General features: G+C 36.8%; 8 protein-coding genes across 14 annotated transcripts in view; 3 read left to right on the forward strand and 5 right to left on the reverse strand.

The window, feature by feature from the left end:
• The first annotated feature begins 15,146 nt into the window (after positions 1–15,146).
• zgc:171929 (uncharacterized protein LOC100124596 homolog) lies at positions 15,147–19,361 on the forward strand. The gene is made up of 4 exons (XM_055023505.1): positions 15,147–15,246; positions 15,346–15,566; positions 17,934–18,123; positions 18,970–19,361. Exons 1-4 carry the CDS (start codon positions 15,147–15,149, stop codon positions 19,290–19,292), a joined length of 834 nt encoding a protein of 277 aa, XP_054879480.1. The 3' UTR covers positions 19,293–19,361.
• Positions 19,362–24,326: 4,965 nt separating this feature from the next.
• On the forward strand, positions 24,327–42,279 carry LOC129353986 (vasodilator-stimulated phosphoprotein-like). Of its 3 annotated transcripts, none has more exons than XM_055023439.1 (13): positions 24,327–24,463; positions 34,022–34,193; positions 35,252–35,432; positions 35,818–35,863; positions 35,953–36,217; positions 36,884–36,993; positions 39,723–39,771; positions 39,868–39,910; positions 40,072–40,114; positions 40,230–40,292; positions 41,364–41,430; positions 41,580–41,637; positions 41,808–42,279. In XM_055023439.1, the coding sequence occupies exons 1-13, from the start codon at positions 24,459–24,461 to the stop codon at positions 41,831–41,833; spliced, it is 1,128 nt and encodes a 375-aa protein (XP_054879414.1). In that variant the 5' UTR covers positions 24,327–24,458; the 3' UTR covers positions 41,834–42,279. The 3 variants fall into 3 exon arrangements, with proteins under 3 accessions (XP_054879414.1, XP_054879415.1, XP_054879416.1); XM_055023440.1 differs by having other exon boundaries at positions 40,075–40,114; XM_055023441.1 differs by lacking the exon at positions 34,022–34,193.
• A 4,327-nt stretch (positions 42,280–46,606) lies between these two features.
• Positions 46,607–57,811, reverse strand: LOC129353988 (golgin subfamily A member 4-like). The gene has a single exon (XM_055023444.1). The coding sequence runs from the start codon at positions 57,615–57,617 to the stop codon at positions 47,088–47,090; it is 10,530 nt and encodes a 3,509-aa protein (XP_054879419.1). The 5' UTR covers positions 57,618–57,811; the 3' UTR covers positions 46,607–47,087.
• A 4,832-nt stretch (positions 57,812–62,643) lies between these two features.
• On the reverse strand, positions 62,644–63,955 carry LOC129354004 (chromosome partition protein Smc-like). The gene has a single exon (XM_055023474.1). The coding sequence runs from the start codon at positions 63,936–63,938 to the stop codon at positions 62,715–62,717; it is 1,224 nt and encodes a 407-aa protein (XP_054879449.1). The 5' UTR covers positions 63,939–63,955; the 3' UTR covers positions 62,644–62,714.
• A 3,430-nt stretch (positions 63,956–67,385) lies between these two features.
• Positions 67,386–84,735, reverse strand: LOC129354003 (trichohyalin-like). 4 transcript variants are annotated; one of them, XM_055023469.1, is made up of 5 exons: positions 77,070–77,087; positions 76,920–76,984; positions 76,780–76,846; positions 72,640–73,228; positions 67,386–71,811 (listed from the first exon to the last, which is right to left on the reverse strand). In XM_055023469.1, the coding sequence occupies exons 4-5, from the start codon at positions 73,165–73,167 to the stop codon at positions 67,876–67,878; spliced, it is 4,464 nt and encodes a 1,487-aa protein (XP_054879444.1). In that variant the 5' UTR covers positions 73,168–73,228; positions 76,780–76,846; positions 76,920–76,984; positions 77,070–77,087; the 3' UTR covers positions 67,386–67,875. The 4 variants fall into 4 exon arrangements, with proteins under 4 accessions (XP_054879444.1, XP_054879445.1, XP_054879446.1 ...); XM_055023470.1 differs by lacking the exon at positions 76,920–76,984 and having other exon boundaries at positions 77,070–77,095; XM_055023471.1 differs by lacking the exons at positions 76,780–76,846; positions 76,920–76,984; positions 77,070–77,087 and adding an exon at positions 82,997–84,735.
• Positions 84,736–86,320: 1,585 nt separating this feature from the next.
• On the reverse strand, positions 86,321–92,869 carry smfn (small fragment nuclease). Of its 2 annotated transcripts, XM_055023498.1 has the most exons (8): positions 92,799–92,869; positions 92,515–92,704; positions 89,293–89,376; positions 89,134–89,211; positions 88,876–88,987; positions 88,325–88,433; positions 87,436–87,489; positions 86,321–86,443 (listed from the first exon to the last, which is right to left on the reverse strand). In XM_055023498.1, exons 2-8 carry the CDS (start codon positions 92,560–92,562, stop codon positions 86,329–86,331), a joined length of 600 nt encoding a protein of 199 aa, XP_054879473.1. In that variant the 5' UTR covers positions 92,563–92,704; positions 92,799–92,869; the 3' UTR covers positions 86,321–86,328. The 2 variants fall into 2 exon arrangements, with proteins under 2 accessions (XP_054879473.1, XP_054879472.1); XM_055023497.1 differs by having other exon boundaries at positions 92,515–92,846.
• Positions 92,870–102,439: 9,570 nt separating this feature from the next.
• Positions 102,440–122,824, forward strand: hlcs (holocarboxylase synthetase (biotin-(proprionyl-CoA-carboxylase (ATP-hydrolysing)) ligase)). The gene is made up of 11 exons (XM_055023466.1): positions 102,440–102,825; positions 104,660–104,782; positions 105,470–105,632; positions 107,217–108,205; positions 109,890–110,069; positions 110,814–111,070; positions 118,043–118,110; positions 118,189–118,349; positions 120,083–120,197; positions 120,314–120,527; positions 121,301–122,824. The coding sequence occupies exons 1-11, from the start codon at positions 102,544–102,546 to the stop codon at positions 121,473–121,475; spliced, it is 2,727 nt and encodes a 908-aa protein (XP_054879441.1). The 5' UTR covers positions 102,440–102,543; the 3' UTR covers positions 121,476–122,824.
• A 3,356-nt stretch (positions 122,825–126,180) lies between these two features.
• The window catches only part of sim2 (SIM bHLH transcription factor 2), a 26,026-nt gene continuing 8,027 nt past the window's right edge, over positions 126,181–144,179 (reverse strand). Inside the window, exons 2-10 of the mRNA XM_055023496.1 lie at positions 143,011–143,087; positions 140,965–141,054; positions 140,550–140,658; positions 140,173–140,258; positions 128,747–128,946; positions 128,458–128,564; positions 127,764–127,911; positions 127,523–127,676; positions 126,181–126,219 (exon numbers count right to left, since the gene is read on the reverse strand). Of these exons, the coding sequence (XP_054879471.1) occupies positions 126,181–126,219; positions 127,523–127,676; positions 127,764–127,911; positions 128,458–128,564; positions 128,747–128,946; positions 140,173–140,258; positions 140,550–140,658; positions 140,965–141,054; positions 143,011–143,087 (1,010 nt within the window). The remainder of the gene's footprint in view (positions 126,220–127,522; positions 127,677–127,763; positions 127,912–128,457; positions 128,565–128,746; positions 128,947–140,172; positions 140,259–140,549; positions 140,659–140,964; positions 141,055–143,010; positions 143,088–144,179) is intronic.

A 144,179-nucleotide genomic window follows, 5' to 3' on the forward strand; every position in this document is an offset into this window, starting at 1 on the left:
AAGTCTTTTAGTAGGAGTTTGAAATGAGCAAGAGTTCATTAAAAAGAAAAAACAGTTGAAGTAAAAATAAAATATTGTGTTCTGTTACTTTAAGAACGAACAATTATTGTATAGTTTGTATGTAAAGTACAGCTCAACACGAGGTGTGACACACTAGAATGCTGTGTGTTTTGTTGTTCTGCCTAAGGTCAGTTACTATTGGGTGATTGCACTTTTCCTGAGTTCTGATTGACTGGGGGGCGGGACAAAAGAGAGTACCGCGGGAGAGGAGAGCAGAACAAGAGAAGGGGAGAGACGACGCGGGTACTCGGTGGAGTTAGCTGGAACTTTTGGTGAGCCGTTTCGGTGGAATACCGGCTACCAAAGTGCCCCAACTTGGCTGTGGACTAGCACCAAGGGACAGCTGACGGACCAAGGAAGAAGCGAGCGGTGAGCTGGATGCGGAGGTCTGCATCGGAGCTGTCGAGACCCACTACACCTGCGTCGGGCCTGCTGTGTTGGAGTTGGCTGCGGTTTCCTCCGCCTCTACCCAAAAGGCGCGGATTAACAGACGGAGGTCTGGTGAGATGAGCCGTCAGGAACTATGTACACCCGTCACCGTGAATTGAGGACCAAGGGTGAGTGTCTTCAGTATCAGGCCTGCAACGGGGGTTTATAGACTATTTTGCCGGCTTTAATTTGTTTTATTTTTGGTGGGCCCACTCATTAAAGACTGTCAATTGTTTTATGTTTTTGGTGTTCAAACTAAAGGACTCTAATGTGTTCGGGACTGTTCAACATAAGGTAGTTTGGGACTACGCGAACATTTAAAAGGAAAAGTCCCTATTTATAAACCAGGTGGTTGTTATTTGTTTTGATATTTTTAGTTATTTGATGGTTAAGAACCACCAAAAGGTGTTGTTTTGAAGTATATTCCCTTTACAGACATAAGGTCTGCTGGTGACCATATTCAGTGTGAGGATATATTTTCACATGTGGTTTACTTTATTTCGTTCTGAAGTTTGGTAAATAAATACTTTACCTGAATAAAGTCTCATCATTTATGGGTCAGACATAGGCAGTTCAACTAAGTTGAATGACAAAACAGTTCCTGGTGGTTCATGGGAAATGTAGTGAAACCCGTTTCATGGGGTGTAACATTAAATAATTAGAACCCAGAGCGCTAAATCTAGCCTAGATACCAGAAAGCGCTACATAATTGACATGCTAATTCCCTTCTTTTAACAGAATATTTAGAACAAAACTGTCTCTTCTTGAAAACAATAATTACAATGTTCTTTTGGATGTTTTCCCAATTTAAATAATGTACTATTTAACCCTATATGACCAAAACACAATCTGGATAAAGGTTTCCTCTTTTTTATTTCGTCCCGTTCTCTTCATTACATCAACTTTTCTTTGAATACTGCGCACATATCAGTTCTATCTTTGTATCACTGTTTCTGCCATCTTTCCTTATCTTTTGTTTGATAATACCAATATATCAATATCGCTATTTTTTGTAGTTTGTTTTGCACATTTGTCTGCCAACTAATTTCCTTTTATTCCCACATGTGACGGTATCATGTAAAAATAATTAATAAACCCATTGCCTGAATTCTATAAATTAATAACTGAATCTCTATTAAAAGGTCTGGTCTACTAATAGAATGATTTTTTTTTTAATGAACATAATGATAAACTTGAATCAGAACATATTATACTTCTCAGTGGACAAACTTCCTCAATCCATCCTAAAGCTAAAATGATTCCCGTTAACTCTCTTATATAAACTGATACTCATGAACTGGTGAAAGAGGAACTGTTTGACTAAAATCTAAATCTAAATCAAAGTCTTTGATAATATTTTCTATATCCCAGCCAAAATAATTTAAATATATATTTTTTTTCTTTTCCCAACTAGGTTTTAATATTTCTTGACATGGATGATTTCCATTATGACCCTTTAAATGACAACAATAAAATGACTTTAACTGTAACCTTCTGAGATAAAGTGATATCTCTCCCATTTCTACTAGTAAAGCCGACACTGAAGTTGTTCTGATGGCTCCTGTACATAACCTCAAGGCTTGATACTGAATTTGATCTAATTTTTTGAGTAGGGCTGCAGATCCTGATCCAAAAGCTATACTGTCATAATAAAAAACAGACCTTATTAAACCAGTATATATTGCTCTCAATGCTTTTCTCTCAGCACCCTTTCACTCCCCACCAAACATGTCATTAACCCATCAAAAGCATTACCATTTTGAAGGCTTACAACTGCCTTGCTCTCTTTGGTCCAATACTGATACTAGCACAATATCTACTGCTTATAAATATTACATGCAACAGTCTGCATATAATATGCAAGTAAATATGCAAGTAGGTTGCTTAATTTTTTTCTATTAGTTGTAGATTACTGAAATGTCTCAACCCACGAGCAAGTCACAGGCAACGTGCAAAATATAAATGATGCAATCCAGACTTCTCAAAAAATGCTATGTAGTTGCATTTTATTGAAGCTGCAGTATGTAACTTTAATAAAAAAATATATTTCCTCCATATTTGTTATAAACTGTCACCATGTCATGACAGTTTGCTATGAGACAGATAATCTGTGAAAACAATCAATCTCCTCCACTCCTCCCTGAGCTGCTACTGCTAGCTAAAGTAAGGCAACGTTCTGACCAAAACAACCAATCAGAACCAGGAGAAGGGCTGTCAATCAACCTCATTCATTCACTGCTAAATGTGCTAACGGTGGAAAAACAACTTATTACAGGAAAAATGTTTATCTGCTGTCATTGGTAGTTGGCTAGCAAACAGACAAGGATCAGAATCAAGCTTGTCGTTTTACTTTAAAATGCAGTCATGAATCATAAAGACTGACAATTTAATTGCTCTCGGTGCAACCATGGATTTGCGGCAAACACTTTAGATAAGGAAAGATTAACTTTCATATACCTTATAAATAAGTATGATTAGGATATCAAATATCACATTGTAAGAAGCTACAAGTCTAACCATCAGTAATCCTGGAACAATGCCACGCTGTTATATAGTCTAGCATGGATGGAAAAAAATGCTAAGCATCTCATCTTCTGTACGTTTTTAAGGCTGCTCCGGCTTAAGGGGACATGCCCTTTATGACACAGTGACATAAATCATGTGGTATGAATGCAGGCAAAGTCAGTAATGTGATTAACACAGGAAGGCAAGAAGTGGTCGGTTTCTAAGCTAGCTGTTTCAGGCTTCTCTAAATACCACCACCTATGAGCCCTAACCAGGTGTGCTATGTTCACAGATAAATTAGCTCAACTCAAACAAGTAGAAGCCATGAATAAACTGACAAAAACAATTTGGGAAAACAACTTTTTCCGCTCAGTTCAGTGACTAGAGAATATCAGAGTACCAAAAACAGGCAAACACTCAGGTGCTGAAATGTTGACGACCTGCTCCTCTTAGGAGCAGGCTGATGAAGGTTAATTCCTAGCAGGTGTTTAGAATCCAATCACCATCACCATGATGGCAATCTCTTGGCTCCATCAAGTGGATGACTGTTGGAAGCAGCAGAGAGGACAAAAACTCCCCACAAAGACCCAAAATCCCAGTTCCCAACAGTAACCCCCATCCCCTCAACGGCCACCACTTTGTAGCCCAGAAGATTCAGAAGAGAGGGAAGAATGGTAGTCACTAGTGATGGTGAGATGAAGCCTCATGAGGCATTGAACCACTTGAGCCAAATGGTTTGAGAAAGGGTTCATTTCTTGACGCTTCATGTGCACACGAAACCGCCTACTGGCCAGGTGTATAATCACAGCCAGCTGTATCTTAACACGTGTGATGCATTGATTTTTTGTCTATTATTGCTCATGGGAATGACTTCACAAAAGGTGTAGGATGAAATCATTTGTCTAAATTATGTATATACATATGTATGAAATAAAATATATTTTTGAATGTATTCTCTGTGTAATTTTTCCCAAAATAGTAGTGTCATGTGATATGGCATGTGTAATAATGTTTTTCTGTGACTCTAGAAAAAATGGCATGGGCTTAATCAGGCAGAGGACAGTGAAAGTGCTTGTGGAACTAGGGAGGGGGCAGTGAATAGGCTAATGCTTGCGTAACTTGGATGATTTTATGCATTTTTATTAAACAATTTCTCCAGTTTTTGGTTTCAAACTATTCCTCTTTTTTGACACTACTTCTCCAGCCTTTGAAAAGACACGCTCACATGGCACAGATGATGCTGGGGTGCATAAATAAATAAGTGCAAGTTTGTACAGATTGGGGTACATTGACCAATGATTAGCCCAGTACTCCAGGGGGTTCTCCAGCCTGCTTATATTGGCCTCTGACAGGTAGCACTGGACCTCTACGGTGGCATCTACTGACAAATTTGAGTCCTCTTTGCCTCCATGACACTAGTGTCCAATCTTTACCAAAGTCTGCTACCTACCTTTAAATAAAATAAGAAACAGTGAAGAATACAGTTCATCATAAGCAAACCTAATGCATCTGCAAATGTTCAGTTCACCTTACCTTGCTAGGGCTTATCGAATCAAAATGTTTCCACATAGGGGAAATCCTCCTCTTTCTCGCCGGCTCCATCCTATTCCTATCCTGTCCTATCACGCTCCTAAATCTTTCTATCTCTCTCTCTCCTAAACTCTCCAAACACCAAACTAACTGTCCCAAACTAAATAACCACTCTCCAAACTCTGCTATCCAAACTATCAAACCTCTATCCACTCTCTCAACTGACCGCAACTCGCCTACAACAACCCACATTTTGAATGGAGCCTGTGGGGTTTATAAAGCTGTCAAACCCCCGCGCCAAAATCTGAACCACTTCCTGAAGCAATCACGTGGTACAGCCGGGCAGCGAGGCCTCGGACGTCATCGTTTTCGGCTCCTCCCCTAAATGAAGCAAGCCTGGATACGCGCTTTACGGAAACGTCCCCATCTTTACTCGACACACGCTTCGAAGCCTCGGCACATTCCGTAACATCACTAGTAGGTGCAGAATGAATGAGCCGGGCACCCAAGACCATTCCTTAGGTATCCCTCCCAGTTGACCCGGAACCGTCAGCCTCTACCTCGCAGACGGGAGTCCACGATCCGGAGAAGGTTGGGTGCCCATCAATGTCTCGGGCAGGAGGAGGGGGCTTGGAAGGAGAGCACAATGTACTGGTCTGTAAAGGGTTCATCTGGGACATGTGAAAAGTGGGGTGGATATGGAGAGAGGATGGAAGATGAAGATGGACTGTAGAGGGCCGATGACTGATTCTATTTTATATGGACCAATAAGTTGGGAGACAGTTTCTTGGACATGAATTTCAATGGTATGTCTCATGCAAAGAGCTAAACCTTTTGTCTGGGGTGTATTGTGGAGCAGGTAATCTTGTCTGGTCAGCATTCAATTTTATGAATTTTTTCCAACTCCAAGGTGTATAAACTTTAATGCTTATTGAATATAGACATATTCAATAAACATACATGTGCATTTGTTTAATGAGGAATGGTGGGAGCTAGGGAGCTCAAAGCAGAGTCAGAATAATTCAGTTTAATATGTTGAATAGAGTTCACTACACCAAGTCAAGTCTTTCAGAGACATTGAAGATTAGTGTTGTAATCTTAATCAAAGGTGGTTTGCAAAAGTATTCATGCCCCTTGATCTTTTCTATATTTTTTCATAATACAACCAAAAACATACATTTACCATAATTGGAATTTTATGTGAAAGAGAACAAAGTTGTATACAGCTGTGAAGTAGAAATGAAATTATATACAATTCAAAAATTTTACAAATCAAAAACTGAAAAGTGAGATGTGCAAAAGTATTCAGCCCCGCTGAGTCAATGTTTTGTGGAACCACAATTGGCTGCAGTAAAACTGCAAGTCTTTGAAGGTATATCTCTACCAGCTTTTCACATTTGGTGAATATTTCCCCTTTTTTACAAAACAGCTCAAGCTCAGTCAGATTAAATGAATGGAAGTTTTCAGATCTTGCCACAAAATTCTTGACTGGGTTTAGGTTTGGACTGGGCCAGTCTAACACATGAATATATATTATTTTAAACCATTCTATTGTAGTCCTTGATTTGTGTTTAGGGTGTTTTGGTCTGGCTCTAGTACCATAACAAATTAAAGGGAAGCGACATGTGGGATAACTTAAAATGGTATTTATTTAACAAAAGTCATAACTGTTTGGAGAGGAAAGGGAAAAAAGAGGGACTGGCAGATAGAAAGAAAAAGGTGGTTCATTTTAAGCTGATCTGATGTCATTCATGGAGACACTGGCCAGCTGCCTCCACTTCCAATCAGAAGATCTGGAGCAGGGATGCTAAAACCCAAAGGAAAAGAGAAAAAGCCTTGAGCCGTCACACCTCCCCTCTTCAAAACAGGGTCCCCACCAGACCCTGGGCAACCTATGTATCAACATCTGGGAAAAAAAAAAAAGAAAAACAATTTTAAATACACTCAATATCTCAGACAAGCTGAGATGGAACAGAAAACAAAACTTAGATCCCTTTAAATCCCATCCCCAAGTCAACAACTGGTACCGTGAAGTGACTCAAACTGGTAAGGGAAAAAAAAAAAAAAAAAAGCTACTGACTTTGTGCTCTTGACAAAGCATCTGCAATGACATTATTCTTTCCCTTGATATGACAAATATCTACAGAAAATGAATGCAGAAACAACGACCATCTCACAAGTCTTTGATTTGGGCATCTAAAAGAATTCAAAAAGGTCAGAGGATTATGATCTGTGAAGACAGTTAAAGGACTTGAACCCAGATAGACCTCAAAATGTTGTAATAACTAAATAAGAGCAAGGGTCTCTTTTTCTATGACTGAATAATTAAGTTGATGACTATTAAACTTCCTAGAAAAACAAAACAAAACAAAAAAACTCACACAAACTCACAATTTGCAAAGTCATCCATTTGCAAAAGGATTCCCCCTGCACCAACACGACTGGCATCAACCTGTAGGTTAAAAGGCTTATTCATATTCGGAGCCAACAAGACAGGAGAATTACATGGCATCGTCTTCACATTTTCAAAAGCCTGCTGACAGACAGAGGACCATATGTATTTCACATTACTTTTCAAAAGATCTGTCAGAGGTGCAACCACAGTTGAAAAGTTTCTGCAGAATACCCAAGTAAACCTGCTGTTTCATAGGTTGTGTATCACCCCCCTCAATATCATGTTCAATCAGATGTGTGGAATATCTGCAAATAAGATTTTATCAACTGAATCATCTCAAAGCATAACTCAGCATAGTGTCCAAGTTCTTCAGAATTTATAAGTCGACCAGTTAACATGGCTGAATCTGGAACAGGCAACCCATCGCCATTCCATTCACCTCCAGCAGATGTCACCGTTTCACCAATACACACAGGATAAATGTCATCCACCAATACAGTCTTACCATGAACATGGTAAGGTTTTAAGAGGTTTACATAAATCGTCTGCCATTTCTTCCGCCTTTCTGGAGTTGTAATGAGATAGTTTTGGTCAGAAAGCCGTTTCAAAACTATGTGTGGGCCAGAAAACTTGGCCTGAAATGGTGAAGTCACAACAGGAAGTAAAGCCAGTACTTGATCACCTGAAAGAAAAACACGATGTTCAGCTTTCTTATCATACAAGCACTTCATTTTTTTCCTGTCCAGATGATAGTTTCTTATTTGCCAACTGCGTTGCAGTAAAGAGTCTCTGCTTAAACCCATTAACATAATGCAACAAGTTTTGTGGTGGTTCAGCGTCCTTCCACTCATCTCGCAAAACTGTTAACGGACCACGCACAGACTGACCAAATAATAATTCTTTAGGCCTAAAGCCCGTACTTTCTTGTGTTACTTCTCTCGCTGCAAGTAATAACTAAGGCAGACCATCCTCCCAATCAGCCTTCATCTGAACACAGTGAGCACGGAGTAAAGATTTTAATTTCTGATGAAATCGCTCCAGTGCTCCTTGGCTCTGTGTGTGATATGCTGTAGATTGATTATGCTGAATGTGTAGCTGCTTCAAAACCTGTGCAAACAAATGAGAGGAGAAATTAGATCCTTGGTCACTCTGAATGACTTTAGGTAGCCTATTGCAAAAATACCAATAAATTGCCCAAGCGCTCAGACACTTACAGACTTTGCAGTAAGTGTCTGCAAAGTCTGTGGTACTTTGGCACATAAATGTCAAAAGATACTTAGCACCCAAACGTGAAGGTGGAAGAGGACCTACACAATCAATTATTAAGCGCTCAAATGGTTTACCAATAGTCGGAATAGGATACAATGGTGCTCGGTTTATGACTTGATTGGGTTTGCCAGTCAACTGACAGGTGCGATAAGTTTTAATATTAAGCAATATCTTTTTTCAGCCATGGCCAAAAAAAAAAAAAAAAAAATTCTTAAAATGCGATCATAGGTTTTCCTAACTCCCATGTGTCCGTACTCATCATGGGATACCTGCAAAAACAAGTCACGCAATTTCAAAGGCACCAAAACCTGATAAACTGGCTGCCCAATAACATCGTCACCACATGGCATCCACTTCCTTAACAGTACCTTGTTCTCAACAAAATATCCATGAGCATGGTTCTGCATCTCCTCACCAGGTAATGCAGACTGAAACAAATGCTGTATTGTGGGGTCAGGTCTTTGCTCCTGCCCCCAGATCATTCTGTGAAATAGACAAAGAAATATTAGACTAACAAAATGAGGACGTCTGTGTATCTTTTCCAAAGTTTTTATCCTGATTTACATCACTGGATGCTTTCATTGCTCGTGTCACAGCACATGCTTGGAAAACTTCTGTGTGTGATTTTTATTTTCTTCAGGACCACTGCTGACCAAAGGTACTGAAACAATAACTGGAGATTCTGGTTGATCAGGCCAGACTTTCCCTCCAGCTATATGGTTCCCCAATATAACTGTGACACCAACCACAGGTAGTGCAGGTCTAACACCCATCCTTACTTCTCCTTCAAACAACTCTGAATGAAGCACAAGCTTATGTACTGGAACACAAAACACAGACATGTCCATACCCAACACAGGTATCGATAATCCAGTGTCACTCATCTGAAAAAGACAACACTGATGACAGAATGAATGAATCGTATGCACCAGTATCTCTTAAAATGGTAACTGGCACCCTGACGTCACTCCCAATTAAAGAAACTTCTCCTTCCATAAGAAATGGTTTGTAAGAACTCAAATCAGGTTTTCCTGCAAATGGCACTTCAGTCATTTTGTTAGAACATTTATTTCTTTGTTGTTTCTGGTGATGTGGACAGTTTACTAAAATAAAATGAATGAATGAATGAAAATGAAAACTGATGCAGCAAGTGCTGCTGGTTTAACCTGATTTCCATTTTTATTTCTAGATTTCAACAAAGCACAGTCTTTCTTCCATTGATCCGTTCTGTGACAATAATTACAAATTTTGTCAAGATCATGGATGCTGCAGTCTGGAAAAAAAACCTCCAGAACGTGTTGAACGCCAGTTTGGAGCACTCATCCAATCTGTGTGCTCTCCACCAGTATCTTTATGTGGTAAGACAAAATCATCAGCCAACACTGCAGCTTCAGATACAGTTTTTACCTTCTGTTCATTAATGTACACTGCAATGCATTGAGAAACAGTTCTTAAATTGCTCAAGAACCATTAAATTACAGAGGTCACCAAGTGTTTTAACCTCAGAGGAAGAGCACCAATGATTGAAATGAATCTCCAAATCCCTTGCAAACTCTACATAAGTTGTGTCACTTTTTCCCAGTTTCTAAACTTCTGCCTGTATGCTTCAGGGACTAAGTCATGCGCTTTCAGTATTGTAGCTTTAACCTTGGCATAGTCCTGGCCATCATTTAAGCTCAACATAGAAAAAGCTTCCTGAGCACGACCAACCAAAACACACTGAAGCAAAACTGTGCGGTCTGAATCAGACCAGTCTCTTGCCTCTGCAACCCTTTCAAACAAAGTGAAAAAAGTTTCAACATCCTTTTCACTAAACTTGGGCACCAAACGCAAGTCACTTAAAATGTCAGAGGCCTTACATTTTGAGTCCATAACACACGATTCCAGACAATTTGCCTTCTTTCATCAGATTTAATTTCTCACTTTCTATATTTATTTTTGCCAATTCAGTTTCCTGTCTTAGTTTTTCCAAAGCAAGAACCTTATCCAAATCTGCTTGCTGTCGTAAATTCTCCAAAGCCAATTCCTTTTCCTTCTCCAGTTGCATTCTTAATCTTAACATCTCTTTCTGTTGTTCAAAATCCAAAACTTTAGGCTTTACAACCTGTAAATCCAAATCTTCAGGCACTGAAGGCAAAGACAAAACTCCCATTTCAATTAAGTTTTCCCTTAAAATTGATTTAACATTTTCTTTCAACCGTTTGTCACCAACACTTATTTTATAGTGCTCAGCAATTTTTACTAATTGTTCTCTAGTACACAGAAATTCTGCTGATAGATTTTTATTAAAATCTTCAACAGACATAATTAAATTCTTAATCAGAAAACAGTGTTTCAAAATTTAAAGTAAATTGCTGACAATCTGTGCAACACAAAACAACCAACCTGAACCTCCCCTCTAACTGCCTATCAGAAAGTCACTAGCTCAACCCTAGTCTTCAGAGATCGGTGGGTACTTATGCAATAAATACCAGTAGAGTGAAAAAAGCGACCAGAAAACTGGCAACCTTCTCAACACTACAGCTGTGCTCCCGAGACAATTGCTCTAACCATACAATCTCACACTACTGTTTATTGAGCACATGAATCCCAAAGGGGAGACACGCTGAGGCCTAAAGGAGAATCAGTTCAGATCAGTCATACTTAATTGCACAAACCAGTCAACAATCACACTTACCATTAGAGTCGGCTGATGAAATGAAAGTAAACTACTTACCCCAAACCAGAAAAAAGAAAAAAAACATTTCTCTAAAACTAAACTCAAGATTCCCACACTAACTTCCCAATTAAATTAATAAACAAAGCTTACTAACAGAAAAAACTGTCACGCCAAACTATAACATAAATTTGAACGAGCCCCCAATTTGTTATGGTCTGTCTCCAGTACCATAACAAATTAAAGGGAAGCAACATGTGGGATAACTTAAAATGGGATTTATTTAACAAAAGTCATAACTGTTTGGAGAGGAAAGGGAAAAAAGAGGGGAGGTTGGCAGATAGACAGAAAGAAAAGGGCTGTCTTAGTGAGAAAAAGGTGGTTCATTTTAAGCTGATCTGATGTCATTCATGGAGACACTGGTCAGCTGCCTCCACTTCCAATCAGCACCAATCAGAAGATCTGGAGCAGGGATGCTAAAACCCAAAGGAAAAGCCTTGGGCTGTAACAAGGGTTGTTCTCCTACTGGTTGTTCTCTTACTGGAGAACAACCCTGGATGCAAGAGTAAACCTCCATTCTTGCATCCAGCAGGTTTTAGTCTAAAATTATACTGTATTTAGTTCCTTCTATCTTCCCATCAACTCTGACCATCTTCCCTGTCCAGGCAGAAGAGAAGCACCCTCAGAGCATAATTCTGTCATCCCTATGTTCAATCAAATATGTGACTAAAGCATATTGCGCCACGTGTGATGTGGCTTTTGACAAACTGCAAACAGGACTTATGGTTTTCCTTTAACAATTGCGATTCTTCCATAAAGACCACATTTGTGCGGTAGGCCACTAATGGTTGTCCTGTGGACAGATTCCCCCACCTTGGATAATTCATCCAAGAGCCTACAGGCTACATCTCTGATCAGTGCTGTCCTTTTTTGACCTGTACGTTTATGTAGATTGAGTTGTCTTGATGTATTTACAATAGTGCCATACTCTTTCCATTTCCTGATGATGGATTGAACAGTGCTTGTGAGATTTTCAAAGTTTGAAAATCTTTTTATAGCTTAAGCCTGCTTTAAAATCCACAACTTATTTCCAGACCTGTCTGGCTGTTCCAGACTTCATGATGCGTTTGCACCTCAATTTTCAATTAACCAACCTCTGAAGCCATCACAGAGCAACTGTATTTGTACTGTGATTAATCCACACAACAAATACAGTTGCAGAGTTGTCGTGTCTCTGTAAGACAGCCGAAGTTTATGGATGTCACAAGTATGTGCCACTACTTCCCTGTTAGCTAATGACTAATCCATTTAGTCATTAGCAGTGATCAGGCAACTTCTGAAGGCAATTAGTTGCATTCAGAGAATGTACAGCACACTGTTCAGATTTTTATTTGTCAAAAATGTTCTAAATCATGTATAATTTTCTTTCTATTTCACAATTGTATACCACTGTGTTGGTCTTTCACATTAAATTCCAATGAAATGTTTGCAAGTATATAGTTGTATTGTGACAAAAAATTAGAAAAGTTTAATAGGTATGAATTTGTATCTTACAATTAATATAAAATGTCTCAAACGTTGGGCAATAAGTTGCTTGCTGCCAAACTGTAATTATGTGTTTTTGTTCATGTGTCTTTTCTTTTACAGTTGTAATCTGGAGTCTAAGGAAAGAAACCAATATGCAAGGGTGTGGTTATCTACAAACATGGCTTTTGATAGCCTTTTGTGTGGTCATATTCATGTTCGAACAGGCCATTTAAAAAGAAACAGTGAGGCCAATTACCCTTTCAGTCAATTTGTCATAAGCACTTTCTCTTGCTCATTATATAAGTAGCCTATATGGTTTTAGTTCCATTGTTCTTTTCTTAGTAATGTAGTGGTATTAGTCTGTATCTATTTCCTCCCACAGAGCGGATAAGATATCAGGCTGAAAGTGAGTTACAATAAGTTGCTGATGCACAAAGTAACATAGTTTATCACTACATATCACTACATTTTCATGCTGGAGAACACACAGTTTTGCATACAGTTAGAGCACAGCTCTGAAACACCAAGGATGCAGAATTGAGTCAACGTTCTCTTGGAAACACTGTAGGAAATGCTGACAATAAAAAGCAACTCCTGTCACTGGACAATCCCAGATTCATTATTAAAACATTTTGAGTAGTACACAGATTATTGTATTTATATTCATCATTAAATATTTATATTCTTCCAACATTTAATTCACAAAAAAATAAGACTGGCTATCAATGGGTATTTCTTATACAGTAATATATTTTATTTTTATTTTTATAACTTCTTATTCTCTAACAGACTTTATTTTGGTTTACAATTACTGTCCTTTATATAATATTTACACTATTCCAGCTTTCAGCCATAGTTTGAAATACCATGGAATAATTAAAAGCATTTCTGATTCTAGATCTACTTTATTGCAATGAAGTAAATCTGACATAGTTGTTTTGCATGTCAGTTAAGATTGTTTTGACAAATGGCACTCGCATGAAAGGAATACAAAAGGGACAATGACAAGCAAAGCTATATTTTGTTGTCCATTATTTATTGGACAACAAAATACTATGTAATGATTGAAAGAGCTCATACACTTGGTTGAAAATTGTTTTGTTTGAACTTGATATTTAATTTAGTTTCATATTTGAAATGTTTCGGATTTAGAGTCTTTTGGAAACAAAATGTGTCACTTTGAATGTCACTGTATAGGCCGGTGTGTTAATCGTTTTGAAAATGTGGAGTTGCTGCTGACTACAATTAAGAGAAAACATAACAAAAGTGAATTTTATTTAACTAGCGCTTTTCTTAACACTCAAAGATGCTTTGCTGTAACAAAGTTGGTGACATTAAAATGTCACCAGGGCCCCATTTCAGAAAGCAGTGTTACCAAGCCCTGAGTAAACTTACCCAGATCTGTAATACTCAGGATTTTCAGTTTCAGAAGAGGACATGTCAATTTGGCCACTGAATCACCAGTTGTAACTGTTTCCAGTATCTTTTATCTGTGAGTCTTGCACATTTTTAAAGTAATTTTTCTGTAGTTGTAACTGGTGTTACAACTCCAGTTACAACAGGAGTTGTAACTGTGTCGTGTCTCTTTAAGACAGCCGAAGTTTTTGGTGTCACAAGTATGTGCTACTACTTCCCTGTTCACAATTTGGGAGAATCATGCTGCCGATGGATGGATGTACTGAGTAACAGTATGGGTTATTTGGACTCTGCTTTTTTGATGTTTGATTATGAGGCTGCTTGGATCCTTAACTATCTTTGGACTTATAGAGAAACAATCTAGAGTCAGCACACAGTTTAAGTTATTACAGCTAAGAACTAGGAAAAGGAAAAGTCTTACAATCTACAAGAAATCAACTTTCTCTGTCCACATGTCGATGTTCTCCTGGGCAAGGCACTGAAGTCCTATTTGGCCATCGATCTGAGTCTTGCTGTATGAATGTGTGTGCTTGTGAGTTGACTAAGTGAACTCACAAGTTCACTTAGTCAACTCAAAGAGCTTAAAGCTCTTTGAGTGGTAAACTCAGTCTTTTATAGAATTCTCATATGACTATTAGGAGTATTTCCGTAAAGTGATTCATTCCTGGATATGTATTCTTGTTAATATAAATTGATTGTTCACAATCAATCTGTGCAGCTGTTTTAGTTTAACAGGTGCACAGCATCTGACAGTAATCTAAATTACTGTCAGGCCCTTTCTTGAGTGTCCTCAAGTGATCAAATGATGTAAAAAAAAAGGTCTACCTCCTCTGTCTGTTAGCCACTTACAATGCATATTGTGAAGAAATGTCCACTAGACAATTATCATGAGAAAAATCTGATTTACCTGTCAGTTAAGATTGTGGCTTCACTGTGTTTGCTCCTGTTACTTAGACCGTGCCCTTCCTCTGAGACCAGGGCCTTAGTCCAGAACTTCAATTTGCATGTCAAAAGCTACTTGAATGAGAAGCTCCCCGGATACTCAGTACCTGACATGCAAATCCATTGGAGGACCGGTTAAAATGGCGGATATGCACAGTCATCACAGGTGTCTGACTGTCTACACAGAAAGTCTCCTGCAACAGCCTCCCACACCCACCACTGCCATTCTCTCTCCACCATTCTGTCCGGAGAGAATGCAAATTTTTTCTGTGATTTTACTGGGATGTTTCACTTGCAGATTGTCTAGGAATAAAACTGTAGTTGTGAAGGGGGATATATGTTGGTGAGTAACAGATCTCATCAGCTATTTCAATTTTCAACATCAGTGTATATTTTAAGAACAAACAAAAGAAAGAAATGCCAAGATCTTTTCTCGTGAAGAAAAAGCGCAGTGCCTGCGGTGCATGGCAATGGAAAGAACCAGAACAGCATCAATGGAAAGAGGACAATACTATACGTAAGATGCATATATTTTTGTTCTGATTTTATTGCAGTATGGATTTAACTTGGATTTGCTGTTAAATCCTAAAATGTTTTCTTAAATCTTATTTTTCAGTAACAGAAAATACTATGGAGAAAATAATATTCAATCATGACATCCAACAGCCCCACACAGGAACTTACTTAGAAGAGATTGCAGGAAGCGGGACAACTGTGGAAGTTAGAGTCCCAGTATCTTCCACAGGATCAGGGGACCAAGGATCAGAAATCAGATGCTGGTCAAAAATGGAGCCTTTTGGTTTTCCAGCCACATTAGCTTCCATCAGCAGAGCAAAGGTATTGTCACTTTTATTGTTTAAACCAACTTTTTTTTTTTACCTTCACTGTGTTAAGAATGTTGCCCTAACTAGCAACAAATTGAATAAAAACTTTTTGTTATTGGAAAAACATGAATGCACATCAAGAAGGAAAGAAATTTGAATATATCAAAATAGTTTTTTGATATCCAAGTCAAATTTAAAAGTGACAAAGGAACCAATCCCCAATTTAGCACTCTTGTAGTTAAGGACAAACTTTAACATTTATCAAGTTGTCATCAAGATTCAATTGAAATGTGTCAGAGACAGATTCATTTACAAGCTCAGCCACGTCAACTAAATAAACAGTTCAATGTAATGCTTTATTTAAAAAAACTAACCTTTTTTTAGCACATTAACTGATCAAACCTTGGTTCATATAAATTAAAAAGCCTGTGCTGTTATTTACATATAAGATGGTCAGAGGAAAACAGGTTCATACCAGCAAGCTGGAGAATGCTAATTTACATGCAAAACCAACATGGAGGCAAAACTCAAAGGTTTTGGCTTTGAGCGTTAGGAGTTCCGTTTTTTATTCTTACAAAACTTGAAAGCGTGTAAGAAAGAGATAAAATTTATTAGCACTGAGTATAACTTTTAACACTATGTAGCAGCCAGCAGCACTACAACACTTTTTAGATTTAATTTAGTGCAACTAGGAAGAAGAAAACATTGAAAACCAACATGCTGCATCCACTAAGGTTTTTTTAGTTTACAGCACAAAATTAGCATGGCCAGAAGAAGTTGATGGTACAGTGACTTTAGTACTTAAGTTGTCAGTAAATCTGGAAACCACTGGTATTTACATACCAAGCTCCTATTTATTTAGAAGCTCAATGCATCTCCCAGAGAATGTACCATGCAGAAAATTAAAGTGTTAAATAAACTTCACAGCTGTTTGACATCATGCTTAACAGAGACAAATATAAGGTAATGTTAAGAGAAGGTTGGGAGAGGCTGGAAAAGACTTAAGACTGTGGCAGAATTTCATAACCTAGTAGAATTGCCACCCTAGCCATGCAGCCAGCACTACAGGGGAGATCAAAGTATTCTCTGTTCATATTGTATAACGGCCCAGTCAAAGTCCAGACACATAGTACATCCAAGTGAGAATCTTTGGCCAGACTTGAAACATTACCGGTGGTCACAGTTGCTCTCTCACAAATCTGTATGTGAACATGTGTGGCTTTTTTTACAACTTAACAATGCTAACAAAACTAGCATAGATAGCATCTGTAACCTGATTAAATTCAAATTTGTCAGGTTACTAAAACATTCCAGGGTTTCCCCCAGAAAACTTGTTAAAGCCAGTGGTCGGGGCATCAGGGGGGTCCACCGTGGTTTTGTATTTAAAAGATGTAATGTTGACAGGAAATGTAAAAATATTACTCGGTAATTAGCATAGGCAGAAATACTGTTCTGGTCATGCCATTTGCTGTTAAAAACAACAAATAACACAATTAAAATGAATATCAATTATTTGCACTTCTGTTTAAGCCAAATTAGATCAGTGGTTCCATGAGGCCCCCCGGGGTTTTAGGGACCCATAAATGCTCATATTTTAACACAAATCATAGATATATCGATGTAATATTTGTTTATTGAGAATATCAGTGCTGCTAAATTTGAAACATACATAAACTAAAAGATTTTAAATAGTTTAACATTTAAATGCAAGATGTTAAGGAGCTGGCAAGTTTACTTTGAAAAAGTTCAAAGGACAATATTCATAGTTAGATCATTTTGTTATGACAGCTACAATCTGATGCTATGAGTATAATCTTTGAGTTTGAGCTCTGTTTGTCCAGAAATACAAATAAGTAAACTGCAATTATAACTTATTGCTTTTTAGGTTGGCCAACTAAACTACTGCCCCTCTCCCAGATTTCACTAAATCTAACAAAGAAGCTGTTAACAGATGTTGATGTTTTTAGAAGCAAGAAGGGCTCCTAAGTTAAATTTTGCTCAATTCTCATACCTCCTTAGACTGGTGTTCTTTCTAAATACATCAACTCTAAACATGTCTTCTATAAATCGATCTTTTAGGAATAAATTGGTTCTGCCAGCGAAACCCTCTTCTTCAGAGACCCTTACAATTACTGTACAGTAAAGCTCAATGGAATATTCCCTGTGACAGACTGGCGACCTGTCCAGGGTGACCCCGCCTCTCGCCCGGAACGCAGCTGGAGATAGGCACCAGCAACTCCCGAGCCCGTTAGGGAGAAGAGTGATCAGAAAATGGATGGATGGACGGATGGATGGATGGAATATAGTTTCAAAAAGAAATAGGAAATGAATTCTGTAAAATTCTGTAATCAACTTTCTTAAATGAGTGTTTCTCTTGCAGGCTCGCCCTCGCAGTACGCCTGTTTCGGGTGATTTTGGGTGCTCACTGTGCCACAAAATCTTCCCCCTGCAGCGCATGTTGACACGCCACCTAAAATGCCACAGTCTTGTAAAGAGACACCCCTGTCGATTCTGTGGCAAAGGATTCAATGACACCTTTGACCTCAAGAGGCACATGCGAACACACACAGGTTAGAAATGTCAATTGCTTGTATGAAAATTTTTGATTTTTAACTTAAGACTTTGCTCACTTCTCATCAAATGGGGAAGTTTGTGTGTAACATCAAATTCTTGGGCATCCACATCACCTCTGACCTGTCTTGGTCACACAACATGTCTTTTCTGGAGTAGGTCCAACAAAAACTCATCTTCACAGCTGATTGTGGGCATCAGGTCCCAGGCCAGTCCACACCAGACACAAAGTCTTTATACCGCTGCCATCTAGGAAATGTGGAAGGCATATAAAGACGCAACCAGTCAGCTAAGGGAACGATTCTGACCAAGCTCTCCATCCGAGGGAACGCTTTTGAGCGAATTGAGGTGTACTGAATTTGCTCAGCATCCCCCTCCAACAGGGGATGGAGGAAAAGTTGCAAGCCATGCAACTTTTTTCCCCTGTGGTTGCCAAGATAAATCACATTATTGGAACTCTATATTATAGACTTTTGCTGCAATATGTCTATCTGACCATTTCTGGGGGAAATTCACAAGTTAATTTTGTAAAAACATTATGCACAAACTACATTTGAATATCAAGTTCAAGAAAAAACTTTTTCAAATTATTGCAGCCTTTTTTTCTGGATTAAATGCTGTAGTCCTCTATGATATGGGAGCCATTCATTGATGGTTATGTTTCCAGGAACCATTGTACTATCTTTTGTAGTCCACAGTGTGCACTGATAAACCTCAGATTCATGAGGAGAAATATTTTATGACTTAACTTATTGCCAAAATGTAACTGGTTGAGAAAAGATTAAAGAACAACCACAGGTGATAGCACTACTACTTTTTATTCTTTATTCTCCTCCCTCCTGCAGGTATCCGTCCCTACAAATGTGAGCTGTGTGAGAAAGCTTTCACACAACGTTGCTCTCTGGAGTCCCATATGAGAAAGATTCACGGTGTTCACCAGCACTATGCCTACCGGCAGAGACGCTCTAAGATTTTTGTATGTGAGGACTGTGGCTATACCTCAAGTCGACCTGATGAGTACTTCCTTCATGTGAGGCAACATCATCCAACCAGTCCTGCGCTTCGTCGCTACTATCGCCGACATGCCCATGAGAACAGCTCACTTTCATCTTCAAATTCTAAACTCAACCCTTATCTCTTGTACTCAGCCCAAACATACTATATGTAGAGTTATTGTACTTCTTGAGTCAAACTAATATTACATTTTAATGTAATATTAGTTTTATGTACTTACATTTGTAACAAATGAATGCATTTTGTAACGGGATTGTGGTAGTTATTCTTTATTGCTGTTTTGAAAATTATTTACTGTTATTAAATTTATGGACAAGTTATTTGACTTATGGTTCTAAAATGTATCGTTTTCAATACTAATTGTTAAAACTTAAGCTTTACACAGTTATGTTATTGATGAAATGTATAACTTTCAGTATAAATTAAAGTTCTCAGAACTTTATGTTAAATATCACCTGAATTGATATTAGCAATTTGATATTAGTAGGGTTCTATCACTGAGAACCCTCATTTGGGATCCCAGTGATAGAGCTGGCCATATTGAAAGGCTATCAGTTCTCAAAGCAGCTTCCTGAGTTCAGCTCCCAGCTATGGGCCATTTACTGCAGGTCTTCCATCTGCTCTTCCTGTTCTCTTTTCTCTCAGGTTAAATAAATGGAACTAGTGCCAAAAAAATCTTTAAATAATAAATATATTCTAATTTCTTACCTGACCTCTGTTCACTTTAATTGTATTAATATAATGAGTCAATAATAATATAGCTCTGTATTAAAGTATTCTAAAGGAGTGCTTCACTAAACCTCCTTTGGTAAAATTTCACAACCATCTTTGAATGGCTGCTGATGAATGAAAATATTTTGCATTGGTCCTGCTAGATCTCACAGCAGCCTTTGATATTGTTCAGCTTGTTTAGCAACTTTGCTGAACAAGCTGAATGTTCTGCCTGGTATTTCTGCCTTGGGCTAGTTATCATCTTATCCAACTAATAGAAAATCCACATTGACCATCTGATGCCTGAGTGGGTCTTCTTGACCCGGTGAGGTAATCTTTTTGCAATACCTTTGTAATGAAAAGGTTTCATCACATCATACTCCAGGTATTCCTCAAAAAATATGTTAACGATAATTCAAACTTTTAATTAACTTTTTATACATTTTATGAAACAGCGTGTTGTACATTACTACCCCATTCTTCCGTGAGTGGGTCAGAAATTCATTCATTTCCTGTGGAATTTAATGGGAATCTGTTTCTTACCAACTGTGACTGCCAGGAAAACATTTTTTGTGAACCATACACACCGAGTCCTACGTGTCACACCTGAATAATAATATTTTACACAGCAAGAACTCTTACATACAAGAATGATCTTTATTTCTTAACTCACCATTGGGAGTGTGTGTGTGTGTCAATCATGAATACTGTGATAGTATTATTGCCACAAAACATATTAGCCTTCTTCAATGTGGGAGATTGACAGGCAGATTGGTGCAGTGTCTGCAGTGAAGCAGGCGCTGTACCGGTCTGTCATGGTGAAGAGAGCCAAGCTTTAAAAGCGAAGCTCTTAATTTACCAGTCGATCTACCTTCCTACCCTCATCTATGGTCATGAGCTTTGGGTCATGTCCGAAAGAACGAGGTCCTGGATACAAGCAGCCGAAATTAGTTTTCTCTCTAGGGTGTCTGGGCTCTCCCTTAGAGAAAGGGTGAGAAGCTCAGATGTCCAGGAGGGACTCCGAGTAGGGCCGCTGTTCCTTCACATTGAGAGGAGCATCTAATTAGAATGCCTAATAGATGCCTCTCTGGTGAGGTGTTCTGAGCATATCCCAATGGGAGGAGGCCCAGGGGAAGACCCAGGAGACACTGGGGGGATTATGTTTCTCGGCTGGCCTGGGAACCCCTTGGGATTCCTCTGGTGGGAACAAGTGGCCGGGGAGAGAGAAGTCGGGCCTTACTTCTTAGGCTGCTATCCATGCAACCTGAACTTGGATAAATAGAAGAAGATGGATGGATAAATGCACAGACACTCACATGCATGATACACATAGCATAACAGATTACATATAGCAATGTTAGCTAGACTGATTAGCTAGCTAGTTTCAAGAAACTCCCCTCCCACTGGATGTTGATATTGTCCATTTTTGACAATTCAACCAGTTTTAATTTTGTTTTAAAAATGTTCAAGTTGTCACAAATGTTCTACAAATTGTTCCAAAAACATTTAAAAAAGTGAAAAATGAAAACATTTCAAATATGAAATAATTCTTGTGTGAAACACAGTAGAAAGTATTCTACACATTTTGAATCAAAATGACAAAAGTAGCAGAAAAAAAACATTGATTGTAACCTGGGTCAAAAAAGACCCACTCACGAGAGACTGTAAAGTCAGTCACTCATGCATCAGAGGGTTAAAAGAGACATGTTCTCTTCTCTGTTCCCGGTTTTTCAAAGGGTCGCTTCTCACCAATGCTGATGAATCCAATTGTATCAGAAACAGATACAATTAAACCATACCAACAGTTTTAGCAACTGGCTCTCCAGTAAATTTCTGCTTCTGAACACCATAAAAACATAGACATTCATAATAGCTTCCAGTCACCTGCACCCTCAAGTCAGTCAAACAGTTGCTTCTGTTTAGTATAGAGGACAAATCCAACTTAAAAATTCTAGACATTTCATTCAACTTCTCATCGAGCTTTGACACACACCTTAGAGATACTTCCTGTTCTTGTTGCTTTCATTTGAAAAAGCCTTTCCAAAATATGAAAATGGTCTCCAGAGCTGATCTGGAACAAAATTATTTGATTTTATGTCATTACTCCTGGGTGACACAACCAATCTGGATAGGAAATCAGTCTCAAGTCTGCAGCAGTCAGACTTTTCACCAAATAAAATTAATGCACTTGTATCACTCTGTCCCTTTACTCACTACACTGAGTCCCAGCGAATTTTAGGATTCATTTCAAAGCTCTTGTGCTCACTTACAGGCTCCTTGTATCAGCTTTCACCCAAAACTCTGCTGCTCATGGCTTTTGACCTGAAGCCCAGAATCTTCTGGTTGTTGAAAGTGTTGAAAGCCGTCTTGAACATCACAAAGGCACATCTTACGTTCTCCTACATCTTACGTTCTCCTAAAATATCTTGATGTTCAATATCTTAAGCCTTCAATTGCCTTTTGTCACCAAAACTTTAAAAATAGCCAAGTTTGAAGCAGATACTAAAAATGTTAATTTGTTAAAATACAACATATGCAAAACCTCAAAATGATCATTTTGATCAGAATTAGCCACTTCCTCTTTGATTTTGAACTTGTTTTTGTTTACATTTTGAACATGTGAGAAACTGGTCGCGCATGTACAAAAATTTCTCTATACTGTGGAGATTTGTTTTGCCAACATCCAATGCAGGCAAAATTTAATTTCCCTTGAAGTGTGCAAAATATGAGATATTTAGGGGAATATTCAGGCCCCCAGAAGACAATTCAATTGTTAATAGAATCAGAATAACATACACCAGAATTTAAATAGGCACACTGTAAAACATCTGAAGTTGGTTAATTTGAAAATGAAAATCCATCAAACAAAGCCAATACAAAAAGAAAAACACTTAAACAAGTGCTAAAACGAGGTTACGCCCAACATATCTAATCATTAAAACCAATGTTTTAATTCAGTAATCTAAAAACTCAGGCAGCTACCCAAAACAAAAATATAACTCAAAAACAAATTTAAACAAAGCACAAAACCAAGAAACCAAACAAATAGTTGAAATAATAAAAGAGGAAATAAAGCAAAAACCAAGCAAAAACAAAGCAGCAAGGTCTCCAGCGAGCCGCAGCAGCTATGTCTGAAAGGAAGTTATAGATTAATGGCAGAAGGTAGAGGAAGCTATTGCCACCTACCAGACCTGGATTACTCCACCCTGACCAGAGAGCCCCTTCTAGCCCAACAGCAGGAGGATCCACTTGCCAAAGCTTTCAACATACAAACAGTTGTCATTTTGTGCTATTGAACTGCATGGGTGCAATAAAAAAAACAAACATACATCATCCTGCTACATAAGTTTATTTTTCACCAACACACATTTTCATTCAAAATGTAAAATTCACAACATTTATTTGACTTAAAGAGTAGAAGATAGTAGACAAAAGCTCTATTTTTGCTCAGTTCTGCAAAAAATAGCACAAAAATTTCTGTTTGATAAAAAAATTATCTAGAAATAATCTAATGTCATATTGTTTAGCTGGCAGTAAAAAGCCAAGTAGGCCATTCTTTTATTGCTCATCAGTTTGCACATTACACAATAAACATCGCAATGTGGCCACTAAGTTGCTAAGGAAAGACAGCTTCTTTCATGAAGCTGTCAGTTACAAACATCCACCTGGTTTGATAACATAAAAGTGAACATTTGTGTTAAAATATTATTTATATTAATAAATATTCTAAAACCGTAATGTCCTAAGGGAAGAGTACTCTAATTTTTAAGAGTGATTGGGATTATAAATATTTTTTTTCCACTAATTTGGACATTAAGATAATAATGATAAGAGAATCTTTTCATCCAGAAGTGTGGAATTTCCATTGTTAGTATAGGTAAGTGAACAATAGAGAAGAGCAACAAAACAAAAAATAACAAAAATAAGTACAATATAAACAGTACAGTATAAAATTACACTATAAAAATTCTCACATTACCCTGTAGTAATAATAATAATAATGTAAAACATCTGGTTCATATTCAGACAATTCATACTCACCTTTCACACACACACAGCAATAAAACTCAGTCAATCATAATACTAGGAAGTATTTTGCTTGAGCAAACAAAAGAGAAACTCCTTTAATGCACCAAACCGCTTTATGTGAGGCTCCACTGGTTAACGTGAGGATGTCAGTTATGTTAACCACAGACATAGACAAAGATGTAAAGCAGATTTATTTTCCACTCAAACTACCTATACTTTCAATGAAACACAAATTATACTCAATATAAACTGATAAAACAAAACCATGTTCTAAAAAAAAGAGCAGAATAGCATGCACCCATTGCCACAGGTAAAAAGTTAAAGGGGAAATGAGGGTTTTGAAGAAGTTCAAACAAGAACAGGAAGAGAGCCGAGAAAAAAAAAAAGCCGAAGAAATGCGAATACAAAAGCAGAAGTGTAGTCAGTTGGTTTCAGTGTCAGGGGAGAATGCAACTGCGCTTCTCAGACACAAATGACAAACAGTTTTTCGGCTGACAATTAAAAGGGAGTGAGAGATTTTTGAAAAGAAGCAACGTTTTGTAAAGCAAGTCAATCATTGGATTTTCATTGCATCTTTGAAATGAGGTAAGTCATGTTCTAATAAATGTGACATTAAAGTTCTACAAAACTACAAATTTGAAGTATTGACTAATTAGCTTCTGAACAGTAAAAAAAAAACAATTATACATGACTCTTTTTAGCCATGTAAATATTGTAAAAAGACAATTCGTTTTACAATTTTTTTTATAACTTTAAAGATAAGGAAACTAAATACTTCTTGTGTGCTGTCTACATTTCTTGCCTTCCATTGCATCTCATCCTCATGTCAGATATTTTACTTTCTCAAATTGAGAGAATGAAATGTAGCAGTGCAATAAAAGAAAACTTGCTTATTTTTCTTACATCTCATTGTAGCAAACCTTGAACAGAAAAAGAAATCTGTCTTCCATAAAAAGAAATGGACTGATCACAGGAAGTGGTCGAAGATAAAATCCTGTGCTTTGACTTGAAGTTAAGATTTCATACAGACTTAAGTTGAGACATAATGATGCATTAAGCATAGCACAAGGCAATGCTTATTTTCGAACGGGGAACTTCCATCTTCTTCACAAGGCCAGCTCACATCTCTTGTGCAAGAGCGCCACCAACGGTGATTTGTTATATTTCCTTTTTCTTCAGATTTACAACCAAACAGCCTCCAAAACACAGGAGCTTAATCATACCAAAAGTGTCAAACAGTCTTAAATCTAGAGGTTCAATTGTTTCTGTGTCAAGAACACCACAGCTCCTCCCCTGTAAAATTAATACTTAATCAATGAAACATTGTTCAGGTTTTTTAATGAATATACACTGAAATCTATTACACTTTCTTTTCAAAACCCTTTTTCTTTTTTCAAAACCCTCATTTAGAGTTTTAATTTCAATTTCTTTCTATCAGGAGGTCGCCAGTTACTCACTGGACGAGTGTTCCTTTCGAATGTAGATGATGCCAAGTCTATTGGTTGATCCCCCACAGTTTTTTCTTCCATCTGTTGATTCACACTTTTGGTTGTATCGAGATCATCATCATCCGAAACGTTTCCAGCACAACAGTTTGTGTATGTCAAATGAGCTGGATTTCCGTCTACACCCAGAATCTGACTTACATGTTTTTAACACACTTCCCATTCGCTTTCACACTGTAAGTTACAGGAGCCAGGATTTCTTGTACAACTCCATTCAACCACTTCTCCCCTACCCTGTATTCTTAATCAATACAGGTTAACCTACTGTGAAAGTCAGAACACGTGGAAGAGTTGGTTCCATTTTGTTTTGCATTATCTGGAAGACTTGAGGTCTGATTACTGACAATGTTGTTTGAACCTGTCTTTAGAAATAATTCAGCAGGAGTTTTCACTGTAGTTGTTGTATGCGGTGTGTTTCAATACCCCCCCCCCCAAAAAATTGCAATATAGTGGTCAAGTGTTATACCCCCTATGGCTTGATTCTTTGCTAGCGACTTCTTAAGATTTTGGACTAAGCACTCCACTAATCCATTGGTGGGAGGTGACTTAATGTGCTCAAACTCTTGTGAAACAAACTGAGGAATGTTATCTGTTACAACTTCTTTCGGTAACCTGTAAGCAGCAAACAAATTTCTCAGTGCTTCAAGGGTTTTAACTGAAGTGGTAGTATGCATAGAAATAATTGCTGGGCATCTAGCATAGGCACCCATAACTACTAGAAACATCTGCTTGTGGTCCTCTGCAAAATCAAGATGGATTCTCTCCCAAGGGGCTGGCAGCCCATTTCCATTTATGCACTGGTGTAGTACTAGGGATATGCTGCTTTTTGCAAATGGTTCACTTACTGACTTCTTGTTCAATCCATTCATCTACTATTGACCACCAGAATAAATTTCTGGCATTTTATCTTTACTATTCCCCAGTAAATATGAAATTTCTGAACTGCTCCTACAGTTCAGAAATGAAGTGATTCCTTAATTTCTTAGGAACCACCACTCGTAGCCCCCACAGCAGACAATCATCCTCAACAGTAAGCTCAAAACGTCTTTAAAAATATGGCTTCAGCAACTCGTCTTGTACATGTCTAGACAGAATCTGTGTTTGTCTCTTTCGCAATCTCCCTTGCAGTAATAGGTAACTCATCAAGGTAATATACTTTGTAAATAGGGTTTGATACCACATCCACACTTGGTTTCATCTGTAACCTTGATAAAGCATCTACATTACTGAGTTTACCAAATCTTTAGTACTGAATTTTGTACCTTCATACTAGGATTAGAGCCCACCTTTGCAATGTAGCAGCAGCTAGTGTTGGCACATCTGTTTTTGGTCCCAAGATTTTTAGCAATGGTTTGTGGTCTGTCACTAAAATAAATTTCCTTCATTTGGTTTCCTTTTTAAAGGAAACCAAATAAAGTTTCATGACTTTATGAAGTCATGAAACTTCATAACGCCAAACACCAAGAGCTTCTTTTTCAATCTGTGAGTAGTGTCTTTCTGTCTTAGTCTTTCGCTTCCATCTTTCATTTGGTGACTGTTGATAGCACCAACTCCATAAGGAGATGCATCACATGCTAAGATAATCCAACACATACTCATGTGTTGGATCATCGGTAGCTCTGTGACAAAATATACCAAAATATTGTCAGATTGAAGAGCTTTCTTTGCATTCTCAAAGACATTCTGACCAAATCCAGTCTGCATCTTTGTGCAGCAATGCTGACATTGGCTGTCTCAGTCAATAAGTTTGGTAAAACATTTCACAAAGCCAAGAATGACCTAAGTTCAGGAACATTTCTTGGAACTGGAGTCTTCTGAATGGCGGTTGTCTTTTCCTTCAAGGGATGAATGCCGATGGCATCAATTACATGTCCAAAATATAAAAACACTGTCTTCCTTCACATTTTTCTCACTTTACTTTAGATTGTAGCTTTCAAGCCTCTTAAGGACCTCTTTTAAGTTAGTCAGATGGCTTCCTGCATCTTTACCAGTTATCAAAATATCATCAAGATAGCAGATAACACCATTCATGCCCTGAAGTACTTGATTCATTATTTTCTGGAAAATTGCAAGAGCACTCACAACACTGTACGGCAACATGTTGTATAGTTGCCATGTTTATGGTCAGGTAACAACTAGAGCTCTCATCTAACTTAGTGTTTCTCAACGGGATTGGTACCGCCCACCAGGGGGCATTTGGAGGACGGCAGGGTGCGCTGCTGGATATTTTTACAAAAGGGGGGCACTGAGATTACTTGAAGGTAAACTTTACTCTTATATGCACAATACCAAGTTTGACTTTGAGCAACTTGCTAAAAAGGTATTTGTAACATTTAAACGTGATTGGCTGCAACTGTATCGATGGCAGCTCTTCTTCTCTTCAATGTTTGTTAGCTTATTGGTGCAGCTCCAAGCTCCTGGAGCTGCACCAGGAAGTGTCGGCACTATCCACAGGAAGTGTCGGTGTAACACTGAACCGCATCAGTTCAGTGTTACACCGGCTGATGACGGAGCTGTGATTCACTTGTCTGCTGTCTGATTTTCAAATATTTATTATTTTGAGCATTTTTGTACCTATGGCTGGTAAATACATAGGCAAATACAAAGCTGTGATCACGTCAAAGCAGCAACTTATATTAAAAAGTGTTTTATTGTCTGTCTGGATCAGTGGTGGGCACTCCTGGTCCTCGAGGGCCGGTCTCCTGCAACTTCTAGATGTATCTCTACTTCAACACACCTGAGTCAAATAATGAGGTCATTAGCAGGATTCTGGAGAACTTGATTGTGTTTAGGAGGTGATTCAGCTATTGGATTCAGGTGTATTGGACGAGGGAGATAATCAAGAGTGGCAGGTCACCGGCTCTCAAGGTCCAGGAGTGCCCACCCCAGGTCTGGATGCTGTATGCTTCCATGGAAGGACAACGAAATATCTCTTTTATAAACATGTACTAATGACTAAAATCACCACGATACCCTGACTGTGTATCGCTCAGAAAAATGAAACAATTTAAATAAAGAAATGCCTCCATAGAAATCATTCATTTCATAAAGCTAACATCGGTGCTGAAAGTGATCCGGTATGAAACAGTAGTACCACAGCAATTTTGAATTATAATAATCAGAATACCGGGATTCCGGGAAAAGTTTTTCCGGAAAACCTTGTTTTAAAATGTTTACGTCAGTCTGCTTTTCTCCATCGATAAGCTTCCTGACTGCACCACACCGTAGGGGGTAAAAAAAAAAACTAAAAAAAACATGCACAAAACTCTGAAACAGGAGAACCGGTGTTATAGATTAACTGGTGGCAAAATTAACTGATTGAAACCTATGCGCACAACAGATGTTTCTACATTGTAGGTGGCTGTGTTGATGCCTGTTGAAAAATTCTACTTGTGTGACAAAAGTGTTTGCAAAACTTTACTATAAATCCCATTTGAAGCAAATATGTTGAATGTTGCAAGTGACAATTACGTTTCAAAACAAGTTTCTGGAGAGCAGCATTCGGTGCGCTTCAAAAACACCGCATTTGAGCATAATGAGTAATATGACAATCCCATTCAGGTTCACCAGAATAAATTAATTTCATCTCATGAACAGCTGCAATGCAGACCTCAGTGGAAGGTTTCTCCTTTGTGTAACTAGAACTGATCAGAAAAAACATTGGAATTGACTCTAAAGTTCCTGTAATGTGAGTAATTAACACTTCCAGCCAAGAGATCCTGCAATGCAACCAAACTGTTTCTTATCTTTCTTCTTTTTCAGCGACACTATCCACAGGAAGTGTTGTGAAACAATGAGGTTGGTTTCATCATATTTAATAAAATTTAAATCACATACCTGATGGTGTTGCTTGTGACGTTCACGTGTCCAAATAGAGAGGAATATTAAGTAATATCACTAAGTTATTGTTGAAATATGGTTTTAAATTAGCACAATAGTGCACAGGATAGCATTCTTGTTGATGCATATAAAATATACCATGGAAAGTTAGAGTACACTCTATGTTCACATAAATTTAGATAAAGATCCAAACCAAAACAACTGGCCACTCTCTGATTTTACATAAAATCTATAAGGAGATTTTACAGAAAGACAGGCCTGCACTCCCTTAACTGCTATACAGACAGGGAGCCTGTCTGCCAGGCAATTAACAAATTCTTTTAGTATAGTTCAAAAGTTTACTGGGACATTTAAACTGTTTTAAAAATCCTATCCATACTATAATTAAAATATATATTAAGAGATTAAGCATTAAACATGTTTTGAATTAGTTATTTTGTAATCATACTATTTGCATGCATTTTATATTACTGAATATAATATATAATTATATAATATATATATTTCTAAACTACTATTTAGAAAGTAGTTTTCTAAATACAATAGATTTAGTTTTCTAAATACAACAGATTTAGAAAACTACTTTAAAATATTTCTGATATTCTCAAAAAGAGTTCTTTAAAAAGAAAACACTTTAGTTCTTAGATCCAAACTTATAGTTATTATTTAGCATTAGATTTTGTGCAAGTCTGTTTAAAAATACAAACTATTTTCTTGTTGAATCATTTTGAGGCAGAGATAACGCTCCAGCTGCACGTCATAAATCACGTATGGCCAGAAGGCTGGTCAGAGGTAATACAGCTAACATTAAGACAGCCCCCACAAAGGCTTAAAAAGCTTTGCTTACAACAGAGGAGTTGAATCTCTTTGTACTGAGTGAGTGATTCCCAGAGATGCATCTTTGTTCTTTGTTTTTCTTTTTAAACTCATTGCAAGTATTTTTCTATTTGTCATTTTTGTGGACTTTTGATTTCTGGGTGAGATGCTTATTGTAATATTCTTTACGCATTTGAATTCTCTGGATAAAACTCTAGATATCTGAAGTCTGATGTTGTATGATTGCTCTTTTTCCCTGCGCATGCTTAGACTCAAGAATCCGGGAAAACAGAGGAATAAATCAATGAGCTAAATCAAGTTCTTCTTCTTTTAATTCTCAACATTATACTGCAATAAAATCTTACATAAGTGATATAACGTTAACAGCCAATGTAGTAGTTGGTGGTGAATCCAAACTGACAAGCCAAAGTTATAATAATAAACGTTCCTACATTATACCGTCAGATGCTACCAACAGATTATGATCCATATCTACAGTATTTGTCTGTGTGTTCTCTACTGGGAAACAGTTTGCAGGCTGGAAATAAACTTACAAACAAAACGAGCTGCATGGACCTTACCACAGGGGCCGTGTTTCATTGGCTGATGCCCACTCTGCATAGTAGCACAGCTACCACGTGTGTGGCCGTCTCACAAACACAAGTTAATGTTCATGCATTAGTAAGCACAAGCTAATGTAGCGCCAGTCTACATTAAAGACCGGCAGAGAGTTTTCGCATCAACAATTGAAAAAGAATGGTTCTCCATTGCCAGTGGGGTATCTGTACTGGTGATGTCAGGTATCCTAATCATATTTGTGATAATAAAATTAACAGATTTCCAAAATCAGAAGTAGCCTACAACGCTTTACTTGGATCAAAGCTTGTGCAAAACCGCATGAGCAGCTCAACCTTCATAGGATCAACAAGAACATAGGAGTGTGTGCTGGTGTAAGTATTATTGATTTGGTTTTTTTTCTGTCTGAAAAAAGAAAATCAATAAACACATCCACGACGAACACCTTATAGCGAAGTACAGCATAATGGCAGTACTGATACTAATTCTACACCTTGACGTCTGTCTGCTACACAGTCTTGCTTTAGTTAAACAGATCAATATGAAATGTGTATCTGACATACAGTAAAGATTTTATTTGAGCAGAAAAGGCTTTGGATTAAACTGTTACTCGTGTTAGCCACTCTAGCATCAAGTACAGTGTATCAGGCCTGGGCATACTCAAATATTTGCCAACAAACAACAGGAATCACCCACTGATTTCAAAAGTAACCTACAAAACGATGAATGGCCGACATACCCAGCCTTGCAAGAACAATAAGCATCAGTGATCTTGTCCACAGCTATATTGATGCTGAGGCTTATCACTGCCGTTTTCCTCATCGACCGAAAGCATTTTGCTGTGATGTTGGAGGCGTCACGGCTCAAACACCTTGATGTCATCCAAAAAAGATGACATGAACTTGTTAGTTCCTCTGTCCATTGTTGTAGCTGATATTTGGTGAAAATCTGGCAGAAATGATGCAATAATGGACTCAGAAATACTCTCAGTCCAAGTGGAAGACCCCATGTTTACATAGAAACAAAGTGCCATGAGGCTTTGTTTGTGAGACTAGCGGCCATGTGGGATTTTCTAGGTCGATTGTGGGCGGAGCTTGGTAAGACCATTAAGACCTGAATTAACTAATGACAGTCAAACGGGGTCCTCAACGCAGATGTTTGTAAAACATTAAGTGGCTGTGTCGTTTCCTGATCAAAATGCGACAAATGTAAATAAACGGATTAGAAAATGTCTCTTTGAGCTCTTCAAAACAATATTAATTTTTTGTATGTGAAAGAATATTCAAGAATATATTGAAATATCACCAAAATATGCCACACAAGTGAATATAATTTTTTAGACAATAAAATAAACTGATGCAAAAGATGAATCAGACGACATTTCTAACTGAACTCATACTCGCTGAGTTCCGAGAGCGCTGTTTTATCCATTACACTATATCAGCAGACGAAGTCCATTGATCCTATCTGTATTTGATTCTGATCTAACCGACACCTCGTGCTTAAGGAGCAAACCTGGATTAACTGAGGACACTTTCAGAATCTCAGTTTGATTGAAGATTTTAACCCGTTTCTGGTGTAAAAGTATATAAGTCAATTGTTTTTCAGCGTTATCTCTTATGGTTGAGTATTAGGGTCACTTGATGAAAAGAACAGAGATGTTTAGTTAAATTACAAGAAAAAATATCAACAATAAAGAAGAAATGAGACTGCCACATAGATCTGCGGCAGCCTCGTCTTCTGTAAATGGATTGGGAAATAAATTATAATATGCTACAAAAACAGTGTTTAAAAAGATTTCGCTATTGTTTTTATCATACAAAATGAGGGAGATGTGAAAAAAACATAGCCAGTTGATCTTTTTAAACATGTATTTTTAATCCCATGGCTCTTCAACATTTATGTCAGCTGTCAGGGATTACCCTTTGCTTTGACATCTGTTTATGGCATCTTGAGATCCATTTCGAACTTCCTTTGATGAGTTCCAACCTCTGAAGCAACATATAAATCAGGACAAGTTCTGCGTAATTTACATGTTTTGGTGATTTTGCAAATTAATTTATATTTAAAAAAAAGGCAACATACTATGTTAGACCAATAAAAGTTCATCTTGTCTCATTTTGCACAAAAACACAGAAGAGGTGAAGAGTTATGATTGACACAATAGCAATTCTACCCATGTTTTAATGCTGCAGAGTACTGTCTTTATGCAAATACTTCATACTTCAAACTTGTATTGATGTATATCTTTCATCTAGTCATTTTCTGAAAGATTTAACAATGAAAATGGCACAGAACAAAAATATTTTTTTCTACCAATTTTAAGTTGAATGTCCATTCATTGCATTTTTCTTAGATGCCTGTAAAATCATTTCTATTCCCATGGCTTTTTTGTTCTCTGCAAAATTATTTTTATGATAAATACAGAAACAGCCATAAAAATCAAAACATCAACAATAATGATAGCAGTATTAAAGATACAATACCAGTCAGTGCAAAGTAGCCTAAAGATTCTTTTTGATGGGGGGACGATAAGGGACCTGGATAATGGGCAGGGTGGCACTGGCCCAAAAAGGTTGAGAAATATTGACATAGACATTTCAAACCTAGACTAAATTATTCTCAACTAATAGCACAATATTTAGAACTATGTTTATGATTTGTGAAACATTTTTCTGATTTGTGAAACTTAAAAAAATATTGATTTCACCACTTTTTTTGGATTTGCATCACACTAGAACTGCTCCAGTTCCAGGACTACAACACCTAGACACTTCAATCATGAACTTGATTATTCTTTACTAATATTAGAATATTTAAAAGCATGTTTGGGATTTGTGAAACCTTTTTCACATTTGTGAAACTTCACTTCACTTAACAGACTGCTGTAGAAGATTTTTCTTTCCAACAGCCATCACCATCCTCAATAACTGTGTGAAGAATTACACCAAAATTTAATTTCCCACTGGGATTGATAAAGTGATTAAAGATACAATACCAGTGCAAAGTACTGATAATAAATAATAAAGTGCCTTTGAATTAGAATTAAATTTGAAAAAAGAACCCCGCATGGAACAAGTGTGAATAGTAATCTAAATTTTATTAAAGTTGCACAAATCATGTAAAGGTTTCACAAATCCCAAACATGGTTTTAAATATTCTGCTATTAGAGCAGAATAATCCAGTCTAGGTTTGAAGTGCCGAGGTGTTGTAGTTTTTAAACTAGAGTCGATTGAAGATGCGGAAGGTAGTGAAAAATTAGGTGGAATTGCCATTTAGCCATTTCCTGAATCGAAAGCTAGAATTGGAAACCAATTTCAGCTTCGTACAGATATATATCTATATATCTGTAAACTATATACTTTGTTTGCTCCTTGTATTTCCCATCTGCTTCTCTCTTCTGTAGTGAGTCCAGCTTGTGTGCTGTGAGAGCGACAGTCTTGCTTTATGATGACAGCAGTAAGCGCTGGGTACCAGCAGGGTCAGATGTGACCCATGTCAGCCGTGTCCAGATCTATCACAATGCTACAATAAACACCTTCAGAGTGGTGGGCCGCAAACTGCAGGGTGACCAGCAGGTATGGGACAAGAAAACACACGTCCTCCAATATAATATGCAATTTCTCAGTTGTTTTGAAAAACGCTGAATGGAAAGATATTCACTTTAGAGAACACATAAAGTTATTTTAATATTAAAAGGCAACTTTAGTCATAAGACATAATGCACATTCCTCCATGCTCCATTAATATGATGATCATCTCAGTACAATTGAAATTTCTGTATGATACTGTTTTTGTTTTCGTCATTTATTTTCTGACAAATTCTCTCTTCTTTTACTTGTTTTACTGTTTGTTGGACTTAAGGATTTCCTTAATTTGTTTATCCTCCTTCAAATTAACCAACATAATTTTTAACTTATTTTTTAACACCACAGTACAGAAGCTCTTGTCAAATTTTAAATATGATAATACCTTTGAAAAAAGAGGATGCATTCCAATTAATATTAATCTGTGCATGTAATCACAGTCAATCTGTACTGTTTAGTCATGATGTAAAAAAATTAAGAAAATGTAAACAAAAACTTGGAATATTCATAATCCATTTAAACTAAAACAAAATGAAGTAATACTGCATTAACTGTAACTGTATTACCAGGAAGAAAAAAACAGTGATTGAAAATACAAACCATTTGTTCAAATTTCTGGAAATCATGTTGGATTGTATGGATCTGCTGAAAGATTCTGGAAGAGACAAACAAAGTGACATTAACCCCTAATTTGTCAAGTCATATTCTTGCATCCTTGCTATGACCTATGTCCCTGTTGAGCTGATGTGTTGAATTCAGGCCATTTCATTGCCAGCCTGTGCCAATAAGATACTGCCTTGAATTTTAGGTCTGTGTTAATCAATCATTTTGCAACAGAAAAAGATAGAAATTCTCAACATTTATCAGAAACCTTTATACTGCAGAATTATATGCCCACATAAACCAATTCAACATGATGAATTTACAGCTCTTAATATTTGGGCTCTGGCTCCACTATGAATAACATAAATAATAATAAAAAACTTAAATAGAAATAATAATAATGACGTGAAAAATGTAATACTTTATCTGTGGTTTTTTTATGTCAGGTAGTGCTCAACTGCCCCATTGCCAAAGGGATGAAGTACAATCAAGCAACAGCAACCTTTCATCAGTGGCGAGATCCTAAACAGGTGTGGGGATTAAACTTTGGGAATAAAGAAGATGCAGCTCTGTTTGCCAACTCCATGACTTACGCATTAGAAGTTCTCAGTGGATCTGGAAGTGCAGGTACCCAAAACTGAGCAAGGCATGTTGTATGTATATATATATATATATATATATAGATATATATATATAGATATATATATATAGATAGATATATAGATATCTATCTATCTAGATATATAGATATCTATCTATCTAGATATATATATATATATATATATAGATAGATAGATATCTATATATATATATATAGATAGATATATATATATAGATATCTATATATATATATATATAGATATATATCTATATCTATATATATATATATATATATAGATATATATATAGATATCTATATATATATATACAGAGAGAGAGAGAGAGAGGCGGGTACACATATGTATGTATGTATGTATGTATATGTTGAGTTGATGTAATAACTGTCTGACAGGTTCTAACAATGAACCATCTCCACAGCAACTTGAAGAGCAGAAAAGGTACAACTATCCAGAACAGTCATGCGTTTGATTTTTTTCATTAAACGTTGTGATTATAGAGCATAATTTAAGCTTTTGTTTTTGTGCAGACTTGAGCGACAAAAGCAGGAGCAGTTAGAGAGAGAGCAAAAGAGGCCAGATACCTCTACCTCTTCTCCAGCTGCTCCTCCAGCTCCACCACCACCTCCTCCACCTCCAACCCCACCAGCACCTCCACCCCCTCCCTCTGATGGTGCAGTCCCACCTCCACCACCTCCACCCCCTGCAGGAGGAAGTGGAAAAGTTGGAGGACAAGGGGGCGGTAGTGATCTTGCATCCGCCCTTGCAGGAGCTAAATTACGGAAAACAGTAAAGGTAGAGGCATCATGCAGGATGTATAAAGATTGTGTGTCAAAAAAAAAAAAAAAAAAAAGAATGTCTGAGTTTTCTGACTCAGATTGAAGAATTCACAAAAAAGTGCAATCTTCTTTATTTTTGGTACATTTTTCTATGTATTGTCCAATTTATTTCCACAACAGATCTGACAGAAATTGAACAAACCCCGATGCATGCAAACCAAACACACCCAAGCAGCTGCAAACTGCAAAAAGATTGCAGCTGTTTGGAAGCCACATTGGAGCTGTGCTGTGTGGCACCACAAACAATGCAGGCTACGCTCCTTTGACCACACAATATCAAATCATTGTGCTTGTAGGCACCACCAGAGGCTTTTCTTAACTAGCTAACGCTTGGTCATGCGATCAATGGAGCCTAAAATTAAGGTGGCTAATTGAGCAGGATAAGAATTCACCGTTATAAATTCAATGTCTAAAAAATGTCGGATTCTCCTGAGATAATTTCCTTCATAAGTGTCTTACATATTTACAAATTTATTCAAGGAGTAATTAAACTTTGTGAATACGATTTTGTGGTTTTGATCCTTTACCATTTTTTCTCTTTTCAGCATAAACATGAAGCCATTTTTTAACATCGGAAGACAAAAAAACCCCAAACTAATTACAGGTGTTTTGATTTCTGAAGGATGAGGGTGTGGCATCTGCCCCAGCTTCCAAAGCATCATCCTCATCATCATCTGGTGGGGGCGGAGGAGGCGGCCTAATGGGAGAAATGAGTGCAATTTTGGCAAGAAGGTGAGTTCTAACCCTAACAGATTGATTTTTCAGCATTTCTGATCCACCAAAGCAAATGAACAAAATGAAGCATAACTATAAGTTCAACCTCCAGAACATTTAGTGCATCATAGAAGTAGTTTCTCATTTCTTACGTATACCAAAGCCTAATAGTCAAAAACAAAAACAACAGTTCTCATTTCATTGAGTTTTTAAACACAAAATTTTTTAACTAGTTCTCAATTTCTATAGAGGAAGTAACAAGCTTTTGCAGGCTATCAACTAGGTTTTTTACTATTTTTTGGAGAAATGCATATATGTGAGAAATGTACAAAACTGTAATTTCTGCCCGCAAAATAAAATAACCACTCTAACTTCACAAGAGACTTTAACTTAATTTTTATTCATATTTTTATTCATATTTTTGCATATTGAACAAAGGTGTTTACATATTCCAGGGTGCAAAAGTGTTGACCTTAAACAAATTGTCTACACCATTGACTCTTAAGATGTATGTTTGCAGGAACAACGAACACCTCTATGTTTTACTCCAAAAGTAAAACATAGTGAAAGAAAATCAATCGTGAAAAAACACATACACATGTACATATGCATATATACACATACACATTCACTACCATATGCCTACATATATGTACCCATCCATTTTCTTACACCATTGTCCCTAGTGGGGTGCCTATTTCCAGCCAACGTTCTGGGCGAGAGACGGGGTACACATAACAAAACAAAGTATGGCTAAGGGGCATCTACATTGAACAAACTCAATAAATGGTTGCCATTTAGTGTAGAATTTGTTCAAGTTTACAGTTTTTGTGGATCTAATTTTCTCCACTTTCAAAAAGGACATGACCTCATTTATCCACTTTGTACTGGATGGAACAATAGTTGATTTCCAGTTACAGAGAAGGTGGCGCCTCATGATCACAGAAGTAAAAGCTATTACTTGCAACTCTGAGCTAAAGTGTCAATAGTTCTCGAGAGTAGAACAGATATGGTGTGAAAATTAATTTGCCAGAAATTTGTGAGGACAGAAAAGGTGAAAAACATATGTGCAAGATTGCCGGGTGAGCTTCCAAATCTGTCACAAACATCCACCATATTTGGGAAGATCTGTGCCAGCCTAGTTTTTGAGAAATGACATCTGAATACCATTTTGAGCTGTATCAAGCTCAGATGGGCACATATAGAAGTTTTTTGAATGGCTTTCAGTGCTGATTCCCATTAATGTTAATCAAAAAACAGCCCCAGTTTAGACTCCCAAGCTTTCTACAAACACTAGTTTGAAGTTAAGAAGACATCATATGATTGAATTGAATTATAAATCTTTGAAATTAAAGATCTTTGAAGGGGGTTAAGTTGTATAAGTTCATCCCACAGCTGCTCAGGTGGCAGGTATCTAAACGAATGAGAGGGTCGAAGATCGAGTTCAGAAGCCAGATCTAGGAAAGAGCAAAACAACCCTTCCCTTTAAAAATCCTTAAAACAAAAGAATGTAAAAAGGAAACCCACATTTCCACAAGAAAGGTGCGTTTCAGTAAGAGTGGGTGTAAACACCGTTTTATTTGTTTGTTTGTTTGTTTTTTTAAAGTGGAATTAAGACCATGGGACCTGTAAATTTAAACTGTTTCCTAAAATGGAACCATATTCTGAGAGTTTCTACACTATGAGGTTGTGAGTTAGGCCAGGGGGATTTACAGAGGTTGAACTTGTTAGTAAAGCCAAAAGTGCTTTTGCTTCCAGGTGACACCAGGTTATCAACTGCAATAGACCAGAAATAGATCAGAAAGCAATTTTAGTTATGTTAGCTGCCCAGTAATAAAATTGAAGATTGGGTAGGCAGAGGCCATCATAGAGTCCAGTCTGGACTCTAAGAGTTCGTCTTAGTCTGGGTGTTTTGCCACTCCACAAAATATGACAATAGCTGAAAATACAGGTAGATATTTAAACAGAAACAGAAATTTGTCAAGATGTTCATCTCAATGGTACTTATTCTCCCAATCAAAGAAAGTGAGAGAGATTCTCAGAAAAATACTCAAAGGGTCTTTTGCAAGTGCAAAAAAGAGGGCAGCCCTGTTTACAACCTCTATTTAAAAAGAAGTATCTGGATTCAGTTGTTATTGGTAATAATTCTGGCAAAGGTCAGTGTATATAGAAGGCATATCCATGTTAATTTGTTTTTTTACCAAATCCAAATTTAATTAAAAGAGCAAACAGGTAACTCCATTCAACTCGATCAAACATCTTTTCACCGTCTGTTGATATGACAACCTTAAGCACAACTGTAGTTTCCCTCAAATAAACAACATATAACAAGGTGCAAGCATTGTAATAAAGTTGACGCCCCTCTATGCTCCTTGGAGATAATTGTTGGGAGAACCCTGATCAAGTCTCTGGGCCTGTAGTTGTCAGGATCCTTGTCCTTAAGAGGACACGAATAGAGGGCGACTTGAACTTAATTTTGACCAACATTATTATTTTTTATCCTTTATCAAAAAAATTATCTTACTTTACACACAAGGATAAAATAATAAGCTGAACTTAAATAATAATAATACAGCTTATTATTTACATATTATGCCTTATTTAAAGAACCCAGTAACTTAAAAAGAACTAAAGTAAAAGATTACAGATAGACAGATATTTAGGTAGCTAGGAAGATGTTTCAAAACATATGAATACCTCAGTCTGTTTTATGTATTTTATACATTTATTTCTGTCTCTCTTATCAGGAAGAAAGCTGCTGATAAGCCTGTAGAAAAAGTGAAAGAACTTTGCAAAGTAAATGTTCCTTTTCTCATGAATTTATTATTTGTTGAATGAACAGGGGACTATTTTGCTTGACACTACATGTGGTTTATTTGTGTGCCACCACAGGAAGAATGTGCTCCCACAAATGCAAAGTTCTCTGGATCAGGGGGTGAGTAGATCTTCCATTGTTGAATGACACAACAAAAGGCTTCCTTCTTTTCACTTAATACGCCTTCCCTCTTCCAACTTTATAGAAACATAAATTAATGTGTTTATGAATAAAATTTCACATAGTGAAATAACATCACATTGTAAAAATCAATATTTTAGCAGAAATCAACGAGCCAAAATATAAATCTCCTTCAACACCAAGGTAAGAGAAGTACTTCAGTACTGAGGTCTGGTGTTATACAATGTGCATTAAAACACTTTCATTCTTATGTAAATGTTCAGTAAGCCTTTGTTAAACAAATGCTGTTTTGCAACAGGCCAAAAACTGCCACCCAGAAAGACATTAGCTCCAGCACATCTGCTCAGAGTCATGGGTCCAGGTACAGCCAGTCTTTTCTCATTTATATATATATAGCAGCTACATTTCATAAACCGTTTAGGTGACACAAATCTTTTCTATTTTTACAGCTTTCTGAAGCACGTTTAAATGTTAATACAAATGTTTTAATATGTGTAGATTCTTTTCTTTTGCTCTGGAAAAAAAATTACGCACTTGAGCATATGCACACCACTTAGGTAGATTTAAAACAGAGTCCTTGTCAAACCTGTTTGATCCGACATAGAGCCAGAAAACAGAGAAATCAGTTGAAATAATAAAAATATATTTCTTTAAAGTAATTTTTTCCCCATCTGTTCCTCTAAAATGGATTTAAGCACATTTACAGATTGTGTGAGGATTCCAGTTCATATACAATTATATGGAATTCTGTTTGATCAATTCAATAAATAAAATTCAAACCAATAATAGTTGAAACAAGATCAAATTATATACACATTTCAATTTAGTCAGGATTGAAATATAACATGGTCAAATTGAGTAAATCATAAAATGCCAATTGGTAAAAGGTTACAGTATCAAAGGAAGACTTGGTCACTGCATTCAGTAATTGACTTTGCTGAATCTCTCATCCTGGGAATCACATGTGGAAGAGAACCACTCATCATTAACAGGAAACAAACTTTAACAGAACCAAGCATAACATGAAGGATCATCTAATTTGACCAGCTTGGGGTTGAGACAGACAAAAGAGAATCCCTGGTTCAGAAGTACTTTCTATTGGAAATAAGAGCAGACAGCATTAACTGAACTGGACAAACCTACACTCTATGAAAAGAACAGTGACATGCAACCTTCATGGCTTTTATTGGCTGCAGATAGTATATAAATGGCAAGAAGCAATGGTTGGAATATGTGTGTTATGTTTTTGTGTGCTCTATAAACACCTACTTTCTGGGTTCACATGAGCTTTTTTCAGTTTTTCTTTCCTTTACAAGACAAAATGAGCAATTTTTGGATCCGTCTAAACCAAGCTCTACTACGTCTATATTTGAGTATTTGCTTTAAAAATATAGCTTCAACTGAAAGCAAACGTGTTCTTTTGCCTTAACAGGCTGAAAGTGGTGAAGAAAAAGTCAGATAGTGAAGAAGGAGACAATGATTTGGAGCGTGTCAAACAGGTCAGATCCTTAGTTTGTTGCAGCTAGAGAGCAATGTTTGCTTTTCTTGTTTTGCAATAATTTAGAAATCAAGTTAATTTGTTTTGAAAGACAGAATGATGCTTTTGCAAAAACTGCACAGATCTTACTGTGCCATTTTATGTCTTAAGGAGATTATAGAAGAGGTGAAAAAAGAGTTTAACAAGATTAAGGATGAGATTATCAAAGGTAAGGTTTTAAACTATTTTGGTTGAGAAGTTGTCTTCAAAATGTCTTCAAGAAACATAAAAAATTCACTTGCTATTTAAAGTCAGGTCCAACACTAGTTTGTAATTGTGTGCTGTACATTTTCTACAAAATACTAGAAATGTCATGACATTAATTTTTGTCTCTTCTAGCTTTGATCGAGGAGCTCCAAAGATAAATGATGTACGTGACAAACACCAGAAAGTCCTAACAATATGATGAAGAGATGTGATTTTTCCTCATGCAAATCGCTGGCAAAATACCTACTGTAATTTTGACTGAATTAAATGTCTAAACATCATTTGCCTCTTTTTTGATGCTATTTAGATTTTAATTCTAGTATAAACTATAAGTTTTATGAAAGCAGAAAAGCATTAGTCACCATCTTGATATAATCATTCAGATACTTAGACATTGTCACACATCCAAATGACAACATTAAGCATCATAACAATCAGGAGAATGTGCCAAAAGATTGAAAATTAACTTACCATTAGCAGAATCGATTTATTTGACTCTAATGAAACCTACATACATTTTCCTCTGTGTTTTTAATACACTGTTTATGAGAAAATGCATTCTCATTTTTGAGCTGAAGCTTTGTGTCATGCTTCCAAATGTTTATTTCAGAATACAAATCCTAATAAATACCAATGTTCTAAATATACAATAATATAATTTATTGTCTAATTGCTATGATGCATTATGATTCAGGAATTTTATGGTGACTTACATTTGATTTGAAATACATACATTAGGCTAGCGTTTTCCAATTCTGGTCCTCAAACACTGCCCTGGATGTATTAGATGTTTTTTTGCTTTAATACTCGTGGTCAAAACCTGTTAATCAGACATCAACTGAAATCAGCTTGGTTGAAGCAAAGAAAAACCTAAAACATGCAGAGCAGTGTGCCTCGACGACCAGCGTTGGGAAACATTGAAATAGATCAGGGATGGGATTTTCCAGTCCTTCAAGGCCGGCCTCCTGCAACTTTTAGATGTGTCTCTACTTCCACACGCCTCAGTCAAATAATGAGGCCATTAGCAGGACTCTGAAGAACTTGACTGCACTTAGGAAGTGATTCAGCAATTTGATTCAGCTGTGTTGGACCAGAGAGATGTCTAAGAGTTTCAGGACACCGGCCCTTGAGGACCAGGATTGCCCTGGTAATTAGGATTGCCCACCTAATTACTGAATTAGACATTAACATTTCAGAAGGAATGAGTGCAGTGACTTGGCAGAAGAACTTTGTTGGATAACTTTAAAGCACATTTATTAAACAGAGATATGTATGTCTCACATGTTCCAACACTGATATTGCATTAAAAAGATCCAGGGCAAACTATTTGTCTAAGTAAATTCAGGCACCAGCCCACATGACTCTGTTAAGGATTAACCTGGGTAGACATTTTTTGTTACTGGACAATTTGCTAGACTTGGGATTATCAAGACTAACATTAATTTGAATTTAGCCTTTTTTTTTTCTTTTTTTTTTACTGAAGTGCTGTAACATTTTTTTGGTATCTACTTTGAGAAAAAAAAATTCTGTAATTTCAGACAAGCAGTTTAAGTGTCATGATTTGTACTTTTGGTGGTGAGGTAAACACGGATGGATCCAGGAGGAGGTGCAATAATGATGGTTTACTGACAAAGACTCTATGACAAAGGTTTACAAAATCCAGGCAGCACTGGTGAGCGAAAGGCGAAGAGCTCAATCACTCGTAGCAGCTGGTAAAGAAGCAAATTCAATGCCATACGACTGCAGGACCCAACAGGAAGACAGACACAGACAGAAGGTCTTCTGTCTGTGTCTATATATATACAGATACACAAGGAAGGCAATCAGGGGAAACAGGACACAGCTGGGATCAATCAAGGGGTGGACAAGATGACACAGGAACTAAATAAACACACAGAAAACCCAAATCTTCACAATAAGACTGATATTTCAGTCTGATATTTCAGTCTTATTGTCTCTGCAAACTGTGCTGCATTGACTGTTTAAAAAAGAACAAAGCTACATTCACCTAAATTACATGAGATTGGTTACTCTTTACACTGTGACTTTTACATAAATAAAATGTCACCATAGTACCAGCATATTTACCTTGTAAAATTATGTTGTAGCTTAAACCCCAAAGTCAGAGATCAAGAAGGTATTCAAGCATTTTATCCAGAAGGGAAGAAAAGGACTGAGATGCAGTTATCCTTCAGTTCATGAGCTTGAGCGTGTGGGGACAACAAACACACATGTTTCAAATTATTATGCAAGTAATATTTTCTCAGATTTTCTTAAGTGGTCAATGCAAATGATGGTCAGTATAATTTTCAAGTCCATCCATCCATTTTCTGATCACCCTTCTCCCTAACGGGGTCGGGAGTTGCTGGTGCCTCTCCAGCTGCGTTCCGGGTGGAGGCGGGGTTCACCCTGGACAGATCGCCAGTCCATCGCAGGTCAACACAGACACAAACAGGACAAACAACCATACACACACACACATACACACACTCACACGAAGGGAGAATTTGGAAAGACCAATTAACCTGACAGTCATGTTTTTGGACTGTGGGAGGAAGCCGGAGAACCCGGAAAGAACCCACCATGCACAGGGAGAACATGCAAACTCTGCAGAAAGACGCCGGCCCGGAATTGAACCCAGGACCTTCTTGCTGCAAGGCAACAGTGCTACCAACTGCACCACTGTGCAGCCCTTTTTCAGGTCATAGTATAAATAAAATTTTACCGAACAAAGTTCTGCATGAGAACAGTTTTTTTTTCAAAAATAAAAAATTCAAAATGCACTGTTCCAAATTATTATGCACAGCATGTGCAGCATTAAGTAGTCACATGTACTCAAATCAAAAACTATTTCAATCAAAAAGATCTTGCCGAGTTACATGTTAATGTAACCGGATTCGATCTGCGTTGTGCTGGTTTAAAATGATCAGGCCGTGGTACGCCTTTTATAGGATGATTCCTTGGTTTATTCTGACAAGAACAACAAACAGAAAAGAACAGTGTTACACGCTCATGTGGGAGAGGACTGCTCCAAGTCCTCTCCCACAGGACAACATGACGAAAGGGTGCAGACCATATCTCACAACTTGTTAAATATGCTAAATAAACCTTTGTATACAACATACCTGACAAGTACAACAAATAGAAAAGAATTGTGTTACAGGCTGCCCGCTCCAAGTCCTACATAAACAAAAGTACATAACAGAAATTAACTTAATAAATCTGTTGGAGAAATTGTGATATAATTAATCAAATATTTGTTATTCTCATTGATCTTTATAATGTATCTTTATTTTATGCTTTCCTTTAAGTTAATCTCATTATAGAATTAAGAATGTTTCTTGTATTGTTGATTTGCTCTGATTCTTTTCTCAGAAGGCCTCACTGATGGAAAGCAGAGAGTGTTTTCCTGAAGTTTTATCTCTTGGTGAAGAGCTTTGCTTTGCTGAGTTGCTGGAATGTTATAAAACTGTCACTGTGAAGAATCACAGTATATTCTGCTAGACTTTGTGTCAGGAACGAGATTATCTAGTCCAGGATAATTTGTGTATTAGTTAGTAAATGACAACTGGCGCTGTAGCTGTGTGATGAATTGTTTTCCCCTCCCTTTGGAGCTGCAGCGTCCTTGTGATTAGGGATCCTGAAACAATAAAAGTGAGGAGCGGACAAATGTGCTTCAGAGCGGCAGGAGATTGTAACTGGAGCACATCTCTGTCCGTTCTCCTCGCGAGTAGCAAGAATACCGACTCTGTTTGTCTTTTCTGTCTTTGTTAATATATGTTCAACAGGTGTTAACCTTAACAAAATAAATAAACTGGATGTATTTAGATACAAAATAAATAGTACACACCTCTCCCACAGGACAACATGACAAAAGGGGAGGGTGTAAGTCACGCAAACATTTTAAAGACAATACCACAGAAGAAGAAACAAAAAGTAACAGTTAAAACAATAACAGAGATTTTCAGTCAGGTAGGTCCCCATACAAATAACCAAAAAAAAAATACATTTTGAGTAATTATAACAGAAGAGAAACTCAACCAGGTTACATTAACATAGGACCCCTTCTTTGATATCACCAGCACAATTCTTGCATCCATTGAACTTGTGAGTTTGTGGAACGTTTCTGCTTGAATTTCTTTGGAGGATGTCAGAAAACCTTCCCAGAGCTGCTGTTTTGATATAAACTGCATTCCAGCCTCAGATCTTTTGCTTGAGAAAACTCCAAAGATTCTCAATAGGGTTAAGGTCAGAGGTCAGAGGAGGATGGTGACCACACCATGAGTTTCTCCCCTTTTATGCCCATAGCAGCCAATGACACAGTGGTATTCTTGCAGCATTTCATGCTGCAAGAAATACAGATGCTGCATTGTCATCCATGACAATGCACCATTGATACAGAAATCAGTTTCTGCAAACACAAACTGATTTGTTTCTGAACTCGTGTTCATGTTTTCTTAAAACTGGGTCTATTGTCAATACCAGAGTTTATAGAGAAAGATCCACAAAAACAAAATTAATGTGTTTACTGAACAAAGTTAATGTGTTTATTTCAGTGCGACACTACTGTTAAACGATTTGTGTATTTACACACAGTCAGGTAAGGCTCTGTAAAAGAGCAACTTATTGTAACTGCTTTATCTATGTGAGGACTTAACAGTATCAGAGAAATTGGCATTGTACCTGACAATATGTTACATTTCTAACATATGCTGTATTTACAATGCCTTTATTAACATGGATTCATAAAAAACTCACTATTTTAATTCAAATGTGCATATAATTTTTCCTTAAATATCAAAATCGATTAATCAAGTAATCAAGCAATTTTCTTGTAGTATGTTCAATAACAGTAAGGAAAGGCATTCTATTCTATGTTATGTGTCATAGTTGGTTCACACTCTGAATGTAATAATGGACACAAGACTAGGTTATGAGTGATTAACATCAGTTTATTTCTAATACATAGGAACCAAATGACAAACAAGCTGCTGCATGGAGCCATGAAGATTAACTAGGCTAAACTTGTTCTGTGTAAATAGTCTCCATTATACATTAAATGTATTAAGTGTTAAAAACGAGATTCAAAACAAACAGCAAAGAGACTTCACCGACAGAAGAATTTGGTACACTATAATTTCTTTAATGAAAATACTGTTTAGGAAATTCTACAATTACATTGCACTACATTTATAGCACTAAAGCATGATACATACTTAAATTCAAGATTTTCAAAACAAAATTGACATCATGACATAGCTTTTACAACATTCTGAATATTTGCCTGATAATCTGTGCTGAATCTTAGATGTCTTGCTAATGACAATTTTATTTCACATTTTCATTTACTAAGAGAAATATTAGCCGCAGAAAAACTTAGCTTACACACATGCACACACACATTTATATATTTTAGGCATTCATGTTTCCATTTTTCTTTGGCCACACATGCTTTTGACAGGTACAACAATGACAGCAGCAGCGACAGCAGTAATGTTGCAGTAAACAGAGAAATCTGCGTGACGTCACTGCTTCATATTCTTCCCCTCCTGCTTCGTCCTGCTCTTGCATTTCCTGCATTTTTTCTGGGATTATTGCATTCTGAAAAGTTTGATTACTTGTGTTCTCTTTCACTTGAAGACTTTCAATCAGACTCAGCATGTGAAATTTAAGCTGTTGAAGCTCAATATATTTTATATTGGCAGTTTTGGAAGAACTGTCAAAGTTTCCCTGAGATAATGTGTATGTTCCTTTTCCTGGTGTATTGTGTATAAGTGTTTCTTTTAGTGTTATTTTATCAAAATGAATTATTTCTTTTAGCCTTTTGTCCAAATTATTTCTAATTTTCTGACCTATGTGCTTCATCAAGTTAATCTCCTTAAATTCCATTCTGGTGTCCTTCCAGGACCTTTGTAAGGAATTACTTTTTGAATGTTTAATATAGTCCTCTGTCCTAGTTGAAACCCTGGGAGAAGTTGCAATCTTCTTTCTGTTCTCTACATCACTATTATCATTGAGTGCTGGTTCTGGCCATTCCCTGTAAAAGGTTGTATATTTACTCAAAGTTTTAAAATCATCATCCTCCTGAGAACTTAGGTAGTATTCAGTTTCAACAAAGTTGAGATTCTGAAGTTCCAATTCAGGTCTGCCAGTTTTAAAAGGACTCACATTCTGTTTATATGACTCCACTCTCTGATAAGTCTGACTCTCAGTTTGTGGTACCTTATCACATACGGTTTGGTTCAAGTGTTGTCTTTGTTGTTTTATCCAGTTTAAATGACGACTAATAATGCCTCTAATAAAATAAAAATCTCTACTGGTTTTAAATGATGACAAAAAGTGGGTGAGACATTTACTTTTTCCATCCAAAAACTCTATACTGTTTTGGAAAAGTTCAAAGGTCATCAGATTGAGATGTCCTAATTTTTCGATGAAGCTAGAAAAAATCTCAATCTTCTTTGGTGCTTCATTTACATTTTGGTCGAGTTTCTTGATTTCTTCAACAAAATTGTTGGCTTTCTCTGCCTTCTGGTCTGGCTCTGTTTTTGTACTGTTCACTCTATCTCTTTCTTCCTTAAGTGTTAGTCTTAGGTTTGCTTTTGACTTCATTACATCCAAGAGTTTATCTTGTCTCATTTTGCACTCTGACAATTCTGTTTGGAGGCGATTCTTTTCACTTGATAGTTTCTCTCTGTCTTTTCCAATATTCTTCTTCATGGAAATCATTTGTTCTATACCTTTATGGACACTGCTCATGGAATCTTTGAGACTTTCCTTCAAGCTATTCACATTTTTCATCAAAACCATCAGCTCTTGTTTTTTCATCTGTAATGTTTTCCTACAGAGTTCTAAATTTGGTGTTTTTGTGTGAATTTCTGGGCCTTTTCCTTCTGGTTCTTGTGGTTTTGAACTGATTGCGTCAATGAGAACCTTCAGTTTATCGTCTTGTGTTTTCAGATTAAGGTTGACATCTTTGAGTTTAGATTTCTCTTTGTTGATTCCATCAAAGAGATTCTTGGTTTCTTCTGTTTTCTTGTGCAGTTCCACCATTGTGCTTTCCAACTCTTGCTTATGTTGTTGAATGTCTTGTTTGTGTTGTTGTAATATTTCACTTTGTGTCTGGATGTCATTCCTAATCAGCTCTAACACCATTTCATCATTCAACATCTTTTGTTTCTCTAATTCGACTTCTTGCTTTTCTTTTTTCAGGGTTGCTTCAAGAGAAGTAACTTTTTCTTTTTCCCACTTCATTGTTTCATTCCAACTGTTTTCCACATCTTCTCTTTGTTTTAGTGTGTCACAAAGGACTCTCCTCAGAATTCCCTTTTCTCTTTCAAATACCTCTTTATAACCAGCCACATTTTCCTTCTGTTCAATAAGACAAAGAAGTTTCTGTCCCAAACCAACAGAGAGGTTTTCTACACCTGCAATCCCTTGTTGTAGCTGGACCATTTTCAATTTGATGTTTTCACTTAGTTTCTCTTTTATGTGTTGGATCTGTCCTTGTTGAGGTTCTGTTATTTGACTTTTGTCCAAGCCGCTGTCCTCTCTTGGTGTCAACCCGGGCCTCTCTCTGTCAAGTTCTATATTCTGGATTGAGAGCATTTCTTCTTCTGCCTTGCGCATCCTCATATAATCCACTAGTTGCTTTTCCTTTTGGGCGGTGATCATTGCAGCTTTAATCCACTCTCTCATCTTATTCACAGCTGTCGTCAAAAGTTGCATCTCTTCCTTATCTTTCTGTAGTTGAAGCCTTTTAGATTGTAGTTCCTGTGTTTGTGTTTGGAACAGATGATCTTTGCTTTCTCTGCCTTGCTGTTGTAGGGCAATCGTGTTCATGATGTCTTGAAGTCTTTCATGATTTCTTTGGACTGAAACCGACAAATGTTTAAGTTTCATTTTCTCTTTGTTGATCTCTGCCAAGCAACTGCTGGTTTCTTCTGCCTTCTGGTCGAGTTCAGCATTTGTAATGTTTATTCTCTCTCTTTCTTCTTGAATATCTTGTTTTTCTTGTTGCAGTACTGAACGCTGTTTCTGGATATTGGTCATCATCACTTCTAAAGCCTCTTTTTCTTTGTCTACTCTGTCAGTCACTCTTTCCAGATTCTGTGTTTCCCGTTTCAGTTCTTCCGTCATTTTGTTTAGGTCTTTTTTATCCCGGTCAACCATTTCTTTCCATTGACGTTCCATCAATTTTCTCTCATTCCTCATGGAAATAGTGATGGATGTTAGATTGATCTTTTCTCTTTCAGCTACCTCTTTGTATGGAGTTAAAGTTTTCATCTGGTCACCAATAGTTGAAACATTTTTCTCCATTGAAATACATAGTAACTGTGCATCTTTATGACATTTGTGTAATCTCCTCATTTTAATGTTGGTCAAGTCACACACTTTGTCTTTTACTCCTTGAAGTGTTAGTCTTAGGTTTGCTTTTGACTTCATTACATCCAAGAGTTTATCTTGTCTCATTTTGCACTCTGACAATTCTCTTTGGAGGCGATTCTTTTCACTTGATAGTTTCTCTCTGTCTTTTCCAATATTCTTCTTCATGGAAATCATTTGTTCTATACCTTTATGGACACTGCTCATGGAATCTTTGAGACTTTCCTTCAAGCTATTCACATTTTTCATCAAAACCATCAGCTCTTGTTTTTTCATCTGTAATGTTTTCCTACAGAGTTCTAAATTTGGTGTTTTTGTGTGAATTTCTGGGCCTTTTCCTTCTGGTTCTTGTGGTTTTGAACTGATTACGTCAATGAGAACCTTCAGTTTATCGTCTTGTGTTTTCAGATTAAGGTTGACATCTTTGAGTTTAGATTTCTCTTTGTTGATTCCATCAAAGAGATTCTTGGTTTCTTCTGTTTTCTTGTGCAGTTCCACCATTGTGCTTTCCAACTCTTGCTTATGTTGTTGAATGTCTTGTTTGTGTTGTTGTAATATTTCACTTTGTGTCTGGATGTCATTCCTAATCAGCTCTAACACCATTTCATCATTCAACATCTTTTGTTTCTCTAATTCGACTTCTTGCTTTTCTTTTTTCAGGGTTGCTTCAAGAGAAGTAACTTTTTCTTTTTCCCACTTCCAACGGTTTTCCACATCTTCTCTTTGTTTTAGTGTGTCACAAAGGACTCTCCTCAGAATTCCCTTTTCTCTTTCAAATACCTCTTTATAACCAGCCACATTTTCCTTCTGTTCAATAAGACAAAGAAGTTTCTGTCCCAAACCAACAGAGAGGTTTTCTACACCTGCAATCCCTTGTTGTAGCTGGACCATTTTCAATTTGATGTTTTCACTTAGTTTCTCTTTTATGTGTTGGATCTGTCCTTGTTGAGGTTCTGTTATTTGACTTTTGTCCAAGCCGCTGTCCTCTCTTGGTGTCAACCCGGGCCTCTCTCTGTCAAGTTCTATATTCTGGATTGAGAGCATTTCTTCTTCTGCCTTGCGCATCCTCATATAATCCACTAGTTGCTTTTCCTTTTGGGCGGTGATCATTGCAGCTTTAATCCACTCTCTCATCTTATTCACAGCTGTCGTCAAAAGTTGCATCTCTTCCTTATCTTTCTGTAGTTGAAGCCTTTTAGATTGTAGTTCCTGTGTTTGTGTTTGGAACAGATGATCTTTGCTTTCTCTGCCTTGCTGTTGTAGGGCAATCGTGTTCATGATGTCTTGAAGTCTTTCATGATTTCTTTGGACTGAAACCGACAAATGTTTAAGTTTCATTTTCTCTTTGTTGATCTCTGCCAAGCAACTGCTGGTTTCTTCTGCCTTCTGGTCGAGTTCAGCATTTGTAATGTTTATTCTCTCTCTTTCTTCTTGAATATCTTGTTTTTCTTGTTGCAGTACTGAACGCTGTTTCTGGATATTGGTCATCATCACTTCTAAAGCCTCTTTTTCTTTGTCTACTCTGTCAGTCACTCTTTCCAGATTCTGTGTTTCCCGTTTCAGTTCTTCCGTCATTTTGTTTAGGTCTTTTTTATCCCGGTCAACCATTTCTTTCCATTGACGTTCCATCAATTTTCTCTCATTCCTCATGGAAATAGTGATGGATGTTAGATTGATCTTTTCTCTTTCAGCTACCTCTTTGTATGGAGTTAAAGTTTTCATCTGGTCACCAATAGTTGAAACATTTTTCTCCATTGAAATACATAGTAACTGTGCATCTTTATGACATTTGTGTAATCTCCTCATTTTAATGTTGGTCAAGTCACACACTTTGTCTTTTACTCCTTGAAGTGTTAGTCTTAGGTTTGCTTTTGACTTCATTACATCCAAGAGTTTATCTTGTCTCATTTTGCACTCTGACAATTCTCTTTGGAGGCGATTCTTTTCACTTGATAGTTTCTCTCTGTCTTTTCCAATATTCTTCTTCATGGAAATCATTTGTTCTATACCTTTATGGACACTGCTCATGGAATCTTTGAGACTTTCCTTCAAGCTATTCACATTTTTCATCAAAACCATCAGCTCTTGTTTTTTCATCTGTAATGTTTTCCTACAGAGTTCTAAATTTGGTGTTTTTGTGTGAATTTCTGGGCCTTTTCCTTCTGGTTCTTGTGGTTTTGAACTGATTGCGTCAATGAGAACCTTCAGTTTATCGTCTTGTGTTTTCAGATTAAGGTTGACATCTTTGAGTTTAGATTTCTCTTTGTTGATTCCATCAAAGAGATTCTTGGTTTCTTCTGTTTTCTTGTGCAGTTCCACCATTGTGCTTTCCAACTCTTGCTTATGTTGTTGAATGTCTTGTTTGTGTTGTTGTAATATTTCACTTTGTGTCTGGATGTCATTCCTAATCAGCTCTAACACCATTTCATCATTCAACATCTTTTGTTTCTCTAATTCGACTTCTTGCTTTTCTTTTTTCAGGGTTGCTTCAAGAGAAGTAACTTTTTCTTTTTCCCACTTCCAACGGTTTTCCACATCTTCTCTTTGTTTTAGTGTGTCACAAAGGACTCTCCTCAGAATTCCCTTTTCTCTTTCAAATACCTCTTTATAACCAGCCACATTTTCCTTCTGTTCAATAAGACAAAGAAGTTTCTGTCCCAAACCAACAGAGAGGTTTTCTACACCTGCAATCCCTTGTTGTAGCTGGACCATTTTCAATTTGATGTTTTCACTTAGTTTCTCTTTTATGTGTTGGATCTGTCCTTGTTGAGGTTCTGTTATTTGACTTTTGTCCAAGCCGCTGTCCTCTCTTGGTGTCAACCCGGGCCTCTCTCTGTCAAGTTCTATATTCTGGATTGAGAGCATTTCTTCTTCTGCCTTGCGCATCCTCATATAATCCACTAGTTGCTTTTCCTTTTGGGCGGTGATCATTGCAGCTTTAATCCACTCTCTCATCTTATTCACAGCTGTCGTCAAAAGTTGCATCTCTTCCTTATCTTTCTGTAGTTGAAGCCTTTTAGATTGTAGTTCCTGTGTTTGTGTTTGGAACAGATGATCTTTGCTTTCTCTGCCTTGCTGTTGTAGGGCAATCGTGTTCATGATGTCTTGAAGTCTTTCATGATTTCTTTGGACTGAAACCGACAAATGTTTAAGTTTCATTTTCTCTTTGTTGATCTCTGCCAAGCAACTGCTGGTTTCTTCTGCCTTCTGGTCGAGTTCAGCATTTGTAATGTTTATTCTCTCTCTTTCTTCTTGAATATCTTGTTTTTCTTGTTGCAGTACTGCGCGCTGTTTCTGGATATTGGTCATCATCACTTCTAAAGCCTCTTTTTCTTTGTCTACTCTGTCAGTCACTCTTTCCAGATTCTGTGTTTCCCGTTTCAGTTCTTCCGTCATTTTGTTTAGGTCTTTTTTATCCCGGTCAACCATTTCTTTCCATTGACGTTCCATCAATTTTCTCTCATTCCTCATGGAAATAGTGATGGATGTTAGATTGATCTTTTCTCTTTCAGCTACCTCTTTGTATGGAGTTAAAGTTTTCATCTGGTCACCAATAGTTGAAACATTTTTCTCCATTGAAATACATAATAACTGTGCATCTTTGTGACATTTGTGTAATCTCCTCATTTTAATGTTGGTCAAGTCACACACTTTGTCTTTTACTCCTTGAAGTGTTAGTCTTAGGTTTGCTTTTGACTTCATTACATCCAAGAGTTTATCTTGTCTCATTTTGCACTCTGACAATTCTCTTTGGAGGCGATTCTTTTCACTTGATAGTTTCTCTCTGTCTTTTCCAATATTCTTCTTCATGGAAATCATTTGTTCTATACCTTTATGGACACTGCTCATGGAATCTTTGAGACTTTCCTTCAAGCTATTCACATTTTTCATCAAAACCATCAGCTCTTGTTTTTTCATCTGTAATGTTTTCCTACAGAGTTCTAAATTTGGTGTTTTTGTGTGAATTTCTGGGCCTTTTCCTTCTGGTTCTTGTGGTTTTGAACTGATTGCGTCAATGAGAACCTTCAGTTTATCGTCTTGTGTTTTCAGATTAAGGTTGACATCTTTGAGTTTAGATTTCTCTTTGTTGATTCCATCAAAGAGATTCTTGGTTTCTTCTGTTTTCTTGTGCAGTTCCACCATTGTGCTTTCCAACTCTTGCTTATGTTGTTGAATGTCTTGTTTGTGTTGTTGTAATATTTCACTTTGTGTCTGGATGTCATTCCTAATCAGCTCTAACACCATTTCATCATTCAACATCTTTTGTTTCTCTAATTCGACTTCTTGCTTTTCTTTTTTCAGGGTTGCTTCAAGAGAAGTAACTTTTTCTTTTTCCCACTTCCAACGGTTTTCCACATCTTCTCTTTGTTTTAGTGTGTCACAAAGGACTCTCCTCAGAATTCCCTTTTCTCTTTCAAATACCTCTTTATAACCAGCCACATTTTCCTTCTGTTCAATAAGACAAAGAAGTTTCTGTCCCAAACCAACAGAGAGGTTTTCTACACCTGCAATCCCTTGTTGTAGCTGGACCATTTTCAATTTGATGTTTTCACTTAGTTTCTCTTTTATGTGTTGGATCTGTCCTTGTTGAGGTTCTGTTATTTGACTTTTGTCCAAGCCGCTGTCCTCTCTTGGTGTCAACCCGGGCCTCTCTCTGTCAAGTTCTATATTCTGGATTGAGAGCATTTCTTCTTCTGCCTTGCGCATCCTCATATAATCCACTAGTTGCTTTTCCTTTTGGGCGGTGATCATTGCAGCTTTAATCCACTCTCTTATCTTATTCACAGCTGTCGTCAAAAGTTGCATCTCTTCCTTATCTTTCTGTAGTTGAAGCCTTTTAGATTGTAGTTCCTGTGTTTGTGTTTGGAACAGATGATCTTTGCTTTCTCTGCCTTGCTGTTGTAGGGCAATCGTGTTCATGATGTCTTGAAGTCTTTCATGATTTCTTTGGACTGAAACCGACAAATGTTTAAGTTTCATTTTCTCTTTGTTGATCTCTGCCAAGCAACTGCTGGTTTCTTCTGCCTTCTGGTCGAGTTCAGCATTTGTAATGTTTATTCTCTCTCTTTCTTCTTGAATATCTTGTTTTTCTTGTTGCAGTACTGCGCGCTGTTTCTGGATATTGGTCATCATCACTTCTAAAGCCTCTTTTTCTTTGTCTACTCTGTCAGTCACTCTTTCCAGATTCTGTGTTTCCCGTTTCAGTTCTTCCATCATTTTGTTTAGGTCTTTTTTATCCCGGTCAACCATTTCTTTCCATTGACGTTCCATCAATTTTCTCTCATTCCTCATGGAAATAGTGATGGATGTTAGATTGATCTTTTCTCTTTCAGCTACCTCTTTGTATGGAGTTAAAGTTTTCATCTGGTCACCAATAGTTGAAACATTTTTCTCCATTGAAATACATAATAACTGTGCATCTTTATGACATTTGTGTAATCTCCTCATTTTAATGTTGGTCAAGTCACACACTTTGTCTTTTACTCCTTGAAGTGTTAGTCTTAGGTTTGCTTTTGACTTCATTACATCCAAGAGTTTATCTTGTCTCATTTTGCACTCTGACAATTCTCTTTGGAGGCGATTCTTTTCACTTGATAGTTTCTCTCTGTCTTTTCCAATATTCTTCTTCATGGAAATCATTTGTTCTATACCTTTATGGACACTGCTCATGGAATCTTTGAGACTTTCCTTCAAGCTATTCACATTTTTCATCAAAACCATCAGCTCTTGTTTTTTCATCTGTAATGTTTTCCTACAGAGTTCTAAATTTGGTGTTTTTGTGTGAATTTCTGGGCCTTTTCCTTCTGGTTCTTGTGGTTTTGAACTGATTGCGTCAATGAGAACCTTCAGTTTATCGTCTTGTGTTTTCAGATTAAGGTTGACATCTTTGAGTTTAGATTTCTCTTTGTTGATTCCATCAAAGAGATTCTTGGTTTCTTCTGTTTTCTTGTGCAGTTCCACCATTGTGCTTTCCAACTCTTGCTTATGTTGTTGAATGTCTTGTTTGTGTTGTTGTAATATTTCACTTTGTGTCTGGATGTCATTCCTAATCAGCTCTAACACCATTTCATCATTCAACATCTTTTGTTTCTCTAATTCGACTTCTTGCTTTTCTTTTTTCAGGGTTGCTTCAAGAGAAGTAACTTTTTCTTTTTCCCACTTCCAACGGTTTTCCACATCTTCTCTTTGTTTTAGTGTGTCACAAAGGACTCTCCTCAGAATTCCCTTTTCTCTTTCAAATACCTCTTTATAACCAGCCACATTTTCCTTCTGTTCAATAAGACAAAGAAGTTTCTGTCCCAAACCAACAGAGAGGTTTTCTACACCTGCAATCCCTTGTTGTAGCTGGACCATTTTCAATTTGATGTTTTCACTTAGTTTCTCTTTTATGTGTTGGATCTGTCCTTGTTGAGGTTCTGTTATTTGACTTTTGTCCAAGCCGCTGTCCTCTCTTGGTGTCAACCCGGGCCTCTCTCTGTCAAGTTCTATATTCTGGATTGAGAGCATTTCTTCTTCTGCCTTGCGCATCCTCATATAATCCACTAGTTGCTTTTCCTTTTGGGCGGTGATCATTGCAGCTTTAATCCACTCTCTCATCTTATTCACAGCTGTCGTCAAAAGTTGCATCTCTTCCTTATCTTTCTGTAGTTGAAGCCTTTTAGATTGTAGTTCCTGTGTTTGTGTTTGGAACAGATGATCTTTGCTTTCTCTGCCTTGCTGTTGTAGGGCAATCGTGTTCATGATGTCTTGAAGTCTTTCATGATTTCTTTGGACTGAAACCGACAAATGTTTAAGTTTCATTTTCTCTTTGTTGATCTCTGCCAAGCAACTGCTGGTTTCTTCTGCCTTCTGGTCGAGTTCAGCATTTGTAATGTTTATTCTCTCTCTTTCTTCTTGAATATCTTGTTTTTCTTGTTGCAGTACTGCGCGCTGTTTCTGGATATTGGTCATCATCACTTCTAAAGCCTCTTTTTCTTTGTCTACTCTGTCAGTCACTCTTTCCAGATTCTGTGTTTCCCGTTTCAGTTCTTCCATCATTTTGTTTAGGTCTTTTTTATCCCGGTCAACCATTTCTTTCCATTGACGTTCCATCAATTTTCTCTCATTCCTCATGGAAATAGTGATGGATGTTAGATTGATCTTTTCTCTTTCAGCTACCTCTTTGTATGGAGTTAAAGTTTTCATCTGGTCACCAATAGTTGAAACATTTTTCTCCATTGAAATACATAATAACTGTGCATCTTTATGACATTTGTGTAATCTCCTCATTTTAATGTTGGTCAAGTCACACACTTTGTCTTTTACTCCTTGAAGTGTTAGTCTTAGGTTTGCTTTTGACTTCATTACATCCAAGAGTTTATCTTGTCTCATTTTGCACTCTGACAATTCTCTTTGGAGGCGATTCTTTTCACTTGATAGTTTCTCTCTGTCTTTTCCAATATTCTTCTTCATGGAAATCATTTGTTCTATACCTTTATGGACACTGCTCATGGAATCTTTGAGACTTTCCTTCAAGCTATTCACATTTTTCATCAAAACCATCAGCTCTTGTTTTTTCATCTGTAATGTTTTCCTACACAGTTCTAAATTTGGTGTTTTTGTGTGAATTTCTGGGCCTTTTCCTTCTGGTTCTTGTGGTTTTGAACTGATTGCGTCAATGAGAACCTTCAGTTTATCGTCTTGTGTTTTCAGATTAAGGTTGACATCTTTGAGTTTAGATTTCTCTTTGTTGATTCCATCAAAGAGATTCTTGGTTTTCTTCTGTTTTCTTGTGCAGTTCCACCATTGTGCTTTCCAACTCTTGCTTATGTTGTTGAATGTCTTGTTTGTGTTGTTGTAATATTTCACTTTGTGTCTGGATGTCATTCCTAATCAGCTCTAACACCATTTCATCATTCAACATCTTTTGTTTCTCTAATTCGACTTCTTGCTTTTCTTTTTTCAGGGTTGCTTCAAGAGAAGTAACTTTTTCTTTTTCCCACTTCATTGTTTCATTCCAACTGTTTTCCACATCTTCTCTTTGTTTTAGTGTGTCACAAAGGACTCTCCTCAGAATTCCCTTTTCTCTTTCAAATACCTCTTTATAACCAGCCACATTTTCCTTCTGTTCAATAAGACAAAGAAGTTTCTGTCCCAAACCAACAGAGAGGTTTTCTACACCTGCAATCCCTTGTTGTAGCTGGACCATTTTCAATTTGATGTTTTCACTTAGTTTCTCTTTTATGTGTTGGATCTGTCCTTGTTGAGGTTCTGTTATTTGACTTTTGTCCAAGCCGCTGTCCTCTCTTGGTGTCAACCCGGGCCTCTCTCTGTCAAGTTCTATATTCTGGATTGAGAGCATTTCTTCTTCTGCCTTGCGCATCCTCATATAATCCACTAGTTGCTTTTCTTTTTGGGCGGTGATCATTGCAGCTTTAATCCACTCTCTCATCTTATTCACAGCTGTCGTCAAAAGTTGCATCTCTTCCTTATCTTTCTGTAGTTGAAGCCTTTTAGATTGTAGTTCCTGTGTTTGTGTTTGGAACAGATGATCTTTGCTTTCTCTGCCTTGCTGTTGTAGGGCAATCGTGTTCATGATGTCTTGAAGTCTTTCATGATTTCTTTGGACTGAAAACCGACAAATGTTTAAGTTTCATTTTCTCTTTGTTGATCTCTGCCAAGCAACTGCTGGTTTCTTCTGCCTTCTGGTCGAGTTCAGCATTTGTAATGTTTATTCTCTCTCTTTCTTCTTGAATATCTTGTTTTTCTTGTTGCAGTACTGCGCGCTGTTTCTGGATATTGGTCATCATCACTTCTAAAGCCTCTTTCCTTTGTCTACTCTGTCAGTCACTCTTTCCAGATTCTGTGTTTCCCGTTTCAGTTCTTCCGTCATTTTGTTTAGGTCTTTTTATCCCGGTCAACCATTTCTTTCCATTGACGTTCCATCATTTTCTCTCATTCCTCATGGAAATAGTGATGGATGTTAGATTGATCTTTTCTCTTTCAGCTACCTCTTTGTATGGAGTTAAAGTTTTCATCTGGTCACCAATAGTTGAAACATTTTTCTCCATTGAAATACATAATAACTGTGCATCTTTGTGACATTTGTGTAATCTCCTCATTTTAATGTTGGTCAAGTCACACACTTTGTCTTTTACTCCTTGAAGTGTTAGTCTTAGGTTTGCTTTTGACTTCATTACATCCAAGAGTTTATCTTGTCTCATTTTGCACTCTGACAATTCTCTTTGGAGGCGATTCTTTTCACTTGATAGTTTTCTCTCTGTCTTTTCCAATATTCTTCTTCATGGAAATCATTTGTTCTATACCTTTATGGACACTGCTCATGGAATCTTTGAGACTTTCCTTCAAGCTATTCACATTTTTCATCAAACCATCAGCTCTTGTTTTTTCATCTGTAATGTTTTCCTACACAGTTCTAAATTTGGTGTTTTTTGTGAATTTCTGGGCCTTTTCCTTCTGGTTCTTGTGGTTTTGAACTGATTGCGTCAATGAGAACCTTCAGTTTATCGTCTTGTGTTTTCAGATTAAGGTTGACATCTTTGAGTTAGATTTCTCTTTGTTGATTCCATCAAAGAGATTCTTGGTTTCTTCTGTTTTCTTGTGCAGTTCCACCATTGTGCTTTCCAACTCTTGCTTATGTTGTTGAATGTCTTGTTTGTGTTGTTGTAATATTTCACTTTGTGTCTGGATGTCATTCCTAATCAGCTCTAACACCATTTCATCATTCAACATCTTTTGTTTCTCTAATTCGACTTCTTGCTTTTCTTTTTCAGGGTTGCTTCAAGAGAAGTAACTTTTTCTTTTTCCCACTTCATTGTTTCATTCCAACTGTTTTCCACATCTTCTCTTTGTTTTAGTGTGTCACAAAGGACTCTCCTCAGAATTCCCTTTTCTCTTTCAAATACCTCTTTATAACCAGCCACATTTTCCTTCTGTTCAATAAGACAAAGAAGTTTCTGTCCCAAACCAACAGAGAGGTTTTCTACACCTGCAATCCTTGTTGTAGCTGGACCATTTTCAATTTGATGTTTTCACTTAGTTTCTCTTTTATGTGTTGGATCTGTCCTTGTTGAGGTTCTGTTATTTGACTTTTGTCCAAGCCGCTGTCCTCTCTTGGTGTCAACCCGGGCCTCTCTCTGTCAAGTTCTATATTCTGGATTGAGAGCATTTCTTCTTCTGCCTTGCGCATCCTCATATAATCCACTAGTTGCTTTTCTTTTTGGGCGGTGATCATTGCAGCTTTAATCCACTCTCTCATCTTATTCACAGCTGTCGTCAAAAGTTGCATCTCTTCCTTATCTTTCTGTAGTTGAAGCCTTTTAGATTGTAGTTCCTGTGTTTGTGTTTGGAACAGATGATCTTTGCTTTCTCTGCCTTGCTGTTGTAGGGCAATCGTGTTCATGATGTCTTGAAGTCTTTCATGATTTCTTTGGACTGAAACCGACAAATGTTTAAGTTTCATTTTCTCTTTGTTGATCTCTGCCAAGCAACTGCTGGTTCTTCTGCCTTCTGGTCGAGTTCAGCATTTGTAATGTTTATTCTCTCTCTTTCTTCTTGAATATCTTGTTTTTCTTGTGCAGTACTGAACGCTGTTTCTGGATATTGGTCATCATCACTTCTAAAGCTCTTTTTTCTTTGTCTACTCTGTCAGTCACTCTTTCCAGATTCTGTGTTCCCGTTTCAGTTCTTCCGTCATTTTGTTTAGGTCTTTTTTATCCCGGTCAACCATTTCTTTCCATTGACGTTCCATCAATTTTCTCTCATTCCTCATGGAAATAGTGATGGATGTTAGATTGATCTTTTCTCTTTCAGCTACCTCTTTTGTATGGAGTTAAGTTTTTCATCTGGTCACAATAGTTGAAACATTTTTCTCCATTGAAATACATAGTAACTGTGCATCTTTATGACATTTGTGTAATCTCCTCATTTTAATGTTGGTCAAGTCACACACTTTGTCTTTTACTCCTTGAAGTGTTAGTCTTAGGTTTGCTTTTGACTTCATTACATCCAAGAGTTTATCTTGTCTCATTTTGCACTCTGACAATTCTCTTTGGAGGCGATTCTTTTCACTTGATAGTTTCTCTCTGTCTTTTCCAATATTTTTCTTCATGGAAATCATTTGTTCTATACCTTTATGGACACTGCTCATGGAATCTTTGAGACTTTCCTTCAAGCTATTCACATTTTTCATCAAAACCATCAGCTCTTGTTTTTTCATCTGTAATGTTTTCCTACAGAGTTCTAAATTTGGTGTTTTTGTGTGAATTTCTGGGCCTTTTCCTTCTGGTTCTTGTGGTTTTGACTGATTGCGTCAATGAGAACCCTTCAGTTTATCGTCTTGTGTTTTCAGATTAAGGTTGGACATCTTTGAGTTTAGATTTCTCTTTGTTGATTCCATCAAAGAGATTCTTGGTTTCTTCTGTTTTCTTGTGCAGTTCCACCATTGTGCTTTCAACTCTTGCTTATGTTGTTGAATGTCTTGTTTGTGTTGTTGTAATATTTCACTTTGTGTCTGGATGTCATTCCTAATCAGCTCTAACACCATTTCATCATTCAACATCTTTTGTTTCTCTAATTCGACTTCTTGCTTTTCTTTTTCAGGGTTGCTTCAAGAGAAGTAACTTTTTCTTTTTCCCACTTCCAACGGTTTTCCACATCTTCTCTTTGTTTTAGTGTGTCACAAAGGACTCTCCTCAGAATTCCCTTTTCTCTTTCAAATACCTCTTTATAACCAGCCACATTTTCCTTCTGTTCAATAAGACAAAGAAGTTTCTGTCCCAAACCAACAGAGAGGTTTTCTACACCTGCAATCCCTTGTTGTAGCTGGACCATTTTCAATTTGATGTTTTCACTTAGTTTCTCTTTTATGTGTTGGATCTGTCCTTGTTGAGGTTCTGTTATTTGACTTTTGTCCAAGCCGCTGTCCTCTCTTGGTGTCAACCCGGGCCTCTCTCTGTCAAGTTCTATATTCTGGATTGAGAGCATTTCTTCTTCTGCCTTGCGCATCCTCATATAATCCACTAGTTGCTTTTCCTTTTGGGCGGTGATCATTGCAGCTTTAATCCACTCTCTCATCTTATTCACAGCTGTCGTCAAAAGTTGCATCTCTTCCTTATCTTTCTGTAGTTGAAGCCTTTTAGATTGTAGTTCCTGTGTTTGTGTTTGGAACAGATGATCTTTGCTTTCTCTGCCTTGCTGTTGTAGGGCAATCGTGTTCATGATGTCTTGAAGTCTTTCATGATTTCTTTGGACTGAAACCGACAAATGTTTAAGTTTCATTTTCTCTTTGTTGATCTCTGCCAAGCAACTGCTGGTTTCTTCTGCCTTCTGGTCGAGTTCAGCATTTGTAATGTTTATTCTCTCTCTTTCTTCTTGAATATCTTGTTTTTCTTGTTGCAGTACTGCGCGCTGTTTCTGGATATTGGTCATCATCACTTCTAAAGCCTCTTTTTCTTTGTCTACTCTGTCAGTCACTCTTTCCAGATTCTGTGTTTCCCGTTTCAGTTCTTCCATCATTTTGTTTAGGTCTTTTTATCCCGGTCAACCATTTCTTTCCATTGACGTTCCATCAATTTTCTCCATTCCTCATGGAAATAGTGATGGATGTTAGATTGATCTTTTCTCTTTCAGCTACCTCTTTGTATGGAGTTAAAGTTTTCATCTGGTCACCAATAGTTGAAACATTTTCTCCATTGAAATACATAATAACTGTGCATCTTTGTGACATTTGTGTAATCTCCTCATTTTAATGTTGGTCAAGTCACACACTTTGTCTTTTACTCCTTGAAGTGTTAGTCTTAGGTTTGCTTTTGACTTCATTACATCCAAGAGTTTATCTTGTCTCATTTTGCACTCTGACAATTCTCTTTGGAGGCGATTCTTTTCACTTGATAGTTTCTCTCTGTCTTTTCCAATATTTTTCTTCATGGAAATCATTTGTTCTATACCTTTATGGACACTGCTCATGGAATCTTTGAGACTTTCTTTCAAGCTATTCACATTTTTCATCAAAACCATCAGCTCTTGTTTTTTCATCTGTAATGTTTTCCTACACAGTTCTAAATTTGGTGTTTTTGTGTGAATTTCTGGGCCTTTTCCTTCTGGTTCTTGTGGTTTTGAACTGATTGCGTCAATGAGAACCTTCAGTTTATCATCTTGTGTTTTCAGATTAAGGTTGACATCTTTGAGTTTAGATTTCTCTTTGTTGATTCCATCAAAGAGATTCTTGGTTTCTTCTGTTTTCTTGTGCAGTTCCACCATTGTGCTTTCCAACTCTTGCTTATGTTGTTGAATGTCTTGTTTGTGTTGTTGTAATATTTCACTTTGTGTCTGGATGTCATTCCTAATCAGCTCTAACACCATTTCATCATTCAACATCTTTTGTTTCTCTAATTCGACTTCTTGCTTTTCTTTTTTCAGGGTTGCTTCAAGAGAAGTAACTTTTTCTTTTTCCCACTTCATTGTTTCATTCCAACTGTTTTCCACATCTTCTCTTTGTTTTAGTGTGTCACAAAGGACTCTCCTCAGAATTCCCTTTTCTCTTTCAAATACCTCTTTATAACCAGCCACATTTTCCTTCTGTTCAATAAGACAAAGAAGTTTCTGTCCCAAACCAACAGAGAGGTTTTCTACACCTGCAATCCCTTGTTGTAGCTGGACCATTTTCAATTTGATGTTTTCACTTAGTTTCTCTTTTATGTGTTGGATCTGTCCTTGTTGAGGTTCTGTTATTTGACTTTTGTCCAAGCCGCTGTCCTCTCTTGGTGTCAACCCGGGCCTCTCTCTGTCAAGTTCTATATTCTGGATTGAGAGCATTTCTTCTTCTGCCTTGCGCATCCTCATATAATCCACTAGTTGCTTTTCCTTTTGGGCGGTGATCATTGCAGCTTTAATCCACTCTCATCTTATTCACAGCTGTCGTCAAAAGTTGCATCTCTTCCTTATCTTTCTGTAGTTGAAGCCTTTTAGATTGTAGTTCCTGTGTTTGTGTTTGGAACAGATGATCTTTGCTTTCTCTGCCTTGCTGTTGTAGGGCAATCGTGTTCATGATGTCTTGAAGTCTTTCATGATTTCTTTGGACTGAAACCGACAAATGTTTAAGTTTCATTTTCTCTTTGTTGATCTCTGCCAAGCAACTGCTGGTTTCTTCTGCCTTCTGGTCGAGTTCAGCATTTGTAATGTTTATTCTCTCTCTTTCTTCTTGAATATCTTGTTTTTCTTGTTGCAGTACTGCGCGCTGTTTCTGGATATTGGTCATCATCACTTCTAAAGCCTCTTTTTCTTTGTCTACTCTGTCAGTCACTCTTACCAGATTCTGTGTTTCCGTTTCAGTTCTTCCGTCATTTTGTTTAGGTCTTTTTTATCCTGGTCAACCATTTCTTTCCATTGACGACCCATCAATTTTCTCTCATTCCTCATGGAAATAGTGATGGATGTTAGATTGATCTTTTCTCTTTCAGCTACCTCTTTGTATGGAGTTAAAGTTTTCATCTGGTCACCAATAGTTGAAACATTTTTCTCCATTGAAATACATAATAACTGTGCATCTTTATGACATTTGTGTAATCTCCTCATTTTGATGTTTGTCAAGTCACACACTTTGTCTTTTACTCCTTGAAGTGTTAGTCTTAGGTTTGCTTTTGACTTCATTACATCCAAGAGTTTATCTTGTCTCATTTTGCACTCTGACAATTCTCTTTGGAGGCGATTCTTTTCACTTGATAGTTTCTCTCTGTCTTTTCCAATATTCTTCTTCATGGAAATCATTTGTTCTATACCTTTATGGACACTGCTCATGGAATCTTTGAGACTTTCCTTCAAGCTATTCACATTTTTCATCAAAACCATCAGCTCTTTTTTTCATCTGTAATGTTTTCCTACAGAGTTCTAAATTTGGTGTTTTTGTGTGAATTTCTGGGCCTTTTCCTTCCGGTTCTTGTAGTTTTGAACTGATTGCATCAATGAGAACCTTCAGTTTATCGTCTTGTGTTTTCAGATTAAGGTTGACATCTTTGAGTTTAGATTTCTCTTTGTTGATTCCATCAAAGAGATTCTTGGTTTCTTCTGTTTTCTTGTGCAGTTCCACCATTGTGCTTTCCAACTCTTGCTTATGTTGTTGAATGTCTTGTTTGTGTTGTTGTAATATTTCACTTTGTGTCTGGATGTCATTCCTAATCAGCTCTAACACCATTTCATCATTCAACATCTTTTGTTTCTCTAATTCGACTTCTTGCTTTTCTTTTTTCAGGGTTGCTTCAAGAGAAGTAACTTTTTTTTTCCCACTTCATTGTTTCATTCCAACGGTTTTCCACATCTTCTCTTTGTTTTAATGTGTCACAAAGGACTCTCCTCAGAATTCCCTTTTCTCTTTCAAATACCTCTTTATAACCAGCCACATTTTCCTTCTGTTCAATAAGACAAAGAAGTTTCTGTCCCAAACCAACAGAGAGGTTTTCTACACCTGCAATCCCTTGTTGTAGCTGGACCATTTTCAATTTGATGTTTTCACTTAGTTTCTCTTTTATGTGTTGGATCTGTCCTTGTTGAGGTTCTGTTATTTGACTTTTGTCCAAGCCGCTGTCCTCTCTTGGTGTCAACCCGGGCCTCTCTCTGTCAAGTTCTATATTCTGGATTGAGAGCATTTCTTCTTCTGCCTTGCGCATCCTCATATAATCCACTAGTTGCTTTTCCTTTTGGGCGGTGATCATTGCAGCTTTAATCCCTCTCTCATCTTATTCACAGCTGTCGTCAAAAGTTGCATCTCTTCCTTATCTTTCTGTAGTTGAAGCCTTTTAGATTGTAGTTCCTGTGTTTGTGTTTGGAACAGATGATCTTTGCTTTCTCTGCCTTGCTGTTGTAGGGCAATCGTGTTCATGATGTCTTGAAGTCTTTCATGATTTCTTTGGACTGAAACCGACAAATGTTTAAGTTTCATTTTCTCTTTGTTGATCTCTGCCAAGCAACTGCTGGTTTCTTCTGCCTTCTGGTCGAGTTCAGCATTTGTAATGTTTATTCTCTCTCTTTCTTCTTGAATATCTTGTTTTTCTTGTTGCAGTACTGCGCGCTGTTTCTGGATATTGGTCATCATCACTTCTAAAGCCTCTTTTCCTTTGTCTACTCTGTCAGTCACTCTTTCCAGATTCTGTGTTTCCAGTTTCAGTTCTTCCGTCATTTTGTTTAGGTCTTTTTTATCCGGTCAACCATTTCTTTCCATTGACGTTCCATCAATTTTCTCTCATTCCTCATGGAAATAGTGATGGATGTTAGATTGATCTTTCTCTTTCAGCTACCTCTTTGTATGGAGTTAAAGTTTTCATCTGGTCACCAATAGTTGAAACATTTTTCTCCATTGAAATACATAATAACTGTGCATCTTTATGACATTTGTGTAATCTCCTCATTTTGATGTTTGTCAAGTCACACACTTTGTCTTTTACTCCTTGAAGTGTTAGTCTTAGGTTTGCTTTTGACTTCATTACATCCAAGAGTTTATCTTGTCTCATTTTGCACTCTGACAATTCTCTTTGGAGGCGATTCTTTTCACTTGATAGTTTCTCTCTGTCTTTTCCAATATTCTTCTTCATGGAAATCATTTGTTCTATACCTTTATGGACACTGCTCATGGAATCTTTGAGACTTTCCTTCAAGCTATTCACATTTTTCATCAAAACCATCAGCTCTTGTTTTTCATCTGTAATGTTTTCCTACAGAGTTCTAAATTTGGTGTTTTTGTGTGAATTTCTGGGCCTTTTCCTTCTGGTTCTTGTGGTTTTGAACTGATTACGTCAATGAGAACCTTCAGTTTATCGTCTTGTGTTTTCAGATTAAGGTTGACATCTTTGAGTTTAGATTTCTCTTTGTTGATTCCATCAAAGAGATTCTTGGTTTCTTCTGTTTCTTGTGCAGTTCCACCATTGTGCTTTCCAACTCTTGCTTATGTTGTTGAATGTCTTGTTTGTGTTGTTGTAATATTTCACTTTGTGTCTGGATGTCATTCCTAATCAGCTCTAACACCATTTCATCATTCAACATCTTTTGTTTCTCTAATTCGACTTCTTGCTTTTCTTTTTTCAGGGTTGCTTCAAGAGAAGAAACTTTTTCTTTTTCCCACTTCATTGTTTCATTCCAACGGTTTTCCACATCTTCTCTTTGTTTTAATGTGTCACAAAGGACTCTCCTCAGAATTCCCTTTTCTCTTTCAAATACCTCTTTATAACCAGCCACATTTTCCTTCTGTTCAATAAGACAAAGAAGTTTCTGTCCCAAACCAACAGAGAGGTTTTCTACACCTGCAATCCCTTGTTGTAGCTGGACCATTTTCAATTGATGTTTTCACTTAGTTTCTCTTTTATGTGTTGGATCTGTCCTTGTTGAGGTTCTGTTATTTGACTTTTGTCCAAGCCGCTGTCCTCTCTTGGTGTCAACCCGGGCCTCTCTCTGTCAAGTTCTATATTCTGGATGAGAGCATTTCTTCTTCTGCCTTGCGCATCCTCATATAATCCACTAGTTGCTTTTCCTTTTGGGCGGTGATCATTGCAGCTTTAATCCACTCTCTCATCTTATTCACAGCTGTCGTCAAAAGTTTCATCTCTTCTTATCTTTCTGTAGTTGAAGCCTTTTCGATTGTAGTTCCTGTGTTTGTGTTTGGAACAGATGATCTTTGCTTTCTCTGCCTTGCTGTTGTAGGGCAATCGTGTTCATGATGTCTTGAAGTCTTTCATGATTTCTTTGGACTGAAACCGACAAATGTTTAAGTTTCATTTTCTCTTTGTTGATCTCTGCCAAGCAACTGCTGGTTTCTTCTGCCTTCTGGTCGAGTTCAGCATTTGTAATGTTTATTCTCTCTTTCTTCTTGAATATCTTGTTTTTCTTGTTGCAGTACTGCACGCTGTTTCTGGATATTGGTCATCATCACTTCTAAAGCCTCTTTTTTGTCTACTCTGTCAGTCACTCTTACCAGATTCTGTGTTTTCCGTTTCAGTTCTTCCGTCATTTTGTTTAGGTCTTTTTTATCCCGGTCAACCATTTCTTTCCATTGACGACCCATCAATTTTCTCTCATTCCTCATGGAAATAGTGATGGATGTTAGATTGATCTTTTCTCTTTCAGCTACCTCTTTGTATGGAGTTAAAGTTTTCATCTGGTCACCAATAGTTGAAACATTTTTCTCCATTGAAATACATAGTAACTGTGCATCTTTATGACATTTGTGTAATCTCCTCATTTTAATGTTGGTCAAGTCACACACTTTGTCTTTTACTCCTTGAAGTGTTAGTCTTAGGTTTGCTTTTGACTTCATTACATCCAAGAGTTTATCTTGTCTCATTTTGCACTCTGACAATTCTCTTTGGAGGCGATTCTTTTCACTTGATAGTTTCTCTCTGTCGTTTCCAATATTCTTCTTCATGGAAATCATTTGTTCTATACCTTTATGGACACTGCTCATGGAATCTTTGAGACTTTCCTTCAAGCTATTCACATTTTTCATCAAAACCATCAGCTCTTGTTTTTTCATCTGTAATGTTTTCCTACACAGTTCTAAATTTGGTGTTTTTGTGTGAATTTCTGGGCCTTTTCCTTCTGGTTCTTGTAGTTTTGAACTGATTGCGTCAATGAGAACCTTCAGTTTATCGTCTTGTGTTTTCAGATTAAGGTTGACATCTTTGAGTTTAGATTTCTCTTTGTTGATTCCATCAAAGAGATTCTTGGTTTCTTCTGTTTTCTTGTGCAGTTCCACCATTGTGCTTTCCAACTCTTGCTTATGTTGTTGAATGTCTTGTTTGTGTTGTTGTAATATTTCACTTTGTGTCTGGATGTCATTCCTAATCAAGCAACTGCTGGTTTCTTCTGCCTTCTGGTTGAGTTCAGCATTTGTGATGTTTAATCTCTGTCTTTCTTCTTGAGTATCTTGTTTTTCTTGTTGCAGAATTTTGCCTTGTGTGATGATATCGAGCTTGATTTTCTCTTTGTAGTTTTCTGCCAATGAGCCGTTGGCTTCTTCTAATTTCTGGTTTATTTCGGTCTTTGTTATTTCCATATTGTCTTTCATTTTTGCAGTGAGTTGGTTTTCATGTCGTATTATCCTTTCTTTTATATTTGTTATAATATCTATCAGGTTCAGCATTTTCACGCTATTTTCTTCTAATTGCATATCCATGTTTGAAAGAAATCTATGAGTTGCTTGAATTTTACATAACTCTATGCCTTTTTTTATGTTTTTCAAATTTATCTGTTTCATCCGTACCTGAAAAGTTTCCATTTGTGCTTTCACGTGTTTTTTGAGATTTTCTGTTGTTTTCATTTTATTCATATCTCCACAGGGGTCTTTAGCATGCTTTCTTTTTTTCTGTTTCTGATGTTTTGTTTCCTCAGTCACCATTTCAGTCATTAACGCTTTTCGCTTTTGTGCTTTTTGTTTAGTTGTCAACGATTTGATCCCAAACTCCTTCTTATGCGTATCCTTCCTTAGTTTCCATGTTTCATCCTCATTCCCTGTAGCTTGTTTCGTAATTTTAACCATTCTTATTAAGAATTTGATTCTGGTTATGTTTTCTTTTACAATGTTGTTCTCAGCTGTTATTGCTATGAGTTCATCTCTCTTTTTATCTAAATCAATGTTTTGATACTTGAGAAATTGACATATTTCACTTTTCCCTGTTTCTAAATAGCCATAGATCTTTACTCCGAGGTCTTGAATATTATCGATGCTACTTCTAAGTCTTGGTGATATGGGTACCATTTCATATTGGGTGTTTGTGATTTTACACCCATTCTTTTCCAAATCCTTTTGTTCATATTCACTCGATACACAGACAACTGTCCTCTGGTCTTGCACATTTTGGTTGTCACGGAACATTGCTACCTTTGGTTGTCTCAATTTTAATTTCAACATCTCTAATTCATCCTTCTCTCTTCTGATTTTCTCCAGTCTTTGGTCTAGTTCTCTTCTCCTTCTTTGTTCTTCCCTCTTAAATAATATCTTTGCTTCTTTTATTTTATTCATCACTCTTTCATTCTTTCCCCTCTCTCTCACCATTTGTTTTAAAATAGCCTTATTTCCTTTTCTTTTGATTTCCAGCTCAGTATTCAGCACCTCCAATTCTCCTATTTCTCTAGTCCATTTAATGCTGTCTTGCCCTTCAGTCATATGCTGTTTTTGTCTTTTATTTGTTTCACTTAACAAAGCCTTTTTATTCTGTTCAATTTTCATTTGTGACAGTTTTCCATTCTGTCCCTCAGTCTCTTGTACCAACATCTCACTTACCTTTCTTAATATCTCTTGTACCACTTTTTCACTTAGTTCAAGGTTTTGCACCTCTCTATTACATTTTCTGTCATTACATTGATTTATAACCAGTTTTATTTCTTCAATCAGTCTTTTTTGATGTGGTGTGAGCACTAAGAATTCTTCAAATGTTTCTTCAGCTTGTTTTGCTTTTTTACTTGTGAATGATTTGTCCCTTACCAATTTTTCATATTTCTTTCTGTTTTCTCTTTCAAATAGAGATTCTCTTTCGTTTTCATTTCCAAGTTCAGTCTTTAGTTTTTCAGTTAAAGCTTTATGCTGAGAGGTTGAAAAGTAGATTTTGTTCCAGTGTTGTTTTGAAGCCTCGATCTTCTTGTTTAGGTCTTCAAACATTCTTACACTAGCATCAGTCTTTTTCATATTACACATTATTACTTTGCTTTTCTCCTTGGCTTTACCAGCTATTTTTTCAATGTCATTTTGACATTTTAGAATCTTTTCCAACTGCCGCTGAGTCCCCTCAGATTTTCTTTGTATTTGTGTCTTCAGAATTTCTAGTTCATCCTTCTCTCGTAGGATATTCTCCATTTTATGATCCAGTTCTCTTCTCTTTTTCTTCATTGTACTTTTCTGAATGCATGTATCTACATTGAGATTCTGTTTCTTCTGGCCCATTTCAGTTTCCAAAAGCTTCTGAAACTGTCTGAGATCTTGCAGTAGTCCCTTGATGTCATTATCAACAAGGTCTTTGGTCTCATTACCTGTTCCATCTTGGCACTCAATTTCTGGTTTGAGACATTTTATGACTTGCTGTGTTTTATATATCTCAGCCCAGAGACTTTGTAAATCTCTGAGTCGAAGATACTTTCCATCAGAACACACTTGTATCTCTTTAGCAAGTGCCTGGGGATCTTCTTTCCACTTTTCCATTTTGTCAGGTTTTTGCTCAACATTAGTAGTTTTTGACTGATCTTCCAGGTCAGTCTGCATAATTTGTTCCCTAAAAGCATTTGTTCTCTCCATCAGAAAATCCCTCTTTTGTACTTCCTGTAGCAATGTACTTTCTACAGTCCCCATTTTCCTGATTATAACTTCAGCATCTTCCTTCTGACACTGTATTTCATCTAATTCTGTGACAATACTTTTCATCTTTTGAGTTTTTTCTTGTAATTTTGTAGTATTTGTTTTTATTTGCACCAATACTTCCTCTTGCTCATTTAGCGTATATATCTGATTTTCCAATGCTGGTATTTCTTGTGGAAATGATTTTCTCTGACTAATATGTTTAAAAAATTTCTCATGGATTTCTGTCTTTCCTGCCATTACATAACCTTCTGATGTTGTAATGTTCTCCAAAGGATTTTTTTCTGCAGCTGATTTTTTTGCTTTGTCAGTGAGAATTTCTTCTTTATGGGTGCATTCAAGTTTTTCTTTCAGAAGTCCGAAAGTAAATGGAGGCTGTGTCAATTTCCATTTGTTGATCTGGTTCTTTATGCATGTCAGCCTGTCCTAAACATAGCAACACAGAGATGTATTAGCATGCTTTAAACTGCAAGATCTTCCAAGTAAAAAGAGGCATACTGTCTGTCAGAACTGGCCTCAAAATGTGGGGATTTAGAAGTTAGAAGTGGAAAATTGTCCAAGTTAGAACTAATCATTATCTATAACCCTCAGTTGCTCTCCAGTTTCAGCTGAAGAACAGATGAGAAAGAGAAAGAGGACAAATGTAGCTTATCCACTTCAAGTTGTTTTTATAAAGATTTAGAATTACCAACATTACTATGCAGACATTTTTTTTTTGCACTTTCTTGGCCAGAGAAAACATTTTCTCACAACTAGGCGTTTGCTGGTTTGATTTCTAAACTTTAATTTCCAAATGTTGTCCTAGTTGAAGGTAGTATGCTGTGTGTTCTATCTGTAAGGTCTGTTTCATTAGTACATCTTGTCTGTTTGCAGTCTGAATTCCAAACCTAGAGCCTGCCCACATAACAAAGCTAAAACAGCCAGTAACTCAGTGGCAGAGACTAGAATATGTGTAATTGGTCATATAAATATTTTCCCTGTTGTACTGTGAAAAAAGAATGTTCTTAAATAAATGTAAATTGGGGAAAAAGCAAAGATCTCATGTTATCAAAATATTGCACAAAAGACAAAAACTGTATTTAAAGCCGGAAGAAGCTGTAACCTTGTTCTCCAAAATCAAACTTGAAAAACACAGATACTAAAAAAGATTTTTTCTTTTAATGCATTTCCACGTCTGTATTTTTTAAAATAACCTTCAAAATGTTTGGCTTTCTACTTTTAGTTGATAAAGCAAAATAAAAAAAAAAGACTTACCATGTATGTTTTTACTTCATTGCTCTTTCTGATGTTCTGTTGGCTTTTGAGCATTTCCTGGTTTGTGCTTCTAATTTCTTCAGTAGATTTTTCTAAACTAATTTTTATTTTTTCTGAAATCAAAAGTAAAGTCAGTATTTCTTTCCATTTTTTTTCAGTCTCTTGTCTTTGCTGGTCCATTTTTTTCTTCAGAATGTCTAACTGATCACCTTCTTGAATTATTTTCTCCAACTTCTGGTCAAGCTTTTTTCTCCTTTTCTCAGCCTGAAAACTCATCCATTTAATTTGCGTCTTTTCTTCAAAAAAGTGTTTCTTGCAAAGTTTTGTGTCTTCTCTAATCATATGCAACATTTCGCTGATTTCATCTGGTTCAAAAATTACTCTCTGCATGTTAGGCCTCACTTTTTTCTTCAAATATTTGATTCTGCCTTTCTCTCTTCTCATATTTTCCCTAAGATCCTTAACATCTTCAGCTACTTGGCTCATGAGTTGCGTTTGCTCTTCCATTTTGTTCCTTTTGCGTTCCATATCTGTTTTTTATGTATCTGCAGTCAGTTTTCCACTTTCTTCATATTGTTTTGGTGTTCATCTGTTCAGAAAAAGTGTGAAACCAAAAGATATTAGGAAAAACTAAAACACTGATGAAAAAGTATACTGCTGCAGTATAATTTCCCCTCAAATTTACAGATTGTAACTTGTGGTGCACATAAACATAATAATTACAGTTATGTCAGCTGGGAACATTCTGATTACATTAGGCTCTTCTTTATCCATAAGGTAAAACTTTATTTGATGGGGTGTGAATAAGACTGACATGAATGACACTGTCATAAACATGACATAACATTTGTCCTGAATATTTGTGACAATAGTCATAAATATTTATGTAAGTATTTACATAAATAAATATTTATGTACTAAAATACTTTTACATAAATACTTTTTTTTTTACATAAAAAAGTACATGTACATTTTTAAACCCCATAACTGTAAGGTTGTCTCTTAATCTTAAACATATTTTAAAGGCAAATAAATCTTTCACTCCAATTTTAATCTCGCAAATTAAAAGCTAATATGTTAGTCAGTTATCCTTTCTGTGCATTATTTAGCAACTTTGCTGATGTGACATGGTGCTTGTGTTCTTTGCTTTAGCCACATAAAGAACAATTTTATCCTGAGGACACATGGTGGGTTGTTGGCAGGGGGAGGACAAATGTTGCTTACAAAGACATGCTACATTGTGGAGGATGATAATGAGGATCAGGCACCAGAGGGAGAAGTCCCTATTTGACCATAGAGAAAGAAGCAAATGAAATATTCCCCAAGAAATTTAGGTAAGTCATTTTTATGTTACTGTTTTCTCCAGGTGAAGGGAGGTCTGAGGGGACAGGTAAGTAGGGAAAGGTAAGCAGGAATCAACATCCACCAGCTGAGTAAATAAGTTATGTTTTAGACAACTAATTGTTGTCAAATGTCAAATTTGTTGTTTCATCTATTTATTTATTAATAAACTCCTTGCAAACATACATAAGCCAGAGTATCTGATTGGAAATAATTTTGAACGCTTATTAAGTGAAAATATACACTCGTGCCTAAAACTATACATTAATGATGCAATCTGAATAACAGCAGTGGCAGTCTGTATGAACTTTTGCCAAACAAATATTTGATCAGAATAATTTTGTTCAGCTCATGTCATTATGCTACTTAATTAAATAATTGTATTGCCCTTCTCAACAACCAGTCATGTTAACTCAATATTTGTCTACCATTTGTCAACATTCTGACAGTGCGACAAGTTAAACTCTCTGTTTGAAGAAAGAACAAAGAACAATAATCTTTTATTATTTAATAAATAATAAACTTTTATTATTATAGCTGTACCATCTACAGCTATGATGGTAGTTATAAGTCGTTCAAGTATGTTCCACTTCACTTCATTAATGTCAAGACTTAACATTAATGATTCTGTTAGCATAGCATTTGACACTGTAATAACACTGAATGACATTGTTATAATTGTTGCTACTAGTTTCACTTTATTTCAGGCAAGAGTTAATAGTAATGACTCTGTAATGCCACTTAATGACATCTTCAAAACTGTTGCTACTTGTTTGACTTTACGCGAGGTAAGAGTTAAAATTAATGACACTCTAATGATACTTAATGACATCTTCACAAGTGGTGCTACTTGTTCCAATTAATATAAAAGGAATTATTGACTCATTCAATTATTTGACATTGCAATAAATCTTCACATTGTAATAAATCTTAATGCAATCTTAAATACTACTTGTTTTGCTTTATTTAATGCAGGAGAAAATATTAATTACTGTTTTGTTAAAGATTTTGATAGTGTAAGAACACGGACATTATTATAACTACTGTTATAACATGCGGTGATTCTTGGTTAATGTCAAGTTATCATAATGAAGACATTTTGTCTAGATTAATGACAAGTTGTCATAGCAAAGACATTTTGAATATTGTCAACTTTATATTAAAATTGTCATGATTTACCAAATGGCACGTCATGACAACAGTCATAAATATTCATGAAGGCTTACTCATATTCATGACAAGTGTTATGTCATGTTTATGACAGTCTTATTCACACCTTGACAAATAAAGTGTTACCATGCTGGGTGTTTCTATAACTTGATTGTATTAATAACCATTTGCAAAATCATGCTCCACAGCTGAGGAATATCTAATGACATCTGGGTCATTGACTTGGTATGTTTGACCAAATCGTACCAAAAATATTTCACAAGGACAACCTAAGGAAGTCATGCCAATTTTTTATCTTTTATTTCAGCACATCAGAGGCACAAATGGTTGCAGGTTGTAAAAGTGGGATGATTTTGTTTTCACATAAAAATTTTCAAAAGTGTATAACCTAGTACTGAAATCACTAAAGCACCAGTGTCCAAAAATGTTAGTGTGCAGTTTTTACTGATGCAAGGCCTTTTAAAGTAGGAAAGTACAAATTAAAATCTCCTGAAAATGGAAAATATACCGTGCAAAGCAAATTGTTTATCTTTTATCAGCCATGTTTTTACTTTAAACCCAAAGGTAAATAGCACCACAAACATTTATACTTATTAGATGCATCCATTTGTTACTCTTGGAAAAATGAAGCAAGAGTAAGCCAGAGTGTCTTTTCTTGCTGCAGAAAAGACATAACAGAAAAATCCACAAAAAAATGACTAATTCAAAAAAATTAGGATATTGTGTGCCTTTTTTTTTTAAAACCGAATAAACTAAGACCCTTTTTCAGTTTCAAATCAACATTGATTTACAGATGCTTTTTCTACAGATATTGAACTTCCTTGATTGTTTCAGGACAACATTGTATGTTTATTTTTGAGCAGGTACAAATGAAAAGTCAGTCTTGCTAAAAAAAAAAAAAAAAGATGGAAAAAAAAAAGAATACAAAATATTGTGAATCCCTAAGTACTTTCAACTTGACATTTTGGGCTTCCATGACAAAACATTTGGAAATCCCTACTGTAAAAGGTAAGAGAGGACTTTCTGTGAGAAATTTGCTTGTTTGCTCTTCAGTTTTAATCTGGGAGGAATTCAGGCTCGCACTCAATAGCATGCATCTTATCGCATTGGCTACATTTTCAGCCCATTCCTTCTCTCCCAAGATCAGAAAGCAAAAATTCAAAACAATATGCTATGCTCAAATACTCCAAATACCTGGTGCACTCTCCTACAGTGCAACATTTATTATGACTGGGAAAGTTTAATGTCATGAAGAGGACCATAGCCTGATCCCAGCAAGTCACTTTCACATTAACTGTTAATTGTTTTAGGCATTATATATGACTGGTAGTTGGAGACAGATATTTAGAGATGTGTAAACTATTTTATGTGTATTGGAAATGTACCTCAACATATACATAATAAAACAATTCTGTCTTCCATTTCAACAAAAAAACAAGTATGTATATGGAGAAATGTACAATTGCTGTATAAAAAGTGCAAAAAGCTGGCTTCATAACTATGCTCACTTAACCAGCTTTTAAAACGGCAGTTTTTGTTTAAAAGCAGTTTGCCATAATGTTACATGTTGACTTCGCATTATGTTCCCTCTCCATGTTGCTCCAGATCAATCAGATTGTGAAAACTCACCATTTTCTTCAAATATAGCCATGCTCCAAAGTTACAAATTCAAAGGTAATGCCATCACAATACAGACCTGAGTAAAAATGATGAAAAAATAAATCAGAAAATTATCCAAAGGTATAAAGGTGAAGTATTATTTTTTGTACCTGAATTCTTTTTCCATTTTATAAACCTTCCAAAAGGATGCTACATTTAATCTGTCAATAGAGTACTGGTATGCATGTTAGGCTGCACATATATCTGCTCTAAAACATTTGGAGGTGTGTACTAAGTACTGAGACATTTGGTATGCTCACCAAGTCTGGATTCTGCTGATAAGGGGGGGACATGTCTGGCATGTGTGTGTAGGTGTGCGTATGTGTGTATATGTAGACATACACGCACATGCGCACGCCCACGCACCCACCCACACCCCCCCCCCCCACACACACACACACACACACGCACACACACACACACATATATATATGTTCTGGGTTGCTAAACAAATGTAAGTAAGAATCCTCTGGACATCTGGGTTGCTAGATAATTATAAATATGTATCCTCTGGACTTCTTAGGTATGCTCTTAATTTGTAAAAGTAATGAGTACTAAGTGTTTCTGTTCTGGAAGATTTTTTGGGGGGGTTGAGTTTGTTCTAATTATTTTTCTGGTTTGCAGTAATAGGAGTCTCTACATAATAATCTAAAAATTAATCTAAGAATAATAATATTGGTCTAAATTATTTTTTTTTCTAAAAAAAATAAATAAAAAAAAGCTAGAATGACTAAGTTCCTTTTTTTGGGTTAAAAGTGAGTACACCACAGACTCTAAATATTAAAAGGGGAATTAAATAAAAAGAGGAAAAGGCACATGGTAACATTTGGAGAAAACAAAGACGTGAGTGAAGGCAGTGACATCATGGGGCCATGAAACCAGATTCCTCAGCCTCCCAGCAGAAGTCCAATAAGATGTTGTTATCAAGCATGTCCTTGGAAGTGCTCGGCTCCACAGTTGCATGGACAACAGGTGAGGTGAGGTGAGAAGAAGCGTTATGTTTTGAGATCTTCAAGGAGATTGGAAAATGCAGCCCTTCAAGGCAACATGGGAAAGCCACTTCAGATACAAAATGTCCTAGGTCAGGTAGATTATAAATTTCAATCTTCCTAAAGTCTCTCCAGTACATCTCAGTTCCCAATTATCCAAATTAGTGTGGCTGTTCCACTTTCAGCTGAGTGAACAGAGCTGAAAGTGGTTGTTCCACTTGCTCGATCTGGGAGAATCTAGCAACTTCTCCCAGATTGAGTCGATTCTGTTAGTGAATTTTAGAGTCCTCAGCTGGGATGTGAGTCTCAGCAAGACTCACATCCACTAGTTCAGCCCAGTTCATTACAAATTTGTCGATAAGCCAGGTATCCTCAAGCTCCAAAAAGCAGAAATCCTGTTGTGAAGAATAAATACAGGGTGTATCCCGCAGGGTGTGTCCCTGCAGGACAAGAGGGCTCCACTGTGCCCAGTCTTCTTGTTGAGAAAATTTGATCAATTGCATTGAGAGACTGGTAGACCAGATCCATAATTTTTAGATTTGGAAGATGTACAAAGGAAGGCTCCAAAAATAGAGAAAAAGACAGCACAAAAACAGAGCAAGCAGGAGAGGCATGGGCAGAAGGCCAACGGAGGAAAATGATCTGAGATGGCAGTTGTTTAATTCAAAATGTTTGTAGATTTAGAAACTGCCTGGAGTCTCCTGTTTTTCCCAGGGTGTAATGATAATTTCACCTTCTCAGTCGATCATAGCAACGTAAAAGGGGTGTGTACTGTTTAGTCCATCCATATAGTTCAATACAGTGGTACAAAAAAAATGAAATCATGACAACTGTTCATGTATAGAAAACACTGATTCTCCTGCCGCTGTTGGGCCAGAAGCTCTCTGGTTGGGGTGGAGTCATCCAGCACTCCGGTAGGTGAAAATGGCTTCTTCCTCTGCATGCTGCCATTTGCCTAAACTACTATTAAATTGTAATTTCTTTTCAGATAGAAGGTTGGTGCAACTTGGCAGAGACCCAGCTGCTTTGTTTCTGAAGTTTGTCCTATTGTTTTGCTTTGGGTTATTTTCTGTTTGACAATGCTGCTACTAGTCTTGCTGCTGGTAGAAGCTTTAGTTTTTAGATCATTTAATTAAAGCCTTGGTTTTTAATGGATGTATATGTCTGAGGTTGGGGATGAACTCATTTTAGTATTTCTTACTCATTTTTAGGGCTCATAATATTTAACAAGTGGAAACATTTAAATAGATAAAAAAAACCAAATTTTATATAGTTGAAAAAAACAAAACACGACTTCTTGTCCGAGTTGGGTACTGTGTTTTTTATTAACATGAAAAATGATACAAAAATCTTTCAATTTTCTTTTGGAAATTTGTCTTTTCTGTCTTTTTCTAACCTGCCTAAATGGTCAATTTTGTAACAGTATCACAATAAACTAACTCAAAATACCCTTATTTTTGAAAAAATACTTGGATGAGGATGTTCTTCTTTTGTCAACTGTTGGTATATCATTTTGTCCCTGTAAATCCATGAATCGCCTCCTACAGCTATATAAACTGCATATAATTGCCACTTCCTTTTACTGATAAGATCTCAAACACATATATGTATGTGCCATTCTCTGTGAAAACATTCAAATCTAAAAATCACAATCAGCAGGTGTATTTTTTCAACATAAATCTTGTTAACAAAGTATCATGAGAAAAATACCTTTGATTTTTTATCAGAGACAAGTTTATGTAATGGCTTTTAAACCATTATCTCATTGATTGCATATTTTTTCAGCATTTGTACTGAAAAAAGCTTTGGTTTCCACTCTATTGGAGTTTTAAACAAATGTTTGAAATGGTCAATTCTGTTACCAATGACTTAAACAAAATTGAAAGAATGAATAAATGAATATTAATTCTAAAAGATTTACTGACTAAATTATGTTTAAAACATCCGATATCTTTACTGAAATAGGCCTACAACACACTCTCAAAGTCAAATCCGCCCACTCAGAAACTGAACATTTTTAAAACACCAACTTTGCCGGCAGTAAGTCGGGCTCTTTTCCAGTGAGAATTGACTGTCCTTTCTCATCTATTCTGTTCATTACTTTCATGCACAGAATTTCTAGGCATAGACAATGTGTTGAGGTGTTTTGGTGGCTTTAGGATACGCATCTCTGCTTTTTGCAGCTGATGTGGTCCTGCTGGCTTCATCAGGTCATGATCTGAAGCTCCAGAGAAACACTGGAGCGATTTGCAGCCGAGTGTGAAGCCACCCGGATGAGGATCAGTGCCTCCAAATCCGAGACCATTGTCTTGGGCCGGAAAAAAAATAGAGTGCTATTTCTGGGTTGGACAACCTTCCCCAAGTGGAGGAGTTTAAGTATTTTGGGATCTTGTTCATGAATGAGGGAAGAAGGCAGTGGGAGACTGACAGGCAGATTGGTGCGGCATCTACAATGAAGCGGGCACTGTACCGGTCCGTCATGGTGAAGAGAGAGTGGAGGCAAAAAGTGAAGCTCTCAACTTACCGGTCGATCTACGTTCCTACCCTTACCTATGGTCACGGCTACAAGGGCATGGATACAAGCAGCTGAAAGGGGTTTTCTCCAAAGGGTTTCTGGTTCTCCATTAGAAATAGGGTGAGAAGCTTGGTCATCCGGGAGGGACTGAGTATAACCGCTGCGCCCAGGATGCCTCCTGGACACCTCCCTGGTGAGGTGTTTCGGGCACGACTCACCAGAAGGAGGCCCTGGGGAAGACCCAGGACACACTGGGAATGTCTTGGGATTCCCCTGGAGGAGCTGAAACAAGTGTCTGGGGAGAGGGAAGTCTGGGCCTCCCTTCTGAAGCTGCTACCACCGCAACCCAACACTTGATAAACGGATGATAATGGAAGCTTACCCCAGGGGCCATGTTTCATTGGCTGACGCCCATTTTACATAATAGTGCGCCTGCCACGTGTGTGGCCGTCTCACAAACACAAGCTAATGTACATGCATTAGTAAACACATGCTAATGTATCACCAGCAGACTGGCAGAAAGTTTTTGCATCAACAATCGAAAAAGAATGGTTCTCCATTTCCAGTGGGGTATCTGTACTGGTGATGTCAGGTATCCTGATCGTATTTGTGGTTCTAAAATTCACAGATTTCCAAATCAGAAGCAGAATGACTTGCTTGGATCAAAGCTTGTGAAAAACTGCATGAGCAGCTCAACCTTCATAGGATGAACAAGACAGACTTATCACTGCCGTTTTCCTCATCTACCGAAAGCATTTTGCTGTGATGTGCATAATGTTGGAGGCGTCACGGCTCAAACACCTTGATGTCATCCAAAAAAGATGACATGAACTTGTTAGTTCCTCTGTCCATTGTTGTAGCTGATATTTGGTGAAAATCTGGCAGAAATTATGCAATAATGGACTCAGAAATACTCTCAGTCCAAGTGGAAGACCCCATGTTTACATAGAAACAAAGTGCCATGAGGCTTTGTTTGTGAGACTTGCGGCCATGTGGGATTTTCTAGGTCGGTTGTGAGCCGAGCTTGGTAAGGTCCATGGATGGATTGACTTTGAGAATTTTTCACCAACAACTGAGACCCAATATGGCAGTGCCTCAAATTGACAATAAGCTTGAATAAAAACATGTTCCTACATGTTTTTCTTATGTAAGGGAACATCTAATATCAATGTCACTTAGCATCTGCAATTGTAAATGTAACATATTAAAAGCCACATAAAGACAGTTACAAAGTCGGCCTTCTATCACCTGAAGAACGTCTCCAGGATTAGAGGACTAATGTCTCAGCCAGATCTAGAGAAACTCATCCATGCGTTTATATTTAGTCGCATTGATTATTGCAACAGCGTCTTCACAGGCCTGTCCAACAAATCAATTCTCCAGCTGCAGCTGATCCAGAAGCTGCTGCTCCTGTTCTCACTAAAACCAGGAAGATAGAGACATAACAGCAGTTTTAAAGTCCCTCTACTGGCTCCCTGTAGCTCAAAGAATAGACTTTAAAATACTGTTGTTAGTTTATAAATCACTGAACGGTTTAGCACCACAATAAATTAAAGAGCTACTGTTGTTGTATGAGCCTTCCAGACCTCTCAGGTCTTCCGATTCTGGTTCTGCTCTGCACCCCCAGAAACAAACGAGGAGAAGCAGCTTTCAGCATCTATATACCACAAACTTGGAACAAACTTCCAGAAAACTGTAAAATAGCTGAAACACTGACTTCCTTTAAATCTCAACTAAAAACGCACCTGTTAAGAATTGTATTTGAAATGCAATCAATTACAAATGTGTCATGTTTTGACTGTTGATTCTATGTTGCATGACTTTGTGTTTTTGTGTTTATGATGTATAGCACTTTGAAATGTGCTAGTCAAATAAAATTTGACTGACTAATTGATTGAAAAGTGGTGTATCCTAATAGAAAAAGCTGCATAAAATGTTGCTTGCAAAAGGTAGTATGAGCAATGGCTAATTAGGCCTTGAATTTTAACTGGAAGGTTGTCAGCTTAATATGATGTAATTCTCATTGTAACATAAACATAAGGCCCAAAATAGCTTAGGTCTTAGGAAATTTATTTCCTGTTTACTGAGAAGTAATGTACTGTATCATAATAATTTAAATACTTTTCAGTAATAAATTGTTGTGGTCCTGTCAACTCTATTGCATACGTCAATTCTGACAACATGACAACTCTGTGTATGGAAATTGGGGTAAACTGTGTCCAACACAGTCATTTATTGAACTTTCAGACACCACAGGCTGCAATGTGCCACAGCAAAGGAAAAGTAAAGTAAAAGAACTGATTAAGAACTGAAAACCACTTATGAGTGTGTGCCTGATAGCAGAGATTACATTCTAATATCAGGATTCAACACCAACAACATGCAAATGTTTCCCACTCAAAGACAGAAAACAAAACCTTCAATCATTTACAGTTTTTTGCTTTCAGGCATGATGGTTATTTTGTGATTACTAAGTGATAGCCCGAACACTGCTGTAGCATCTGCTCTAATGATGATCTGACATTGTTGAGTATGTGGGTCACCTTTTTATAACTGAACCGAAACACACAAAACTTAACATAGATAAATATCTACATGTTAAGGTTCTCAAAGTCAAGTTAGATTAACTAACAGGCTACTTTGTTTCCCTCCCAATTTTTGTTTATATTAAAACCTTACTGACCTGTGACATGTGATAATCATAGACCTTGTTTTCTCGTGGTCATAGTTAGCAAAACGCATCGATCCTTTTTCTTTTGAAGAATACAATTAAGATTAGACAATTTGACCGCTAAAACCAATGGGCTCGCACTTGTCGGCTCATTGGTATACTGAATGTTGATTGGGTGTTTACTAGTACTAAAGGGGTATGAACTTTATGCTGACCAAAAACAGACTACTATCAGAGACCCCCAGGAAATCCCCAATTCTCCAGAACTCTATCAGGTATACTTCTGCTGAAAATGTCAACACAGATAACATATGTTTCTAGTTAATACACCAGAATAGCTCAAGAAGTTAGAAAAATTTCACATTTAAGAAATTTATGATATTCAATAAATTACAATATATGTGCCAATAAGTTTTGTCAGATAAAAGATGTCTTTCAAAAATAACCTTTAAACATATTTTTTACTAATTCCACATTTTTTGTTTTAAATAGCTTTTTATTGGTCTGATGTAAAACTCTACTTTTAAATTGTTTTCATTACCTACAAGTCAAAAATCATCATAATTAACAAAAATAAAGGGTTTCAAACAATTTCTGTCTATAATCTAAGTAAAGTTTCACTTAGTGATATTTCTGAAATAAATGGGCTTTTCAATATCCCAATTTTTGTAATTTGCAAATATAAGTAATTGTTTTTCCATCTCAATTTATTGAAATAGAATAGTAGATCTACCAGCATAACATGTCAGTGTGTCAATATTTGTTGTGAACATCTATTCCAGCTTGATGATATCTCGTGTTATTGACAAATGGATTTATTGCCTGCTGATGAATGATCCACCTCTCTTTTGTTAAAGGAGTTAGTTTTGCTCATGCAGGACAACAATAAATGGATTCAAGTTGTTATTCAGTAACATGGTGCAGCAGAGAGACATCTTGTTTCTGAAAGCATGTGTGGTTCCTCCCGTGCTGAGGCCCCGATATCAGAAGGACGCCTCAGCCTGTTGATATGGGCTGAGGACGTATCTACAGCCTGTTTTTTTAATCAGTGTTACCAAATGTTAAACAGGGTGTGGCCTACCAAGTTCTCACATGTGAGATCTCTTAATAACCTGGGGAAGTTTGCATTAGATGAAAATCCCAATCAACAAACAAACTGCACAAAAATATCAGGCAAAAAGCTGTTTCAATATATCAGAAAGATTTTGCCTACCAGTCTGCTTTTCGACAGCTGACAACAAATCAACCTTTTGTCTGTGTGACCACCGGCTGAGGAACCACACCCATCATAACCACATAGTACTTAGATTTATCATTTTGGCTTATTCTCAATATAGTAACAGGAACTAAAGGAATAGCCCTCCATTTACATGTACAAATCCAGAGACTTGTAAGAAAAATGCATTCATTTAAAGCTTGTGTTGCCATCATCTCTCCAACCAACCAACTTACTGAATAATCTGGATGATTACAGGAATGTTGGACTTGATTGGTAGTTTCACTTAGCTTGTAATATACTACTTTTGAAGCTTGAATGTTCTCTATAGAAATAATGATACAGATTATTAAATAATTAAACAGTTTCCTCATGTTGACCAACTGCTTTGACACTTTCCAGTCTGGTTTTTGTGCTCACCACAGCACGGAGACTGCCCTCGTAAAAGTATTCAATGATATCCATATAAATACGGACTGTGGGAGAACCACGGTGCTGGTTCTGTTGGATTTCAGTGCAGCTTTTGACACTGTCGACCATGACATATTACTGAATCGACTTGAAAGTTGGGTTGGACTGGTTTGAATCCTACATAAAGAACAGGGATTTCTTTGTTTTAATTGGAAACTTCTCATCAAAGAGGTCAAAGGTCACATGTGGGGTACCCCAAGGTTCAATCCTAGGACCCCTCTTATTTAATATTTATATTCTCCCACTAGCTCAGGTCATAACAGGAAATAATATTAGCTACCACAACTATGTGGATGACACACAGCTCTACATTACAATGTCACCAGGTGACTCTGAACCCATTCAATCACTGAATAAATGCTTAGAAAAGATAAATGTGTGGATGTGCCAAAACTTTCTCCAACTGAACAAAAATAAAACTGAAGTCATTACTTTTGGACCTAAGGAGGAACGATCTAGAGTCAATGCACAGCTTCAGTTATTACAACTAAAACCTAGCGATCAGCCCGAAACCTGGGAGTAGTGATGGACTCGGACTTAAACCTCCAGAGCCACATAAAGACAGTAACAAAATCGGCCTTCTATCACCTGAAGAACATCTCCAGGATTAGAGGACTAATGTCTCAGCCAGATCTAGAGAAACTCATTCATGCGTTTGTCTTTAGTCGCATTGATTATTGCAACAGCATCTTCACAGGCATGTCCAACAAATCAATCCTCCAGCTGCAGCTGATCCAGAATGCTGCTGCTCGCGTTCTCACTAGAACCAGGAAAATAGAGACATAACAGCAGTTTTAAAGTCCCTCTACTGGCTTCCTGTAGCTCAAAGAATAGATTTTAAAATACTGTTGTTAGTTTATAAATCACTGAATGGTTTAGCACCACAATACATCAAAGATCTGCTGTTGTTGTATCAACCTTCCAGACCTCTCAGGTCTTCTGGTTCTGGTCTGCTCTGCATCCCCAACCAGAACCAAAAGAGGAGAAACAGCTTTCAGCATCTATGGACCAAAAATTTGGAACAAACTTCCAGAAAACTGTAAAACAGCGGAAACCCTGACTTCCTTCAAATCTCAAGTAAAAACGCACCTGTTTAGAGTTGCATTTGAAATGTAATATGTATGGATTTGATTTTGTGGATATGTATGTAATTTTTTTTTTTTTTTTTTTTTTCCTGTTGTGGGCAACGGGGCCCGGCGAATACCCGTGGTTAAACAGACGGCGGAGTCCGGCGGTAACAGGGGCTTAAATTCCGAGTAAAAGGGAAGGGGAAAGAAAGGGAAAAAAGAGGGGAAAAAAAAAAAAAAAAAACTTGGTATTTTATTCTGTTGCATGCCTTTGTGTTTTGTGTTTATGATGTAAAGCACTTTGAAATGCCTTGTAGCTGAAATGTGCTATACAAATAAAATTTGATTGATTGCCTCTTCAAATTAATAAAAAGTAAAATACTGAGTGATTCTGCCTAAATTATATTTATGTTAAAATAATTTTTTTCTCAAGAAACTTTAGTTTTATTCACTCCAACAAAACTTCAGTGGTACTAAGTGTTGCTGACAAAAAAATAAAAATAAATTGTAAAAGAAGGGAATCCTTCTTGAGGGAAATGTAACAAGAAAAAAAATCCAACTGAAAGTATTTCAACAGTCTCATTCATGAACTAATTCCTTTTATTGCCAGCATTTTCTTGTTTCTTTTCCTCTGATGGTGCTTTGAAAATGCAGGCTCTGTAGTACTGCAGCTCCTTAATGCTCTCCTTGATGTCATCTAAGGCTCTGGAAAAACAGAAAATGTGAGAGCGTAAGAGTTTTAAAGTGACCATTGTTTGGTAAAGTATAAATGTTACTTATACAGCTGAGAAAAACAATTATGTGGTTACCTAACTTTGTGCTTATTCTTCATTCAGTGTAGCACATTACATCCCATCCCTCCACCCCCTCTTGTTTCACCCCTTATCATGCAGTCAGTAGCCACTGACGTCACTATTACTGGGCATTCATTTCATCAGCTTCCTTCCTGTTATGATCTTGTGACAATACTGTCGGCCCTTCTTACTGAATATTAAAATTGATCCATAAACAGCAGAATCCATAATTAGTGCCACAAACAGAGTGCTGCCATGGGATGTTAGCATTCTTCTTCTATACATGTGGGTTGCTTTTTCCCATCACTAAGATTTTTAGTAGTGAGAGTTTCTTCATTTTCCTTTAGATTTGACATGTAATTGAATACAATTAATACTACACGTACAGTTGAAGAGAAAAAGGTAAAAAATACATTAAATATGTCATTAATTCTCTTGGCAACCTTAAGAGACATGGACATTTAAACCCCACGAGTCCTGTGCGCAGTCTGGCAGGATCAAACTGATCCTGTGTACACTTTTTTACAAGGGTTTTTGTTTGTGTGTGTGTGTGTGTGTGTGTGGGTGCGTGTGCGTGCGTATGTGTGCACGTGATTTTGGAAACAGATGGTCTGAGGGGACAACTCCCAACTTCCCCACTGTCTGACTGTGGTGTCTGCTGCACTCTTCCTGAGCATTATGTTAACGCCATGGGAGAGACAAAAAATTTATTCTAGGTTTTAACTAGTCTCGCTAGTGAGAGTAGCCATAGTAATTGTACCTAAAACACCACTCAAAAGACTTTAATCTATTTAGTCTGAGCACATTGTAATACCTACTGAACTACAACTCTATGGTATTTTACATCACATTGATTTAATGAATGATAAAGCTGTAATTATCCCACAGGTTGTTTTTATTAACCTGTGGGTTGCGCTCTTATGAGGTGCCATCTTGAATTCTTCTGGGAACCACCGTCTGTAAACAGTCAGAGCAGAAGCAAAATCCCATCATTAATTTTTTAAAATATATCAAAACAAAATAAAAGAAGATAATTCAAACACAGATGTTTTAATTCCATAACCAGTTATGTTTTCATTCTGAGTAATATTAACAGAAAATATTAACATAACAGAAGTCAATTGAAAAATGATTAAAAGAAAAACAGAATATAAATTATGTGTTTTAAACTCAGGATTTTGCCAAAATAGACTTAGACTCGTACTTTATTGATCCCTTGGGAAGACTCCCTCAGGAAATTGAAGTTACCAGCAGCTTACAGGCAGAAAAGTGGCACACAATGCGCAAAATACAAAAGAATACAGCAAATACAAATTCAGTACAAAGGTACACACTAAATGTGAGTAGCCAAAACCCTAAATCAAGCAAAAATAAGCAAGGACTAAGAATATAAATAAAAAATATAAATACAACACAAAAGAAAATATAGGAATTTGGCAGATAGATTGACCAGTGATATGGTATTGGACTATATGCACTATATATGGACCGAACACCAATGTGGTGTGAAAGCAAACTAAAGCTGCTGAAACCTGAATGACTTCAACTACATTCCACAATTCCCTATTGTGGAATGTACAATATGTTTATATTGTACTTCTTACATTTTCACTGTTTTTTTTTCATACTACTGCAAATTCAAATGTTTTTGCTTGAATTCAGGTTCCTCAGCAGATCATCTCATCCATTCAGTATTCTCAGTAACGTTGGGAGGAAATGCAACATTTGATGTGTGTGAACAAGACTTTGAGTTCTGGAAGCTTCACAACTCATTGGAAGATCAAATCCTTACCTGCAGAGCTCTTTGATGGTGCTGACATCAATGATTCTGTAGTGAAGATGGTACATGAATTGTGGCATGTACTTGTCCAGGAACCTTTTATCTGCATGCACAGAGTTGCCTGGAGAAGAAATAATAAAATATGAATATTAAGGTCTTGATACAACAACATGATAGCAAGATAAATCCTCCCTCTCATGAGGGTTAAAGGTAACACACCAGCTGACATTTAGCTGTGAACTTAAGTGGTGATCTGTTTTTTTAAAAAGAGTTATTATTAAATGTATCAATTATTAATTTGGTCACTGGTTAGCCAATTTATGTTAAACACATTTACCATACTGAGTATGATGCTGAAATAGTTCAGTAGAATTACTCTATGTAATACTCATGCATTCTGATAAATACATTCAGAGCTGTAAACACAAGCAAAGTTGTTTCAACCACAACACAGCACTCTAGTGTATGAGTCACTTAACAAGTGTGATTCTATAGCTTTTCTGACAACCTACTGTAATGTTTACAGTTTATCTATGAATAGTTACAGTGTGGATTAAACTTACCAGCAAGGGGGCATTGTCCAGGTGGAGTGTGCTGCCTGACAAAGGACAGAAATTCATACTCTGCTTGTCCCAGGGTCATTTTACTGTTTTGGACAGCCTGGATCAGTCCTGACTAATACAAACAGATAAAGCAACAAGTATGACACCATTCATAGAAATCCCCGAATGGATGGATGAAAGAATGGACCATTTCATTAGAAAGAACACAAACCAAATACTAACAGACACAGTTTGTGGCAGTTTGAGATGATCATCTACCTTTCCATGATGCTCTTTACACCAGTCCGACATTCCATCCAGAAGCATTTCTGGTTGGTTGATGATTATGGATGGTCCCTAGAAAGCAACAAGAAATGAGCTTAATTTCCAAGACAAACTGAAGTCATCACACACTGAAGCACTTATTGTTTGTATTACCTCTGCTATAATGTTCAGATCAGAGTCTGTGACGATGCAGGCCATTTCAATGATTTGGTCCTTCTCAACATCTAAACCTGTCATCTTGAAAGAATAAAAATAGAACACAAGAGTAAGTCTTAACAGAGACTTAAAGAAATACTCAAATGTGTCACAGTTTAGTCTCTGACTTAAGTTTTTAACAGAACAAATATTTTTTGAGCAGAAGTTAATGAGGGATTTTCCAAGGATTTTCCAAGGCATGCTTGGGTTAACATATAACCCAAGCATGTTCAAAAGCGTCCTTTTCTGAAATGCTCTGTTTTACTTGAGATGTAAAAGAACATAAACCTTCCAAAAGGTTATACAAAATTTTTCCAGAAGTATTGGGGATCATCAAAGTGTGATGGGGCTTTATGTTCCCTTTGCTCAGCAATTGTTATGGTCTTTCAACTCTCCTCTGCCAGCACTTTTATTGCTGGAGCATAAACTCTGACCTAAAACTTGTCAGGTGAGGCTTGTAAAGCTTGAGGCCTGCACCAATACTTACACTGCACTCTACTCGTCTCTGTGAAGTGTGCACTCAGTCAAAGTGAACATAAGTGTTCAAGTATGCAGGTTACAAGCATGCAAAAATTTGAGAATTGGCACAGTACACCTCTGAGTCCCAACTTGGACTTTCAAAATGGTGGGAGCAGTCATCGTTTTGGCACTTGTGCTGCTAAAAAGTATACCTACAACAAGAAACTATTATTTAAAGTGCAATATTGGTATTTTTGCTTTCCAGGAGATATTTGGCTGTTCAAATGTGTTTTGTTATGACTTGTTGGATACAGAGTAAAATTTTATACTATTCAGTAGAGTATAGTAAAGTGAAACAAAAATTATTTCAATACTTGTTTTTTTTTTTTTTTTGTTTCAAGCACAAAATTAATTGTTTGAAAACAGATTTTTCAGCAATCAGCTTGCACAGTGAACACTGCCATATTTCCGACTGCGAAATGTGACTAAAATATCAAGACAACAGAACAAATTTTTTCAATTGCAACTTCAATAATGTGTTTGGAAAGATTTTCAAAAGATCTATTTCTCTTCCACGTTTTGATATAATATAAGTTGATCTAACAGGGGACGAAGAGTCAAAATATGACATTGACGATTTAACCTTCTGGCTAACATTTTATTCATCAATGCCACTTTCTAAAAATCAACCCCATTTTTAATATTTTTAAGTGACATGTATTTAAGAAAGTGCAGAAAAGCCCAATGTTCATTTGGCTTTTTATATTTGACTTAATTTAAAATGTGAAATTCCTCATGCACTCATAAAATTTTCTGCCTCACTTTCCTCATAGTTTGTGTGACTATGTTTTTTATTTTTTTATTTTTTCTGCTCAGATTTTGTCACACTTTCCTGTTACTGGTGTGTACCTTGTCATATTATTTTCTTAAAATTTTAAATAGACCAAAAATAAACCTGAGTGATGTTGGTCGCCCCACCTTCTTCAAATCAGACAAAATTGGTGTCAAACGTTTGTGCTACATTTGTGCACCAAAAAATTTTATTTGTACCGCTATCATTTTAAAGATGTAAAGAAATGTTTTTAGAGGTCATAAAAAGTCAACCAGACCCCCATCTTCTTAAATTCAGACGAAATACATGTCAATCAAGTCGGCTACGTTTGTGCAGCAAAGATTTTTGTTTGTGCTGCTTTGGCTCTGAAGACACCTATTTCGTCTGATTTGAAGAAGGTGGGGGATCTGGCTGACCTTTGATGACCTCTAAAAACATTTATTTATATCTTTAAAATGATAGCAGTACAAATGAAAATTTTTGCTGCACAAACGTAGCACCAATGCCAATTTTGTCTAATTTGAAGAAGATGTGCAGGAGGGGGTAACTTCACTCAGGTCAAAAACCACCATTGCCACATTTCCACCTTTAAATTGAAAACGTCACATGCAGTGATGAACTGTAGTGAATTACTTCGATAATGTGTAAACAGGACACGTGTAAATGGGAAGCAAAGACTGCGCCAGATAATGGACCTTACCACAGTAGCCGCGTTTCATTGGCTGATGCCCAATCTATGTGGTAGCGCGGCTTACCAGTGGTGCCCAAACTCAGTCAGCTCTCAAGAACAGGTGTTCTGTTTATCTGTGCTACCCGTAAATCCGTCCTACCTTATGGTAATCCGTATGCGCACATCAATGCTACATCACATACTGCTTACTCTGCAATTTTTTTTTTTTTATAAATACGTCCTACCTGTGAAAGTTTCATTTCATGTGTTTTATTTAATTGAACATTACGGTAAGCTTTATTTAATTTGTTTTATGCCTGGCTTTCATTAAGTTGCTGTATTACTTCATGTTTTTAGTTTACATTTAAATATATTTATAACTATATATATATATTTACAATCCTCCTGTAAATATATAGGCAGCTCAATATATTTGTAAATATAAATATATTTACAAGCTGCCTGTCATGCAAACTAAAAACATGAAGTCAAACAGCAATTTAATGAAAGGCTTTAGTTTACCGTGTGCAATGTCATTGCAACTGTCAACAAGTCATTGTTTTGGTGGTTAATCAGGACAAAATGTGTTGTTTTGTGGGCTGTTTTGCCCCTATACTTTAAAATATTTTAGTTTAATTACACTTTATTTTCTTTTTTTTACTAAACCTTGCTAAATAGTTTTTGGTACAGATACTATGTGACATTGAAGCTGTGTAATAGCGGTGTAATACTCTATCAGTCTATATTAAGCAGATCCTATCATTTCAGGTAGAAAGTAACCTGCGCAGTTCGGTGAACACAATGTAACTGCGCTGCTTTTGATAACAGACGTACAACGTATTGATGTGCAAAAAAAGTTGCGGTGATCTGCATTTGTCTGCATTTAATTTGGAGTTGGACAACTTTGGCCAAGAGAATTGGTCTTTTTCCTACCTTTGTCACTTAAACCTGACAAAAAAAGTGAGTAACCAAACACACTTTTACAACACATTGTGTCTATTTACAATTTTTCATTGCTAATGTAATTAGAGGGAAGCTTATACAATGTGACTGCAGCTAGGTGCACAAGTACAAAATACAAGTTTTAATTTTCTATAGAATCTACTGAAATCCACTTACATATTTGAGCTTTTAAGTCTACATCTCGTTTTATGTGAGCCTTTTTTTATAAGCAGTTTCTAAAGCTTGAACACGTTAATGCCATGAGCAACAGACTTGCCTCCAGGTCCACCCACACCATCCTGTGTGACGTTGAGCTGGAAAACATGCTGATTCTCCTGTTCAACTGAACAGCTGAAACGCAACCAATTGATGAAAACCAGCTGAGAGCAGCTTCTCTATGAAGAAAGCCCTTTTGGACAGCTCCAGCGCGCTGCTGCGATCCTTTCGTGCGGTTTGAACAATAGTGTCTGGAAAAGAACAGGGATAAAAACGGTTTCTTTCCGCAAACCAGTTTGAATCTTGCCAAAGTCCACGCGATGTTCCGCGATAGAGTGGTCATACTATTAAGTTTTTCTTCTTCTTTCCGGTCCAGATAGACGGAAGTACCGCTGGAGTACTGCTGCCACCCTCTGTTCTGACAGAGGGTGACATTCTTCATAGAGGCCGTCTATTTCTGCAATTAGGTTTGAATATTACCTCTGACTTTTCTTAAGCTCTCCGCTGATTTATGTCGTGTACATTGAATCAGAAAAGTTTAGGAGGTAAAGCTTTGACTATTTTTCTTAAGTGAGGGTACGAACTTGAAAACAAAGGCCCTACTTTTAATATAAAACCAAATACCAGCTTCTCTGCTCCAACATCAAAGAACATTTGAAATCCCAGCTTCAAACATTTCAAAAACGTCAAACACGTTTTTGTATGTAGAAATCCTGTCATGTTCAAAACAGAAGTGCAATTGTTTCATTTTTGTGACTTTACATATATTGTATATATTGTAACTGGGGTTGTTTTTCATATGCCACCATTTTTGACCAAGACTGTTGCAAAATAAATCTTCTAATGGGACAAACCTTGTTAAAATAAGCTTATTATGAATAAATTTTCTGCATCAGAAGCCTTTAAAAGATTATCAGAAACTTTCCAAGGATCTATCTCAGTGGCATGCTGATTTTGAAAGTCACACTGAAAGAACGCAGAAATATGTAACTTACATTGTAATCTGTTTTGACTTTTACAACTTTTTCTAAGAATCTAAAGAAATTGTGGTTTTGAAGTTGCTTGAAAATTATCAGCAAAGCTGCAATCAAGGTTTGACATCTTTCGTAAAAGAGTTACCAGAAAATAGGCTGGAATCTTAGTGAGCTCTTAATCCAACACATTCTCACTCCCGACTCGTCATATATTGACGATGGGGCAGGTTCCCTCAGCGTCACATGTTGACGCATCGGGTACCCCTTTGTGTCAATAATTGACGAGAAGGGTTCTCTCATTGATCGCTGTACCGCTCCCTAAGCAACACTTAATCACTGACAACAATAAAGAACCAATACTGGTGAGACTCACAAGAGATCATGTTGCGCATGGGGTGTCAACATCCAGTCCTCGAGGGTCGGTGTCCTGCAACTTTTAGATGTGCCTCTGCTGCACCACACCTGAATAGAATAATTAGGTCATTAGCAAGGCTCTGGAGAACTGATCTACACAAGGAAGAGGTAATTAAGCCATTTCATTCCTGCATTTTTTTTGTACCTGTGGCACATCTAAAAACTGCAGGACAGTGGCCCTCGAGGACAGGAGTTTGACACCCCTGCCCTAGCCGTTACCATTAGGTATTTCAATTGTTTTGTTTGTTTCTGCTGTTTCTTTGTGTGTGTTTACTTTTATGTATTTGTGATGTTGTTTCACATGTTATGTGTTTTTGTGTTTGTGGTAATCTGTGTGTTCGGAGGGGGCCTGTGTGGCAGATACAATGTATATATTTTACATCAGAATGTATGCTGTTGTGAAAAACATCATGTATTCTAAACCTGATAGACCAAAAACGTGCAAGCACACGAGCAGCAAATCAGTCAACAGAAAGCAATCAGACTTTACGTTTTTTATTCTTTTTTAGCGTTAAAAAAGAGATGCAGACTAGAAGTGAAACCAAGGGGCTCCGAGTCTATACAGCATGTAATTAAAAACGGGAAGATTCGTTGCTTATGATCTAAGAACACGCCCAGTGGTCATCTGATGTCCTGCGTCACCTAAAACGCTATTTCCCTGGAGATGGGAGTGAGGAGATGATTCAGTTTCTGTATCAGTTACAAATACAAAGGCCTTTGTGTGAAACTATGAGAGTGTAATGTGTGTAGAAGCATATATGTGTATTTGACCTTGGAAAGCGCCTCAACAACTCCCCCTTTTGGTCTCAAAGAGACCACACAAATTAAGAGGGCTCTCCATCCTGAGTTGACATTGCCCCTATCTGGAAACATCCCCCGAGGAGGATGTTGACCCGTCTTCAAACTTTGCTGTTGTTTTTCATGTCATTTCATTTCCAATTGTTGGAGGTAAAACAGATAGGGCACCCCACGCCTCCGAAGGCGGCAGATCGAAATCACAATGTCCCTAAACAATAACATTCAACAAAATAAGATGTTAAAAGACATTTAATTGTTAGAAGAAAATGTGAGTGTTGAACTATAAATGAGTGCATTTTTTCAAATAATATGTGAATGTTGATAAACTGTGACATTAATAAAATGCTAAAAATGAGTAATGGTTATAAAAATGTTAAAACAATATTTTGAAATTGCGGATGACGTTTAAAAATCTATTAGTAAAATGTTAAAGAGTAATAAAATGTAAAGTGAGCAAAATGTTAAGGTAATACAGTAAATCTCAACAAAATATAAGCTGATTAATAGTTATTAAAATGCAAAAAGCTTAAAGTGTTAGGTAATAGATTCAATAAACCAAAGGTTAATAAGATAAACTTTAATATGAAGACATGTTAGACAATACTTAAAAATAGAAAATGCAAACATTCATTCATTCATTCATTCACTTTATTTTGGTAAACTGTCCACATCACCAGAAACAACAAAGAAATAACACTAAACAATAAGTAACCCACAATTTACCAATAAAGGAATAGGCTGAAGCAAAGCTTATTCTTGCCTACCCTATTTTTTTTTTTTTTACCCTGTAACCTACCAGGATATTTTCACAATACATATATATGTCTAAATAATAGCGTAAGATTTTATCATTTTACATCTTAAAGCTCTTTTAAAGTTTACTAAAAAAAGAACATAACTTAAATTCATCACTTACTTCATTCCACAATTTCACACCAATAACTAAAATACATCTAGACTTTATCTGGCTCTTCTCTTTTGCACATTCAAATATAAACAAACCTCGCAAATTATATTTATTCTCTCTTAACTTAAATAATTTCTGAATACCTGAAGGGAGATTTTTGTTCAATGCTTTAAACATTACTTCCAGTATTTTTATATAGACAATATCTTTAAATTTTAAAATATTACTTTGACTAAAAAGTTTATCCGTTGGTTCCCGGTATCCCACTTTATTGTAAGGCAAAAAAAAAAGCCTTACAGCTTTTTTTTTTGTAGCTTAACTAATATTTCAATAATTGTTTTACTTGCATTTCCCCAGATTTCAGAGCAATAAGACAAATAAGGCATAACCAAAGAAGAATAAATAATATGCAAGCCTTTAACATTTATTAAATCTTTTATTTTAAACAATATTCCAATAGTTTTTGCAACTTTGTTTCTAATATATTGTATATGAGGCTTCCAGCTAAGTTTATTGTCTATAATAATTCCTAAAAATTTTGTCTCATAGACTCTTTCAATTCCAACTCCATTTATGCATAACTGTACATTATTATATACCCGATTACCAGAGAATAGCATAAATTTAGTTCTTCCTTAATTTAACGACAACTTATTATAGTCAAACCATGTTTTCAACTCTACTAACTCTTTTTGTACTATTTTAATTAAGTCATCCATATTTTTTCCCGAAAAAAATAAATTTGTATCATCCGCAAACATTATAAACTTTAAAATACTAGATACTGCAAAAATATCGTTTAAATAAAGTATAAATAATTTAGGGCCAAATGTTTCACCATGTCAACCATGTAAGCGTGCCACCATTCTTTAAGGTTGTGCCTCATCTGTTTAGTCCCCACATGTCCAACCCCATGAGCCTCCTGAAACAGCTCCTGTTTTTTCCCAGGGGGCAGAATTAACCTGCTATCTGGGCCCCTTCAGCATCTATTTGTTTCAGTGGCGCCCCTGTGCTTCCACATGTTTTTCTCTTCAAGCGACGCCCCCTTTTGGCATCTTTTCACCTCTTCCAATGTCAGTTTGTCATTTAATTCCTCCTCTGAGGAACACTTCATGGCTAAATTTGTGTGTCTGAAACAACTGTCTCACCTCTGGTCCCATCAGAGGAGCTGCTTCCAGGTCTGGTCTTACCTTCTCTGTCTTTGCCACCTGCTCTGCACACTCGTGTGGTTCTCCTTCTGCAAAACACTCTGCCATGTTTATGCCTGCATGTGTGAATAAAATGTTTGGAACTTGGCTATCCCAGCTGCATGTTTGATGCCTTTTTCCCATGTTGTCCATCATTACAGATAAGTACATCAGTACTTTTCTCTCTCCCCCTTTTTTTCTGGAACAAAACTCCGTGAACTGTCAGTTTTGTTACAGAAACATCAAGGAAAAACAGCAAGGTGTAGTCCAGGAGGGAGAGTTGCAGTCTGCAATGTGTTTTTACTGACCTTAAAACCTGCCTCATGTAGGTGCTGCAAAACCAGGAAGGTGGCTTTAATGGACCATTCTGTATTTACTGGTACCTTTTTTTTTTCTTTTCATTGAGAGAATGGGAGTGTTCCAATCAGACTGTGAGGGTTCCAGCACACCAGCCTTAATTAGCCCTGTTATTGTTCCTGCGATGCCCTGTTCAGCTGCTGGTTTGTGTGGATACTGAGGAATCCAGAGGGGTCTCTGAGAGTCCACCTGAAATGAAATAGGAGAACAAGAAACAAGCCCAACATCCGTAGGCGATTCTGCCCAGAGAGAAGCAGGCATAGATGTTATCATTTGTTCTGCTAAAGGGTGGTCGGATTTTTCCCTACCGTGATGTCTGTACACTTGTCCAGACATCACTGTTTCAGACCCTTAAAAACTGATCTTGTATGTGTCAAGAGAGGGGGAGAAAAACAAACCTTTTTTATATATATGTATACATATGTTTTAATAATTAGAACCCACCTAGAATGATAAAAAAAAAAAAAGACAAATCTTCAAAATGTCACTGCCTGCGAGTGGCCCCTCAGCTGAAAAACAAAAGACACAGTTAGTGTCATGACTGTGTGGTCAGCCAGGAATACCAACTGACGCAGCTCCCACTCATAGGGTCATATTTTTCCAGCCCAATCACAATAAAACTTTATAAATTATATTTGTAGAAGTTAAATGTATTTATAGTATTTTGTTAAGTATTGAACTAGAAAAATATGACCCCAAGTAAAAAAGTAATGAAGAGCTGCCTCTCTCGCACCTACCTCCAAGCACTCCGCAGAATTCTGGTGAGGGAAGCCGCGAGAGCGCCTGAAGGACCCGTCGCATGCAGTCCGTCATCACACCACTAGGTGGCTCTAAACCGTGGCATCACTCAAAAATCCCACCAGAAACAGACATAACCTTCATTATTTGGGCTAAAATTCACACAGACATATACTCACTTTGCTCTCTGTTACACCAGATATGTCACTTATTAGTTCAGCTCATAATAAGAAATATTTTGTTCAATTTTCTGGATTCCTGCTCATATAGGTATAGAAGGAAATGAAGTAGATATATTAGCTAAACAGGCCCTGAAATCAGATTTTATTAACTTAAGTATTTCTTTCAGCAAAAGTGAGGGGTAATCTATTATTCAAAATAAAATCCTTAGGGTCTGGCTGGAATAATAGGATAATCATGACTCTGGTATAGACTTATATAAAATTCAAAAGACTGTGTGGGTAATAGTTGTATGAATGGCAGGAGGAAAGAAGAGGTAGTTATATCTCAACTCAGAATTAGTCATACTGGACTTAACAGTTCTAATTTTAAAATAGGGAAACATGAAACGGATTTGTAATATTGTACTCATATGGAAACAGTGGAACATGTCTTATTAGAAAGTAATAAGTATTCAGAGAAACATCAGATCTTAAAGTCAATACTAAATAGAGAAAAAAATAGTATTTTCTATGATAAATCTTTTAGGAAATAAATCAAATTCTGTTAGAAATCAATTTGATTTTTAAAAAACACTGGGTTGTTTAATTATATTCAAAGTATGTATGTGTGTGTATGCATATGCATATGCATGCACACATATATGCAGTGATTGTGTGATGAGTGCAGTCCCACTCCCATGATGGTATCTCTGGCACCTCACATGACGAGTGTGATGAATGACTGCACTCATCACATGATGCTGGGCACGGGCGGGAAATAGCCATGCTGGAAGCTTATTATAGCTCGCCTTAACACGTTAGCTGTAAATCTGAAGATAAAGTCTGCTCGCTGCAACACGTTAGCTGAACTTTACCAATGCTAGCAATGTACCACTATGTGTAACGTTTCCTGTTTATTCGCTTGTCACTAGAACGACAAAAAAATTAGAACTCTTCAAAACGTGACTGCCTGCGAGTGGCCCCTCAGCTCCACAAGCACTCCGCAAAATTCTTTATTCATTCGTGTGTGTCTGATTGAATAGTTTTCTCAATTTTTTCTCAATAGCAATTTCTCAAAATCAAAACAAAACATTCTCATTCCAAAAATAACATTCAACAAGACAAACAGTAAAATAACAGATAACTGCCATTGCAGTTAACAGTTGTAACATTCAGAAAACATATTTATAGATAAAAACCGCGGTGGTTCTCATCCTCTGAGCTCGGGTCCTCTACCAGAGGCCTGGGAGCTTGAGGGTCCTGCAGTATCTTGGCTGTGCCAAGGACTGCACATTTCTGGACAGAGATGTCTGATGTTGTTCCTGGGATCTGTTGTAGCCATTGCTCCAGTTTGGGGGTTACTGCCCCAAGGGCTTCGATGACCACAGGTACCAGAGCAGTATATGCCACATTTGATGGACACTTGTGCAAGTGGTTTGCAGTTGGCTTCAAGGGTGGTTTTCCACAGCCTCATCGAGTTTGCAATGAAGGCTCTCAGAGTCCTGTTGATGTTATACATCTCCAGGCATTCAATGATCCATAGGCTTTCTTGTAATCAATCCAAGCCATGCACAGGTTGGTGTGTCGGGTTTTGCAGTCTCTGGCAACTGTGTGGTCTACGAGGAGTTGGTGTTTGTCGCCTCTGTCGCCCCTCTTGTTTGCACTTGCAATAGAGCCTTTGAGTATTTTTCTGAGAACCTCTCCTAGTGTTAATGAAATCATCAGAAGTCATGCAAAACTAAGGCTATCATTATATGCAGATGATATGCTTTTATATGTCACTGATCCAATGTTTTTTCACAGATTTGGCCAGTTCTCAGGGTATAAAGTTAATATCGCCAAGAGCGAATGTTATCCTGTTAACCAATTAGCCCTGCAGCTCTCCCAATCTGAAATTCCTTTTAAGGTATGCCCTTTGGGTTTTCAGTATCTTGGGGTCAACATAACAAGATCTTTTAAGTCTTTGTACTGTAAAATTTTTCTCCTACTCTTTGAGGACAATAAAAAAGACTTTCAAAAATGGGGGTCCCTCCCACTCTCTCTGATTGGGAGAATAAGTACTGTTAAGATGAACATCTTGCCAAAATTTCTATTTCTCTTCATATGTCTACCCGTATTTCTACCAAGACATTTTTTTGAAATCATTAGATTCAGCTATACGTCATTTTTTATGGAGCGGCAAAACACCCAGAGTAAGACAAAAAATACTTCAGAACAGTAAGGTTTATGGTAGCCTCTGCTTACCCAATTTTCAATTTTATGACTTAGCTAAAATTGTTTTCTGGTCTAATTCAGTGGATTTACCTTGGTGTCAACTGGAAGCACATTTATGTCCCTCATTCTCACTTTTGGCTTTACTGACAGGTCCAACCTCTGTAAATCCCTTTGGCCAAACCAACAACCCTGTAGTTTTAGATACTTTGAAAATATTGTTTCTGTTTAGGAAACAGTTTAAATTTACAGGCCCCATAAAGTCTTAACCCCACTTTTTAAAACCCCAGTGTTTACACTCGCTACCTACCTTCTCCTTGTGGCAGAATAAGGGACTAAAATGTCTCAAGGATTTTTATAGAGAAGGGTTGTTTTGCGCTTTCACTGATTCGAGTTTGATACAGTTCAAATTGGTATTCAGATGTCATTATTAAAAAACTAGGCTAGCACAAAGCTCCCCAAATATGGTGGATGTTTGCAACTGATGCAGAAATTCACCCTACAATCTTGCACATATGTTTTTCACCTGCTCAGCCCTCACAGATTTTTGGCAAAATTACTTTCACATCATGTCTGCTATAGGTACTTTACCTAACTATTGATACTTCAGCTCTTTGGTCTCCTGGAGCAATATAATCAATACTCTGCAAGAGAGTTTGAAGTGATAGCTTGTACCTCTGTGATCGCGAGGCGTCACCTTCTTAACTGGAAATCAACTATAGCCCCATGCAGCACAATGTGAATAAACGAGGTCATGTCCTTTTTGAAAGTGGAGAAAATTAGATTTTCAAAAACTGGAAACTTGAACAAATTCTACTCTAAATGGCAACCATTTATGGAGTTTGTTGCTTCAATGTAGAAATGTAAACCCCACTGCACACCTCGCTTTCTCTCTTTTCCCCCTTTATTTTATTTTTTATTTTTTCTTATATATTTATTTATTTTTATTTTATTTATTTATTTTTAAATTATTTTATTTATTTATATTATTTCTGTGGTGTAAATGTGTGTGAAAATGTATATATGTGTGAATGTATACATGTGTATGTGTTTTTTCACTACTAATTTTCTTTCACTATGTTTTGCTATTTGAGGTGTTCTGCATGTGTTCTTTGTTCCTGAAAACATTTATCTTAGAGTCATTGGGGATGTTGGGGCTAAATATACCGAGTACCAGGGAAGCAAGTTTTCTGCTGGCCATGGGCCAGACTTGCTCAATGTTTACTGAGACATATTGAAATTACACAGTTATAGGTCAGGGTTAAGGCAATAAGTTAATAATTTGACTACAAACTTTATAATTTTGTACCGTTACTAATTTTACATCTTTGGTTCAAAAACAAATATGTCAACAAGTTCTATTTGATCTCATATACCGCCACTGAAACATAGAATAAAGGTTGTAAGGTCAGGGTAGTAATGTTCATTTCAGCTTCATAATCTATTTTATTAAGTGTGCTGTGTTGTTATTGTGTTCATATAAGTACGTATGGTGAAAAATGGACCTTCTTATGTACAGAAATGCTGCCAATATGCTTTTACTTATTTACTGTAATAAATAAGTAATAATAATGAAAGAAATTCAGCACAGTGTATTTAGATTATACAGGGGTGGCATTGATATTTGGTTCTGTTGGGTACTAGCACTTGAAGGTGTAAAAGGCAATGAAAAGGCAGATAAATTAGCAAAAAGGGCTTTAGAGGGGGCAATAACAATTACAATACCTTTTGGGAAAAAGGAAGGGAAATCACTTAAGAGTGAAGAAATGAAAAAATGGCACAAAAACGGTGGGATGAAGATGAGAACAGAAGATTATATAATGTACAAAAGTCAGTATTAGAAATATTAATGAGAGAAACAGAAGGGAAGAAATAATCATGATCAGATTAAGAGTAGGTGATACCTATTTAAATGACATTTTATATTTAATGGGGAGGAAAAATAATGAGAAATGTGAATGATGTGGAAGGGAAAGAAAATGTAGAACACATTGATGAATTGTAAAAGATGAATCTGAAAGGGAGAAAAAGAGTCTTAGAGGAATATTGGAAAATGAAGGAAACATAATGGATGTTTACAGATTAAGGAAAGCATTATTTATTTATCTTCAGAATACAAAATAAAAAAAATAGAATTTGATGGATGTAAAGTAATGTTGCTACACACTCGTGTACGGTAGGTGGCGTTATGCACCTTAAAGTTGCTTGCGATCCGCAATAATAGAAACGAAGAAGACTGCTTAGCTTCCTTTCAAGGTTATGGTGGGCTTAGAGATCGTAGATTTGGATTGATATCATTGAAGGGAATCAATATGACAGCAAAACTTAATAGAAAAGCGGCGCATGGGGGATAAAATGTTAATAACTCTGTGTTATGTCTATATGTGGGTCCGTTTTCACAAGTGTTACTCGGTGTTGATCCGCAACAGTCTGTCCAGGCTGAGAAGCAGGAAGAACAGCCTCTGTCTCAGCTTCTGTTCCGGCTCTAGCTCGGTCTCTGCGACCCCCACAGCACCGCCCCCAGGTCTTCTCACTGCCGCTCCACATTTCCAGCAGCCGTTTCCTCCCGAAGACAATGTTTTCCTCCAGCTCGGAGACAAGGCCGTCTATGTCACGGAGGCTCAGGTTAGACATGTGAGTTTAGCTGGAGCATTGGTCGCTTTCTTCCCCCTTCATGTTCTTGCGAGGGGGAGGAAACAAGCAAGAATCTTCTGCTTTCATGGAGAATACAGCAGGTGGAGAAAGAAAAGTGTGTTTTCTAGAGCATGGGTCACAAGATTAGCCTCAAAACATTCAGTACTTCAAGATTTAAACTTACAAGTTTGCCAAACTTTTTACAGAGCAAATCAATGTCTTCTCAATGCTCCGATTATTTGGTAATCGACAGTTAAAGGCTTACAGATTGTGCTGAAATTAGCTCCGAAAAATCCAAGCGCATTATTTGCATTGATTATTGGTATTTGTTTTTATTTTTCTGTATTATGTATTTTTACTCGGGATTTTTCATAGCTCAGTGACCATGAAAAATCCCGAGTGACTTCAGACATATTTGTTGCTGTATATTCATAAAAAAAAACTCCTGGAATGCTATTTTTCAGAATTTTCTGCTTCTTATCTGAAATTAGACGTTCACATTCACCACATTCAGAGCTGTCTTCCACGCGTTTCCTATAGATATTAATGTCTTCATATTTGCTTAAACCCCTGTCACCCTGTACTCGGTAATGGTTTTATCCAGAAATTAAGTTAAGAATAAAGAATGCCAAATACTGTACCTGGAGGTATTCCTATCATGTTCGCTCAGAGGTCATAAATTTGATTGTGAGATTAATTAGTCACAATAAACTGCGTCAAGGTGGGCTTGCATGTTTGTTTGTTCTGGGCCCACACTTCCATGTTATTACAAAAACCTATTGTGAAAATTACTAGAGGAAAGCAGAAGCAATCATTGTGAATTTTGCTTCATTTTTTTAGAAGGACAGAATAGAAAAATACTACAGGCACATTTTCTGCACTGTTTTAATACTGTTTTAGGCTTTTGGTTTTAAATCCTAAACATTGATGTTATGGTTTCATCTTTACAAAAAAGATCACTTATGAGGAATAATTGTTGCATAGTAGCATGCATTCATAATCCAATCTTTATCATTTGGACCTTAAAACATTTTCATTTTTGTAGTCTGATTCAAAGGCTATTAGACTGTCACATATAACCTAGATGACTTCAATCAGCCCATTATAAACCATCTAGATAGCTCCAGCTCGGTCTCTGCGCCTCCCACAGCAGCGCCCCCAGGACTTCTCACTGCTGCTCCACATTTCCAGCAGCCGTTTCCTCCCGAAGACAATGTTTTCCTCCAGCTCGGAGACAAGGCCGTCTATGTCACGGAGGCTCAGGTTAGACATGTGAGTTTAGCTGGAGCATAGGTCGCTTTCTTCCCCCTTCATGTTCTTTCAAGAGGGAGGAAACGAGCAAGAATCTTCTGCTTTCATGGAGAATACAGCAGGTGGAGAAAGTGTCTGTAAGTGTAAAGTGGAGAGAGACCAGCTGGATTGACAAGTTGGTACAGCTGCCATGTAAAACACATTAATACTCCACTTGAAATTTAGTTGACATTTGTTATAGTGGAAATAAATGTATTTCCCATTATCTGGTTGTTGTCTTTACAAAGCTATTTGAGTTGTTTTTTTTTTTTTCTTTTTTTCGAAACCCCGATTCATTTTTATTCCTCTTCTATTGGGAGTCACTTTATTGGTGTGTAAACAATAAAACCTGATCAAATACATTGTAGGTTATACTTGTAACATCAACAACTGAAGATTTAACAAATGTAAATAGTATGGTAAGGCTCTGCTCAGTTGTTTTTTTTTTTTGTTTTTTTTTTTGACAATGTGTCTACATTCACTTGCCAAAATTCTGGAATAATCCTCATTATTCTTTCCTATGATGTTCCCCCAGGAATGTTATGACCTCAGCCAATGGACTGTTCTTGGATCCTCTTTAATTGATGCTCATCGAATAGATAATATTTCATTCATAATAGAAGCTGCAGAGAACCAAGTGGGATATCCTAATAAGCAAGTAAGCTCCACATCTTTCAAATTTAAAAGTTTAAAAGTTACATGACAAGAACATGTGGATAAGTAGGTTACCTGAAAAATGAATTCAAAGGCTTAAGAAACAAAGTCGAAATGATGAGGGAAAAAAAGGAAAAAGAAAAAAATAATCTACTACCATAAGAACAATAAAATGCAAAAATAATGAGTTTTTATTAAATAAGAAATAAAAAGGATGGTTACTCTACTGGGCTTTTTAACCAATATGGCCAGACAGATTTGCAAAAGCAAAGGAGGTGGATTAGCAGTGGTTGCCAATAACTGATGGACAGGTTATTGTGGAATATTCTCTCTGCCTTCCCAAAATTCAGCAGTTAACATGTTATGACAGTCGTGAGACTGCGGAGAATCCTGCTGCTCTGCCAGCAAAAGACAGTCTCACGACTGTTGACAGCCGTGAGACTGATATCCTTTAGTCAGAGGCCTCTTCAGATTTGCTGCAAGATTGACTGCTTCTATAGATCTTTCCAGTCTACAGCATCACCAACTGCTTAAAGATTCTTTGATATGAGTTTAATTTCCCCTTTGGGATAAATAAAGTACTTTTTGATTTGATTTAAATTGTAGATTTTTGTGTTGGAAAACAATTCAATTAGATTTTATTGTGTATTAAGGAGTAATAGCATTCATGTTGGGGTTTTTTTATATGCAGGTGCTGAAGTGGTCTGACTACTGTTTCCCCCTGGCCTTCAGCCCAGGCCAGCCATTCAGGGCAGTGGCACAGACTACTCTAGATAACTTCAGCCGTCTTGGGGTCGCTTTTATTGAAGATCGCCTTCAACTGGACAGTGGACTGGTGCCTTCAAAGATAGTCCGTATGTTACCCTTCACTGCATCACCCACTAGTTACAGAAGAAAATTACCACATGAAACAATAAGCTGTTAGAGTGTGGTCTGTGCAACATGTGCAATGCTTGATTGGCATACTGGTGGTTATGTTCAAGGTTGGTCAGTAATCAGTTTTTATCAGGTGTATTGGGAATATTTATTGTTAACGTGGTGTGAAAAATGATTCGTTTTCACTAATTCAGCTTGTCAGCTCCAACTTACCAAGTTAGATTTTGTAGAAGATATTTATTCTACAAAATCTAACTTGGTTGTTGATGACCTGCAAAAGGTAGTTGTTTTATGACCAGGAAAAATGTCACATGTCAAGCATATGACATGGAAGGAAGTTGAACATAAGCTTCAATGTTTGGTTCAGAATGTGGGACAACCATAATACTGCTAAGACTAGCACACTAAACCCAGATTAGATTAAAGATTGAAGTACAACTAATCTCCGTATTGAAAATTCACATTAAGGTGAGAGTTGAGAGGTTTTAAAGTAAGATTTTCCTGAAAGTTTATGACCTGCCATAAACGGGTCATAAACCTGTTTATGGCAGGATTATGACCTGCCTGTTTAGTACAGATTACGTAGTATCTGAATGAAACCTTAGTAAAATAATTGTATTTTACAGCTGCAGGTATATTGACTGACCTGCAGCTTGTAAGTCAATATACAGGTTAATTGACTGAAACACAGAAAGTATTGTTTAATCCCTTTTTATAACCCTAAATATTCTAGTTTATAAACCCTGTCAGTGAAACAGTTTTATTAGGCATATGCCAATGAGGGTATCATGTATTAATTGTTTTAGACTGTACCCTCTGGGGTCAACATATATATATCAGGATTGTGTGTTGAATGATGCTCAATTTGCTATACACTGTGTAAGGTTGTGCTCGGCTTCTCTATTCAGACTTAGTTGTTTATGGTTTCACTTACCTTCATTATGTCACAAGATGCCGTGGTGTTTGACCCAGTTACTACAGATGAAAACAGCAACACTCTGCATTTATAGTAGTACTATTATGAGAAATATTATAATACACAGAATGAAAGCATAGTAGTGAGTTCCTCTTTTAAAATCATTTTTAAAATGCATGTCAGTGGTATTTTAATGGGTTCTGCAGTGGGTTCAGAGGTTTATAGGTAATGAGACCAACTGACATTGATTTTGTTTGTAAATGACCACAGAGTTGTGTATCAGCAGCATTCTCATTTTATCCTGATCTTGGCTTAAAGAATCATCTGCCTGAAGGGCTGTTATTATAGTGACATGTCCAACATCTTGTTGGCTGGAAAGCTAGTTTCTGATTGCTGATCCTTAAGGCAGTTAAAAAGAAAACAAATGAAAAAGACTTTCAAACATTTTTTTACTCACCTTTTTGTATTTTTGACTGAAAGAACCTAAATATTGTTTTAGGAAGCATCCATGTTTGAAATTTACCCTGATGATAAAATGAAAATATATTTTCTGTCATACCTTTAAATGTCCCCATGTTAATTTATTCTATTGAATATCAATATGTCATAAGACTGACTATGATGGATTTTGGCTTTTTTCATATAGCTGTTTTGCTCCAAGATAGCACTCTCAGTAAAGTGTTGGAACAGCAGAGTCTTGAGAGACCACAGCCTGTGGGAGTGCTCTTACTTTCATCCACTACTCCTGAGGAGGGCCTCTGCGAGTCAATCTCTCAGCTGTTGCCTACTGACCATCAGAACCTGCACTTCCGAAAAGGTAGTCTCCTGTTACCCCCTGAGGTGAAGAAGAGGCTGCAGGAGCGGCGGGGATCAGAGCCTCTGCCCAACTCTCAAACTGCTCATTTAGAATCTCATCATTACCACATGGAGGGTTATGGACACCACCTTCATCTCTCCAGCTGCCATGAATGTTTAGAACTGGAGAACAGTACCATCCTCTCTGTCAAATATGCCTCGGCTGAGAACATTCCAGATCTACCTGATGACACCTGTGTAGATGTGGATAGTGTCGATGGGTGTCTGGCTGAACTAGAACATGATTCTGCAAGGTTTTTTGGAAAAGCACCAAACATTCTTGTGTATACAGGTGGATGTAAGGAACGTTTCCAAGCAATTCATCAGCTTTTGTTAGACTGCATAAATGTGGAAAACAACACTGTTTATCCCCTCCTGCAAGAACAAGCTCTAAGTGACCCATGGCTGGACAACACCAGGCTCCTGGTTTTGGCGGAAGAGGAATCCTTGACTGCTGAGCTTCAGACCCGCTTTCTTACTTACTTAAGCAAGGGTGGGAAGGTGCTAGGGCTGGGCTCTGCTTTGTGCCCGGCAGGTCTCCATCTGGAAGTTAAGGAAGGACAATGCCTCCAATGTAGGAAGTTGATCTTCACCAGAGAAGACAGCACAGAGCTGGAAGCAACCATTCTGGCAAGTGGAAAGGTCTACATTCGGGATCCTCAGGGAGGAGGGGAAGTGGAGCTCTGGGGAGAGCTGAGAAATGACGTCGCCAACCAGAGAGAAATGGTTATTGTCAGGCTAACTCATGGAGCCGATGGTGGGGAAGCTGTCTTTTGTCAGGTAAAGATATTATACATAAGGAGTGAAAATGTTAATGGTACAAATTTTAATACCAGGACAACAGTTACATGTTTTCAGGTTTTATGCTGCTGGGTTGGAACCAGGTTGGAAGTGGAGCTTCAAAATGCAAAATGTTTCAAAATGTAAAACGTGTTTTCACATTTTGAAAATATGCATTTTTCAAAATGTAAAAGACAAGCTCCGACAGCTCCTGTTCACATTCTCTGTCCCGACACTTAGGAGAATCACATTCATCCTAAAAGTGTTTAAGATGGATGGAAGTGGATGTTTACAAACCAGGTGAAGTGCAGCATTGTTCTGTTAAGTAACCCACTCTTTTCTAAATAGAGACAGTCCTCAGTCCAGAAGGATATTGCTGCTTGGTGTCCATGTCTTGCAGAATTAAAATTAAAATAATGGTCCAATTTATCTGTGCTTTTGCACCTCAAAAACAGAAAACATTTTTGCAATTGTGATTATGGTTGTTGTGGTTTGAAAGTAGGTGCTCATTTTGACTTTTTAATACTACAGAGTTAAACTTTTGATCAGCTGTTTGCTCCTGCTTTTGTTTTTTGTTATTTTTAGTCATTTTACATTTTGAAGTTTAAGTTACAAACAAGCTGGTTATGATTCACCAGCGAGTCTGATTCGGTAACTTCTCTGACGCGAAGGTTTTGATCAGGGGCATTTTGATTTGCTAAGATACCTGTAATTGTAAAGGTTTGTTGAATGTTGTATCTCAGATCATCTGCTCTCAATAAATAATTGTAGTAATAACTGTTACAATGATCATCGAGGAAGACAAAAAAACACAAACATTAGACCATAAGGAAGTTACTTTAAATTTATGCTCCATACTATAAACACATCTTCAGAAAGCCTTTCTTTTATTCCTACAAAAGTATGACATAGAGCTGTTAGTACAAATTTAGTGAAACATTCCTGCTTTACTTTGACTGGTTTTGTTTACGTCTGATAAACTCATTGTCCATTTAAGAGTTTTTTAGATGTTATTGAAATACAACTTGAATCCAAGTTCAAGTTTCAATTGTCTAGATATTGACAATTTGACAATTTTACCCATTATGTAGCTGTAATTTCCAACAATTATGATCAGAAACAGTCCTGTCCTGACTGGAGGTGATTGATCCAACCATGGGACACATTTTCATTAAATACTCAGGCCATTAGAGTATCCATTGAAAAGTCTGAAATGTTATTTATATTCCAAAATTGATATGGGGTGTATATTACCTTCCATTGCTTGATTTTTTGAAATGTATTTATTTTTACTTTATTGTTCAGTCTGGATTATGTGGCAGTAATCTATACGGGAAATCAACCTTGGCTGGAGTTTGGTGCATTTATGTTTATGTTGTCCAAGATTATAATGTATATTTCAATAAAATAAAATAAATCACATAAAATGAAATAATCAAAGCAGACCAAGGAGGCGATCATGCTGTAAGGAAGGGTTCTAAACCCAGATGGAGGAAAATAAAAATCACACAGGCTGTTTCAGAGTCTCTAAGACATCAGGAGCACTAAATGTGTAAATTTTTCTAAACTCAATATTAACTCTCTTCTGAATTTTTAATTTTGCAGTCTTATTTTCTATTTGATCTGTTGGAATGACTGTTAAAAGATCATTTTAATCGTGATATGTGTATGTATGTTTCTTTAGGTTCATTTTGACATTGCATTCTACTCAAAGAAAATGAATTCAAAAGATTTTAATGAGCTGAAGGTCAGCAACGCACTGCGATATGAAATTTTTACCGAAGTCCTTAATTCCTTGGGAGTTAGCTGTGAACCAAGTCAGACTCCTGCCCCAAGTCCTGTCTACCTGCTGGCCACCTCCCAGGTAAGTGACAAGTGAAAATTTTCTTCACTGTGAAAAAGTGTCCCACACCAAAATACTACGGTACTTGAATTTTTGCCAACAAAGGAACTAAACTTCGGATTCAGAGTTTTTCTGGCTCCTATGTTCGAGTCCATGTGCATTCAGAATGTGAGCAGTTATGTTTATGGACACTGAACAGGAGTGTTTCAATTACAGATCACACTATAATGGGAAGATTGTTAAAAAAATATTGAAAGAATTAAATCAGAGAAGAGAATTACTTTTGCTAAATTTTATTACATTATTGTCCTTTTGTTCTCCTTCCCATCATCAAGTATAAATAGTGGTTAATTTATTCTTCTGATATTTTACATAGTACACAGATGGAAACAATCTGATTTGCTAAGTACATGCAAAAATCTGAGCAAATCTGCAGAGGAGTGACAGCATGTCTGTCTTGTATAAACATGAGAGGGCAGTGAGCTAAAGTGTCATCAGCCATTTTAAACATACATTTCCTTCCTGTTCAGTTTTGAGAATTGGTCTTAGCTCCTTCTAGTTCTTTTAAAGGTTCTTTTTTAACCTTTAAACTGAATATTGTGCATGTCATTGAATGCAAATGTTTTATGGGAAATACCCTGAAGTTTTCTCCTTACTAAAATTATTCATCTAAATAATTTATCTCCACAGACTCTGCTTATATTGCTCCTTCCTACTTAACTGTCACTATCTAACTAAATCTAGACACATTCACATTTCACTTAGGATGCCAAGGAAAGTTTTCTGAAGTTCCTGCACACATGGGCGGATGAAGATGCTATTGTTCGATTCTCCAAAGCCTCCTTCAGGATAGGCCCTGAACCACATGAAGGTCCCTCGGACTTTCTGTCCTTGGTCACAGAATCCCAAGAGATGACCCAATTTGTTATGGAGACTTACTGCAAAAATCTGAAGACCAACCATCTGGGAAACACCCTGCTCTTCGCTGAGGTTACCACTTCCACCATGAACCTGCTGGAAGGGTAACATCAATTTTACAATGCTTTTTAATGCCTGAACTGTCTGCTCAGACCAGGATCTGTTGTTTCTTGCAGAATAAAGGCAGTGATTTTAATTTATTAAGTTAAATTCTTTCAAAGCTACTTTTTATTAACTGATCAGGGCAAGACTAGAGCAAACCATCAACCCTGATGATCTTCTTAGAAGATCATCAGGGCTCAGCTTTCCCTTTATTTGGGACTTGTGCAGTTCTAGGGTCAGGGAAAGCACAGTTAACATCTCTGCAGACCCCCAGAACACGGTGTGGCTTGAATCGGTGCAGCTTTAAATATAAATATGAATACATTTTCTAACACTTTGCTGTGGGTGAGGGCCCAAACAAAGCTGTTAGCTTATCTCCTGGTAATCATTACTGACTTGAAATTGAGAATTTAATCAAATTTTATTTAATTTCAGACAATGAAAGAAAATAATATTTTTATATATAAATCTAAATGTCTGTTTTCAGATGTGCTTCAGCATTTGATACACAAAGCATATACATTTAATATTATGCCAGCAAAACTTTACCCCATAAGTTCAGCAGGTGTGACCAGTTTGCATGTTTTTTTCTGTCCTATCACAGATGTTCTTGCTACATGGTCTTGTTGTGTCTTCAGGTATCAAATATTTTACAAATTACTATTTTAAATAATCCATTGATTTTTATTTTTTATTTTTCTTGATTATTCATTTATATGTGTTATTTGAGGAAAAATACATCAACATGCTCAATTGCACAGATTAATATTAGGGATGTACAATATTAGGAAAATAAGCAATATCTGACAATGAGGGTATAACTTCTGATGAATACTTAACCAGATAATTTATGTGTATGTCTACAAAAACAACGTATATGAAGTGTCTTAATATCCTTCTAAAACATTTTTACTGCATTAAAAGATCTGAAAACATGAAACTGATACAGTCATATTCAATAAAACAATGTACCGTACTATTAAACTGTTAATCTATTTCAGTATCTCAGTTCATCAAGTCATTATATAGATTAATTACAAAATACTGGTATTTTAAAGTATGTGTGTACTTTAAAATACACACATAGTATAGTATAGGTATTTCTAACTATAATTAGAAATAACGACTTATAGTTATTTCTGTTAACTATAATTATTTTCTGCTTATATATAATGCAACCCAATATATAAGCTTATATTTTGTCAAACCAACTTAAAAGCAATTTTTAAAAAAAAAAACAAAAATGTGGTTTTAATAAAATATGTTTCATACTTTCTTAAGGATTTTATTTCAAGAAGGTACTGTTAATCTGATAAGCGAGCCTTGTCGGATTATTTATTTTAATTAATTGAATTCCAATATTACTAAAGTCCAGAAAGTTGATTATTTTAATCTATGTTGTGGTTCGAAATCAGGGCTACACAATGAATTGTGTAGTCTAATTCACAGACAGTTTATGTTTTTATAATGGTGTTTTTCACCTTACCAAACCTACCGATCATGGATAATGACACACCCTTTCCTCCCTCTGCTGCTTTTCCCTTCAACTGTGTATGTTCTTTCATACACTGCTAAAGGGCTGGCAGGCTGGAACTAATTTATTGCCTCAGTGACCTTTCCACAGCAAATGGACTTTGCTTCTAGCCTTCTTTGTTTGCATCCACACACGTGAGTAAAAGCGGTGTCTTGAGGGGATAAGTTGGGCTGCAGGTGGCACCAATTAAAACTGTCAGAAAGTTTGAAAAATGGGCTCTGGTGCAGCATTGAGTTGATTGGAACAGACATAGTTGTCATTAAGGTTATAGGGAAACTAAAGCTGGGTGAATGAGTACAGCAAATAACCCCAGATCTGCTGCTGCAGTTTGATTTCACTGACAAGGTTAAAGATTCCAGATGCCCATCTCAAGCAACCCCTGATTAATGTTATTATTAAGAATGTCTGTTTCATGTCCTCCAGTATTTGCATTGATGTATTGATAATACTGGATATTTTCAGGCAAGCCCTCTTTTTTGACACATATACAGTTTTGAAAAGAGCTATGCTACAGCATTTAGCCTGTAGTGTTGTTCAAATAAATATTTAGGTAAAGACTAAATTAACAACCTGTGAAAAATCTTCTGTGGAAAACCTTTTAAAATGAAATTCCTTATAGAGAGGCTGGCAATTTTTCAGATGGCTGTAAAATATATAGAATGACTGTGTTATCCAACAAGAAGTGAAAAGTTTTGAATGGTGACTTCTTCCATCATGGTACTGCATTTTAGTAAATTACGAAACCTTCAGATAAAAATACTCCTGCTTTCATGGTGTATTGTACCTTTGTTTCAGGAGAGAAGTAAACCACAAGACATTTAATAAATTGACACTATGTATCTGGGAAAAAACATCTAGAATTCGTTAAGACTTTAGAGAGATGACCAATGCATCTACAAAATATTCCTTAACTCTTGACCACAACATCTATTGCACAACATTACTTTGCCATCTAAAAGACTCTTCACTGTTACATGAAGAACATTTCAGCCAATGATGTCATTGGGCCAAAAATTCTGTTTATTTTCTTTGAATAGATGAGACTTGTTAAAAAAAACTGTAGATATCGCAACTTCCAACAGCAAACATTTTAGCCAAAACTGTATAACCTTAATGTCCACACAGTAGTTTTATTTTAGTAGTTAAGTTTAGTGTCACAAACACTAAACTGTGTTCTACTAAAGGTAGAACACAAGTTTTTTTTTCATAGCAATGAGATACATTTACTTTCTCAATTCATCAGTAAACTAAGAGTTTACTAGTGTTTGGTTCATCTGTCATATAAAGCCTTTAGCTGTAAGCTTGAATCATCAGTCTTGGTGAGGGATACAAACAATTAATCAACTTATTATTAGTTGCTGATTAATGGTTTATCAGATTAAAATTGATTCTAATGGATTAACTAATAACACATCTGCTTAGACCTTCTTTCAATGATGTAGATTGGTTGCCATCCAGCAGACACTCTAGGGACGTTGCCAGTTTTCTTTAGTGAGGTTCTTACTTATGTTTGTTGATGTCCCAAAGACTTAGAAATGCCTTGTAACCCTTTCCAGACAGATAAATGTCTATTACTAATTTTTCTTTCAATTTTGAAATGTTTTAGATCATATGTGACTTTTTGAATTCCATGTCATCAGGGAGCATTCTTTGAGAAGCCTTGTTATAACCGCAAATTAGATGATTGTTTTGCGATAGAATGAGTTGTACTTATTTGATTTTAGATGAAACATAAAACATGCAGGACCTGTATTCTCAAAGATTCCTAAGACTGAATCCAGCTCCTAATGACATCATTATAGGAAAAATTTTAGAATTTATGGAATTCAAATTTTGTCTTTAGAATTTTACATAAATAATTTATGTGTATTGTTCAGGGCCTTCAAGAAAAAGCTTTAACATGCATCTCTTACATTACAGATGTAATGGTATTTGCATGAGTTTGGCTAAAACAAACAAAAGTAGATGCTTATGGAATTAGCATGTTTAATGTCTTTCTGTACTGACTTTTCTGATGGACTTCATTGTGCTCAACCTCTGCTCCAATGGTCTATGCACAATAAAGATTACATTAGTAATAAGTACATAGTGGTAATGTGTTGGTTGATTTGGCCTGTTTATCTCATTAAGGTTCTGTCATGATGGACACCTTTTAGACAATGAGGTTATTTCTACAATGCTCACAAATTGGCATGAGCATCTTTAGGGAGTTATTGAGACAAAAATACTGTTGAAATAAGTGTAATAAGTAAGTACTCCTCTTCAACAGACTGTCTGATTGGTCAATTAGCACCAGAGCTCCTAGCTTTTTTAGTATTTTTTTAACATTAAGAAGCTTGACATACCATCCAGCTAATTGTAGCTTCAACATACCTCTAATTAACAACAAATATGTGGTTTTTATGGCTATTATGCCTTGTAAAGACAAGGCATAATGTTTCTATTAATATGCTTTGTTTTTTTTTTATCTGTGATATGGATTGAAAACTCCAGTTGTGTAGTTGTTAAAATAATTCAAAATATTTACTGCAATAAATAGATGCTCCTAGTACTGAGTTGAAGTAGAAATATTTAGTAGAGGGAGCACTTGGCACATCCACAGAGTATAATGATTCTTTTCCTGCTCTGCTAAATTTGATCCTTATGCCTGGAGCAACATTTGCACTGTTGACTTCTACTCAGACTGCTAAGAAATCAATGAGGCCCCTTTTACAAATCTGTTTTGTATCTGATCTACACAAAAATCGACCGACATTTTTTAGGCAGGAATGCTTATTTTGAGAACACATCTTGTGTTTAAAAGCTATGTTTTCTACCAACATAGATTTTAAACAGTTTAATTGTGAAACAGAAAGGTTTTGTTTTGACACAAAATGCTTGGTCTTTTGTTTGTTTTCTAAAAGGTTTCAATAAAGAATTTTGATTCCTTAACTGTTGCAACTTGCGTAGCATCTTTGGTCAATCATCTCTGACCGTCTGGGGCTTTGCTTTTTATGGAAGGTCACCTCTTGGCTGCCTGGTAATCTCGACTGGCAAAGGCCTTTGAATGAATGTCTTTGGTGGTCCCCTCACTTGGACTTCTGCACTAAATTGTAAGCAATTACGGTAAACAAAATTCTAGAGATTTAAAGATTGGCCATTTGGAGAATCTCATGGTAAAAGGCCACCGTTTCACAATATTAACCCAAGATAATATAATTAACTTGTTTTTATTGTACAGAAAAAGACAAAATATTTTCCATTGCTCCTGCTAGAATAATGTTATTACAAAGACAGTACTGTTGCTAATTAAAAGCACCTAGATTAGACTTTTTGCAATCAGCTAAGAATAGATTACAAATAAGTGTTATTCATTTTAAGATTATTACAAAAAGCAGGAATTTGGGGGGGAAATTTGGGTACAATTTGAGCTGACTCATTGTTGTTCATGCATAAAAAGTGGTCCAAAATAAATGCAACAGCAAAAATCTTACAAGGTGCAAAAAACTCAGTCAGAATGAAAATATTTTCTAAAAAAGTTTTCTTTTCAGACAATGTTTTATGTAAAATGTATATGCAGCTTTGGCAGCTACTAAAATTTTCTTTGTGGAAAATTATAACAAATTACAAAGCACCAGAACTCACCATAATACACTGGAATTTGACTCTGTGCAGTGTTGTTTAATTTAAGGAGCATCAAATTCAATGTTTTTCATGATTTTAATCTTTTATTGTTTAATCTTCAACAATAAAACTGAACCACATTTATTCCCATACAATAAAGTAACACACATATACACACAAAATAAATAAATATAACAAAACTAAAATGAGGGGAAATCGCCACATTCCCTCTGTTTTTGCCACATGTAGACATAAATGCGATCAGTCTGTGTACAGAAAATGCATGTAAATATTAAGGGGCACTTTCATTCTCACTTAAAAAGAAAATGGTATTGGATCAGCAGATTAACTCTAAAATAGGTCAGAATTTATTCCTATGGTGGAGAAAATGTAGAGAATCTCACATGTCCATAAATAGCCGCACAAAGGAATCCCTCAGTCATTCCAGCTTTGGGCATGTGTCTTTATGAATAGAGGGCATCTGCATTCTGTAAATGTGCAACTTGTATATGCAAAAAACTCCCCTTTAGCCAGTTAAACAATGCTTTTCAAGTTGGAGTTCCACCATCCAGTTTGAATTACATTTATATTTTGTTTGGTGAGATGAAAAACTTTGAGGCACACATTGCATTGTAGTCCACTGCCATGCAAGGTATATTCGTATATCCAAAAGAACTGAAGACCATTTATCAGTACCTCAGCTTCCCCGTAGTAGTGGAGGAGCCATCTCCCACAGATCACTTCCATTAGAAAATTCTAATTTTAGCTGTTCCTCAGTAAACAGGATTATTTTATTTAATCACATTTATGGATTAGATTGTTCTTTATTGATCTGAATAATCAATGTAAATGTGCTTCTGAAAGGAAATCTTGTTTAAGGTATTTTTTGATGGAAAAAGCAATCATCTTAAATTGAAAGATAGACCTTTTTATGGCATTGTCCAAAATGTGGAAGCAGTTCCTAGAGAATCAACTCCTTGCTACATTTAAACCAAGCTTGAACCTGCTAAAATCCCACAGATACAACTATTCTAAAGAGATATTTTAAACTCTGACTAATTTCTGCTTTCACTTTTCATCTTCCTTCCTCTTCTGTGTCATAATACTTTATTTCCTCTTGTGAATATGCCATTTATGTATACTTATTTGCTTCCAATGGACTGTTAGCTAATCTGACTGCACATAGTATAGATAATGTCATGGCATTTCAATGAATTATTTGACCTGCAGTTATGTTGATAGCTTCCTAGCCTCTACTCTAAGTTGATATTTATTGCTCTGTATATGTTCCAAATGCAGACACAAAGATTAATGTTTCCTGATTTTTGAAGTGTTGTTATAGAAAGGTTATACTCTGTAGGGTGATAGGCTGAAGCGTCATCTGATCTTTTGATTAGACTTATATGTGGAATGACCAGATTATCAACCAATCTAATCATCATAATGAGCTAAAAGGCTAGGATCTCTTGGTCTTTGCTCACCAATACATTGTATTTGCCTTAATCCCATTTGGAAATGTGAGATTGTACTAACATTTTTTCTTTAATTTGATAAGCGCTGCACATTAGTGAGGTTAAATCTGCAGTTCATCATCAGCCTCTTGTATATCTTTTTGGCCTTGGAGACAATTCTTCAGTACTCACACTTTGGTTTCAGCAACTACTCACCTTCATTGTATGTTTATTATTATACAAATCACAATTAAAAACAGTGTTAAGTTTTTTATAATGAAATTAAATTTCCAACATGTCTTCAAAATAAAACAAAACAAAAGACATGACATCTGACATGAAGTCAGATGTCATAATAACCACAACTGTTCACTGGTTTCTTCCAGGATGGTTCTGCACTTACCAAAGAACTCTGGTTTGATAGCAGTAGCTGCTCGACAAACACAAGGAAGAGGTTAGTAAAAAAGGTGTTTTTACTTTGTGTAAAAACACCTTTCACACATAGTGTTTTGAAATTGTCTTGCTTTTTCAGGCCGAGGCAAAAATGCTTGGCTCAGCCCACTAGGCTGTGCAATGTTCACAGTTGGGATCCAAGTTGAGCTGAACTCCAAGCTTGGTCAAAGAATTTCTTTCCTGCAACATTTGGCTGCTTTAGCCATGGTGGAAGCTGTTCGCACACTTCCTGGATATCAGGTATAAGCTTGAACACACCCTCAGCCCATCTCTTATAACACTTAAATCAATGGATTGCTGTACAGCGTGAAGTTCTGTTTGACTGTGATACCTCTGCAAACCACAATGAGCTAAGAAAAATGTTTTTAGATGAGTAACAATACATAGCATGGTAACAGCAATGGTCACACTTTTACTTTCTTTAAAAAGGGACAATGTACACCATATGACTCTTAACTATTTAACACGAGCAGACGACTGGCACGTCAACATGAGAGCTTAAGAACATTTAAGAATCAAAATAAGTAATAATCAATAAAATAGACAAAGGAAAACATAAACCAACCATATTATCACATTTAGACATATGAAATTATACAAGGTATGTTCAAGCTATGTCGTAAGGCAAAAAGCTGAATTGAGGCAATTTTGATGCAAAAAATAACAGTGGTGCGATTTAATAGTTATCAAATTAATCAAAGATTTTATAATTAATTAATTAATCATAGTTGATCATATTTTACTTAATATTTAACACAATAAAGTTTTCTAATTCTAATAAGTTTTGCAAAATGACAGAATCGGCAAATAAGCAAATGTAATGTTACTTTACTTTCCTGGCTTACCATCCAGCTGTACAATGTCATGGCTTGTAAGTGTACAGTTTAAAACTTCATACTGATCCTAATTTATGCAACAGTGTTGGGTGAAAAACTAATGGTAAATAGTATATTGCCTGTATTTGCATAACCCTTTACAGGGTTTCTCCGAGAAAACTTGCTAAGCCCGGTGGTCAAGGCGCTGAAGCGGTCCACTGGTGGTCCACTGTGTTTTTGCATTAAAAGATGTTAAGTAGACAGTCAATATAAAAATATTACTGGGTAATTAATTATATGTTACAGGAAAACATTACCAGTGAAACAATATTTACACCAACAGCTGGTCTTAAAAACAACAAATCAAAAAACTAAATTAACATGAATATTAATTATTTGCGCTTTTGCTTAATACAAATTAAGTCAGCAGAGGCCCCCAGGGCTTCAAGGGCCCATAAATGCTAATATTTTAAATACACAGACCACAGATACATAAATGTAGCATTTGTATATTGAGATGGTCAATGCTGCTAAATTTGATTCAATGGTTTCAGCATACATAAATTAAAAGATTTTAAATTGTTTAACATTTATATGTAGGATTTTAAGGAGCTGGGTGTGCTGTGGTGGCACAGGGGGTTAGCACGCCCCACGTTTGGAGGCCTCAGTCCTCGACGCGGACGTCACGGGTTCGACTCCCGGTCCTGGTGACCTTTGCTGCGTGTCTTTCCCCCTCTTCTCGCCCTCTTTTCTGTCTGCCTACTGTCGAAAATACGAGCCGCAAAAACTCTTCTGAGAAAAAAAAAGATAAAAATAAAAAAGATTTTAAGGAGCTGGCAAGTTTAATTTGTAAAAGTTCAAAGAACAATATTCATAGTTAAATTGTTTTGTTACCATATCAACAATCTGATGCTGTGAGTTTAATCTTTGAGTTTGAGCTCTTACCATAACCCTATTACCCATTGAATTGATCTTATCCATATATCAACTGAATTGTTGATGTTCTCTTTCTTTAAATACATTATTATAGTAATACAGTAGGTTAGCCAGGAAATTGACTTAAAACATAGGTTAAACTGGCAATTTGATTTGTTTTGTATGTTTTAGTTTTGTTGGATACTCTTTTATTAACTTTAAACATTTTTTAATATTCATCAGGAAATAGAGGTGAGGGTGAAGTGGCCCAATGATATCTACTACAGTAACCTGATGAAGCTTGGAGGAGTTTTGGTAACATCAACTTTTGTAGGATCAAGTTTTCATCTGCTTATAGGTAACGACCTAGGGCATTAGCAATGTTTTCGATGACTATTGTAATACACCCTTTCTAGAGACTATTTACATCCTCTCCTTTTTCTTCCTTTTTCCTCTTCAACTGTTTGCCTCTAGGATGTGGCTTTAATGTGACAAACAGCAACCCCACAGTATGCATTAATGACCTGATCCAGCAGTACAACGCACAGAACGACTGCAGCCTGGAGCCCCTCAGCTGCTCTCAGTTCATTGCTCTCACACTGAACTGCCTCGAAACTCTCATCACCAGTTTCCAGCAAAGAGGCCCAGATGCTGTTCTGCCTACTTACTATAAAAGATGGCTGCACAGGTGTGTGTTGCAAACTACTGCCTCTACTGCTTTTATTCTCAGCATTCCTTATTGAGAAAAATTATATAGCCATCATACATGAGCAGCTTCCCAAAACTTCTTTCCGATGAACTGTACTATTTTGCCTGGAGATTTTTCCAAGTAGAACATCAGCTCCTTTCAAAGTTTGAAAATTTATGGAGGGAGAAAGGGGAAAGAAAGATGTGTAAATGTGAGTACAGTTGTAGAAATTCCTCTGATCCAGATATTATAAAGCAGAACAAGATATGACCTTTTCAAAGACACTCTAGATGTATGTAAAAAAAATCAGTTAAAAAAAGAATAAAAAAGAATTATGCTGGTTTGTGCCAGAAGCGATATTTATTTAAAATGGATTTAAATAAATAACATTTATAAATAACATATAAGTAACATTTATTTAAATCCACTTCACTCTTCTTAGCAATAGCTCATTTGTTGGCAACAAAAGAACATATTTGTTTTGTATATTTGGAAATTCAGTGTTCCCAGTTAATAAGATTAAACCATGTCATACTTCTGAAATCTACTGTTTGCAGTAATGTGTATCTTTTCATTGGCTCATCTTAAAACAGTTGATCAAGTGCTGTTTCATGTGTTCTTGTTGAAATTAATGAGTGTTGAAATGTTATTGATCCTACATTTTTGAGTAAAACTGATTACTTTGAAAACATGAAATTCAGACATAGTTCGATTAGGATTTTGGAACCTGATAAGAAGATGCTGGCTTTACACTGTCTTTGCTTTGGCCACAGTGGGACTCAGGTCCGTTTGTGGAGTGAGGAAGGACCAGAAGCGCAGGTGGTTGGTCTGGATGACAACGGCTTTCTGCAAGTGTACAGTAAAGAGGAAGGAATGGTCTCTGTGGAGCCTGATGGAAACTCATTTGACATGCTGAAGAACCTCGTGGTCATGAAGCGGCCAGGATAAGCTACTTTTATTCCTGATAACTTTCTACTCACTGAAGCAACACTATCATTCAGTGTGAAAAAGGTTTGGTCAAGTAATATTTGGAAGCCAACAGGTTTATGTAGACATCTGACAAAATCCATATATGCTCCAGTTATATAATGAATTTGCTAAACCTTATTACATTTGCGTTCTGTTTGGAAGGACTACTTTGTAAACTGCTGTTTTTAAAGTGACCAAAAATAGTTGGACCATAACCTGAATTGTTTTTATGGATAGCTGTGGTGGTTTATTTATTTAGTATTTCATCAGCTGAAACCTGAAGAAAGAAATTGGCTTTAACTGACACTGAGCAAAGCATTTCAAAAAGTTGGATTTTGAGCAACCTAAAAATGCTGGAAGTGTTTGAGAACCTCAAATACTTCCAGGTCTTGGTGAGGAAGGATGGGTTGTCAAATTGAATGTAATTTTGTGAGAAGTAAAAATTCTGTCCCCAACATTATTACACTTTTGGTGCAATGTAGCATCTGGGAGGTGCAATAAAAACAATCTCTGTCTCTGATCCAATCATATATCTCCTGAAATGAAACAGAATGAATGGTTGCTAAAAATACTGTTATTTTACACAAAAACTGTTGCTACTCCTTAAAGTATGCTGACTTACATTTTCAAGAACAAGCAGCTTTATACATCACTCTCCACAATTAGAGGCACCACTGGTAAAGTTTTGAAAGAAAGGTTCAAATGAAATGTTATTTACGGTGCCTTGTTGATCATTGTTCTGAACTCTATTATTACTCTTACTGTAGAAAAGAACTTCAGCTAAGTTGCTCCTCTCTTACAGTCACTCCCTGCACTATGATTATCAGCACACACGTTTTCCATTTCCATTTTTTTTTAACAAAAGTTAGTACTTCCTCATCATGGGAACATGAAGTAATGGATTACTTATTAAAACATTTTAGATATTTGGATCAACTTACAAAAAGTAAAGAATAGCTTCAAAAATAGTTTTTAAAGATTTATATCTTTAAAACTATGCCACTGATTGTGGGGATTTTGTTAAAATTATTTCTAAATACTTTTCCCTTTGAACAAAATAAACACAATTAAATGACATGTTTACCTGGGGTCCCATTCATTTGTTGGAACTGTGTATTGTCTGGGTCAATGTTGTGTTTCAAATTTTTCATTTTACCAGGTGAAACCAACAAATGTAGCCAGTCTGTTATTTTGCAGTAAATTCTGGAAGAAGAATCCTCCTTCTCTAAAATGGGTTGATTCTCATCTGTTACTGTTGCACAGAAATAATAAATAATGTAGCATGTGCTGTGATGACCAAAAAAGCTAAATAAAGGTTTTTTAGATAATTGTATGTCCTACATTTTCTTTTCAGAGAACTTGTAGACACATACCTGATCACAGCAGTTTTCACAGCTCTCAATAGAAAACAGCTTCAGATATTTAATCCCAGAGGTTTTAGTCATTTGGGAAAACAGGAGATCCATTTTTGACCACTGACCCCTGATGGTGTACTTAAAACCCAGTCTTAAAATCCTTTTATCACTCACCCAATTAGACTTATGGATGTTGTGGCAGCAGTTTTTTAACAGAATTTACTGTCATCTTCTCCTTGCCTACACGAAAAAGAAGAGCTTAGCAAACGGGAATATTATTAGAGCAATAGTAAAACATGGTACTTTATTTTGTTTTTACAGTTGTGGGTTTAGTTGTCCTTTAAAGACACTGAAGAATTGCACTGACATGGTGGCAGAATCAACATGAAACCTTCATATTGTCTATGTTCTTCATAGTTTCTAGGTCTTTAATAGTGTTTGACTATTGTAGAAAATAACCTTAATAAAACATCTACTCTACATATTTTTAAGTCTATTTAAAAGCTTTTATTTTGAACACTGAACATCAAAAGGAAAACAAACCTTTAAAGACTTAGGTAAATATTTATTATACACCAGCCAGAGAATATCATAATCAAACAATGTACTTCAATCGTGTAATATTTTGACATACAAGCATGAACATTGTATTGTAAGTTGCCTTGCAAAGTAACACTTACTTCAAAATAGGTGAAGATTTTTTTTAACTTAATTAGGTTTTTGGACACCGGGTAACCTGTTTGCAACGTGTAAACTGTGAGGTTTCAAATAATTCATAATGAGTTTTTTTCTTTTAAATGTCAAAAAACTGACTCAAAGATGGGGATATAGCATCGGGATCAACAGGGACTCAACTCTTCCTTTTTCCAACCACTAAAATCCTGCAATATGTCAGGCCAGATATCTGATAACAATCTTAGCTTTTATGGTTTCATATTCATATTTTTGCTCCTTTTAACTCAATGCCATGTAATTGTTTTTAGATTCTGTACTTTGCTTGTATTCTGTGAATTTTCATCTTGCCTTTTACTTATAAAAGTAAAAGGCAGGTATAGGATTGTATAGGACTATAGAGTAGTAATCTGATGTACCAACATGCTAAACACTAAAATATTCTCACTACCCATTTACACCAGCATGCCCTGAACTAAAACAAAGATCTTTTATTTAAGAGCTATTTATTCTTGATCAACACATGGACAGATATTTACAGACCCTTCATTTTATTTGCCTTGAAACCCAAGAAATTAAATAAATGTAAAAATGCATTCCACAGTTTATATACACTGTTCTGAAGAAATACAAAATGACCCTCCACCCTGGTGGATCACTTCTGATAATGGCAGATGAACCGATGAACACATTTTCTTTCCATTGCTATCTGTAGAGCACTTCCTTTTGTACAGAGCCAGGGCCGTGCAGAGACCTTTGGAGGGGCAGGGGCTCAAAGTTAAAAAAGGGCACATTGAGTAAGATCTTAAAACACTTTACAACAACATAGCAACTACACATATTAATCAAGAATTTAATTGGATCCTACTATATCGTTGCCATCATGTGGGGACAATGCAAAGCAAATGTATATTTTCCCCAAAGTATGAAGTTGCTGTTCTGGAGGACTGAGTTTAACTGAGACTGTAGGTGTTAAACAGACCAGAGGAGAGAAGGTCAAAGGTTATGAAGTTATGAAATAAGCAAATTTGCAGCCATTTTACTAATTAAGCCCTAATAATATCTACTTAAACTCTAGAACAACTTAGCTGCAGACTGATTTGTAGATCAAAAAAAAAACAAGAAGGGGTTAACTCTATAAAATTGTTTGATGTTAGCATCTCTGAGATTTACAATTGAAAGCCTGGGATATCAAAGTAAAGAAAACTCAGTAGCTGCTGGTAGGCCCTCTAGAGATTCAGGGGCCCCTAGAAATGGTTTAATTGTAAGACAGATCATAGATCTAAATCTGTTGCATTAATTTATAGAGAATGTCATAAAATTGTATTTAATGCATTCAGCTGAGGAAAAAAAAATACATTTAGGATTTAATTAGGAAGTTTACTTTGTAAAAGTTTAAAGAATCATCTTGATTGTTGTGTTACCATGGCTACAATATGGTGTAATCTTTGTGTTTGAGTTGGGTTTGTTCACAAATACATCACAGCAAGTACCCAATAATCAGTGATTCATTTAAAGTTGGCCAATAAACCTAGTCGCCCTTTCACAGATTCACCTTATCAATATTCATATTTTCTCTTATGTTTATTTTATTAACTAAATGCTCTGGGCCGAGTCTTCCTTTAACACTTGAGGTTCTATTTACAGCCATTCATCTCCACCCCAAATCCCTTCAGCAGCTGCTTTAGTAACATTAAGGAGAAGCAGAATGAACAGTCAGCAGATGGCACCGGGGTTTGAGCTACGTCGCAACTCGCGGTGACAGTCGCAGCACCGTGTCTTATATCAGGATGTGACCTCTTAATGATCTGATATAAAGACAGACATTCTTTCTATCTGTCGGTGAGACCAACTCAGTCTGCCTGTAGAACCAGGCCTTTACCAGAATGATTAAGTTAAAGTCAGAAGTTTCTCTGCAATCGAAGCATTTATATGTGTAGGGTCAAGGAGGGTTTTTTCCACTATTGTGAGGACAATTATTAAAATATAAATAGAAACAGTTTTTGTAACGTCAACATCAGGCCTACGTTTTTATTTACAAACCAGTGTATGAAAAAAATATCCTTGCCCATAATTTGGGATATTGGACATTCAGATTGTATTTAGAGATTGTATTTAGAGGCACAGATCAGCCCCCTCCCCCCCATTATTAGACAGAGGGCAGCAAGACTAGTTTATTTCGCTAAATTATCATATTTAGCTAAATATTATTGCTAAAGGGCAAAAGCAGGCCTCCTGACACACATATTTTAAAAAATAATAAAAAATTTAAAACATTAAAAAAAAAAAAAAAAACGAATTGAAAAGGGGTACTATGAGCATCAAGGATAAAAGGAACAGGGACTCAAGCACCCTTCGCACACCCCTCTGCACGTGCCTGTACCGAACAGCTTTTCTCCAGCACCATGGAAACTAGCAGAGTATAAATGCTGGAATAAGATGCTTATTTGATACCCAACTTAACGCTGAGATACGGGCAGCTTTGGGTCAGACCATCTGAAAGTCCACAACACTATTTGACTCTGAGCCTTAAATTTCGTGTTTTCTCGATAAATGGAGTCAGTGACATAGACCAGACCCCCTCGGTCTAGTGTAGAGGAGTCTGCAATGACTCTTCAACTTGTCTTTCAGACAGCTGAGAGCAGGCTGATTGCCTACTACTGAGGTAATCTTCTAACCTGCTGACGACCCAGGTTCTGAAAAAAATAAAAATAAATAGAAAGTTTAAAAAATGCAGTGAGTTAGTAAAGAACAATGTGTTAAGAACAATACGTGTATAGCATGTAAGTACATCTTTAGGATCATTAAACATTAAGAGGCGATTATCTAAAAATGACAGAAGACAACACAGACATTAGCTCCAGTCATATTTCTATAGATAATAATAATAATAATGTATTATTAATAATAATAATGATAAATTTAATAATAATAGTAATACATTTTGCAAAAATTTTATTAGTATTATTTAGGAAGAATTAGTTGGAAAAGATTCCCAGTAATGTCTCTCAAACTTCCTCAAATAACTTAACTCTTTATAAATAGACTGAATTGAATTTTGGACACCAATACACTGAATTGAAGAAAGGTCAGTTTCTGTTTTGCATTATATTAAATTGTTTCTTTCTTGTTTTGTCTTGTGATAATACCAAAAAATAGATATATCACAAGGTGGATCTGGATTTTAAGGAATGTAGAGAAAATTATTAGTACTTCTAAAGGACTCTTTAAATCTGTGAACATTACCTATGCTCTGCAGGGTTAGGGTTATTGTTGGAGGCTTCAGAGTTCTCAGTATTATGCTCACTTGGCCTTTAAAGCCCAAAGAGCCAATGAGTGGATAAGGCAGTTGAGAAGAGGGAACTGAATGAGGAAGTTGGCAATAGGAATTCACATGTAGGTGTTTGTAGGGATATTGGACATTCAGATTGTATTTAGGGCTGCAGGAAACCTGATCTGCTTCATTTGTCAAAGCAGATATTTTCTTTCTGTCGACTGTATCAATTAGATTCTTGGTTCTCTCCTTCCAGTGCTTCTTCCATAGGGAGAAACTGGAGATAGCTGACTGGAGAAGCCTAGTGACCTCCTGCTCGACATCAACAAACCCATGTTAGCAAATTATTTAGTTGGGTTTCATAATTTCATCTTCATCTATGTTGCTCTGATAGCAACATAGCATTTATGTTGTTCTTCAACAACATAAATGTTACTGTTTCTTGAAAAACTGATTTTTCTCTATTTGCTCAAACAAATATAAATGTAAGACCTTGCCTTTCTAATTTACTCCAGTTTTATTTCCCTAAGCTTGTCTCATAATAAAAAAATTACAACCTTCTTTAACACTAGAAGCACTATTTTAAATTAGTCACAATTTTATTAGGATTTAGTCACAAAATGAAGAAAAATGTAAGAGGTTCATATGGTCACTTAAGTTGGCAATAAAATAAAATAAAAAACAGGCAGACACAAAAATGAGCCAAAAAAAATCTGAAAAGCCACCTGGGTGTATGGAGCTGATCTGAGTTTGGCCCTCTGCTTGAGGTCTTTAGTTCTCAGCTGTTTGTGGTTGTCTTGACTCAAGACAAACTGTGAAGTAAGCTTGGCAACTTGGATCTGGTCTTCAGACAACTGCAGTTCCTTGCACTCAGTGTGTCTGTGGGAGAAAAAAAATGCAGACGGTCAGGCGTATCATTTATTCTTCACGGAGAATAGCTGATAAGCCACTGAGACACAAACTCACGTGAGAACGTAGTTCACACTGACCACACAGTGAGGTCTGGAAGAGCGGCTGTTGTGGACAATGGTTGCGTAGCTTTGCACCCACACCCAGCCTCCATATTTTACTAACATGCGGTAATACTTTGTTGTCACTTGTCCTTTAATAAGTACTAAAAGAACACAAAGTCCAGAACCAGACAAAATTAGTAAAACCTTTCCGCGCCTGGTGAACCTCCCATGTTTTACTTCTGTTAACTAGCTCTAACTAAGACAGCATTTTGGTGCAACTGGGAACCAAGTAACTAAGTAAGTTTAGCTACTTGGATCAGGTTTTCAGATAACTATCAATGGTAAACTAGCGGAAACTGACTGTTACTATGTCACTATAAATCTAGAAGTCAGTTTCAAAAATGATGAGCATGAGAGGCTGGGTTTGAACTTTAACATTCAAAAATACCAATCACTTGTACAATATGCAACGTAAAGGATTTTAAAATGAGAGCCAACCACAAAATAAAAGTTTGACGGTCCAACTTGTATTGGTACCAGGTTGTCTTAAAGACTGTGAAACATAGGCATTCTGTGGAGTAAAGGAAGATATTATTGCAGTAGAATCACACTTGTCCAGAGTTCCAATATCTGTCTTTTCATATTTCTTAGGTTATTCCTTAATTGCAAATCCACTGAAAATATTCCAAGAGATTTAGAAAACTCACATAAATGGTGTGCATAGCGTAGGTGTAGAATGTCACATGTGTGAACATGGTGGTAGAGGGTTTTCTCAATCAGATCTTGAGGCTCAAAGCCTGTCAGCTCAGCAACGCTGGCTCCAGCACAGCAAAGGACACAAGTTAGACACTTATCTCGAAAGCAAAGGGTTGGAGTAAAGTGGTTAGCAACAGAATAGTTCAAAGCCAATATTTGAAAACAGAAAATACATTTATAATAACATATTTTTACATGACCGATTGAGATTTTTTAGGAAGCAGTAAATGTGTGTCCTACCTCATGTCCAAAAAGATGAGTTTTAAATCCAGGTTTGCCCGAAACATAAACATGTTGCTGTGAAGTTTGACCTCAGTGATCCCACTGGGGGGCAGGGAATGACCAACTCCCACCAAACCCACAATCTGATAACAGTATTCATACAACGTCATCTCAGTCCTGTGTAGACTGAGTTTTAGGTAGCCACTGCAATGGATCACCTAGAAAACAGCATGATAGCTCTACTTTATACACACAAGGACAAAGTTGTTGGAAAGTTTCTTAATGACTGAAAAGCCCACAATGGTCTTCAACCTCTTGGAAGGCCATTGTGGTCTTCCAGACCTGTGACTGGAACCAAGCTTTCTGACATTAACAGTACATTTCTCTCTAGGATGCCTTGATAGTCTTGCAATTTCATCATACTCTGCACAGATTTGAGGCATCCTGTACCGGGTGCAGTAAAGCAGGCCTGAACAAAACTAAGCGTCCTCCATTTTTCACATTGGGATTGTGTTCTTTTCTTGATAACTCCTGGTGACATTGTGCTGATGTGCCTCGTCAGAACGCTCTAGTTTTGTCTCATGACTTTATGTCAATAGTGAATAAAAAATAAATGCAGAAATGTAGATTTAATTAAAAGAATATTTAATGCCTTTTGATTGTTATCCATTCTGGGATTAACATTTATCATAAAAGTCTTTGTTATATGTAGTTAAGTCCGTCATGACTGGAAGTAAACTTGATGCTCTCAGGTCTGTCTGATAATTTTATGGTTGCCGATGGACAGAATATAAATAAATATAGTGAAAAGATGGGTATCTGGTTGGAGAACTTCAGGATATTTGCTTTTTTGGAAATGAAGAAGCTGGAGTGAGTACACAGTACCTCCAGATTGCGGGTAAGTATCAGATTCAGGCAGAAGAGTCTTAACTTCTTCAGGGGTGTGGTATAGCTGATGGGTATTTTCCCAATCATTCCCAGCAAAATTTGTCTCCATTTGCAGATCCTGCATGGTTTCTTCCATTTTTATTTTTATTTTTTTGGCTGGTATAAGCCACACATGCACAGAAGCGATTTGACAGGTAGAATCTGCGACAAAACCATAGTAGTAGCAAATCCATAATTCCATGCTCAAATCTTAAGAGCCAAACCTTTTTATCAATTATGGTGGAAGAGTGATGCAAGTTGCCCCGTTGATGCTATATGCAAAGCACTATGCCAGAGATTTCAGAGAAACTGGACATCTAAAGTACAGGCAAAATGGCGTCACCGTAGTGACAACCAACACACTCACCAATATTAATGTTGACATAGCAAGGAAGTTGAGATGTTTGTATTTTATGGTATCAAATTTATGCCAAAAGTCTACCACGAGTCCACAGTGCATTGGAGGCACCAATTTGAATTCACTACAAACATGTACACAATCCACATTCACATTGATGCTTGGCATCTTCTGGGACAGTTGTGGGAGCCGCAGGCATCCTATTGCACTCTGTCACCATTGTGGTCAGACATACGGTGCTAGAGTATTTGTCAATTTATCAAAATGTATTCATTCAAATAATTTATGCTCTGTGTAGTAGCGATTGTTTGTTAAACCAAACATCCAAAAAAAAGTTCCATCAGCCACTATGAGGCACTGGGGTCAAGATTCTTGACACAAGCGAAAGAAGTTTAACGTCCAAACTTGTTGATTGTCTTGGTTGATTTTATTTTCCATTTATGCAAGCAATTACAATTATCAAACTTTTCTTTGTTTCTTTGTTCTTCTGACCTCTCTTGCACTGGTAAAAACCATAGGCCCCAAACCCAAATGCCTGCTGGTCCTTTACCAGCCCCCTACATTTATAGAATGTGGACTGACCCACCTTGCTTCCTGTCTGGCTTACAAATAATAAAAAAAAAATAGGAAAAAATAAGAAAATGAAACAAAAAATAAAATCAATTATCAACCTGCAAATAAACTCTGTAAATAATGCAAAAAATTGAAGTTTAAGAATAAACTAACAAAATTCAAATGGATAAAGAAATAAAGAATAAATAGCTCCAACACTCCGGCCCCTAATTGCGAATACTGTCCAATTACTTTAACAAGGAAAAGGAGCTATTCCATAAAACATGTCATTACTTCCTCAGGGTGATGCTTCCAGTAGCAAAAGAAGTTTGGTCACAGGTCTTTCCAAAACACTGGTCTTTGTTTGCAATTGCACAGAACGCACCAAGCCTTTTGCATCCTGGTTTACACTTAAGACTTTGGCCATCATCCAGGATCCTCTTGGAGCTGTAGAGTCTGCGATTAAAACAACATCTCCAGGAATAAGACATCTTTTAGTTTTTGTCCATTTTTGTCTTTCCTACATCAGAGGTAAGTACTCAGAAAGCCATCTTTTCCAGAACAACTCTGCCATGTATTGCACTTGTTTCCACCTTTTTCTGACATAAAGATCCTTTTCACTGAACAATCCTGGTGGCAAAACTGGTTTGTTTTTCAACAACAAATGGTTGGGTGTGAGTGCCTCAAGATCATTTGAGTCATCTGAAACTTTGTCTGAAACTGTCATTTAATATGGCTTCAACTTCACAAAAGATTGTTTGAAGTCCTTCATCATCTACAACTTGTTCTTTGAGAGCTGAGACTAAAATACTTCTAATGGAATGAATCAGACGCTCCCAAACTCCCCCTTGGTGAGAGGCTGCAGAGATGTTAAAGTTCCATCCTACACAAAAAAGCATTTTGAATTTTAGCATGATTCAGTTCATCCAAACTCTCTTTCAGCTCTCAATTTGCACCAACAAAATTTGTGTCATTGTCGGATCTAATTGTGGAAACGGGGCCTCTTCTACAGATGAACCTGCGGACTGCATTTATACAGGAATCGGTATCGAGAGTGTAGGATATTTCCAGATGTACTGCACGGCTGATGAAACAAGTGAACAGAGCTCCATACCTTTTCAGGAGACTTCGTCCTCTTTTAACACTTACAGGACCAAAGTAATCCACTCCAACATTTGTGAAAGGAGCGGTGGCTGGCAGAACTCTTTCTCCTGGCAGATCTGCCATTTTTTGATCAACAAACAACACAATGAGAGATGATTTTTCTGGCAGCTGAATTACCATTTATTATCCAGTATTTTTGTCTTAATCTGAACAGCATATGAGCTCTTCCTGCATGTCCCAACTGTTAATGAATATGGTGTAAAATCAGGGTGGACACATACATAGCCTTTGTCAAAATTACAGGATGCTTTGCTTCGACAGGCATGGCTGTTTTATTCAATCTGCCAACCACTCTGAGAACTCCAGCATCCAATACTGGGTCAAGTTTGCATAGAGAACTTCTCCTGGAGACTGTTTTAAGGCCACTGGTGATGAAAGCCATTTCAGTAGTAAATTTCTGTTGTTGTGCAAACTGAATGATAGATAGTTCTGCCTTGGCCAAGTCTTCAGGAGTCAGATTTTCTTTCTTTAGAGTGGTCTTGAATCTTTCCATCTGCTTTTCCAGTTCTTTCTTTTGATTTTCTGGATCATTTTTATTTAGGTCTACAGCAGCAAACTCTTTTCTCTTCTGTTGCAGCAACATGAGGATGATTTTCAGCTTTAAAAACCAGGCAACAGAGATTTTAAGCTTTGTCCAAGATGGAAAAATAATAAATCAGATAGTTTGTAGCATTTTCTGATTCCTTCACAACACTTTCTGTTAGGTCCTTTTTGACCTCTGGGTCATCTGCAGGAATTGCAAGGTGATCCACATCCAGTTTAAGCCATTCCTCCTCTGATCTGTGGAGAAATTCAGGTCCATTTATCAATCTCCTGCATTTGAGGAGCTCCTCAGATCTCATTTCTCTAAATGCATCATCTGCAGGATTCTCCTTGGAGGAAACATATCTCCTATATCAACATCTGTTGCTTCTCAGATAACAGAGGTTCGGTTTGCAACAAAGGTGTGAAATCTTCTTGTTTCACTGGAAATATATTTTAGTACTGTTGTACTATCAGTCCAGAAAACAGGTTTTTCCAATTGTATTTGCAGCTCTTTCTGCAGCAGTTTATTTACTTGGACTGCAAGAACAGCAGCTGTCAGTTCCAACCTGGGGATTGTCATTTGCTTCATAGGGGCAACTCTTGCTTTTCCTAAAATGAAAGCAACATGTGAGATGTTATTCTTTTCCAGTTTTAAATATGACACTGTTCCATAGCCATCTTGACTTGCGTCAGAGAAATGATGAAGTTATCTGGTTTTCTGATGCAGTTTGGTTTGATACAACGATCCACTTTAAAACTGGATATCAACTGGAGATCCTCCAGCCAATCAAGCCACTTCCTAGAGAGAGAATAGGGAATAACTTCATCCCACTTCAAATTTTGTCGACAAAGTTCTTGTAGCAACAGTTTAACTGGCATACTGAAGGGAGGGAGCCACGATTCCCAAGAGATCATACAGTAAGCTAATCACAGACAAAATGCCCCTTCTGGTGTGTGGACGGTCCTGCACAGAGGTTCTGAACTTGAATTCGTCTGTTTCAATGCTCCACTGTAAACCCAGTACTCTCTCAACTGGAAGCTGATCTGTGTCCAAATCCAGATTCTTAATTATTTTTTTTGGTGTCCTTTCCTCTGGGATTGACATGAGCACTATGCAACTATTGCTGACCCATTTTGAAAGCATGAATCCTCCTTTAGAGCAGAGGTCTGTCAGCCTCTTCACCAGGTGCACTGCATTTTCTTCTGTGGGAACAGATTTTAAACAGTCATCCACATAAAAGTTATTTTTGATTGTGTTAACCACTTCAGCTGGAAACTGTTATCATCAGCAGTTCTTTGCAGAGCATAATTTGCACAGCTGGGTGACACTGTGACACTGCTCCAAATAAATGAACCAACGTCCTGAACTCCTGTGCAGGTTTTGAAGTGTCACCATGATGTCACCACAGAAACGGAGAAAGTTGACATGTTTTTCAGAGACATACACTTGGTGAAACATGGCATCAATGTCAGCCATTAGTGCAACAGGCTCTTTTCTAAATCTGATGAGGACTCCAACCAGAGAGTTTTGTGAGGTCAGGTCCTTGTAGAAGTTGACTGTTCAGTGATGCTCCTTTATAAGTTGATCCACAATCAAATACAACTCTTAACTTGCCTTTTGTGGGATGATGCACTCCATGATGAGGAATGTACCACAGTTTTCCATCACCTTTCTGAAGCTCATCTGCTGGTACAGCCTCCGCATGTCTTTGCTGCAGCATGTTGTTTACGCATGCAGTGTATTCCTCCTTGTACTGAGCATCCTTTTCAAATCTCCTTCTGAGGCTCTGGAGGCACTGCTCTGCAACACAGATATTATTTAGCAAGCTGGGACTTTCATTCCTGAAATGTAAGTCAATATGATAATGACTTCCAACAAGTTTTGTCAAGTTAATGACAATGTTCATGAAATGCAAATCCTCTCTGGACATTTCAGTTTTCTCCTCTGATGATCTTTTATTAAAATCATGATTGTACTGTTTGACCAGCACTTCTTTAAGATGCTCAACAGAGATCCTGTTGGCTGTTACAGCAGTGCAGACATTTTTATTTCTTCTGTTGCTTCTAATGCGCAAGGAACCATTTATGACCCAGTCAACTTTAGTTTTTACAGTATAAAGCCCACCATCCACACTGTTTATCACCTCCCAGGGCTCTAAAACATTTGAAGCATCAGTTCCTATCAGTAGTTCCACATTTGCATTGATGTTATGAAGCTTAAAAGGCTTAAGATGAGGCCACTGATCAATGTCTTTTTGCTGGGGAATAATCAATGTAGAAACTGGTATGGTACTCTGAGTCAAAACATCTGGCAATGCTATGAAGTCATTTATTTTCAAATCAGAGATTTTCAAACCAGACAAAACTTGTACATTAGCAATCTTATTTTGACTCGTTGTTCTCAGCAGAATATTTGTCCTTTTGCCCTTTAAGTTCAGTCTTTTTGCCTGAGTTTCTGTACAGAACGTACCTGAACTTCCTGGATCCAGAAATGCATAAGTTTGCACAATTGTGTTGCTGTTTTGACTTTTAACTTTCACTGCAACAATAGAAAAAACAGCATCATCATCATGACCGGCCCCAATATGCACACATGTCTGAGTGGTTGCAGTTGAGAAGTTGACATGAGACCTTTTTGTCTGTAGGGTTTGTTCTGAAGAGGCTTTTGGCTCCTTTTGCTCTATGTGAAGAACTCCCGGATGCTTTTGGTGACACACGTTGCAATCCAAACGACTCCTGCAGTCTTTGCTTGTGTGACCAACTTTCAGACAACCGAAACAAATCCCCCTTAGTTTAATGAAGGTCAACTTGTCCCAATGCATTTTAGCTTTAAACTGCATACAGTTTTCCAATAGATGATTTCTTTGTAAACAAAACAAGCAGTTGTGAAGAACAGTAGACTTGGTCTTGTTTTCAGTTGACAGAGTTTTGGCATCTATTATTGTGTTGACATTTGTGGCAAAACTGCTTCCTTTTTTCCTTTGCTTGCTGGAACTTGAGACTTTAGAGTTGATCCGAGTTTGTGGATCTTGGATGTTGCCAAACACTGGATCTGATGCGACATTTACTTCTTTTACTATAAAAGCAACCAGATGAGTGAACAAAGCTCGGTGGCCATTTTGCTCCTGCAGCTCATAAGCAGTAACTCTTCATTTTTCCCTCAGTTTATATGGAAGTTTCAATACGATCGTTCTCATGTTTGAAGGTAAATCCAATTATTTCATGTAAACAATTTGTTGTGTTAGATTTGAACATCCTTGAAGAGAAAGAGAGAATGATTGAAGACTTTTCACATCGTCACCTTTTATTGGTGTCCAACTCATAATCTTCTCCATATATGCAGAAGCTATTTTATTTTCATTTCCAAAATGTTCTTCAAGAAGATATTTGGCCCTGGAATAACCTAGCTCAGGAGGTAAGTGCTGACAACCGTGCACCAGATCTTTAGGCTGCCCCCTATTGAACTGCTCTAAGAAGTGCAAACAGTGGCTCCAGTTGTCAGTTTTAGCTTCCACTCCGTTCTCAAAAGCGTTCATAAATGATCTGTACTGCATTGGATCCCCATCAAACACGGGAATATTTCTAGATGGGAGGACAGACGATAAATTTTGTTTTACAAGTAAGGCAGTGATGTCATTTTGTCTCTGCATGATGTTCAGAAGATCATTCTGACAGTTCTCAGTCTCAGAGGAAGATTGAAATTGTGTTTGCTGCGTTGTTTGAGTTGAAGAATCAACTTTTACTCTCTTTTGATCCGTTTTAAGTTGTTTCTGCCTTCTGTCTGCCTTCTGTTTAGGTCTGACGATAGGAAAGTCAGATGAAGAATTTGCTCTTTCTTTGGGAAAAACTCATCAGCGCGAGGATTTAGCAGGGGCGTGTCCTTTACTGTAGCTCTTTCAAAATAAGAGTTAATTCTATCAGATCGTTTAGAACCAACGACTGAATTCATTAAGACATTAAGTTTTGCATTAGTTGCTGCCAACTCTATTTCCAAATCTAATTTTTCCTTTTCTTTCCTCAGATTTTCCTCTTGCTCTTCGATCAGATGTTTTTTGTCCAACGCGGCGAATCTCTCCATGTGCGCCGCCTTTTCAGCTGCAGCTTTAATGCGAGCAGAAGATGTGGACGAAGTCCGAGAATACTGTGAAGATGTTTTTGAACGTGGATTTACACTTGAAATATTAGAAACACTGTCCTCAGGACTTATTTCATCCACCTCTGCAACAAGAGCATCATCAACATTATTGTTCTGTTCTGCTTCATGCAACCAAACCTTTACATTGTCTATAAATTCAGAGAATGCCACCACCTTGGACTGAAAATGCACAGTTTGCCTTTTCACTTCTTCTTCTGGCAATGGGAAATTCAAAAAGAGTTCATGTAAATCAGTTCAATCAATCAATCAATCAAATTTTATTTGTATAGCACATTTCAGCTACAAGGCATTTCAAAGTGCTTTACATCATAAACACAAAACACAAAGGCATGCAACATAGAATAAAATACCAAGGTTTTTTTTTTTTCCTCTTTTTTCCCCTTTCTTCCCCCTTCCCTTTGACACGGAATTTAAGCGCCTGTTACCGCCGGACTCTGCCGTCCGTTTAACCACGGGTATTCGCCGGGCCCCGTTGCCCACAACAGGAAAAAAAAAAAAAAAAAAAGCAATTACATACATATCCACAAAATCAAATCCATACATATTACATTTCAAATGCAACTCTAAACAGGTGCGTTTTTACTTGAGATTTGAAGGAAGTCAGGGTTTCCGCTGTTTTACAGTTTTCTGGAAGTTTGTTCCAACTTTTTGGTCCATAGATGCTGAAAGCTGCTTCTCCTCTTTTGGTTCTGGTTCTGGGGATGCAGAGCAGACAGAACCAGAACCTGAGAGTCTGGAAGGTTGATACAACAAACAGTAGATCTTTGATGTATTGTGGTGCTAAACCGTTCAGTGATTTATAAACTAACAACAGTATTTTAAAATCTATTCTTTGAGCTACAGGGAGCCAGTGGAGGGACTTTAAAACTGCTGTTATGTCTCTATCTTCCTAGTTTTAGTGAGAACAGGAGCAGCAGCTTCTGGATCAGTTGTAGCTGTTTGATTGATTTGTTGGACAGGCCTGTGAAGATGCTGTTACAATAATCAATGCGACTAAAGACAAACGCATGAATGAGTTTCTCTAGATCTGGCTGAGACATTAGTCCTCTAATCCTGGAGATGTTCTTCAGGTGATAGAAGGCCGATTTTGTTACTGTCTTTATGTGGCTCTGGAGGTTCAAGTTTGAGTCCATCACTACTCCCAGGTTTCGGGCCTGATCGCTAGGTTTTAGTTGTAATAACTGAAGCTGTGCATTGACTCTAGATCTATAGCTCTAGATCTATAGCTCTAGATCGTTCCTCTTTAGGTCCAAAAATAATGACTTCAGTTTTATTTTTGTTCAGTTGGAGAAAGTTTTGGCACATCCACACATTTATCTGCTCTAAGCATTTATTCAGTGATTGGATGGGTTCAGAGTCACCTGGTGACATCGTAATGTAGAGCTGTGTGTCATCCGCATAGTTATGGTAGCTTATATTATTTCCTGTTATGACCTGAGCTTGTGGGAGAATATAAATATTAAATAAGAGGGGTCCTAGGATTGAACCTTGGGGTACCCACATGTGACCTTTGACCTCTTTGATGAGAAGTTTCCAATTGAAACAAAGAAATCCCTGTTCCTTATGTACGATTCCAACCACTCGCGCACCGAACCAGAGACTCCAACCCAACTTTCAAGTCGATTCAGTAATATGTCATGGTCGACAGTGTCAAAAGCTGCACTGAGGTCCAACAGAACCAGCACCGTGGTTCTGCCACAGTCCGTATTTATATGAATATCATTGAATACTTTTACGAGGGCAGTCTCCATGCTGTGGTGAGCATGAAAACCAGACTGGAAAGTGTCAAAGCAGTTGGTCATCATGAGGAAACTATTTAATTGTTTACACACAGTTTTTTCAATAACTTTGCTGATGAATGGGAGGTTTGAGTTGCATCTTGATAGCATTTAATAAACTTGACAAAGTCAGAAGACCCTTTCTTAACATTTTCTTGTGATGTCATTAATGCGGAGATTTTCTCCACAAGGTTTTCAGCTTGTTTACACTTTAAACTTAGTTTTTCTTGACATGTTTTCACATAAAACTCCAAACTCTTTTGTGTGAATTTGATGTTTCTTTTCTCTTGTGACTATGAGTGTCGTCCTCTTTGCTCTTTACATCCGACATTTTTAGCGATCCTTTAAATTATTTCAAACCTTTAAAGCGACATTATTCCACAAGGAATCCACAGGATGAAGCACAAACGTGTCTCTTTGTTTAAAGAGGTTGATTCTTGCGAACAAACATTTCCATGATGGGCATCGGCGCACGTCTGAATTCAATTACGCGTCAACTTGTCACATCAAACTCATCTCATCAGTCTTTGCAGTGAAATAATGTCTTTAAACTCCAATAGTTTCACTGTTTGTCCTTTACAGCTTGAACAATATTGCCACGTACCAGTTTGCTGAATGAGTAACGTGGCAATCCAGGCCTCACACAGCAAGTCGCTTGATTTCATCAAAGACGGTCCAAAACCTTTTGTTTATGGTAATCCTTGAGATCCATAAATCCAACGTGTCCAATGATGAAGAATTATTCCTTTTAATCCACAGGATGGCTCCTTACTTGATCCATGAGAAGGTCTTTACTTGATCCACGGGGCGGTTTTTACTTGATGTAGTGGCGATTGTTTGTTAAACCAAACATCCAAAAAAAAGTTCCATCAGCCACTATGAGGCACTGGGGTCCAGATTCTTGACACAAGCGAAAGAAGTTCAAGGTCCAAACTTGGAGATTGTCTTGGTTGCTTTCATTTTCCATTTATGCAAGCAATTACAATTATCAAACTTTTCTTAGTTCTCCTGACCTCTCTTGCACTGGTGAAAACCATAGGCCCCAAACCCAAATGCCTGCTGGTCCTTTACCAGGCCCCTACATTTATAGAATGTGGACTGACCCACCTTACTTCCTGTCTGGCTTACAAATAATAAAAAAAATTAAAAAAAATAAGGAAAAAATAAGAAAATGAAACAAAAAATAAAATCAATTATTAACCTGCAAATAAACTCTGTAAATAATGCAAAAAATAGAAGTTTAAGAATAAACTAACAAAATTCAAATGGATAAAGAAAGAAAGAATAAATAGCTCCAACACTCTGTAATAAACAGTTAATTCAATGAATCTTCCTCAACCTTTCTGCTAAACATAGCGCAATGTAGGACATCTTTTCTATGTAAATGCAATCACATTGTTGTATTCCAGATCTTATAGTGTTTATTGCATAACAACCAATAAAATCATAATTTGAAAGTAATTATTGATTAATAGGCAATAGTTATTACTAGTTTTATTATTATACCAATCTCGTGGTAACTGAATTGTGCTTGCGAGGAGAGTAATACATTTTTGTGGTGGACTATTGGCATAAATTTGACGCCATCGGACTTAATCTGTAGCTGGAGGTGATTTAGCTAATACTATGGTTTAGCTCCCTCTTTACTTTGACCCTTTCATACCATAGATTGTGCAGATTTTTGTTGAGTCTTTTCTGGTTTTCTGGACATACAACATTTGCATACTCAACTTTTACAAATCTGGACATGACAAACTGATTGGGGTTTTTCACACATCATACAAGCTGAATTTCATTTGATTTTTAAAAAAAAAATGTTTATTGGTTGTGCTGAAACTGGTGTCTCTTCTCTTTTGCCATGGGATTATTAGGTTCCCTGAGCTTTATGCACAGTTTACAGATCAGAGCGCTAGATAATGTTGAAGTTATGAGTGCTGTGAGTAATCGCAAATTAGAATTTAAAAAAAAAACATGCTGCACATACCTTATAGCCCCCACATGTCAATCCTGCATTCCTTTTAGCAAGGACACATTTCATCCTCAAAAAGAAGGATCGTTCAACTTCGTATTCTGGAAATCAAAGGATTGAGTCGCATGTTGTACATACAATATTACCTTTATATTCTTTATTGTTTTTCAGCAATATGGTGTAGAAGGCACTCAAGCTTAATGTAAATATAGAAACCAAAAACATACAAGGCAAACCTATTCTATGTTGCCCCACACTCAGCAGATTGAAAGGATTGAATGGTTTGATTTCGTTCTAGTTTAAGTGTTGCAATGTGATGAATGATCATATACATTAAAATTAGAACATTAATAACACTTTAGAACAACCTAAATTGTGAGAGTCTGAAGTACCTGGACAGAAGTGATGGTGAGGTGGCTGTTGAAAACTTAGTACTGTCGTCATCTCGTCATGATCTGATGGATGGATGTATTCAAATATACTGTTTCCTGTTAGCTCAACCTGCAACATCCACATTTGCAGCAGCTAGTATTTTTTCTAGGCTCTTTAGTATTCATTGTCACAACCAAACACTAATAGATCGATCCGAATCAAGTGCTTACAGACACAAAATGTAAGCTACTTATGATAATCCTTATAAATATATTAAAATATATATCAAATAGATTATATTACCTCATAATATATATAATTTATTTATGGGGGAAACTGTGTTTGAAAACAGTTTTTTCAGTTATTAAAAAACAAATTTAATGAATGAATTATGTCATACAAGAAAAAACCCACAGATCTGAGCTAGGGTCCTACCTGGGACAAGCCAAGGTGGACAGATGCTGTTTCGGAGATGTATATGATTTTCCCATCCGAAGCAACAACAAACAGAAAGCCATCTAGAGTCTGAAAAAACACAATGACAAGGTCGGAGACATTTTCCATCAGAAAGAAAGATGTAACTATTTAGCAAAATGCGAAAGGCATTTTGCTAAAATGCCAGCAAAAGGTTCTGCAGACATTTTAGAATAGGGTTAGGCTATATGAACACAGTTAGGCCATAAGAGATTCACAACTAAACACTAAATGGAATTGCATTTAAGTCAATGCAGTGAGCCCTCGTTTTTCGCGGGGTTACGTTCCAAAAAGAACCCGTGACAGGCCAAATCCGTGAAGTAATAACCTTTATTTATTTTTTACAATTATTACTCCATTATACATTTAAACCAAAGAACAAAAGCTTTTTACAGGCCCAAGCATTTGTTTGACAAATAAAAGTACTGTATTGATGTGTGTTTTGTTTTTTTACAAATAACTACTGTACTGTAAAATAAAACTTCAATCATCAATACGAACTTCAAATTGCAGAGATCAGCACCGCCCCACCGCGACCCGAGTCATTGGATTAGAACGGGAGAAGTTGAAAAATGATTATGAAAAAAACTACAAAGTCCAGTAGGACAAATAGTGACTCGCGTGTGTTCACTGCTGTTCTGACTGAGCCGCTGCATCCTGACTCCGCTCTGCAGCGGTTAGGGTCAGGTTATAGGGTTATAGGTATAGGTAGTTGTTGGCGCTCTTTTTTCTTCTGGGCAAAAAGATTCTTATAAACCGACATGCCATCATCGATTATGTTTGAGTAGCATGTCCAGAAGTTGAACTTTTTCTGCGATAGTTCGAATCTTCCTCTGCCTTTTGGGCCCGACCGCAAGTGCCTTTTTGTCGGTGCAGAACGTTTTGTCGACATTATGGGTTTTAGAGAAACTTGAAATCTCAAGAGAATTTGCAAAGGTAAATTTGCCGAGCTGTTTTCTGTACGTGTACATATTAAACCGCAACGTTATTGACACAGGTTATAGTTATAGGACAAATACACTGGTCACATTCTTAAACAATCAGAAGGCGAATAAACTGGTGAAAGTCATGGCGACATGTAAGTAAGATGTTTACCAATGTACTGATGATTTGTGCTTTGGTAATTAAGTCTCAGCAGTTTTTACTTAAATGTAATCCTATTCATATTGTGAGAAAGAGACGTCTGCTGTTTTTGCTTTTTTCCCAAGTTTTTTGTCATCACACACATTTAATTCCAGAAAAACATGCTAGTTTCAAATAATCATTTCATTTTCACTGGAAGATAATTATCTGAACCACCTTGTGTGAAAAAGAATTGCCTCCTAAACTTACAAATGTCATTTGCTGTTTGAGATAACTGTCAGTGATGTGGGGGAATTTTGGTCCACTTTCTTTTCAAAACTTTCTTTGTAATTCAACTCCATTGCTAGTTTTGAAGTATGCATGACCAGTTTGCAATTATACCACAGTACCTAAGTCTGAATGCCTTCTCTGTTTTTGAGCCATTCAGATATGGGTTTGTAGGGTCCGTTGATCATTGTAGAACCCAAACGCACTTCTGCAGCATTTTGCTGCAAACCTTTTTCACAGTTAAAATGTGTGAAAATTTTAACTGTGATCCAAAGATTAGGCAAAGCATAAATTAAAATCAAAGAGAGTGACTTAAATAAAAATGTCTTCAGCTGCTATTTAAATGAATAAAGATTCTGAAGACAAGATAAAAGCAAAGATAGCTCATTCCACAGTCAAGGTGCAACAGTCTTCAGAAGTTTCCCTCAAGTTTTATACCTGACCTTTGGGATAATGAGTAGAGCAAAATTAATTTCTTTCAAACTTGACAGCTTAGTTCAACTTAAAAAATAGGTGTTTATTTTCTCTTAGAAAAGATATAGATAGCCTGTGGAAAGCATTAAAACTAACTGAGTACAAAGCATTAGTGTAATTCAAAACACTACAACATGTCATATTCAAACAACAGCAGAAGAAAATGAAAGACAATATACTTACTTGTAAAAGGTGGGAGCTCATGTCTTTGGTCAAGACTTTCAGACCCAAACTTGGCAAATTATTCCATCCACCGATACCTATGTGACGGACACAATGATGTAAAGATATTTCAAGCTATATATCTGTCTGTGTATATGAATATGTATAGATACATAATTAAACAAGTGTTATGAAATACAATATTAACATTGAGAGCTTTAATATCTGATACAGCTAAATATTTAATGTCTACTGTTGTCCAAGGAGTATTTTGCTACCAGTACATCCACTAAATATTGTTCAGGTTTATTACTAACATTTTCCACAAATAAAAGCTCTCAATCTGTTACTGTGACAGCAACTCAGACTTGCATGGCCAGATTTGCTTAGCACTGACCAAATTTTTCCACTTTAAACACAAAGAATGTCTCAAGTCTTCTTATTTTGCCTTTGAAATCACACACTTTTCCACTGACCACACCTATGAACCAGCCGATGATATAAATTCAGCAGTTATTGCTGAAAGGATGTTTAAAATAAAGAATAAAGGGAATTTTCTGTTTGTGTGAAAAGCTGAATATGAGGGAGTTGTGAATGCAAGTTCTTGACCTTGCAATACTAAAGAAGGCTCCATTTATAATGTAAAGGTACAGATCAGTTTACAGGCTTCAAAATTGAACAGACTTCAGAAATGAATGGAAAATCTGAAAAAAAAGAAAAAAGTATATGCATTTTTAAGCTTTTTAGCTTTCAAAATTTGCTTCGGTAAACATACTGAATAACTATTGCATACATTTTTTGTAAATTCTGACAAGGAAGAAGTCATCTTTGGACCAGAACGTGTAAAAAAAAAAGCTGCTTCATCAATTACTTAATATGGATTTAATTGGATAGTGCAAGTCTGGACATGTGGTCACATGTCCAGAGGCAATGGATCTTCATTCCAAACACTGAAAGGCCTGCTGTGAATATTCACCTTTGTTACATCCCCACAGAGTTTCTGAACACCCATCAGCTGATTGGGGTGCTACATATGATATGATCCAAACAGGAGTTGCCAGGCTCCAGGATAAATATGCAGAAACTTTTTTATTCTCTAGAATAGCGCCAAATACTGTCTTTGAGAGACTCAAACATGGCACAAGTAATGAGGAGGAACAATGAGCAGGTAACCCCGTAACTGTCATCTC

The sequence above is a fragment of the Poeciliopsis prolifica genome, unplaced genomic scaffold, assembly GCF_027474105.1.
Source record: "Poeciliopsis prolifica strain line A6 unplaced genomic scaffold, Auburn_PproV2 SCAFFOLD101, whole genome shotgun sequence".
NCBI lineage: Eukaryota > Metazoa > Chordata > Actinopteri > Cyprinodontiformes > Poeciliidae > Poeciliopsis > Poeciliopsis prolifica.

Coding starts and splice junctions, on each gene's coding strand:
- zgc:171929 (XM_055023505.1), top strand. CDS start 15,147: ATGCCAAGATCTTTTCTCGTGAAGAAAAAGCGCAGTGCCTGCGGTGCA. Junction 15,247..15,345: donor GAAAGAGGACAATACTATAC/GTAAGATGCATA, acceptor CTTATTTTTCAG/TAACAGAAAATACTATGGAG. Junction 15,567..17,933: donor CTTCCATCAGCAGAGCAAAG/GTATTGTCACTT, acceptor TTTCTCTTGCAG/GCTCGCCCTCGCAGTACGCC.
- LOC129353986 (XM_055023439.1), top strand. Junction 36,218..36,883: donor AATTACGGAAAACAGTAAAG/GTAGAGGCATCA, acceptor TGATTTCTGAAG/GATGAGGGTGTGGCATCTGC. Junction 41,638..41,807: donor TAAGGATGAGATTATCAAAG/GTAAGGTTTTAA, acceptor TGTCTCTTCTAG/CTTTGATCGAGGAGCTCCAA.
- LOC129353988 (XM_055023444.1), bottom strand. CDS start 57,617: ATGAAAAAACAAGAGCTGATGGTTTTGATGAAAAATGTGAATAGCTTG.
- LOC129354004 (XM_055023474.1), bottom strand. CDS start 63,938: ATGATCACCGCCCAAAAGGAAAAGCAACTAGTGGATTATATGAGGATG.
- LOC129354003 (XM_055023471.1), bottom strand. CDS start 73,167: ATGGAACGCAAAAGGAACAAAATGGAAGAGCAAACGCAACTCATGAGC. Junction 71,812..72,639: donor ATGAAGTAAAAACATACATG/GTAAGTCTTTTT, acceptor TGCTATGTTTAG/GACAGGCTGACATGCATAAA.
- smfn (XM_055023497.1), bottom strand. CDS start 92,796: ATGACCACTCTATCGCGGAACATCGCGTGGACTTTGGCAAGATTCAAA. Junction 89,377..92,514: donor TGGTGTGGGTGGACCTGGAG/GCAAGTCTGTTG, acceptor TATTCTTTCAAG/ATGACAGGTTTAGATGTTGA. Junction 86,444..87,435: donor CATAAGAGCGCAACCCACAG/GTTAATAAAAAC, acceptor CTGTTTTTCCAG/AGCCTTAGATGACATCAAGG.
- hlcs (XM_055023466.1), top strand. CDS start 102,544: ATGGGGGATAAAATGTTAATAACTCTGTGTTATGTCTATATGTGGGTC. Junction 104,783..105,469: donor TGGGATATCCTAATAAGCAA/GTAAGCTCCACA, acceptor TTTTATATGCAG/GTGCTGAAGTGGTCTGACTA. Junction 105,633..107,216: donor GGTGCCTTCAAAGATAGTCC/GTATGTTACCCT, acceptor TTTTTCATATAG/CTGTTTTGCTCCAAGATAGC.